At 42.6% G+C, this 144,179-nt stretch overlaps 1 protein-coding gene across 4 annotated transcripts; it reads left to right on the top strand.

Annotated features, from left to right (window-relative positions):
- The first annotated feature begins 59,748 nt into the window (after positions 1–59,748).
- Positions 59,749–137,045, top strand: CEP162 (centrosomal protein 162). Of its 4 annotated transcripts, none has more exons than XM_019496858.2 (28): positions 59,749–59,946; positions 61,203–61,277; positions 62,763–62,871; positions 70,813–70,951; positions 82,201–82,353; positions 86,066–86,252; positions 87,313–87,374; positions 90,680–90,795; positions 92,334–92,361; positions 94,822–94,944; positions 96,717–96,908; positions 98,181–98,262; positions 98,653–98,938; positions 99,421–99,679; positions 103,042–103,187; positions 113,495–113,722; positions 115,253–115,390; positions 119,253–119,365; positions 120,582–120,687; positions 121,359–121,485; positions 122,001–122,164; positions 123,725–123,829; positions 127,048–127,272; positions 128,151–128,809; positions 129,580–129,721; positions 130,401–130,499; positions 132,143–132,277; positions 135,276–137,045. In XM_019496858.2, the coding sequence occupies exons 3-28, from the start codon at positions 62,812–62,814 to the stop codon at positions 135,492–135,494; spliced, it is 4,293 nt and encodes a 1,430-aa protein (XP_019352403.1). In that variant the 5' UTR covers positions 59,749–59,946; positions 61,203–61,277; positions 62,763–62,811; the 3' UTR covers positions 135,495–137,045. The 4 variants fall into 4 exon arrangements, with proteins under 4 accessions (XP_019352403.1, XP_019352401.1, XP_019352402.1 ...); XM_019496856.2 differs by having other exon boundaries at positions 59,750–59,946; positions 98,650–98,938; XM_019496857.2 differs by lacking the exon at positions 59,749–59,946 and adding an exon at positions 60,138–60,248 and having other exon boundaries at positions 98,650–98,938.
- Positions 137,046–144,179: the final 7,134 nt, after the last annotated feature.

Here is a 144,179-nt window from a genome sequence, read left to right as displayed (position 1 = left end):
TGGTCATTGGTGATATCTATGCTAAGCATCACCTGTGGCCCTCTTTTCCTCCTGGCTTACGCAGCGTCTGATTCTGCCCAGGCTTCAGCCCCCGCCCTTGCCGCATCGTTTCCACCCCGGGTCCAGTACCTGTTGTCCACCAACCCCGTCAGAGCACTGTCCCTGTCGCTCCTGCTGACGTCCCAGTTGCTGCTGCCGTCCTCAGTCCACACCGGGTTTGCAAACGATCCCTGGGATGCTTGCTGGCCTGATGTCTCCGCCATGCTCCCCTGCCATGAGAGCCACCACGTTCCAACATTGGGAGCCTCTAAGCGCCCAGGCTCCTCTGAGCTGGCTGAGGACGTTGTTGCTGCAGCTGCAGCTGCGGCTGCTTCCACCTCCATTTCTGCTCCTGCTCCTCCTTTCCCCAGCTTATTTCCTGCTGGGTCTTTTATCCTAGTGCCAGACGCTCAACTAGCCAATTGCCCCTGGCACGCTTTTATAAAGTGTGCCCAGGCAGACACAGAAGCTGGTTCTGGCTCCACCGCGGGTTTTTACTTTGATCTTTACCTGCAGCAGCTCTGGCCACCATGGTTTTCCTCCTGCCATGCTCCACCACCAGTGCAGTGTCCCACAGCCTCGCTGCCGGCCCAGGTAAGTTTTCTCCACACACCCCACCTGTTTAAATTGCCTCAGGGCATCTTGTCATCTGTTCTTTCTTCCTTGACACACCTTGACAGAAAATCAGCAACATTGTTAGTTGTCCCTGGTTGATATCTCATTTTAAACTTAAATGGCTGTAACAACAACACCCACCATATTATTCGGGCGTTGTCATGCTTGAATTTATTTAGCTATTGTAAAGGGGCATGATCGGTGACTAGATCGAACTCCTGTCCCATTAAGTAATACCTAAAATAATTCACTGCCCACTTAATGGCCAGGCACTCCCTTTCAATGGTAGAATACCTGGTTTCTGCATCGTTTAGTTTCAAGCTAATGTAAGCAATCGGGCGTTCTATGCCCTCTTGTTCTTGACAAAGCACAGCACCTACGGCTGTCTCAGAGGCATCCGTCTGCAAGATAAAGGTTTTAAAGAAAACGGGTGTTATGACGACCGCCTTACTACATAAATTTCTCTTGATGTTTTCAAAATCTTTTTTCATCTTGGTCGTCCAACTGATCGGGCCCTGTATCTTCCCTCTTATGGCATTCGTTAATGCTTCGTTTTTTTCCGCAAAACATGGAATAAACTGCCTATAGTAGTTTGCCAAGCCTAAAAAAGCCTGCATCTGTTGTTTTGTTTGTGGGGGAGGATAGTTCTGTATTATGTCTACCTTGCTGGCTAGAGGGCGTGTCTTACCTTGCCCTACTTCAAACCCCAAGTAATTTGTCTCCTGTACCCCTAGGGAGCATTTTTGGGGGGTTGACCATCATGCCTACCCAGCGAATTTCTTGACGTACCACCTCTACATGGCATAAGTGCTGGTCCCATGCCTGCAAATAGATTACTACATCGTCGATATATCTGGCTGTGTACATCATACGTGGAGCTACAATGCAGTCCATCAGCTGTTGAAAGGTTGCTGCGGCTCTGTGGAGGCCAAAAGGCATCCTCATAAACTCAAACAACTCCAAGGGGATTCCAAAAGCCGTTTTCAATTGATCCTTTTCTGCCATGGGGATTTGCCAATATCCTTTGGCCATGTTGATAGTGGAGATGTATTGAGCCCGGCCTATCCGCTCTAGAAACTCTTCCACATGCGGCATGGGGAAGGCATTGAACCGGGCAACTTCATTAACCTTCTGGAAATCAATACATATTCTGAGCATTCCATCGCTCTTTGGCACTATGACCTTTGGGCTCTGCCAGAGACTGGGTAAGGGCACGATGATTCCTTGGGCTAACATCTTTCACAGTTCACCTTGAACCTTCACCTGCCAGTGATGTGGGATGGGTCTCCACCTCTCTCGAATGATGGTTCCCTTCGGTGTATGGATTTCATGCTGTATTCCTTGGGTTCGGCCTTGCTTCTTGTCAAATATCCACAGAATTTTGCCACCAATTTTCTCAACTGGTCACATTGTCAGGCATTGAGCTCTGGACCTTACACTGGTTGGCTGTCTGGTTCCTGCCCTCCCGGCAACTCCCCTACCTCAGGTCCCAGTTCCTCCTGTGGGTCCTCAGGGCTCAATACCCAACCCTCTGGCCCTTGCCATGCCTTCAACAAATTTACATGGTAGATTTGGCACTCTTTTCTATACCCAGGGTGGTGAACTTCGTAGTCCACTGGCCCTGCCTGCCACACAATCTTGAAGGGACCTTGCCACCACATCAACAATTTATCTGTTGTAGTGGGGAGTAATACAAGAACCTTATCTCCAATGTGAAATTCTGTAGTGCGAGCCCCTTTATCGTACTCTCACTGTTGTTTCTGCTGAGCCTCGGCCAAATGCTCCTGAGTGAGCTGTCTAGCTTTCATCAACCACTCTACCATTTCCTGTTGGTAGCGTTGTACCCCAACCTCTGGTCATCCCGCGCTTTCCCATTCCTCTCTTACCCCCTGCAACATCCTTTGTGGCTTATGGCCATACACTAATTCAAATGGGGACAGTCTCATGGATGCCTGCAGAGTGTCTCTCAGCACAAAGAGGAGAGGTATCAGGATCAAATCCCATCTCCTCAGTTTGTCCTGAGCACATCGCCGTAACAACCGTTTAATCGTTCCATTAAGGTGTTCTACCAGTCCGTTACTCTGTGGGTGATGCACAGAGGTATGGATAAACTGTATCCTCAACATTTAACACATGGCCTGGATAACTCCCGACATAAAATTCGTCCCCTGATTGGAAATTATCTCCCTTGGGACTCCCACTCGGGACACTGATTTCAATAATTCTTCTGCAATCCGTGGGGCCGTTGCTGACCTCAGGGGTATTGTGTCCAGATAGCGTGTCGCGTAGTCAATAATGACTAAAATATATTGTTGTCCAGCACTACTCTTTGTTAAGGGCCCCACGACATCTAACACTATCCGATCAAAGGGTACCTCAATAAGTGGCATTGGCTGAAATGGGGCCCATGGGGGTCGTCTCTCCTGGACCCTCTGACACTCTGGACAGGTCTCACAACACCGCGTAATATAATCCCTCATCCCAGGCCAAAAAAACCATTGCCCGATTCTGCTAGTTGTTTTGTCCACCCCAAGGTGGCCACCCATCAGGCTTGTGGGCACTTGCGGGCACTTATGCCACACCTTTTGGCGGAGCCTTCTAGGGACCACTAACTGCTGTGTTCACTCCCCTCGGACTGGACACTTCTTCACTCGATATAACAAATCCCTATGTACCCAGAAATATACATCACTTACATCCGTCCCAGGTCATATGGTCTCCTCTTCCACCCAAGCAACCTCTGTTTCCCGATCCTCTGTAGTTCATCATCCTCCTCTTGAGCCGTTCAAAAGTGTACGCCCTCAGCACCTGTTCCAAGTCTGAGCCACTCTTCCTCGTCAGATGGCGCCGAATGCTCCTCTGCTATCCAACCTTCCCCGCAGGGCCGTCCTCCACGTCTTATCTCCTCCGCATGCACTTTCTCTAATACTTCATAGAGGAGGGGCCAGTCCCTCCCTACGATCATCTGACTATCTAACTGAGGGGCCAACCCAATACGCAATTTGCCCTTGCGACCAGCAATCCTCACATCCACAAAGCCCCTTTCATATTGCTCCATCACACCAGGTATACAATGCAACCTGACTGGGGGGCACCATTCAATAACGCTCTCAGGAATTGCCCATGCCTGTATTAGCATCTGGGAGCAACCGGTATCCAGGGTGGCCTGAAGCGGTCTACCCACTACCCAGGCTGTCACCATGGGCTGGTCTCACCCCTCTCCTTCTTCACTGTGTCCAAAACTGCAGTCCATTTCCTCAATTGGTTCATCGTGTCGTTCCTTAAATCCCGCAGTCTCCCTGGCGGGCCTCCATCTTTCTGTGGCCCCCAGGGTGCACTCTCGGGAGATGTGTCCAGCCTTGCCACACTGATAGCATATGATCCCCCACTTCACCTGGTGCATGGGCCCTTGCCGGGGCTCGTCCTCCTTCTTAGGGGTAATCCCTGCATTCCTATAGTTCTTCTATGAGTGCTTCCCCCTCTGAGGCAGCGAAGGCCTCCGCTTTCCTTAAGGCTTCAGCAGCCATCCGGGGAAGGTGCCAGTGCACCTATAGCTGGGTGTCCTCATCCAAATATCTCATGAACTGTTCAAGCAGGATTTGATCTGTAAGTGTCACTCTCTCAACCTTCCCCAGCGGGACCCATTTATCCAAAAGATCTTTTAACAACTGCATTAGATTTCTAGGCCTGTGGTCTTCCTTGCTCTTTTGGGCATGAAATAACCTATGATAGTGGTCTGGGGTGAGCTCTAACCATTGTAGAATGGCCGCCTTCACCTTTTCATAATCATAGGCTTCCTCCCACAGCAAGGCCCGGAAAGTGGCCTGCACCTTGCCCACTACCAGTGGCCCGAGCTGGCTGGCCCATTGTAGCCTGTCCAGCTCTACCTGACTCGCTGCCCTTTCAAATGACTTGATATAGGGTTCTGCGTCATCCTCCAGTGTCATACGGTGCCTACAGAGGGCCGTCCAATTCTAGCATATCCACTCCTGCTGCTGTAGGGCTTGTTACTGTTGGACCTCCAGCAGCTTAAATACCACGTGCAGCATTTGCACTAGCAACTCAATCTGGGGATTTAGGTTCATTTCCATTGTTGAACTGGCCTCCAGGGTAACCCTTGTGTCACCGTTCCCAGCCAATGCACCAAGTTATAACCTTCCGTGCCTAGTTCCCGAGCACTGCGCGTCTAAGCTCTTCTTGAACTTTGCCGTGGCTTGTTGGGCTGCACAGCCAGGCTATCAGTAGTGACCTTGGGTCAGTTCCCTCAGGGGTTTCGCCTGTCACATCTTTGATGGTAAATACGTTTTGATCGGGAGGATGATGTCTGGTCCCACCTCCCAAGGTACCTCTCCTCGGTCGTCCTCACGATATGTCTTCTCGAGGCTCCGCCTCCCCTACACCCCACCTAACATCAACCATTTTGTTGTTCGTTGGGGTCGATGTACTGACCCTCCCTGGTGCTCGGTCCCTTAGGGGATGCGGTAGTTGGTCACTGGTGGTATCTATGCTGAGCGTCTCCTGAGACCCTCTTTTCCTCCTGGCTTATGCAGCGTCTGATTCTGCCCCCTTGCCTCATCGTTTCCTCCCCGGGTCCGGTACCTGTTGTCCACCGACCCCATCAGAGCACCGTCCTTGTCGCTCCTGCTGACATCCCAGTCACTGCTACCACCCTCCGTCCACACCAGGTCTGCAAATGATCCCTTGGATGCTTGCTGGCCTGATGTCTCCGCCATGCTCCCCTGCCATGAGAGCCACCATGTTCTCACATTGGGAGCCTGTAAGCTCCCAGGCTCCTCTGAGCTGGCCGAGGACATTGTTGCTGCAGCTGCTGCTGCAGCTGTGCCTGTGGCTGTGGCTCCTTCCACTTCCACTTCTGTTTCTGCTCCTGCTCCTCCTTCCCTCGGCTTCTTTCCTGCCTGGTCTTTTGTCCTAGTGCCGGGCGCTCACCTGGCCAATCACCCCTGGCACACTTTTATAAAGTGCTCCCAGGCAGATGCGGGAGCCAATTCCATCTCCTCCCAGCTCCACTTCAGGTTTTTACTTTGATCTTTACCCACGGTGGCTACAGCCACCGTGGTTTTTCTCCCGTCATGCTCCACTGCCAGCGTGCCCGGCCAATCGCCCCTGGCACACTTTTATAAAGTGCTCCCAGGCAGATGCGGGAGCCAATTCCATCTCCTCCCAGCTCCACTTCAGGTTTTTACTTTGATCTTTACCCGCAGTGGCTCGCCACCATGGTTTTTCTCCCGTCGTGCTCCACCGCCAGTGCAACGTCCCACCACCTCTCCGCCAACCCCGGTGAGTTTTCTCCACAATGCCTATATGTCAACATATGACTAATTATAATATCAGACAAGAAGGAATGTGCACCAACAAAACAGATCGAAGCAATGTACACACTATCTTCTGTATTGACATCCTGAGTTCTGCTGAGACTCCACACGGAGTCTCATAGGTTTCAGTGGAACTGTCATGGCACAAGATGATATTCAGAACAAATCAAAATCTGGCCTTTTGTGGGTCAGTCCAAAATTGAATGTTTTCCAAACAACACACACCACCTGTGTAAAAGACAGCTTATTTTTAACGCCATAATAATAGCTAAATTTTATTCCCAATTTCCAAGAATCTTAAAATGAATAGCTATAATTAAGCCACCGAGGTTTAAAAATTTCATTCATTTAAACCAAATCTTTGTTTTAGCATAAAACACAAAGCACCCACAAACTACAGGAAATCACTAGACTAATTCTTCTTGACCTTCCACCTCTCAAACATTGTAACATTCTGCTTTCTTCCTTTTGTCCATCTGCTTTAATCATTAGCAAAATCCTTTTGCAGCAAGTAAAGTCAGCTGTCATCAGAGCATATTTAAACTCTGACCGTTAGTTTCCACTGCATCAGCTGTATGCCCACAGGTCTCATTAAGTGCAGGGAAGGGCAGTAGTGCACTTTCCAAGAAGCTCTAGGGAAAATAATTTTCTCTTCATGAAAGAGTGGTCCAAAAAGTACCTTAACCAGTTTTACTCTTTTTTGGAATTTTCAGATAACTTTGAAATTGAAATGTAATAAATACAAAAAATAGTCACTAAATGAGATAAAGGTAGATCAAAGGCCAGTGGGTTCACATTGTAGGTATTCAAGTGCCAAAATATATTACCACTAGGATTTAAAAAATAAGTACAGTTTTTGACAGTGATCTTTATGAAGTAAATATGGATGAGGACTGCTGCACAAAAGCTGGACAGAAGCTGATTTTACTTGATAAATGAATCTACCGTTCATAACATTCTTGCCTTCCCACAGAGAGATGTCTGAAGGAGAAGCAAGAAAGAAATAACCAGAATAGATGGTTATGTTAGATCAGGTCATTCTCAGTGGTAAAGAGGTTAGGGGAAGATGAAATACCTTACTTGAAAGAAGGAAGTACAGTCTTAATATGGCAAAGGAAGATCCAGTCCTACTTTTTCCAAAGGCTTTGCAGACTTGGTCTACTTCAGCAGGAGAACAGGATATAAAATTTAGACATGAAATTGAAACTACTGAGCTAGGCCAAGAAGCAATTGATAACAGGTAGCCAAAGCTGAAAGGATATCAAGGCACTTGGATATCAAGGATTCCATTGTCTTAGCAGAAAGATCATTTTTTGGTTGAGCTTCTACATGCCTTTCATTCTTATTGCCAGCACTTTACATATACTGTGTGCTAGACTGTTAAATCAATCATAAGGTATGATTGTTCAGAGGTGTAAACCTAGCTCATTGGCAGAATAAACACAAATCAAACACTGCATATTTATTGTAAGTTCGATGGACCAGATTCTCAGCTGGTGTTAATTTGAATACAGCCACCGGTTTAACTGGAGCTTCAGAACTTATACTAGCTGACATCTGGCCATATATTCAGTACAAACACAGAAGTGACCAGGTCATATGCCAAAATATTGTAGAAGTGAATAAGTGAGTAAGCAATGATTACTCATGTTACTGCTGTAGGGTTGCCAAGTTATCACCTGTATCTTGAATAAAATTTTAAATCAGCTGCATATTTTACTTAATGGCTTGTAGAGGTGTAGAAGGGGCACAAATCTACAAAGGCAATTGCTTTGAGTTTCAAAAAAATAAGGTAATTCCCCTTAGGACAGTAAGATGTTAAAGCTACCCTGGCTTTATGCCCTATGTAAGACAGTGAAGTTGGAATGATTTAATATAACTGCATTATATTAATATAAATAACTGAAGTTGTATCAACATTGCAATTCTGAATCAGCATTGTGGTGAGTCTCCGACTTGGTTTTAAAACTGTAGAGGAGGCAGAAATTGGATTTTTAAAATGCTCTCAGCCTGGGATTGCTATAATATGGTGGCTCTTGGAGAATGTCTGTACATGTTTCAAGCATTCAACAGGGGACCTTTTAAAAATTATGTTTGGAAGTTTTGCTGTGACACCAAAATTTCTGGTTTAAGAATGTGAGAGAGAAGAATTTATATGGAAATACCTTTTATTGAACCAACTTCATGATTTGGGATAGACATAGACAAGCTTTTCCATGCAGTGTAGTCTTCACCCCTAGAAATCATTGCCTCTCACATATTTTCTGGATTATCACAGCTACAATATCACTCCAACACTACCAAAACATGGTTTAAGAGTTACAATTTATAGGGCTTTAAAGTGCACAGGTAGAGTAATGTAACTTTACAAGTATTATCAAGGGACCTAGCATTAATTAAAAGAAAATGACAGACTCTAAGGGCTCAGACAGAAGTTACATTTTTCATGTGATCAGCCCCCTGAAAGCACCCTACAGCCATGTCGTAACATGTACATGGCTGAGAGTGCTTTTAAAGTGGCCAATCATGCAAAAAAATTACCCTCCTCAAATGAGGTATCAGATGAAGGCACTCTACTTTAGTTTGCCTTCAGGAACTTGTGTTCCCTAGGGTTAATGTGTCACAAGATTGGGGCTGGGCTGATGCACAGCCCCACCCCTGGGGCTGTCAGCAGGAAGGGATGGGAGAAGGAGGAGCAGGAAGCCAGCAGCAGCAGGCTGCCAGTTGGCGTTTGCCCAGTCTGAGCTGGAGGTGTGGGGAGCAGGTGGATCGGAGCCACCCACCTCCACCTCGCAGCCCTCCCCCTCCCCTCCAACTCAGGCCAGGCAAACCCCAGCCAACACCTTTCTGCTTCTGGCTTCTCCCTTCCCCTTCATTTCCTGCTGACAGCCCCAGAGCTGGGAGTGGGGGGAAGGGCTGGGGAGAGGGGCTGCTCCTTGGATGGCTGCTCACCTGTAGGCAGGCTTGTTCCCTCCCCCAACCCAACAGGTGAATGTCTGTTGGGTCAAGGTTGGGGGGGAGGGCGCTCTAGTGCATGGCACTTTATATAGAGCGCTGTGAGTTAGAACGGGGGCCTGCTCATCTGTCAGTACCTGCAGAGGTAGTTATGGTAATGTAATCACCACTCACGCTTTTCATAATTTTCCTGAATAATGGGACTGGCTATACAAAGGAAGGCCAGTCAATGGATCTATTAGTCAAGAGATTCAGTACAGCCAGATGTCTGTCATGAGCTACTCATAGCACTTGCAGATTTTTATAACTTATGTAGTGTAGATGTATAGAATCTGAGAGATTGGAGGAGTGTTGGATCAGTGTAGGCAGTGATGGGGTTTAGACGGGGCAAGGGGAGGGCTGTGTTATTGTGCCAACCTTGTGTGTTATTGGCACAGCAGTTGAGGGGCCAGTATAACCTTGGATGATGACTCTCATGATTGCAAATGGGTCATTAAAACACTGTTTTTGAAAACCTAGATCAGTGATTACAGTTTTGATGGAGAACTGGATTTCTAACAAAAGCAGTTATTCTATGAAGAAAGACAAAGGGGCCTTTGCTGTCTGGATGCTTAGAAATGCTGAGGAGATGTATAAGGAGAGAAAGTTGGGCAACTTCCCCTCCAGTGACATTATCGGGAGAAGGGGAAATAGCCTTCAATTCCCTGTCCCTCTTCCTTTCTCTCTCACTCCCACACAGAAACTCCTACTCCTCCCTACAATGAGCCCCTCTGCTGTTCCAACATATCTCCGTGGTATGTTCTCATTTACTCAGAATCTCATGAAGGAGAAGGGGCTACTTCATACTTCTCTTAGCCCATAACTAAGTCTAGATATGGAAGAGGGAGTCTGCATCTCTAGCCTCTTCCCCTTTCTACCTTGAGATGACACACACATTCTTCCCATCCCACCCTCTCAGGGTTCCTCCAAGTTTATCAGAATGAGGGTTGAGATGAAATACTTGTGGGACGAGTTTCAGAGTGTCTAAAGGAAGAAAGGCTTGGAACAACAGGAGGTGTTGGGAGGCATTCACAGCAAGGAGCACTGTAGAGGGAATGCTAGAGGAGTTGGAGCAGGGTGTTAGGAAAAAACATGTCAGAACTGTGCAGTGGGAGAGGTTTGGGGCTTCAGCTGTACCCCCCACTCCCTCTACCGATTATCTCCTACATTTTTGTATTTACTTCAAATAATCCCCAACTAGCTACATGCTAGTCTGTGCATTGTTTCTGTTTCTATAACACTGCTCTTCAATGTGTGGGTCCCTGCTGATGCCTGCCTCCCAAAAGGGCAGATGGTGGAGGAATGAGAACCAGAACTACATTGAAGTGGGAGATAAGAAGATGATGTTGAAGCAGTAAAGGAACTAAGATGCAGCTGGTACATTCTGTAGCTAGGGTAATAATTTCCTTGGAGTCAGAGTTAGTGGAGAGGAGAGCTGGGTAGTAGCAAATAGGGGTGCTGAAAAGTTATTTTAAAAAACTATTAGAAATGAATTGCCCCAGGACATTATAAATACAAACTGCCCAGTGATGCCTTTGGCCTTTGCGGAGCCACTTACTTGGTTATGATCAGGGATCCTGGTTTTCTCTGATAAAAAAAATCCCCAATTTTCGGTTTAAAAAAAAACAAACCCAAAATCCACAGTTTTCCATGATTAAAATGACACACCACTATATATCTATCTATATATTAGTGGTGTTTCATTTTAATCATGGAAAAGTGTGGATTTTGGGTTACTTATTTAAGCAAAAAATTGGGGATTTTTTTTTTTAATCAGAGAAAACCAGGATCCCTGGTTACGATTAACCTCTAAATCCGAGAAATGAAGTGTTAGGGTAATGCAAAAACCATAATATTTCAAACACTAGAAAGTACAAAATTAAAGCATATGCCACTCCTATAGTGCAACTTTCACTCTGTGATCTTAAAGTGATGCCCAACACACAAGCAGTACCAGCACTCTGCTCCTTACTGATGCCACAGGCAATATGAGCACTAGAGGACAAACTAGCATCTTCTCTGTGTGACAGAAAATAATTGAATTTAGATCTGGAAAGGGTGACAGGCTTATACCTAACCTATACTCAAACTCTCAACGTGCTCCATACATACTAACCCAGACTTGCTAAATTTTACCAATCCCTGCACTTTGTCCTGAAGACTGCCTTCCCTTGCATTTCATTATGCCTGGGAGAATAATCATGAAGGCCACAAGGCTGCAATCGCCCTGCCAAGATGTCTATGTACCACTAATGGCACCCCCTACAGAACTCAGGATAGCAATGAGTCATATTTGATACTTCAGGATGCAGGTGCATCTCCTCAAAACACCACAACAACTAAATCAACCTGTTCCAACTAAGCTCCTCCCCTGCCCATTCACTACAGCTACAACCAACCCAGTGAAAATGGCTGGACCAGGGGCAGCTAAATACTGGAACTCAAATCTGTAGAACACAGTCCAGCACAAACAGTATGACATTCCCTTAGATTATGTCTATACTGCAGTCATTGTAGCATAGCCATCCCTGAACTGATTTTAGGCTAGTTAGTTCAGGCACTAGTAGCAGCATAGCTGTAACAGTGAGGAAGTCCATGCATATTTACTCAGTGCTCACTAACCACCGGAGTACTTACTAGCTTCTCAGGTGGGTTTTGCAGCATGTGCTGAATTCAATGCTGCTATGACTAGACTCCTACAAACAAGCTAGCTAGTTAAAAACTAGCTCAGGTCTAGACTACACTGCTACACTACACTGCTGCTGAATGCAGCACTCCAAGGATTTTAGGCTACACTTGTTAACCAAATTCTTAGGTATTTAACATATAAATAATTTCAGTCTTCAGGACTGTGGAATCAATACTCTTACCAGGTAATAAGTTATTTTAAAAACAATATATGTAATAATCTATATTGTAGCTCAACGGCTTATTTATATGTTTACTAACTAGAGTGGCTCTAGGTCATGCTTTTGCCTAAAGAAGAAGTGTTCCAAGGAGCAGCAACAGCAGCCGCAGCTGTAAGCAAGCCCTGGGAATTAAAGAGCTGTATCTTATAAAATGTCACAAATTGAGCCAGTAAGTGTGCAATAAGTCAGTTTTGAAATTACTGTCTTATATCAAGTTTCTCCAATAAAAGTCAAAGTTGCACATAGAAATGCCTAAAGCCCATATGTAAGAAAGTTTATAACTCTAAGGGGAGTCATGATGGAACAGCATGTTAGTAAATACATGTGTAAGCAGCAGAGAACAAAGGGAAAAGTAGCAATATGTTAATTTTCTCCCTCCTGTATTTTTTTTGGTTGTCACCGTACATACAACTCTAGTAAAATTATATGCATGCACTTGACAGCTACTCCATGAGGAATTAGATAGGAACACAGGCAATGTGAGTGAGAGAAAACAGAAATGTTTCTTTTATAACAATTCATTATATGTCTTTCCAGGGGTAGGAATGACCTTTTTATGTTCTTGGTGACTGCTTCAGATGCATCATTTTAGGAGAGCAATGGGGCAAGGGAGAGAGCTGTCAGCAACTAAACTGAAGGAGCATTCTGTATTGACAATAATAGGGTTGTTTCCAAAGTTACCAAAAGCCGCTCTACTAATATACAAGGGCAAAGCATGTCTACAGATTGTCCCCAAGTCTCAGTTTGGGTTCTTGTTACTTGCAATCAACATTTTTTAAATACTTTTTGAGGAAGAAAGACATAGAAGAGAGAGTGGTCCTTATTTAAAGAAAATGGCTATGATTTTTTTTCTATAATCCATGATCTACAGTCCAAAGCATAGGTGACTGGTAGGGGGACATGAGATTAGCCGCTGCTGGCTTCTGTGGACAGTCGCCACACCCACCCTCCCCCCCACCTACTTCTGACTCCACCGCCGGCTTCTGCAGGCAGTCACCACCCCCTCATCGCTGCTGCCAGCTTCTGCAGGTGGTCACCGCTCACCACCCCACCGCCGATGCTGCCAATGCTGCCGCCCACAAATTGTGCCCCCCCACCCACACAGTTTTAGGAGGCACCAGTCACCCATGGTCCAGAAAAATGAGTAACAGCATGTGGCAGAAGGCCACCTTTGTTTCTCCCCAAAAACTCCGCTATGTGACAATTTGATTAGGATAGGCCCAGCAGGGGAGACACACCTTTACCCTATCTCTTTAGGTAACCTGAGCTGGATATATTTCTGAGGGAGAGGGGAAACCTGCTCTCTCTGCCTACGTGACTAGTATCACATACCTGGGTGAGGGGCTTCCTCCCTGGTGGGCTAGAGACTGCCAGTCTGCCCAGCAACTAGTGATGTATTTCAAATTGGTTGGCTGACAGCCAACAGGTGCTGACCTTCATTGGACCAGGTAAATGAGGTCACAAGGGCTATATAAGTTAAAGGCTGCCCAGGAGGAGGGGGCAGCAGCCATGAGGGAGACTTGGAGACAGAGAAGAGCTGGACCATCTGAAACTTTGTCTCTCTCTCAAAACTTATGATCAAGGAGGGAATCTCCTGCCTCCAGAGGGAATCTCCAACAGCCTCTGGATGATACTTGTGAGTAAGCTACCTGAGATCGAACTAGATATATAGCTTGCAGTAACTCAGATGCATGAGCACAGGCTACCCAGCCAGGGGAGTTTGCTCTATGGGATTTCTCTGATATTGCTCTACCCTGTACCCTATTCTAACCCTACCCTCTGTAACCAATAAAGTTCTCCTTTGTACCTAGTGTGGGAGACTTATTGGGAGTGGGTCTAGATTATGCCTTGGGGTCCCCCTTGGTTAGGCTGACTAAGGGAGACCGCTACTTGTGCTTCTGACTGAGGGAAGCATCCCAGATTCTTGAAGTGAATCAAGTGCCCTTGAGGGCTACTAGGCCTGTGTTTCCCAGGGTGCACATAGCCAGAATCAGTCCAGAGCCCTGGGTGGTGGCAGTGGAACCCCCAGGCTAGTGGGTGTGCTCCAGGTAGGGGGTCGGCCAGATGTGAGGCGCCCCCAGGGAGGCACTCGGAGCCTGGAAGGTGGTTGGGTACAGTGAGGCGGGTGGCTCAACGCAGGAGCGCCCCCTACTGGTCCGCCACACAGCACACAAGTAAATCTGTGGACTACTTCATGGCTGATATCTGTCACAGAAGAGGAGGTGACCCCTTTCTTTTTTCTCTGAAGTTAATTGCTTGTGTGCTGATTGTCTTTATTGAAGCAGTTTAGGGGTGATTGGGTTTTTTTGTTTATTTTTTGTTTTTCTTTCTGCCTTTACCACTTAGAGGTTTGTTGGAAAGTGCATGCACACAACAGCAGACATTTCAATGTTCATATCTTCCACACTTCTGGATGACTGTCTCAATGGAAGGTAGTGATTTGGAATCAAATTTACTTTCAGCCACAAAAAGTGATGGAGGTTCTCCAAGTCACTCTTACCAGTCATTCTATTTGATAAATTAGTATATGCCTGTTCCTCACTTATAAACCTAAACTCAAATTAACATTGAAATGCTGCTCTGTGCTTCAGTGCCACAGTTATTGAATACATTTGTGGCACTCATGCTCACTCTTCACACCAAATCTCATATGGAACATGATGTGTTATCTTCTCCAGTGAATTCAAATTTCCTCAAGCAAAGGAGGGAATAGAAGCTGCATCTGATAGCCTAGGTTTATGCTTTAACGTCTGAGATACTGGGTTAATGGGGTGGGGGGGCACCATCTCCTTCAGTTATGTTTTATGAGAAAAGCCTGGCATAGGTTCCAGGAAAGGGGGTAGGTTTATGAATAACAGTTGGAAATAGGTGCCTACCTGCAGTCCAGGGTCTGACATCTAACTCTCCAAGATGGATGGGGCCTAAGCCATAGCCCCTTCCACAGCATTACTTACTGGTTAGTTTAGACCAGTGGTTCTCAATTCAGTGCCCTCAGGTGCCATGGCATCCCACGAGGTTTATTCAGGTGACCATGCACATTTTCATGATCAGTAAAAATCATTATTCCAACAAAAAATGCTGTCACTGCCAATTGAACTCAGGCTGTATGCAATGGCCACCAAAATGAAACTGACTGATAGTGATGGAATGGCACTTACTACTCCCTCCCCAAATGAAACTATGCACATGCATATATCCGGGATTCTAAATTCTAAACTTCAATATTCATATTCACACCCACTGCTTTTTCTTTTAAATTTCAATGTGCCCTTGGGCACATAAACATTGAGAATCCCTGCATAGGTTGATGGTTTTTGTAGATCCCATTCTTAGGCATGTTAGTCTCCCCAGGCATTGTGTTGAGACCCCAGATAGCTCTAACTTTGGGCTAGGAATTCTACCAAATGGCACCTAAGAATTAGGTGTTGCAATGTCTGTGTCCTGGTCCCTAATTTGTAGACTACAATATGTCATCTATTTTTTAAATACTTTACAATGTTAAAACCTCAAAAAAATGTTTTGCCAGGGAACATAAGTCTAACTCCATTAACCTTTTCTTATCACATGTATTCCTGAGACCTGGTATCCTTTGGATGACTGAATGCTGCATTGTTGTAACAAGACAATCATATCCTTTTCCTCTGATATAGTGAGCAATGCTGTATAAATAAGTAATTCAGATAGGGATAACTAAATAATAGTGGGCCAGACCATCCCAGTGTACAAATAATAAAAGCCACCCAGGGCTCTAAGTACTGAATGCTTTTTGTGTTGCAGTGTGGGAGAGGGTAAAATGAGACATGAAGGCCCCCAAACATTCAGAACACGGAAGCAGCAGAAGTTCCTCCAAGGACTCAGGGGCCACAAAGCTACTTTACATTCTCTCTTCTGTATAGGCTCTTTAATTGTATTCACCACCATGGGATCTGAACAATGTATTGAGTGACATGATTAACACCTGCTACATGTGCTTTGTTTTCCCATACCTTCCCCAAGAGGGAGAATCATACTGTGATAGCATTTCCCTTTGGTGGGTTTTTGTTTCATATACACATTGTTGTGTGTTTCTATTAGAGGAGACAGGATGAAGAAGTGTGCTTTGCACTTGCAGCATAAAGTTGGTGAGTGAAGCTTTTGGGGCTCTTCATTCCTATGGCAGCTTAGTCTACAGGCTATGATTATCTCCCAAGTATTCTCTATCTCGCAAACAGACAAGTTTTACCTTTTGAGTTGAAGTTCCACTGTGTTAGTTCAAAAGTGTCTACCACAGGCCTTATCCTGAAGTTTTCAGTGATCTTTGATCCTGGCCCCAGGCAATGGTGTTCCTTGAAGAGCCCTTAAACTTGATTCAAAATTCAATATGAAGACAATGCAAGGAGTGGAATACATGTTTAATATGTTCACAGTAGCCCATGTTGTGATGGGAAATGCTACAGTGTTCCATACTAGCTGGCATTTCCTAAGAGTAAATTACTCCATTTCCATGTCACTGTAGTCCAAAAAGGAGAAATGAAGGTTTGAATAACTAAAGCCAGATGACTCCGCAGAAAGATGAGACGGAGCCTCCTAGCCAAGTGAAGCAAGAACAAAACATTACTTGTGTGTATTGTATGTGAGAACTCAGCCTGGGGGGAAAATCCAGAAAGTTTCCTAAACTTCAGAACATATTGGCTATCCAAGGACATGTATCTTCAACCAATGGGGACTGACTGCTTCAGGGTTGCAACATTTCCAAAGTGTTTTTTCTTCTGACCAACATAAATTGTCTTGCACCGGTTCCACTTCAGCCAGCTGTTCTTCATACAGAAGCTGATTGCACACATGCACTATGCTATCTTCATAGTAGGTCTTATGTAGTGATAATATTGGTCCGTGGAATTATATCTTGCAGCTTTCAAGTGTTTGGCATGGGGGTAGATGCAGAGACTAGGGCTGTACGAAATTTTGCCGGGTGTTTCATTTCAATGCTGTTTCGACTCATTTCGAGCTCGAAACTGCAAAATCGAAATGAAATGAAAGGCTTTGAAACAGCCTCAAAATGAAACGAGCACTTGAAACATTTTGAAAATTTTGTAACACTTTGAGTTTCGAAGCTGGACTTGCTTGCAGGGAAACAGAAACTAAGGAGAGGGAGGGGGAAGAAGGGGGAAGGACTGATCTGATATTGACATGCGTAGCTGGCCAGTGACTGTGATCCTTGCCTGAGGTCCCTTCCAATCCCAGTGCTCTGGGGGAGGGACAGAAAAACAGCATAAAAGGCAGCATTGTTTGAACTGAGCTTTCTCTGCGCCTTGGGGTCAGTTACTGAGCTGTGTCTTCCAGGAGCTCAGCAGCATCAGAAAAAGGCTACTACTCCCTACTTGCTAGCCTGTTACTCATGTAACTCGGGCGGTACTCCAAAAGGTACCCCTTCTCCAATTGAAGGGATCAAAGCAGGTACACAAGCGCTGTGGGAGGTGTAGGGACTCTCCTCCCCCTATAGAGCAGAGCCAAAACACCAATGGGGACGTAACCATATACCTTTTAATGAGGGAACAATACTGGGAACATAACAGGCATAATCAGGGGGTAGAGTGGACACCACAATGCCCCAAGGGGGCAGGATTCAACAAAATATAAAACACAAACAGCAGAGCAAACAATACTGGTTGGGGAAATATAAAAAGGCACAAAATACAAAATGTCAAAGGACAAAGAAATATAGGGCCTAGGCACCAGGAGGGGGAGAAAACACAATGGCTCCTTTCTACTGCAAGAGGAACCTGTCCTTGTTAGCTCACTCGCCCCAAGTTACCAAAGCTTGGACTTGAACTCAGAGCTCCCACATGGTAGGCAAGAACACTGCCACACAGTTACCAGTACTGCTCAGGGTCTTGACCTTCCTGGAGCCATGGCCTCAAGTCAAGCTGCCTGATCTCTGATTGGAGGAGCTGGAAGCCAAGCTGGGAACCCCTCAGGTCACTGCTCAGATTCTCCTGATGGCCACAGCCTCTCGTAGGGGATCCTGGAGCTCAGCAGGAAGCCTCTCCTGCTGGCCACACGCCATGCTGCTGAGAGTCCAACTGCTGCCTGCAGGTCCCACTCCTTCAGGCTCTTCTGGGGCAACTGCTTTCGCCCCACTGGCTCAGCTCTTGCCAGCTCATTGAAGCTCCTTCCTCATATTCCCTTGCTGGTCTCTCCCCTGAGTCAGCCATACTGCCCCTTTATCCCCCTCCAGGTGACCCAAGGAGCCAATCAGGGGACATGAGGGATGAATCTCTGGGGCCTGATTGGTGAGGAAAGGGAATCCCAAGTCCTCCAATCATCTTTTGTCCTTTCAAAACCCCTGGGCTAGGTCACTGCCAGCTAGCTCATCACAATAGCAAGTGGAATCCAATACCTTTTGCTTTCCTAATACACTTTTATTATTATATTTATTCATTCCTTTCAATTTATTTCTCCCCCAAAATCCTCTTTTTGTTATTGGTAGTCTATTTTGTTTCTTCCCCATTAAAGAAATCTGTGCTTTCTCTCACAGTGTGCATTCCATTCGCTGTGCAGGGAACGACAGCATATATTGCATATTATAATATAGAATTTATTCAGGAACACATACATACATTTATATATTTTATGTATTACATAAATACATACATCCATTACATAAATACGTACATACAATTATCTACTGTAACCCAGCCGGTACTCCAAAAAGGTACCCCCTCTCCAATTGAAGGGATCAAAGCAGGTGCACAAGCGCTGTGGGAGGTGTAGGGACTCTCCTCCCCCTATAGAGCAGAGCCCGATCACCACTGGGGACTTAACCATATACCTTTTAATGAGGGAACAATACTAGGAACATAACAGGCATAATCAGGGGGTATAGTGGATACTAGAATGCCCCAAGGGGGCAGGATTCAACAAAGGTTAGACACTTACAATCATTGACAAAAGACAGGATTAACAAAATATAAAACACAAACAGCAGAGCAAACAATATGGGTTGGGGAAATATAAAAGGCACAAAATACAAAATGTCAAAGGACAAAGAAATAGAGGGCCAAGGTACCTTCGAAGGGGAGAAAGGGGGAAAACACAATGGCCCCTTTCCCTGCAAGAGGAATATTTCCTTATTAGCTCACTCACCCCAAGTCACCAAAGCTGGGACTTGAACTTAGGCAGAAACACTGCCACACAGCCAGCAGTGCTGGTACTGCTCCAAACTGCTAGGGATCTTGACCTTCCTAAAGCCCCGGCCTCATGTTGAGCTGCCTGGTCTCTGATTGGAGGAGCTAGAAGCTGAGCTGGGAACCCCTCAGGTCACTTCTCAGATCCTTGCTGAAGTGGGAAGCCGCTCCTGCTGGCCACAGCCTCTCGTAGGGGATCCTGGAGCCCAGCAGGAAGTGTCTCCTGCTGGCCACATGCCATGCTGCTGAGGGTCCAACTGCTGCCTGCAGGTCCTGCTCCTTCAGGCTCTTCTAGGGCAACTGCTTCCACCCCGCTGGCTCAGCTCTTGTCAGCTCTTTGAAGTTCCTTCCTCATGGTCCCTCACTTGTCTCTCCCATGAGTCAGCCGTGCTGCCCCTTTTATCCCCCTCCAGGTGACCCAAGGGGCCAATCAGGGGACATGAGGGGTGAGTCTCTGGGTCCTGATTGGTGAGGAAAGGGAATCCCAAGTCCTCCAATTATCTTTTGCCCTTTCAAAACCCCTGGGCTAGGTCACTGCCAGCTAGCCTGTCACACTACATATATGACATAAATACAGATTACATTACAGAAGGACACAGATTTTCCAGCACACCAAACACACTATGAAACACACTATGAAGCATGCTGGAAAGGCAACTGGCAAGCCTTCAGGGAGGGGCAGAAGATGGGGTAGAGGGAGAGCTGTAAGTTTCCCACCCCCACCAACTGAGACACAGCCTCTTTCCTAAAACTAGTAGGCATGAGTTTTATTAGCAGCAAGGAGAGGGGAGCAGTGACACTGCCTGAGTCTGCATCCCCTCCAAGACCACCAGCTACAACCCACCCTCACCACCACCATGACAACAAGCAACACTAGCATGACAGTCTCCTCCATCCCCATTTCACTGGCCATTCTGAGCCTTCCAGTGCCAGAGGGAAAGCTGGAGCTGGATCTGAGTGCCATAGCAAGGGAAATTCTGGGGGAGGAGGAGAAATTATCTGGGTTTGTGCTCCACACCCCTCATTTCCCTAGAGCCAGGTCTCTTTCCCCAGAAGGCACTTTAGAGGAATTTGAGGTAGAGGTTGTGGAGGCAAATGGCTCAGCTGAGTCCGCTCCTCCTGTTGCTGTGCTTCTGCCTGCTGAGGAGGGGGGAAAAGGCAGCATCTGCACATGCGCCCGCACCCCAGAAGCAAAGGGGTAGTGTGGTCAGGGATCATTCTGAGCTGGCAGATGAATCCACATATGCTATGTGCCTGCACTGCCAAGCCAAAACCAGCCAGGGCAAGGGAACAAAACACATGAGCACCACAGGGATGCTGATGCATCTCTGCAGGCACTGCCTCCTTGCCCTTGCTCCTCCTCAGCCTGGCACCAGTGGGAGCATGCCCAAAAGGAAGTCCCCCTCTTGCTCCAAAGCCCCCATCCCCTCAAAGCAGAGTTAGGCCACCCTGGAGCATTGGGGGAAAGGTGGGCAGACAGGGGGCATGTTCCCAGGTGAGCGAGGTCACCTAGAGCATTGGGGAGATGCTTGATGTGGTTGGCCAGCCCTTCTCCTTAGTTGAGCAGGCCAGGGTTCAGGCAGCTCATGGTGCTTATGGCCCCATCATACCAAGTGCCTGCATGCACCACCTTCAGCAAGACAGTGGTGCCCACCCTGTGTGAGGTATGCAGGGAGTACTTGAAGGAGGAGCTATGCAAGGCAGGTCTGTAGGTGGCCTTACATTTCATGCCAGACATCAGGAGCAGGTGGGATGAAGATAATGCATACCTCTCTCTCACAGGGCACTGGTGTGACCAGTCAGGCCATCGGTGGGCTCTCTTTCAAGACAAGGTGATGAATGAGTCCCACAAAACAACTGAGATCATGGGGACCATGGACCACTTGGTGCAGGTGTGGCTCGCTGGGCAGGGCAAGCTCACTCGTGGGTTCATGGTCACCGACAATGGGGCCAATATGGTCTAGGTGGTCTGTGATGCCAACTTTGTTCCAATGCAAGTTCCAATTCATTGTCAGTGATGCCTTGGAAGGGGACAGGGCTGCGGTGATGGCACCAGCACCACCAGCAAGTTCATTTCCAAATGCAGAAAGGTGGCAAGCTACTTCCACTGTCACATCAAGGAGGGCAAAATGCTGCAGGACAAACAGGTACAGCTGAACATCCTACAGCACAAAATCATGCAGGATATGGAGATTCGGTTGAACTCCACATACCTGATGCTCACGAGGGTAGTGGAGCAACAGAAAGCCATCCATGAGATGGCCTTGCTCACGGAGTTTGGGATCAGCGATCCCCTTAACAAAGCTGAGCGGGATACAATCTCCCAGATCTTGGTGGTCCTCAAGCCCTTCCTTGCAGCCACCAAGACCCTCAGCACTGGTGATGCCCTCCTTATACAGATGATCCCTGTAGTGAGGGAACTTCAGAACCAAATGGAGAAGTTCTGGGAGATCAGCTTTCCTGGCTGGGGCAAGCCACAGTCACCAGATGTGCAGGCAGTGGTGAGGCGGCTGAAGAAGGCATCACAAAACGGCTTGATCCCTTGCAGTCCAGTACAGTCCATGTGCTGGATGCCATGTGTGACCTGAGAGTGAAGGGCAGTGTATGTGGCAGCAAAACCCTGGATCAGTGGATGGAGGTGCTGGTGAACAGAGTCAGGGAGGCAGAAGGGCACAGGCAGGTGGACATGGAAGAGGGGGATCCACTGTCCCATGCCAGCATGCCATCCACCAGCCAGTCTCCTCCTCCACCACAGGTGCTACCAATATGGGCCAATGGTATGACTTCCATGGTGGGGTCCAGAGGCACCAGATCCCACCATCAGGCAGGTAGTGCTCAGGCCTTGGTGGCTGCCTATCTTGCCGAGGATGTGGAGCCACTGCTGTTCGACCCCTTGGCCTACTGGGCAAGCCGCAGCCAGATCTGGCCGGATCTGGCCATGGTTGCCCAGGAACACCTGTCCTGTCCACTGACCAGTGTTCCAAGCAAGAGGGCGTTCAGTTTTGCTGGTGAGGTAGTGACACCCCACCGCACCTCCTTGGATCCTGGTCTGGTGGAGCAGCTGGTGTTCCTGAAGATGAACCTCCTGCTCCTGGGGTTCCCTAAGCTCCACATGCAGACAGAGTGAGTGCCGCCCTCCTCACTCTGTCCGCACTTCCTTCTTTTTCTTTACCCTTGGGTTTCACAACCATTTAGTGCCCTGCTCTGAGAGCTGGAGGGGGCACTCACTGAATCACCAGCCAGAAGGGAAAGAACATGTCCCTGCTGAGCTCCTATGCCAGGATGAACTTGGAGGTATGGGCAGGGGCTGTGCGGAAGGAGGAGCCCCCAGGTCCTGAGCATGACCACTAAAACTGCACCCTGCCAGAGTTGGGAGGCCTGGTAGGACTGCCAGTGGTGCAGCAGCCCCAGGAAATGCCAGAACCGAGGATCTCCCTAGTGAAAAGTGCCATAACCTCCAGCCACCACACGCACACACAGTCCCAGCTGGGGAAAGCCTAGACCCATCACATCTTTGACAAGCCTGAGGCTTGCTGGTTGCAGTGGAGTTGTGAGGCTCCAGGTGAGCCCTCAGCCTGATGAAGGGTTTTTCAACCCAAAAGCTGGCATCCCATTCACTTTTGAGTCCAGAAATGCAGCCATGTGCCTGCAGTGGCCCAGGTGAAAAGCCAAGGGGGTGCTAAAGCACACCTCCCTGCTTGGCTGGAGCAGACAGTCTGAGCCAAGGCTAGCTCACCAACCCTGCAAGGGGCAGGGAGGTTGTGGGAGAGGTGCAAAGCATCCTGGGATGCTAGGGGACTGCGAGTTCATTTGAATCTGGAGGGGATCTAAGACAAAAGTGCAGTAAACTGATTTAACTTAAAACAGTGAAGTCTAGTACTACATCCATCCAAGTGTATCTTAAACCAGTTTCAGCCATTTTGAAAGTGGTTTATGTGTGCTGAACTTCTGTTGTGTTACAGATTTGAACTGATTTCCAGTCACTTATACTGGTTTATGTGTAATTTCTGTCCCTAGCCTCTATCATTGGAGGTGTTCAAGAAGTGGTTAGACAAGCATTGCCCAGGGACAACCTAAGAGTAGCTATTGCCTACTTTACTATGGGTATTTCCCATGCTACTGGGCTTTGCTGGTTGCCACATTGGGTCAGGACTCAATTTTTTCTTTTCCTTGCCTGTTGCTGTGTGTGCCAGGAGAATTTTTTTGCCTTCTGCAGAAGTATTGGGTGTTAACTGCAGCCAAAACTGGAAATTTAACTGTAATGTGCCAATGTTCCTGTTGGGACTTGAACCCAAAGGTTTCTGACTAGATGGTCTTGCCCTTCCACTTAGGTTCAGATCTATCATTACATTGGGGTCAGAAAGGAATTTTACCCATGCTCAGACTGATACTGACTGAGTTTTTTGCCTTCTGTAGCAGGGGATGTGGTATTCTTCCTTGGATCTCTTAAGTATATTTTAACAACCCTAACAGCAGCAGGACATTGGCCACCGTTGTCCCCCTGCTTTCCCTGTGGCACATTCAGATGTTATGTATTGTGGTTGTGTATCAGGGTAGACTGTAGTTTTACTAACAGATTAAACAAGGTTTTTGTAGGGATGATCCTGCCTCTTGTGCAGGTGAACTAGATGACCTTTGGAAGCCAGTTTCAGCCCTACTTGTCTATGATTCTATGAAATGACACTGCAAATTTCTAGACCCCTTTTTAATTTTTTAGATACATGCATACAAAATACATTGTAAAACAACAGTTCTACAGCGGGTAATGGAATATGATTTATCATGATAAGCATATGATACAACTTAAACTGTATTTTGTTAAATAAATAATAAATACATGTTATTTTAAAAGAGAAAAGTATTTTTCTCTGAAAAGTCTGGGGCTATCTCTAGTTTTGGGTAATATTTTGCTTCTGAGAAGATGCATCTCAGTAAATATATAATTAAATATTATATCTTTTTTGGCATATAATGTCACAACAGGCTGTACTCCTAAACTGAAAAAATCAACTGTTTCAATATTTCATGATATTCTGGGGAATACAAAATGAACTCTTTTGTGGAGTTGGACAAAGGGACATTGGAACAGCATGTGCAGGAAGTCACAGGGTGACCACTGGGGATACAGAGATGCAGAAACTAATTTTTCCACGTTTGTATTCTAGCCCTATCACAGAAGCAATTTCCCAATAATATGAGAAGATATATGGATATTCTGACCTATTTTTTCATAGAGACTCACTGCAGCTGAATATTTCCTGCACTGACCTGGATCCAATATCATAGAACCTAATAAATCAGTTAATATCTCAGTTAATTCAAATATTAAACTCAATATTAAATCAATTATTAAAAGATGCCTTAAAGATTTAAAATTTTTCTGCACATCATGTTCCTTAACAAAAGGACTATGAAACATTTTAAAAGTCTTCTCCTTTATTAATTTTTCACTCTCTTTTCCCTGAAAAACTATCTAACTTAGAAAAAAGAAGCCAGGACCTTAAAGAGTATTTTTCTCTTGACAAGGCCATTTTGATCTTGTGTGTGGTACTGCAAAGTAATCTATAATCCCTAGTCCTTCTTTTCATCCTCTGAGAAATAGGCTGAATCTCTTGTTGTGGTAAATGTGCTACTCAAAGAATTATCCCTAAAAAAGGCTCAGTCTGTTTAGTGCATCTAATGATGTTTGGTTATTCGGGGTTCTGTTTATTTAAGATTCATCACCAAATATGGTATCTTGTTCTGTGACTTGACAAGAGAATCCAAGTCTTCATTTGTAGCCTTTATACGTTTCATAGCAGACATAACTCAGTTATAATTTTGTATTGAGCCTCTATCAAGCCATCCTTGCAGAAGCTGCATTTGGAATATGCTCAGCAATTCTAATATTACTGGGTTCTATAAAGCTTGATGCTATTGCAGATAGGAAATGCTTTGAGGGCTGCTTTGAAGCAGCTCAACATAGAAGAATTTTCTACCAAAAATATGGGGAAAAAATGAATTTTTTTGAAAAGGGAAGGAGTTCAGATAAGTATAATCAAGAGTGTTTTCACACTTGCTCTGGGGCTGGGGTGGGGCATGTTTTAATTAGATCAGCTCCAAGAGCCGTCTAATTAAAGCACCTGCACTGTCTCATGCATCAGCATCCCTCCGCTTGGAAATGGCAGTGGGGGTGCTTTAACTAAAGCTTGTTGAATGAGCTTTACTTAAAGCACCCCCACCACCATTTAGAAGTGCCAGGGTGCTGGTATATGAGACCAGAGGCTGGCTGGAGTATGCTAATTAGCACACTCCAACAGACTCAATTAATTGAATCTGCTCCAATGTGCTATAATTGCAGCACGTCAGAGTAGCCTCCCAGCATGTCTACAGGCATGCCGAAATTCTAACTGCACGGTTGATTGATCTTTGCTAGCCACAAAAGAATGGGATGTTCCATGGATGGAAACAGGTAATTCACCAGGACTTCAAGGAAACCTTCCTGTGGCAGGAAATGTCCAGCTTGTAGGACCTAGTGATCAGAGGTTTAATTAGTTTTATACACCCCAAAAAATCACTCTATACCTTGCTGCAAAATTGTTCTTTTTCTGAATATTCTGTAAGATGGCTGGCTTCACATGACAAAATAATTTAAAAATCCAACATTTTGAATTTTAAAAGACCAAATACAGTCTTTACCCTAATAAAACTAAATAAAAAATATATATGTTTGGGCATTTGCCCCCATACAGGACTATTTTAAGTGTAATTATTCCATGTTTTCTACACAGTCCTCCTTTCAATCACAACACTAACATGCTACAGTTCATAGATTCATAGATTGTAAGGCCGGAAGGGACCTTGGAACATCATTGGGCCCAATGATGAATCTATGACTCTATGAATCTATGAAAGCCTGAAATGGTCTTCCAGGAGTCTGAGGCCATTACTCCTGGTTTTCCCCAAGGGTGCCCTGCTGAACAGTTGTTCACCGAGCCCTTGATGTATTCCCCTGATATAGCAGTAAGCTGCTACCAAGTCCCCTCTCAGCCTTCTCTTTTTTAGGTTGAAGACACCCAAGTCCCTCAGCCTTTTCCCGTATGGCTTGCCTTGCAAGTCTCTGATCATATGGGGCACATCCACACATGCAAGCACATGCACTTACAGCAGCTCAAATAGAAGTGGTGCAAATTTAAGCCAGGGATTTTTGCCTCAGCGCACGTGCTCGGACATGCATTTTGTTGTGCAGCAAATAATGCCACTAGGGGCAAAAAAATCCTGCCTGGCTCCTCCCGGATCTGCAGCCAAGGGGAGCTAGAGCCCGGGGCCAGCACCTGTGCTGTCCCCAGCAGTATAAAAAGCTGCCCTGTCCTGGCCCCAGCAGTATAAAAAGCCACCCTGACAAGTAGCTCAGGGCTACTAGCTCTCAGGAGCTTCTGAGGCCCAGTCAGTTGGTAGCTGGGGACACTACCCCTTGTGCCAGCTGGACTGCTGAAGCAGCCCTGAGAAATCCCTGCACCCTCTACCCACTGCAGGGGTCTGGCAGCGGGGGCTGCTGCCTGGCTGTGACCTGCTGTGAACCTGCCAGACTCAGATGGGGACTGCACAGCCAGTACAGGCATCTGCCCCTCTGGGCCAGCTGCCAGTGGACTGCAGTTGCAGGGTGGGCCTCTGTGCGGCACTACTGCCATTTGTACCCCCTGCCCAGCCATCTGGGCAGCTATCACCCGGAAGATGTTCAGGGTGTGGTGGCCTGCTTTGAACTGTCAAAGCATGTCCTCCTGGCCCCATTTGGCCAGGTCAGCCACAGCCAAATAGGTCCAAGGTGCCAGCTCTGAGCAGGCAGGGTCCTGCCACTGGCCTCCCTAGCAGGAATTCTGGTGTTCCCTATTTGAAAACTGAAAAATCCCTGATAAAAAAAATCCCAAAATCACTCTCTAAAATACCTCCAAATCCATGTTCCCCCATAAGTAAAACAAAAGACCACTATAAAGAGAGAGAGAGTGAGACAGAGACAGTGATCAGTTGGACAATGTTTTATTGATATATCTACAGTGTTAAAGCAAGTCTCTTATAATAATAAAGTGAACTCTAAAAACAGGTTTCACGAATTCATGAATACATATTTTGCTGCCCTCCCACAGGGCCATGGCCCCCACACATGGGGTTGGTCCCCCACACAAGGGCTTTGACCCCCCAACATGGGGTTCAGCCCCCACACAAGGGGTTCAGCCCCCCAACAGAGGGTTCAGCCCCCCACACAAGGGCTACACCCCCCCCAACAGGGTGTTCATCCCCCCAACAGGGGGTTTGTCCCCCACACAAAGGGTTCAGCCCCCCAAAAGGGGTTCAGACCCCCAAAAGGGGGTTCAGCACTCTCACAAGGGGTACAGCCCCCCAACAGGGGCCAAATAGCCCCCACAGGGGCTACCACCCCCCCTACAAGGCCCACATGACCCACCCCAGCCCCCCAATTGCTGCCCCACCTGGCCCCATCCCCCACCAGCTGCTGCAGCCCCCCAATGGCTTCCCCACCCAGACCCACCCCCAAACTTGCACCCCTAAACCCCCAAGGCTACCCCCACAACCCCAGGCACCATCACTTTAAAAAAAAACCCAGAAAAAAAACAGAAAAAAGTGGGGGAAAAAACCCTCTGCTTACCTTAGAAGCAGGGGGGGGGGGCTCCAAGGCCTCCTGGCAGAGCCCTCTGGGCAGCACAGGACAGCACAGAGGCAGGAGGGCTCAGGCTGGGGCTGCTGGGGCTGTCAGCCTGCCCCGCACTCTGCGGGCGGGGCCCCAGGCAGACACACAGCAGCTTCAACTGCCGATAAGTGCTGGGTTTTGGGGGTTTTTTAAAGTATGGGGTGGGGGTCAGGGATGGGGGGGTTTGGGGAGATGGGGCTGCACAGGGCAGGGGTTGGGGGGCTCAGGGGGAAGGGCCGGCCCCAGCAGGGCTCAAGGGGGTTCGGGGGGGACTGGTGGGGGGGGGTCAGGGGCCTCGGGGGGGCTCAGGGGGGAGGGGCCAGATCTGGCAGAGCTCAGGGGGCTCAGGGGGGCTGGCAGGGGGAGGGGCCATCCCCAGCAGGGCTTGGGGGGCTCGGGGGGCTGGCGGGGGTCAGGGGGGCTGGGGAGTGGGTGGGGCCATCATGGGTCCCCCCCACAGTCCCTTCCCCCTTCCTCCAAGCCCCCCAACCCCTTACTCACCAGCACCGGAGCCCTGGTGCTGAAACACATGGCCTGGCCGGCCCCGCGTTCAGCACCGGGGTGACAGGCAACCATAGAGGCGCTCTGGCAGCCAGAGTGTCTCTATGGAGGACCCAGCCTCCGGTTGCCTCAGGGTATGGTCAGGGACCGTGCCCTGCCCCGCTTTTTTATACTTCACTTTTTTAGACCCTTGGATAAGGGGTTTGAGGCGGGGCAAGAGGCATGGGCACGCTTGTCTGGATGCTGCCATGGGTAGCTCTTCTCTGGACTCTCTCAAGCTTTTCCACATCCTTGTTGAAGTGCAGTGTACAGAACGGGTTGCAGTACTCCAGCTGCAATCTCGCCAATGCTGAGTAAAGCAGAAGAATCACCTCCTTGGTTTTGTTTGAGATGCATAGGTTGATGCATGCCAGAGTATTGTTTGCCCTGCTGGCTACAGCATTACACTGATGGCTTATGTTCATACTATGGTCTATTATTACTCCTAGGTCCTTTTCAGTCATGATGCTAGTCAGTTTGGCACCACCAAGCCGGTAAGTATTTTGGGGATTGTTCATCCCCAGATGGAGCACTTTACACTTCTCAATGTTGAACTTCACCTGGTTCTGATCTGTGCAACTTGGCAGCCTGTCTAGGTCCACCTGTATCTGCAGCCTATTTTCAAGCATGACCATGCTTCCCCAAAACTTGGTGCTGTCCGTGAACTTGGCCAAAGAGATTTTCACCCCCACATCCAAGTCATTGATAAAGATGTGGAAAGCACTGAACCAAGTGCAGACCCCTGAGGGACACAGTGGCAGAATTCCACTTCTGTCTCTCCCCAAAAACTCTGTTATGCGACAATTTGGTTAACATGGTCCCTGCAGAGGGCAGACATCCCATCTCTTTAGGTAACCTTGAGTTGTAACCTAAATTGGATACATTCCTAAGGGAGGGGGAAAACCTGATCCCTCTGCCTACATGACTGGCATCACATATCTGGGTGGAGGGCTTAGGTTCCCTATTGTTCTAAGCAATGCCAGTCTACCCGGCAACCAGCGATGCATTTCAAATTGGTTGGTTGGCAGCCAACAGGCGCTGGCCTCCACTGGACCAGGTAAATGAGGTTATAAGGTCTATATAAGTTAAGGACTGCCCAGGAAGAGGAGCAGTAGCAATGATGAAAACTTAGAGAGAAGCTGGACCATCTGAAACTTGCTGTCTCTCTTGAAACTCATTACCTGCCTGCCTCCAGAGGGAATCTCCACCTGCCTCTGGATAATACTCATAAGCTACCTGAGATCTAACTAGATATATAGCTTGCAGTAATTCAGATGCGTGATCAAAGCCTACCCAGCCATGCCAGTTTGGTCTATGGGATTTCTCTGATATTGCTCTACCCTGTACACTATTCCAAACCTACTCCTTGTAATCAATAAAGTTCTTTGTACCTGGCATGGGAGACTAATTGGGAGTGGGTCTAGATTATGTCTTGGGGTACCCTTGGTTCGGCTGACTAAGGGAGACCACTATTTGTGCTTCAGACTGAGGGAAGTACTTCAAGTTCCTGAAGTAGGTTGAGTACCCTCAAGGGCTAGTAGGCCTGTGTTTCTCAGGGGGCACAGAGCCACGATCAGTCCAGACCCTGGGTGGTGGCAGCATTACCCCTAGGCTAATGGGTGTGCTCCACGAAGGGGATCAGCCAGATGTGAGGCGCCCCCAGTAAGGCACTTGGAGCCTAGAAGGTGGTTGGGTGCAGTGAGGTGGGTGGCTCAGTGCAGAAGTACCCCCTACTGGCCCACCATAGACACCACTGGCCACTTCTCTCCAGGATGACACAGATCCATTCATTAGAACTCTCTGGGCATGTCCAGATGAGTGCACACATGCCTCTTGCAGCATCTCAAACCCCTTTAAAATTAGACCTCTGAGGGGTCAACAAAAAAGTGCTGCAAAACAACAGGGCAAGGCACAGTCCCAAACCATGCCCTGAGGCAACTGGAGGCTCAGGTCCTCAACAGAGATGCATTGGTAGCCAGCCAGAGCATCTCTATGGCTGGCTCTTGCCCTGGTGCTGAAGCACACTGCCTGCCTGTGCAGGGCAAGCAGCAGTGCAGGCTGCAGCGACTGGGACCTGGACTCTGTGCCAGGTAAGTAGGGGATGGAGGGGGATGAAGAAAGGGGAAGGGGACCATGGGGGTCCTCTGCCTGGCCCCAGCCCACGCTTGTTCCCAATATCCACCCGCCACCCAGCCCTATCCCCTGCTCGCTCCCCTGGCCCCCCAGTCACTGCCCCACTTGCTCCCAGCTCCCATGCTGCATGTGGGAGCTCTGCCATGAGTCCCCAGAGGCCTCAATGGCTGCTGCTACAGCTGGTGAGTACAAAGGCAGCGATGGTCAGCAGTGGGGGGAGCTCTGGAGGGAGCTTCTTCCACAATCTGGACACCCTGTGAAGAAGTTTTTCCTAATGTTGAGCCTGAATCGGTCTTCCAGGAATTTGTGGCTACTCCTAGTTTTCCTCTCAGGTGCCCTGGTGAACAGTAGCTCACCGAGCCCTTGATGTATGCCCCTAGTGTAGCAGTAAGGCCTTCTTTTCTTCAGCCTGAAGAGTCCCAGATGGTGGAAAAAAAGCGAACTCCTCTCTGACTGAAGACCAGCAAGCTTCTTACAGTCCATAAGAAATGCTTTTGGTTCAAAGATGATACCTTTTATTAGATCAACTAAGAAATCGTAAAAAAATAATCTTTTTCTGCAAGCTTTCAGGCACATGTCCCCTTCCTCAGGTTCAGGGAAATTTTAAGATGGTAAAAGTCCCCATAGGTAGAAAATAAACTTCATTTTGCACAGAGGATGCTGAAGGTGCACAGACATCCCCTTCAGCATCCTCTGTGTAAAAAGATTTTACCATCGTTAATTTTCCCTGAGCCTAAGAAAGGGCACATGTGCCTGAAAGCTTGCAGACAAAGATCACTTTTTTGTGATTTCTTAGTTGGCCTAATAAAAGGGATAATCTCTGGACCAAGAGCATTTCTTCTCATGGACTGTAAGAAGCTTGCTGGTCTTCAGTCAGAGAAGAGTTTTTGTTTCCAGAAGCAGGATACCTACTTGCTTATGTGTTTAAAGGAGAAGGAAAGGGGAAAGGAAGAAAGAACTAAATGGAATGTAGATATTTTTGTAAATAAAAAAAATTAAAAACATAGTTTGTATTATATGTAAATAGGTACAGAAATGCTGCTTAAAAGTGTGTTTCTGAAGTACCTGTGCTAAAAGTTGCGGCAGTTTTGTAAAAGGTAAAATGCATCAATTCTGGATGAACTAAGTCTACAAATACTATATGCAAATTACTACAAGTATGTTAGGTTCAAGGGCAATGTTTTCACTTCCACATGCTCAGGGGCTAAGTACCAACAGTCGAAAAGGCCGAGGCTGAATTGATTCAGTCTGCAGGTTAATCTAAACTGCATTGATGGAACTGATAAGCAAGACATTCACTTTTGATTCCAAAAATGCAGCCATGTACTTGCAGTAGCCCAGGTCAGAAACCAGGGGGTGCTAGAGCACATCTCCCTGCTTGCCTAGAGCCGACAGCTTGGGCCAAAACTAGCCTGCCTACCCTGCAAGGGGTGGGGAGGTTGTGGGGGAGGTGCAAAGCATCCTGGGATGCTGGGGGACTGTAAGTTAACTTGAATCTGGAGGGGATCTGGGACAGAAGTTCAATAAACTGATTAACCTAAATCAGTTAATACTACATCCATTCAGGTTTATCTTAAAGCAGCCATTGAAAGCAGCCTATGTTCACTGAAATGTTGTTGTGTTACAGATTTTAAACAGTTTCTGATCAGTTATACTGGTTTATGTGTAATTTCTGTCTTTAGCCAGGGAGCACAAGGTCTGACAGGAAGGGGGGGGAAGGGACTTCAGGGAGAAGAAGCTGCGGGGGCCGAGAGCAAGGAGGACACCTGATTTCACCTTCCCTCTCCTCCCCGTTATTTATTTTCCCTGCTGTAACAGTGGGAGGGGAACAAATTCAAGACAAACCCCCAATAATTAAATTTTATACCTGGAAAATTATAACAAATGTATAAATATTCCATATATATAATCTAATTATTGTGGGATCATCTAGTAAATACAGTACTTTCATGAATTAGGGGTTTGTTTTGGTTTCAAGCTGGTGGGACCAATCTTATTGAGGTATATGGGAATTTTGCCATTGAGTTCAACTGGTGAATGATGATGATCAAGATTACAGTAGGCCAGTGTGGAAAAAATATACATTTTAAAGTCCAACTGTGGTTAACCACCATTATTGCCTTTCATGTAAATAATATTTCACATGTAACATCAATAATATTGTCTTTCTCAATAATATATCTTCAGTCATTGTAGATTTCTGTTGCCTTAAACTTATTTAAAACTCATATTACATTTTAAGTACCAAGTGTCCTCAGCTGATACCCACTGTTTTTCCAGTGTTTTTGATAAACCTTCTGTAACAAGATGATCTCTTTGTATTTCAGTCTCAAAAACTTACAAATAGAGCATGCAGATCTATAATACTACTTAGTCACTATTAAATAACATTATCTAAGTAATTATAGTTGTTTTTCAAAAGGTTTATCTGTGGAATGGAAGATTGAAATTATTCATATAAATGTCACATGTATAGAAAGTGTTTAAATGTCTTTTTCTTTTAATTCTACTCAACACACATCCTCTCTGTTAATCCTGTGTTTCCAGGAAACAAAAAGCCACTTCACCTGCTTTGGCTCATTTGGATGAAATAGCCAAAGAAATTAGGCCTAGAGACATCCTCTGATTTGCCATTGTTTGAAGATAAAACCAGTTAATAGTGTCACTGGTGAAGATAATCCAAGAAATTTTAGATGTAAACAGTGGCTGCCATTCCCTGTCTTAATGGACATCTGATGTTACACCTTGTTATTTTTAGTTGTAAAAATTATCTTTACTTTATAAAGGCTTGTTATCAATATGAGCCATCATTAGTGATTTATATGGTAGGCTTGAGTTTCTTCACAGCCACTGGAAACTTCTGATTTTTACCAAAATATTGTATGTTTTGTGTGTTGCAGCTACTTTTTAATAGCTGTTGTTCAGTGTCAATGTTGGCATAAATTGACAAATTAGCCTTAGGCATATGCCTATTACCATTTGCATAATGCTGGTAGCATCCTGGGAGTTTGCCAAACAAAGTTGATAACAAAGTCCAAATCTTGCAAAGGATGATACATCTATTTAATTTTACTCATTGGTCCAGATCCTATCCCACCTTTTAGTCACATAGGATGTGTGTACACGTGACGAAAACTGCTTGTTTTTGTGGTTTAATTGTGTCACACTGCACATGTACAGGGGTTTTTCGTGATTTAAATGAGTTTGTTACATTGCAAACTAGACCACATCCCCATGTAGTTTAGTTTGCAATGTAGCTACTTGTAACATTGCAGCCTTTAATCTGACAGCTTGCCCCCCTCCCGCCCAGCCATGGAAGAGGCAGGCTGAAGGCAGAACACAAGCAGTGAGGGGCCCAATCTTTTTTTTTTTTCTAATCGGAGCCTGTCTGCCTCTCCTGTGGCTGCAGGGTGAGGTGCCAGTGGACTGAGTATCCCCTGAACTGTGGGGGACCCCAGCCTTACCCTCCGAAGCAGCAGTCCCCCCGGGGCTGCCTAGGCAGGCTGCTGGCGAGTGTGTGCTGCCCCAGCTTAGAGGTGCCCAATCCAATGCTTCCCTGAGCCCACCTGAGCTTCCAGCATGCCATGCACCATCCCTGCCACTGTCTCCAGTCACCGGCACACCCAGCCACCCTCCTGCCACCTTCCCACATTGCACCAGGGGTAAACCAGCCCATTCCTGGGCAGTCCCAGGTAGTGGGGAGGCGGCAGGGACAGTGCATAGGATGCCGGTCCTGGGGCAGGCTCAGGGAAGAGTTGGATCTAGCCAGGTGCTTTCCCCGAGGTGGGGCAGCACTCTCCTGCTAGCAGCCCACCTGGGTAGCCCCAGGGAGCACCACTACCATGGAAGGAAGGACCGGGGCCTCCCCACAGCTCAGGGGTTTCTCAGCCCGTTGGCAGCTTGCATGGACAAGCTCCGCTGGAAAAAAAAAAGCAGTGAAGGGCCCAAACCTTTCCCCCCTCCCCCTGAGTCTGCCTGTGCCTGCAGGGCAAAATGCCCTGGGCTGCAATGGGCCCCAGTCCTTCCCTCCAAGGGGGGTGGCACCTTCTGGGGCCGCCCAGGCAGGCTGTTAGTGTGCTGACTAATTAGCTCTGCAATGAAGTCCAGCATCTACACATTTGACCCAACTGGACTGCACAAAACTAATAAACACTGCTGTAGGATAATACTTGTGTTTACAAGTACTGTCCTATGTCAGCAGTATTTACTGCCTGCCACGCATGTGTAGACACTGACGAGGCTGGCTGTGGCATTAGGGTGCTTCAGTGTGAGGGCTGCCTGTCATCTAGCCCCACACTGGAGCACTTTCATGCCCCACGAAGCCCCTCCACAGCATGCTGAGCCAGCTTGAAGCAGCCCCCAGGCTGGCAGGCTGACCCCCAGGCTCCCGGCCAGCTGGAGCAGCTCCAACCCAGCTCAACATGCTGCCATCTCAGGGACATATTCAAATGCAGTGCCTGGGAGCAATAAACTCTGGCATGAACTGTTCCAGAATTTATTCAGGAGAATTAATTGCACATATAGACATGCCCACTGTGATTACTGATTAGTTGGATTGGCTTCATAGTCTCATTGAAATTAAGGGGCTTCTGCATGTGAGTGCAGTTTTGCCACATGGAAGAGAAACATGGTCTAAGTGGACCACAAGGGCTCAGATTAGAAGCAACAGAAAAGAGTCTAATATTCCTTGCTGGCTGCCAAAGTTTTGTTTTGTTATATTTTTTTTCCAAAATATATATTACTCTGACTTGGTAATGTTTCTTTAAGAAATGGATTAGGATATTAAGGCCTTTTAGTAAAAAAGTATTTTAAAGATGGGGCTGAAGAAGATGAATATGGAGGCACAACAAGCTGGTTCCTGCAAGCTGAAGGGATCATATGGAAGTTTTGTTCAAGGTTTACGCAATGGTTGCTCAAAGAGGAGAAAAATATTAATTGGCTATTGTTTATTTCCTCTAGTTGAAGGCAGCAAAGCCATTCATTGACTATACTATTTAACGGCTCCCCCTGGCCCCCCTAAAAATTATATACTTAGCTGTAAATATAATAACCCAAGTTGCATTTTTATGCTTCAGTATCTTGTATCTATCCCCTCTGTGGTCTGGTATAAAACTGTTCTTATTTTCTTTTTTATTTTATATCCTGGTAGAAAAATACATAATAATTGTATCTGATTTTCTTATTATGGGAAATTCTTAGACATGAGAATTCATGGAATGAGGATTTCAAAAACAGAATAACTTTAGAAATAAGAATTTCTATATTCCTTAACTCCCAACGTGTGAAGCTTTTGGATATGAGCAAGTAACCAAATATGAAACCTCATCCAGAAAAATGTATATGAAGTTTATGAGTCAACATGCACACAATCTTGCCCTAACTGAGATTATGGCATATCTATAGTGCAGCTTTCTATAATCAATCTACCTGGTAATCAAAGTATATATACGTCAGCTCTTCAGATCTATTTCACACAGTTTCAATATGACTTCCAATTCGCAAATAAATATGATTTTTTTTTTAGCTTGAAAAATGCTCAGAAAAATAATCACAGACTGAAAGGAAAAATGCAGTGTAACCAAGACGTGTTGTTTTAGGACTCCGAAGTATTTTTGTCATGCGTCCTTCTCCTTTAAGAAACAGACTTACCCGTCCTCATGCTCGTAGTAACTGAATTGTGCTACTGCTCTGCTGCCTTCCTCCCCCTGCCTCCTCTCCATACACACATACTGTACATACCCACACTCCAGGGTGTCTGGCAATGCCAGCAAATAGTGGCTTGACTTGGCCTGCCCACCCAAAAGAAGAAAAGCGATTGAAATATTCCCTATAGGGTTTTCCTTGAGCACTGAGATCAGGAAACTTGCTGGCACCAGGAATCAAACAACAGTCCTAAGAGCAGAGGCTCAACATTGTAGCCCAAACACAACTTATTATAATCCCTTGCTGCCTTCTGTGCTTATATAATACAGGCCTTCTTGAGTTACAAGACACTTTGAAGATCTCACCTTCTCTCATTACTTGTCTTTACATAAAATGTCCACAGATGTGAGTCTGCTAGTGTGTCTGAGAACTGCGGTTAATAATTTATAAACCAATACTTCCTATTGGGTATATTGTTTAAAATACTTGTGTGTGCCAAAGGGAGCTGGCTGCCTTGCTGCAGGAGCACCCCCTGCTGACTCTTCTAAATAGCAACATTAATAACAGCTCTGAAAGGAGATGATGGCTTGAGATCTAGGCCAGAGATAAGGTGTGTCAGGGGATAAACTTCTATAAGGGAACCAAGACGACCGTGAGACAGCTTCCTACAAATGGCAGCAGTTTTCAATGTGTATCTCAGAAAGTAGGATGAACAAATATGGGCACAGATATGGATGGGAAAAAATAACCTCACGAGGAAAAATACAGAACAAAAACTTTTCTTTGGCCTTAGTAACCATTTAAAATATCAGCACTTCCCCAAGCCAATGGTTTTGTGTTATGAAAAACAAATGACTTCTGCCACGCAAAACAGCAAAGTAAACTGCCTAGTGAAGCCGAGATGAAGGGAGTCCAATAGAACTACACAAATACATGATAATTTAAAGCGCTGTATACTAAACCACTGGCAGTCTTGTGAAGACTCTCTGAAAAAGTTATTGCCTTTGTTATGTGTTCCAGCAATTATTCTAAAAAGACCCTTGAGTCACAGCATAAAGGAAATGGTCTAGACAGCTATGCTCTAAAAGCATGTCGTTGCCCTACACTCCTTAACTCACCAAGAAAAATGAGGGTGTCAGTGGGCCACAGATTAAGACGTGGGTGGATATAGTTGTGCTATCAAAGGCAGTACTGTACATATGGGAATGATATTACCAACCAGCTGGCCAGCACTTCAGGAAGCAGGGAGACAATCCCATGTCAGCAAAGATAGGCCCTGGAGAGGTCTTCTCCATCTCTACCTCCATTCCATGATTCCAAATATAATCTTTTGATGCTTGAACTTTTACTAACAATGGTGAGAAATATAGTACTGTAACTTCATATAGGGACATATTGACTGTATCATAAAATCAATGAACATTTAGGCATATATGCAGGGTCACTGAAGAGAAACTCGTTATTATAACCTAGGAACATCTTAGACGAAAAAAATCACATATTTTTCACTCTTGCCTAAGCATCTTCTTCACTTTTGTGTATATTCAAATACACCCATTTAATTTTAAACCTTTTAAAAATAATGCCTGCATATCTGAAGGTTGACAGTTACATATTCAGAAAGCCATGCAATCATTTAAATATAAATGTTGTGATTAATTCAAGAACTTTGCACATGTTAGCCAGGCCCCAAATTCATTAGATGTTAGAAATGCTTCAAGAATGTTTTTGAAGACATTATGCAACATAAGCTACCCACTGAATTTAGCTGATGATTTGCAGATCCTGAACTACACAGTTGAATGACCTAACTGACCAAAACTTTGTAAAAGTTATTTCCTATAGTATTTTTGTTATTAGTGTTAGAAGGGCAAACATTACTATGCAGGGATGTCAACATCATCTAAAAAAGCAGAAGTGAAATTGTGCTGACTAAACCTTCTAATTAGTTATATAAAATCAGTGATATAGAGGAGATAATCATTTATCAATCAAAAATATGGATGACCATTTTGTTGTCTTCATATCTCACATTCTTTATGGATGGATGTAGGCTAACAAAATATTGATATTCTTGTCCCACCTGAAGCTCTGCTTGTCCCCCCACTTTTCCTGTCCAAGCCCGGGTAGAGTGATTGTCAAGGCAGTTATTCTTTCATTTCTTGCTGTCAATTAGGAAAGTGTTGACACTTATGAGAACAAAGCTGGCCTTTCCAGCTGTCTTTATCAATGTAAATGTAGCTGCTGAGTTAATAATACAAGATCTTGCTGTAAAATCTGCACAGTTGATTACACATTGTAAGCTGCTTTGTTTATAGTCATCAATGGAATAGGACGTCTTCACACGCACATCCCAGGTTTTCTTTTCACCCAAGGTATTAAGAGCCTATCTCAACAGCCTGTTGCATTTCCAAGAACTCCTCTGTGGTATTGTTGTTACCACTTCCATAATGTGATATAATTTTTTTAGATGATTATATGCAATAGAAAGTATGTTGCCTACCTGCTGTCAGTAGAGTTGAGACCAGTTCAGTGGTGATATGTTCAGTAGTATGAGACTCCCTTCTGGCCACTGAGCTTCTATTTCAAGCTCCCTTGCAATACTTTTGTTGACTGCAGATCTGATTGGCTCCAAGTATAGTCTAATAAACAGTAAACTGGAGGTTATAACAATACTGAACTTTTTACCATGCACTAGTCTTCTAATCCATTATCTTACTCCAATGCCTGATGTTTCAGAAGAACCTAAAAATTATTCCATCATTTACCTGGTAATTCATGCAACACTCTATTAAAAGAGAGCATTTTCTTCCTAGAGCTGACAGCATATTCTAAACAAGGATACTATTAGGTCAGGAGGTGAAATTCTACCCTCAATGAGATTAATTGGAAATTTGGATTTCACTTCTTTTATCATAGATGGTGCAGTAGTAACTGCATGACCTCCTTTTCTTTCAGAGCGAATTGAAGAAATGTGACATATTTGTCTTCTTGGTGTCATCCTTTTATCTCTTTTCCTTTTCCTATGTCTATTTTTCTCTCCTTTTAAATGTTTGCTCCCTTTGTTCCTAGTGGATTGGTTCAAACTCTGCTCCTCTCCATATTTTGGCAAGGGTGCCAAACTGGTACCAATATCTAGTACAGAGATGGGCAGAATACAGCCGGGGGGGCAGATCTGGCCCACCAGGCCATTCTATCTAGCCTGCAGGGCCCCTAAAAATTTAGAAAATGTAATATTTATTTGCTTCTAGCTGCCTGTCAAAGATGACAGGAGCCAGGGGCAGTTGGACCCAAGGGAAGCCGGCAGCAGGACCCAGCAGCAAGGCCCACCCAGCCCCGCCCCCCCCAACCGGAAGCCCCTGCTTAGCAGAGGCTTCTGGCCTGCAACCATGGGGCTGTTCCTGCTTTCCTGCTCTGGAGAGGGAAATGCGGCTCTTGACAGCTTGCCAAATTTGGTAAGTGGCCCTCTGCCCAAAATAATTGTCCACCCCGATCTAGTATGAAAATAATAAATCTGGCTTTGGGTGAAGGGTTTTTAAAATGTATCTGTCTCCCATTTTCCCCAGTGACTTAGAAAACTCTTGAGAGGGAACTCCTGCAGCAATCTGGGGAATCTGTACTGTTCTCCTAACTGGACACAAGTTCTGCATGCATGCTGACCTTCACTATAATCTTTTATTTGGCTACTTTTTAAAAATCTATAGGCTGATCCTTTGTTAAGTGAAGTCAGTGGGAGTTTTGTCTTTGCCTTCAGTGGAGGCAAGGGCTTCCTTCCAGGGAGGTACAAAGCATGTGTGTTTTAAAGTGTGTTAATTTTGATGTATAGATGTCCTCTGTAGATCAAGCCCTCTGTTTGCATGAATTTGTGGATCAGAAATTAGTTTTTGGATCAGTGGTGGTTTCATTCTGGGGGTATTTTCTTTATAGTCACCCACATTATGAGTAATGGATCATCTATGTACTTTTATTCTATATAGTGACCCTGTAGTGCTTGTTACAATGAAGTGTTTACAATGTTTGAACTTCCTGATTCATACAGTTTGTATCCATGGAGAATAAGGTTTATGCTATGAGATACGGTAACCCCCTTAACTAGTAACAACAGCCAGTAAGGAGATATGCTTTAAAGTTCTTGAGTTTAGGAAGAGGAGTAATATATTGAGAAGTGCCAAGAATTTCCTTTGGTATATAAATCTACACAATTTTTTATTTCTTTGGGATCATGCACCCCTGAGATATGTGGTAAGGAAACTGCATCCTAAACCTGCCTTACATTGAGAAAAAAACCCAAAACAAATCTTCAGTATTTCATAAGTAAAAGGTGCACATCACTTCTCAAGAATAAGCCCTTTGTGTCTCTATTATGTTTATAATGAGTTGTAATGACTGAAAGCATGCGTGTTTTCTTGAATCATCACATGAAACAACTAGATCTTGACTGTGAAATATATTAAGAATCAGATAGAGGAAATTATGCCATGTGTGGTATATTTTATTTTCCTAGGACAATCTCTGTTTTCAAAGCTAGGATGATTTTGGCCATAGCAGAAGGACAAGTTCCAAAAAGGAAAAAAGGGGTAATTTTTTTTAATAGTTCCTAGTCCTAGACATCAGTGTTAGAAAAGTCACCCTTACCAGATGGCTAACATAGACAAGGGAAAATAGCCAATTTGATTTCAAATGTGAGAGTGATTTTTAAAATGAATGATAGAAACTACTTCAGATTCATTATTTTAAGCAGGGGAACTCATGTGTTTAGCTTATGGATCTGGTTTGAATAAAAGTTTGTCTTTCTTGAATACAAATCATATGTGATTCCAGGCAGTGGCCTGGACCATTTGCTAATACTAATTGTTGTTGGTTGAAAGAAGTGGGGTAGAAGATTGTTAAAGTCTTCCCTGGCAGTAACTTGATCTGTGGAAATGTACTTTACAGGAACTATGATGAGGTTTACAGCTGGCAGTAGCTTATGACAGTATGGCCACATGACTTTATATCTCCCCTTTAAGAACTGAATAAAATCTCATATGAAACAATTTTTCTAGTTAAATGATGGCAAGAAATGCATATACTTGTATTTAATTTTTTTCCACATCATTTGACATGAACAAAGCTGAAATGAAGATATGCACATCTATGAACATTTTACATTTTAAAAATATTTGATGATGTGGCTGGTTTGAAATAATATTAGCAAAATATACTTAAATAAGGTTGGCAAGTGAGAAAACCACCAAGTGAGGCCAGATGTTCTGCCAAGGTTCCACTATGAAGTATCAGCACAAATAAAAAAGTGCTGCTTTACTATCAGAATACCCAAAGCACCTCGGTTTACTTCGGTGCTTTTCTACTCATCCACTGAAAATGTGTTTATTGACCAGAAATAAATGCAAGCTTGGCCAAATATAATTAATTTCATTTTACAGTGTAGTATATGTCTGCTAATTCAAACTGGATACTTACCTTCTGCCTGCTTAAATCCCCTATGTATCATGGTATGGTATTCTTTGCTCTTTGTTCTCAGTTTGGTGTTGCTGTTCCATATCAAACACTGGCCATATTTACTTCAGAGTTAGCTGCATTTCAGTGATGCATGTAATAAGCACTGTTTTCAGTATAAACCACTAAGGGATACACCTCTTACGATGCAAGGCTCCAGCTGAGGGTCAGATACCTCCCATGTCTTTTTGTTTGATGATGTTCTTCCACCTTACAAAATATTTCAGAGTTTTAAGGAAAGTTCAAATCCAATGAAAGAGATTCATGCTATTTGGTTGGTGTTAATACATTTAGTATTTGCTAGCTAGCTCTCACCCAATAGGAAGAGTTTTTCAGTGTGGACTTCAACTCAATGTGTCCCACATTTATTTGAATTGCATATCCAATCAGAATTAAAGAGTTTTATATAGATTTGTCATGCATGCTTAGATGGAATTCTTTGGAATATTATTTGTGTTCTTTCACATCTGTTTCTCAATAATGCTCATTCTATTGGCAGTGTAATTGTCCTGCCATTTCCTTATATGATGTGAATGATGCCTGTTTTGGAAAATAGTTTATTTACAGGTTCAGATGCCGAGGGGTACATGCTGCATTTGGGAAACTATGGAAAAGACTTTTGTAGTTACAAATGACTGTATGGCCTAACTCATGTATAACTGTTTACAGAAATGTGCAGCATAAATAACTATTAAACAGCCTTCCACCCATTAAAAACTTATAGAGCCAAACAGATTCTTATGAGACGGAAGAATGGAAAAGAAGAGAGACTATTAAAGCTCTTTTTCTCTCTTACTCTTACACAGTACAGGCTTCAAAGTCCTTTTCTGCAGAATCATTCTTTTGGAGGGAGTAAGAATAGTATTATTTTGCTATTTTATTGAAAATGACCACAACTTGAGAATAGCTGCTTTTTTCCTCTGTGTTCTTATTACTTGGCCCATTGGTAAAACACCCCTAACCCCATGTATTTGAATTACTGTAGAGAGACAAGGCTTATTTTTTTAGGTTTGCTAAAGCCTAAATGGAGGTGCATATAAGACCATTTTGGATCTGGCCCACTGTCTCTTTACTGGCTCCTACCAAGCCTCGTCTGGCCCTTTTAGCAGATGTGTGGATGTCCCCTCTCAATACAGAAAGAGCAACAGCATAGACAGGGGAATTTTAAAATATTAATGCTGTACAGACTTGTCAGGGAGAGTGGCTGGGTCAGAAGGAATGTGTGGGACTAGGGCTGCACAGAAGGGCTCCATCACTGTGGAGCTTCTGTTCAATGTTGTAACTCACACAGTCCCCCTTGACTATGGAACGGCTGATCAAGATCCCAGAAGCTGCCATAGTCTTCCCCTTCCATCTCCTTAGATATGACAAGGAATGAACTGTATCTCTTAGGAGCTGAGCACAGGATCTTACCCATAGGTTCTGTGCTAGCACTGTTCCAACATTGCAAAGAGCTGTTCCAACACTGCAAGTACAAATCAAACACTGATGTTTGCCAAGAGATGTTTTATTTTAAAAATGCTTTTACAGAAAGAGTGAAAAATGAGAATTAATGGAATTCTTCAATCAACTTGTCAGTTATAAACAAAATGTAGTTTAAGTAGGATCAAAATGTAGACAAGAACACTTTTTCAGCTAATTTTCTGTAACAGTAAGTAATAATATTCTGTAATAGCTCTGTAATAATATTAAGAATGATTCAGTGTTGCATTTTCTTCCTATACTATAACTGACATATACAGTTATCAAGCTGGCTTCATCATCAAATTCCAACTGCCTGTTGGAGCTTCAATCACTGACTCTCATAACAACATCAGTAATGAGACCAAGTACCTAAGCTTATCCATTAATGTGTTGGCTCTGAGAGCTTTTTCCAGAATTATGTCAACCCACTACTTACCACTTATCTAAGTACCTTCTGCAAATACCCCTATTCACAACACATTACACCCAGCACTGGACTTACAGAGGGCATCACACTATATATTAAAACTATTCTAATCTTGTGTTTTCACACATTACCATTCAGGCACAGCTCATACTGATTCCAGCCATCAAACTCATAATCTTTGCACGTTAGCAAAAGAAAAAAATCCATTTCCATTCTATCTTATCCACAACATGTGCACATATTACCTCATCCATCTTTGAGCTGGCTCCAGAGATTAACCAAAAAACTGACATGATAAATGTCTAATTTAAAAAATAGTCTATTTCCTTAAAGCTGACGCTATCATCAGTTTTGTTTTAAACTTCAACATAGGGTGTGAATTGCTACCGGATATTCTCATATTTTTTTTTAAATACCATTTCATTTCCAAGGGCTAGAGCCAAATATGATGTCATGTGTTCTAGTAGTTTAGCACTTATCTAAAGTGGGAGACTTTAGGGTTTTTTATGTTTTTATTTGTTACAAGAGAAGCAAGGAGGAAAATATATTTTTGCAGGGAACTGCCATGACACAGAGCTTAACCTTTTGATTATGTGAAGTATTATGCAAGTCTTTTTAATTGAAGAAATGTCACTTTAAGGAGCATGTTCATCATGAACTGGCTCCTGATAGCTGAAGAAGGAAGTCTCCATGAGTCTTGTTGCAGTGCTCTTTGAAGTCAATAGAACAACTTTTACTGAACTCACTGGAGTTACTCCAGATTCATTTAATGTAATTTTGAGCACAGTTTGACCCACAGAATGAAGGATACTGTCTAAATGAAAAACTGCATGCAACCTTTATTTCATGTACTGGGGAAAAACTCTATTGTATGCAATATTAATAAGAAATAAAATTTTCTTTGCAATGAAATAGTTTGTTCCTCCTAATCTAGTATTACTGTTATGCATGTGTTAAATCATAGGATACACATGGTTATGAAACCTGATTTATTAACTAATTAAAAATAAGAGACATCCACCCAAGCACCACCCAGCATCTGCAGAAACTGAAGCCCCTAGAAAAAGTCCTTGATGTTATTATCCCTCAGGGGAGACTCACTAGTATGGGCTTAAAAAACAGTACTGCCAGCTGGTCAAAAGGAGCAAAAGGCAAACAGGTTTTAGTTTATACAATACAGTATTGTGTTTGTTTTCATTAAACACTCTTACTGATTTTAAACATCTGTATTTGTTAACTTGTTTAGCTCTTTCATACGTAAGAGTACAAACAAGGCCATATGTGCTCACTGCTGGCATTTCTTCTCCTCATGCTGACATTTGCCTAACAGGCTAGATTTACATTTGTCAACCCAGTGGATCTGAATTACTATGAAATTTGAAATATTCAAGGCAAGTGTAAGGGACATGGGAATGATTTAAAAAAACCTCTAAGTCTTGTGTAACACTCTATGGCAAGATGCAAAAGTAACACCCATCAACCATGAAACTGAAGCTAATTTTTCACATTTTTACAGAGGGGGCTTCAGGAAAGGCAGACTTACAGTACTTTATCTCTTATAATGGCTACCTATTTTTCTTCTCTAATCTTTTAATTATTATGACTGGAGTTGAAATAAAAGGCTCCACTGCTACCATGGGTGGGCATGGGAGGCTTAATACAGAGCTAAACAGAATGAGATTGAAGGGCCTGTGATTTACCATGGGCACATCTACATGAGACAGTACTGTGCAGTTACGTCTGAAAAAAAACGTGCAGCAACAGTATTGTACAGTAACACCGGTTACTGCGCAATCACTTAGTACTTGCTCATGCAGTAACACTGGTTACTATTTAATCATTTAGTACTTGCCTAAGCAAGTACTAAATGACTGTGCAGTAACCAGCATTTCTGTATGAGTCCCATTGCTGCACCATTGTTTAAGATGCTGCTGTACAGCAACAACGTGCTACTGCACAGTAGCTTGGTGCTACTGCGCAATAGCATCTCGTGTAGACATGCCCACTGTAAATCACAGGCCCTTCAACCTCATTCTGTTTAGCTCTGTATTAAGGCCCAGCACCTCCCCCACACACCCCACCCCCAATACATACACACAAACACAATTTTTTTTGCCTAAAGTAAATAGAACATAAAGCCCTCCAGTTTTGATCTCAAGACTCAACAGATGGAGCGTCAACCACTTCTCTAGGCAGTTTGTTCCAATAATTAATCTTCTTCAATATTAATATTTTATGCTGGAACCAAGGATTTTTGGAGGGTGATATCTTTTTATTGGACTAACTGCATAGTTGAGAGAGAGATTCTACAAACTTTCAGGTGCAAGCTACCTTTCTAATTAAAATAAGTCTGGCTTCAGTTCTTTCTTGTTATATTTTTCTTTGCTAGACTAAAGACCTCTTTGGTAACTCTAAAAAGGCTCTTTTACAATGAAATCAAGCCATCACTCTATATTTTTGATAAGCCAATACCAAAGTAATTTATTTATGAAGTAGTGGTATAACAGGGCAGTCTACCCACTGTGGTAGCTGCCAATGGTGGCAATGCAGCCAGGCTGCTGCTGTAGTGGCTGCCACTTTTGCACCCACCCCATTAGTTTAGTACTTGGATAAGCAAGTACTAAATGACTGTGCAGTAACTGGCGTTATTGTACAGTACCATTACTGCACGTTTTTTATTTCAGATGCTACTGTGCAGTAGCAACAAGCTATTGCGCAGTACCATCTCGTGCAGATGTGTTCCCCCCCACCCATTTTTTTTGCCTAAATTAATAAAATGTATGCAAGTATGTTTATGCAAGTACTAGCTTGCAAGCTTATGCAAGTTCTAAATGACTGTGCAATAACAACTGTGCAGTCTGCCACTCTTGTAGACAAGGCCAGAAGAGACTAGATCAGCGGTTGCCACCAATTTCAAGTCAGCAAATGAAGTCAGGAATGTGCTATCATTACCATTAATGCAGGATATAATTCCCATTGCCTTTCACCTTATACAGTCACTTAGTCCACAGAATAATGAGCATGCAATGTTACCAGATCAGAATGGGCACATTTTATACGCACTTTGCTGTGGTAAAAATGTCTGTTATAAAAGTGCATGGCACTAATTAGTGAATTAGGTCCACAGTTACTCTACTGTAGGAAAAATAGGGGAAGACTGGCTGCTCACGCTCATATGCCGATTCACAGCATGTGTGTGTTGGAGCTGGGAAAGACTCCAGGAAATAAATGTAACCCTGTCTGGATGCTCCCTGCATATACATTGTGTGGAAATGATGGTGAGTAGAGTAGAAACCCCAAAACAAATGAGATAGATTAGAGACCGTGGCATGTTTTTTGCCCAGCTGGCACCAGAGTCTGGAATCTAGTGCTAGGAGTGCACACTATGCCCTTCCAAAGGTATATAACACCTCAAGGTGCTCCTGAAAGCATTTTGCCAGTCTCTGGCTTCTGTCATCAAAGTGTTTCTGCCAAGTGTTGCAGGAACAGAACTGCTTGACCTCTTTGACCTCCTAGCATGTGTGTGGCTTTAAAAGTTAGAGCATCATGGCAATGCTCAATTTGTGCCTTCTGATAAGCTTCAAGACTAACAAACAGAAATGTTTTCTCTTTAACAGAAACTGTTGGCTACAAATGTCCAACTCGGGATCCTTAAAATTCTGGTTTATTAGGCGGATTGAAACACTGTAATGAGTTAAATCATAAACCTTGGGGCTGGTCCTTCCACACACACACACATACACACACACACACACACACACACATGCACACACACAGTAGCAAGCTACAAGAGTCAGGTATACCTATTCCACAGGCGCTGGAGTCTGTTGTTGAAGCTTCTTTCAGCGTGGTGTTATCTTCCAGAAGGGGGTTGCCGGCTGGTCCTTCTGGCTGGACAGGTCAGGTGCTGGTCAAGTTGGAGATCAAGAGGGTGCCACTGAGGGTCACTTTTCACTGCTTTTTATCTGTCCTTAGCAGACTTTGGTGACTCCCCAGTTTTCAGGTTTGCCCAATCCAAGGGTCATTGACCCTCGTGGGACTCCCCCCCCTCGGTGGCTACTGGACGGCATCTGTCAGCCCCAGGGGTCGTCCGCATGTACGTGCAGGTTTGGGAATCTGTTGATTAATTTAGAATAGGGCTCTGGGAGTGGTTGATCTGGAGATATTCAGCCCAAAAGTTGGTCTCTGGCATTGATTAACTCAGGCCAGGGCTTCTAGCCCTTGATCAGTGACTTTCGAGATTTCCCGGTTGTTACATTGTCTTCTATTGAGTTCTTCCATTGGTTGATCTGCAGTTTTCTTAGGTGTTAATTGCTGCCTGCTACCGTGTTACACATTCAATCACTGATTCACTCGCTCTTTTAGGGGCCAACCTGATACAGGGAAGGGCAGTTTGATTCCTGCCCTTGTTAACATTGTTACAATGTATAACTTATTTATGAAACTAAACACATTTAGTTGAAAGTTGAAAGGTGAGGAGTATAAAATATAAGCTATAAATGTAATGCCATGGCACACAAATAGATAAAAATACCAAAATACAAGGGGAGATACAAAATGCACACACACAAATTTCAAAACACAATTCCTTATCTTAAAGTGAAAGAAAGAGGAAGGAAGAAAAGGTAGAAGAGGAAAAACATATCCAAGGAGGGGAGAGCAACTGCAGGCAAGAGGAAAAGGGGCTTTCTGCTACAAAACTAGATTCTAAACCTTAGATAGTGTATAGTTCGATCCCATAGTCCTTAATTCTTTTTCTATATAGGCAAAACTTTGCTAATTAAAACCTGGAGAGGATATTAGGGCTAACACCTGATAATGCAATATCTTTTGTACATAAACACCTATGGTATCTTTAGTTTTGGCCTAGTAAACTTTCCCCTTGGAGGAACCCTGGGGATAAAGCTCATTGCTCTGAATACAAACATCTCCAAAGCCATTGTTTGCACTTCCTTTTATGCCCTTTTTCACATTTGTCTATCTTTAACCTTAGTTTAACTCATACCTTCCACTGGCTTTTACCAAATGAACTTAAACTCTAGTATCATTGGTAAGCGGGTGTTCATTTATCTAATGTACATCTGGTTTTTTCCCCCAAGGTATTTAATAACCTAAAGAGGCAGATTGATGCCTACTGGGTTTTTAAAAAGCACTTAAACAACAAAAGGCAGACAACCTACACCCCCTTAAACAACAAAATACATTTTAAAATTTGGCCTTTCAGCGTGGGGATTTTGTCTTCCATGTGTTAGTATATCATTTGGCATATAAGCATAAGCAGTGGATGAGCGTATAAGGATTTGCAGTGGATGCTACTGCAAAACAGTTGTATATAATGGAGTCTAATTTCATCCACTTTCTTCTACACTGTCTCTGATTTTGGCCCGTTTTTACATTCAGTTAAAATTATATTCTTTACTGTGTGTTCTTTATAGGTTATTATATTTTAAACAGGATCCTGTGATACTGGCAATATGCAGTCAGTCATTGTTTAACTTTCCAGAACAAATATTCTTGTGTGTGGGTACATGTGTGTAATTATATATATTCACCTTGATTTTCATTGGGCGCATCTGCCCATGTGCTTTAATGCACATTAGCCTATTTTAATGTACATTAAAACATTACTAAAAAACATGGGCACTTTTACATGTGCTCTGGGGGTAGGAAGTGGCACTTTAATTAGTGTGGCTCCAACAGCAGTAATTGGATTGGCTCTAATTAAAGCACCACCACATCTCGTGTATAAGTGTCCCTGCACTTAAAAATGGCAGCGAGGGTGCTTGATGAGCTTTAGTTTGATGAGCTTTAGTTCAAGCACCCCACCACCATTTTTAAGTGTGGGGATGCTGATACATGAGATGCCCAAGGCTGCTGGAGTGCAGTAATTGCCACGCTCCAGCAGACTTGATTAATGGAGTCTGATTTGATGCACTAGAATACCAGCACATCAGAGCAGCCTCCATGCTCATGTATAGGTGCTCCATTCTATTTAGTTAATACACTTTAAGACAGGCTTATGTGTATTTTCCTAGTACCACTCAACGCAGGTGTTAAATTTAATTCGCATTAAAGAAAGCATGTTAATGCACGTGTAGACACGCCCATTGTCAATATAATTTATTTTCAGTTTATGGCTCATTTATGCAGCCAAAGGAGTCCAAAGAGACTTTAGTGTAAATGAAAATTCTGGCCCAAAGTGTTTTAAAACCACATCACACATTATGGGCATAAGTAGTAATAGCTTCTCATTGTAAATTGTACCTTGCTATTGAAATTTATCACGATCAATCATTTGTTGGCAGCACTTCCCATAAGATCCGGTTGCAGTGTCTATATCAGCATCAAGTAAAATCAAACATGGCTTGTGAACAGAGGTTTAGTGATAGATAAATCATTTGAAGAGCTCTAGAGAAACAACTCTTCACACACACCAGTGTTATGGTACTTGTCTTTATTGCTCTTCCAGCTTTTTTTTTTTAATTTGATTCACAGTCTTCTGGTGACATGTGTTTTGCCTTATTCAGCCATTTGGAATACAGGTGTATGACTGTGTTTTTGATGGAGTGTTGCTATTCTGGAGTGCTCTGTCCAAAACACAATCCCACACATGTAATCCAAACTGCTGAAGATGAGTCAGACATCTTCTCGTTGCCTTGATAATTGGACATACTTTCATACAAAGTTGCATAGTCTTTTTTATTACTTGCAGACACCATGCTTAAGCAATATTCCTGTACTTTAAAAGGTCACAGTATTGGGTTATTTTATTTATTATTCTTGAGGAAATTGTTCCAAAAATTCAAAGTATTATACAAGCTTGAACTAAATTAAATCAAAGGTTATTAGATGGCAAAGCAATATTGGTACCTAAATAATTTTAGCATGCATTAAAAATGTTGTTGTTTTAGATATATTTCACGGCAGTAGTTAAATAGTCTATTAAGTACATAGAACAGCTAAAGAGTGAGAGTTTATCCTAATTAAAACATTAATGTAGGAGCAGCTTCTAGTCTTACTAATCCACACAGACTACACAGCTAAAATTCTTGTTTCTTTGAAAACGTTTCAGTTTCTTATCACATTAAGAAAATGACCACTTTCTAAAAGCCTGAGGCAACAAAGAGCTCCACTAGGTTTTAAAGCCTTAATCTAGGTATTATTTTAAAGACTCATGCTGGGAAAGGCAGACTTCACAAGTCTTAGAATATGCTGTCTAAACCTCGTCTCTGCTACTGTTTATTTCTTGTACTTTAGGAACTAAGAGGTGATTAGTGGGATAGGGCTGGAAGGAAAGAGAAGACACAGGAGAGCAGGTGTCATAGTCCCTTGAGCCTAGGCTTTATGGCCTTCTTTATTACTTCAACAAGCAGATCTCTTGGTGGCATTTTTGGCACGAGGTGGGTGGCAGCTTGACATCAAATGTTCAGCTGTCAAATCCCTGAGTAATGAAAGGTCATCTCCTTAACTTAAGAGCTAGTTTTAGGAGAAGATTTTTCGACAAACCACATTTGAGAGCCTCAGTCCACCAATGGTTTTCTTTAGCAGTATGTATTTGGTTTGCTTTTGATTCCCATACACAAACAGTACATGTGGACTTCCAGTGTTGATGAACTTTATTCAGTTCAAAGAAAACAACAAGAAAGGGAACATATGTAAGGACCTCATCCTTCGCTCAAATAAGGTTTCTCTACTAGCTGATAAAGAAGACTTGTTGTGGGACATGTGCCTGCATCCCCCTGGCATATGTGGCAGACTGGGAATGTATGTATATGAGTGGTGGGAAAATTGAACATTTGACAACTAAACATGGCTATGATATTCCAGGGGATCAGGAAGCACAGAGGATGAATACACATCCACTACGCAATAGCACAGAGGATGAGCATAGAGGCTGGCTACCTTTGACTCCCCCATCATTCAATGCTATCCCAAGTACAGCGCTACTAGACCTGACAGACTGGGGCCTAGGTCTCAATGAGGAGAGAGTACAGGATATTACTTACAGGGCACGTCTACATGAGACGCTACCTTGCCATAATGATGAGCTACAGCGACATACAGTAACATACTGTTGGCGGGCACAAACTATGATGCTTCTGCTATTGCTCGGTAGCAATGACCCACGCAGCACTTGGACCGTGCAGTACCAGCGGTTAGCACTGTTCCCCAGTAGGCAGGCATTGCATTGCACAGAGAATGGCCCTATAATATCGCCAATGGATTTATGTAACTTTGCATACCACAGGTTTTTTGCTGCTGCACATGAACATCCATGATGGGTAGTTATTGCTGGGAGACAGTTCTTCTGACACTTTGTAAAAGGAGCCTGCACAATGTACCCACCCATCTGGCTTTTTTATTTAGCTAAAAGAAGGTAGTTTGTCTACTTTCTAGCACTACTAGATAAGGAGTCTGCTCACACATATCAGCTGACAGAAACAGGGGCTATATATGAAATTATTTCACATTGATTGTGCACGTATGGATCTATTTTTCATAGACAACCACACACATTTAGTGCTGTGTTACTTGTGTAGGAACACAAGATCAGATCCAACATTTCAGTTTAAGAGAAAAAGTATATGTAGTCAATGAATTTAAGTGTGAAATTAGAAAGAAAAAAAAGTTTGAGTCAAAATAATTGGAATCAGTTTATGTTCAAGTTTTTCTGTCCAAATTTTCACTGATGACATCTTTCATTTTCCTTAAAATAACAGAGGGACCAAAAAACAAGCCATTTGGTTCACAGAGATACCATTTATAACAGACATGAAACCAGGAAAACTGCAGACTGCATTATTGGCCAAACTCTTGGCAAATGAATGAATGTTCATTCCAAAAAATCTTTCTAAAAATTTAGCATAGGATATTATAAAACAAATGATATATTAGCATGGTGATGACCTTTCCATCTTTTTCAACTATTAACATACAATGAAATTTATAACTCACTAGTGTAGTTGCTACAAGCCTTTAACCAGGAATCTGGGATGAAAACTTGGACTGGATTAAATTATGGCAAATCATATCAGCTCTGGACTCTAATGCTCAATTACCTTTCCTTCCACACAGTCTTTAGAGGAACAATCAGTATAAAATGCAATATAGATGTTAGGCACATAGGAACAATTCCTGAAGAGTGCTAAACACCTTCAACACTCACTGTATTCAGTTTCCATCACTAAAAATGTAAGTATTCAAGAAAAAAATGATAAAAAGAATAAAGGCCTAAACCTTCTCTTCTAGACATCATTTATATTAGATGTGAAAGCAGGAAAAAAGCAGAATACATTGCTGCTAGGATGTTGAATCAGACTTCTGGCAAATAAACTAATTTGGCACCTTGTCGCCTTGGACATTTGAGACTCCATCTAGCAGCAAATGGTTGCTGCCTGTGAGTGCATACCTCTTACCCCTCAGGACAACCACAGGCAGGATCAAATCATTGAAACAAAACATATATATAGTACAATGTTAACAGGTGTAAATATGTATTATTTTATAAACATACAGATCTGCCATATGTTCTATAAACATCTGTTCCAAGGAAGATATGCCTGAAATTATAAGAAACAGAGGCAGATCCAGGGTAGGTGCAGTGGTGTGGCTGTACCACCTTTAACAGTGTAGCTCACCTGCCAACAGCTCCAGTTCCCCACAGCTGCAGACTCCATGGCCCCCTACAGAGTCCAAAGCATGGCTGGAGCTCCAGGGTGGCAAGGGATATCCAAAAAGGGAACAAATCAAAAAATAGGTGAGGAAGGGGAATCAGCCTTTTGCTACTGCTTTCCTTGGCTAACTGAGGCAGGGGAAGCCCCAGGTTGCTTGTACCCCATTCCAGGCAGGGGCTGTACAGTAGGAGCTACACAGGATACTGGGATCAGTAGCAATGGCAGTGGTAGCAGCAGTGGGTGGGTCCCTGCTCACTGTCTCCCCTCAGCCCTGGCCTTCAACTCTGGGGAGCAGCTATGTGGGGTGCCAGGGAAGCCATGTTAGTGGGCAGTCCCCCACTTCCAGCATGTTTCCCACTACGGGGATACATCAACGAGGGACCCAGCAGGGAACAGGCACTGGAATGAGGGAACCCACCTGCCACTGTCACTGTCCCCTGCTGAGCCTGGCACCTAGTACAGTCATTCACCACAACCCCTGGCTGCACCACGGCAAGAATGGCTCTGCAGCTTCCCCTGCCCTGGGTCAGCTGGGGAAAGCATCAGCAACAAGCAGCCCCCTCACCCCGCCACACACACACTTTCCTATGCCTAGATACACCCCCTGCTAGAGAGGTGGGAACAGAAGGGAAGGCCAAGTGCTTCTGGGTGCCAGAGGGGAGGGGGTCCTTGGAACAGGGTAGGGGGTGGAGGGGAGGTTTCGGGGATCTCAAAAAATACCCTGGCAGATGCTGCTGCAGTGCAATCTGCGTGTGGGGGTACGTGTGTATACAGCTGGAGCTACCTCTGCAGCAGCAGTCCTATGGCCCGCACCCCACTTTTAGCAATCCTAAATATACCCGTGATGAGAGATGTGCCACACGTAGGTCTAGTAATGATGGGAGTTAATGCTTACAGAACACCATGCTGATTGGGTGTGATCATAAATGGTGCCAGAAATGCTCAGCTACTGCATTTGGTTATAAAATAGTTTAGTCCTCCAATTAAGGGAGGGCCTAACACTATGGGTGAGCTAAATTGGCTTTGAAAATATTTTTATGAATGTTAGCGTAAGAGCGGACAGGTCTGTCATGTCTCTTTGTTTATGGTACTTGTAATCTAAAAGAACTGTTCTAAAGGGAAAGGAAAAGAGATTTTATTGGCCAGGTGGGTGTTCCAGGTTCCTTTACCATTTATAAGTTAAATGCTGAAAACTTGAAGACCTCCCAGCTGTAGTAAATATAACACCTTGTGTGTTATTCACCAACTGGATTGAAAATGTGATACAGTCTCATTATGGGTGATAGTTTGTGGAAGGAACTACTGGGCAATCCTGAAGTAACAAGATTTTAAAATGAAAAAGTTTAGAATTGCAATGCAATGTGGTTGGAATTTAATTTAGATTTTAATTCTGTTCCTGTAATACTGAGTATGCACAGTGATCTGATTAATTTCAAGTAATTAGGTGATGTGAAGTGATGTCCTCCTCAATAAGCTTTTAAAGATAAACACATATTCATGTGCTGTTTATTGTACTTTAAAAATACAAAAAGAGTTGCATAGGGAGAAAATTCTTTAAACTGCATTTGGAGAGTGACCTAAGATGTGGGAAAGTTGTCTATTGCTTATGTTATTTTTTCACCCACTTTTGAGTGCTTTGAGGCTACATTTCCCTTGAGTTATGACAGATATTGCCACCCACCTTAGTTCTTCCTGTCTCTGCCCTAACAAAACCTCTTTGTTGTTTTATCTAATCAGATTCAGAGGCCCTGCTATAGCTGGCTCTTTCAGACTGTTCAAAGCGGTTATATTTCTTATTTCCCAGGCTTCAGAAGAACTAAAAATAACCAAGCAAAAATCTGAAATGCAAAGCTAATATTTCTGCCAGCATTGGAGGAGATGTTGTCAGGATTGACAAAATATTTTGTGGATCTTATTAATTTTTATTTTTAGTCCACATTACTTGTGATCCTTTTGCTAAATCTTTCTTCATTACAAATTAATAAAAATGTTTACCTTCAGGATTTTTTTCTGAATGGCTAGAAGTCAAATACATGACATTCTTCAGAATGTTAATTATATCTTTCTTTGTACAAAGGAGAACATGAAATATTGAGGCTCATGGTTAAAAAAGAAATGTTTAGAAATGTATAACAAGATTTTTCAAGAATTGTCTTGGACAGCAAGACTCTAATCCTCTGGGGTACTGTGATTCCTTCTGCAGGAAGCTTACCATTCCCATTGAGAAGCAAGGAGCTGCAAATAAGCAGGAACTGGTCCTTTGTTTGGATTAAAAGGCTAGACGATGAGCCAAATCTGTGTTTGCCTTTCTTGATTCCTATGGGACTATTCCTGTAAAATAACCAAGAATTTTGCCAAGATTTCCTTCAGGTAAACGCTCTCAACAGAGAGACTGTTCCGCTAGTTGGAGTTACCAAAAGACCAAGCTTTCTAACCATAAGTGCCCCAACCCATGAGACAGCGAGCCAATGGAAGTTTGGAGAACTCTACATCCTGCAGGATTCTCTCTCAAGTATACATCTCAGTCCATTGCATGTTAGCATAAATCAGAATCTGGATCCATGGTTTTTGTTTTTAATTCTCCAGAGCAATTTTAAGGACCAGAAACAATCTAAACATTGACTGGTATAGTGATTGCATAATAGGAATCACATCTCTTGAATGAAATGCTCAGCTAAGGTCAATACAGCTATAACATATTCTACCTCAGACTCTATCCCTGGGTGTTTGAGCAATTTTGGAGACTGTGGTTTATTACTTATAGATCAAAATAAGAACTATAGTGAAACAAAAATGAAAACATTAAAAAAATTATCACAGTATTTCATTTCTAAATTGAAAACATAATTAGAAGAGATACTACATATTTTAAGATACTACAAATTAAATATTGCCATTCAATGACCATAGATTTTCATCTTACAAAAATAAGCTTCCATGTAGCAATTCTGTTTTCTATGCAACTTGTACTTGTATGGAAAATTTTTCTTTTTCTGACATGTATACTATCTCGTATTTTTACTGCATTGTCATGTAAGGAAGTATTATCACAGTGGGCATGAACAGAGAATGCAGTTTAAAGAAAGTTCTTAATTCACCACTGTTTGTTTGCTTTTTATCCAGTATGAAACTGCTAACTGTTAAAAAAACACAACTAAGAATATGGCTAAATATTTATTATCATAATCTCCTATTTCACATATTTGCAAGTTTAGTGCTGAAATACTATCTAATGTGTTGCTTCAGCCAAAGTAGATGTGGCAGACTTTTTGTTTCTTTTTTATTTGAATGTTTTTCCCTATTGACATTTAGGTATGTTATGAATCTAGAAATAAGAAATGCAAAACCAAAAGTATGGACATTTTATACATCTATATTTTCTATTCAGTAGTTTTGAACAATTGCACTAGTGTATGAAGCTTTATACTTCAGCTATCTGGCAAAAAGCTGTGTGCACATACATACAGTTATATAAATCACCAGTAGACTACTTGGGTGAAATCTTGGCTTAGCTGGAATAAGTGAAGAACATGACTTGCGGGGGGGAGGAAAAATTCTATAACTTGAGGCTTAATTCTGCCAGAGTGAATTTAAGGGCTGGTAGAAAGCAAATCTATTTATTAATAGCAAAAATAAGAGAATGGGTTGATCTTTGTGGCAATCCCTGCTTCCTACCTGGTTGGTATTAAATGGAAATGAAAAATATTTTATATAATTACACAGGATACCATTTGCGCACACTGTTTTCCAGGTAGGCCCCTAAGCCACACCGGGGCTATTCTGCACCAGAACCTGTGTCACCACCACTGAGTGCTTATTTCCATGTGGGCAGAGAGGGCTTCCACACTGTTGATCCCAGCACATTTCTGCACTCAGTGTGAAAGCTCTTTGAACAGTTACTGAACAAACAGAGAAGTTAGTCTAATTGCTTCAGCTGGCAAAACTCTTAACGGGTTTCTTGGACTGTGATTTTGTATTCAATTACTAATTAAATAACTCTCACTGTGAATGACTAATGTCACATTCTTCACCGTGTGCTTGCTCTCACTGAAATCCATAGCAAAACTACCATTGACTTAAACCTGTGTAGGCTCAGCTCTTTACTGTCCTCTTTTGATTTCTGTATTTATTATTAGATGTATATCCTGCCCAATCCACAAGGCTCAGAGCAGCTTATGATAAACAGAAAAACAAACTGCACAGGTGCAAGAGCTCTCACTTCATGCTTTCTTGTAAAAGAGTGAGAGCTGGAAGTTGTTATTCCTACCAGCATTATGAAGGGATGGTAGCATGTTTAACAAATTATTCTAGTGTATTAGCTCATGCCCTGTCCCACATTAGCTTGCAGAATTTCCAGACAGCAGTAGCTGTGTATAAAAGTGAAGTGCAATAAACAACCCTCGGTATACAAGTGGAAATCTAACACGTTGTGCAGAGTGCCTGATCCCAAGAGATGCTGTTATGCTTTTGGCCATGTAATAGGTACTTTCCATTCTATTGAATAGTCACTGCAGAGGACCCAATAATCTAGTATTTGTTTGTTTCTTCTAACTACAGTTTACACACACAGAAAATAATCCGGAATATAGGCAAAAAGAGCCCTTTAGAAGCTGAGTCTTTATCCTTCATGCCAAATGTAAGATACAGTGATAAAATCTCATTTGGTTTCCCATTTCTTTGTACAAGCAGTACTGCAAAACTGTGCCTTACAAAATCTTTTGATTCCAAAACCATTCCACAAAGAGGACATGAGTGTGAACAATGTGTATTTGTACCCTCAAGTGAGTCTGTTTCATTTTGCAATTTACTAAATGCTGGTGTAAAATTTCCTAGAGCAACGTGAGTCTCACAACACAACTGACAGCCTTTAGCTGGATAGCACACGCAAGCACAGAGTGCTATTGTTCTAAGGATATTTTAGAGACAGTGGCCAAGGAGACCAGGGGCATTAATTCCTCTGCATATTTTAAACAGTTGCTAAAGTGCTAAAGTTTATTCAAAACAAAATAACCATCATGGAAAGCAGAAAAGGTTTAGGAAGGGACTGTGTATAAAAGCAAAAAGGGGTTACTTATTTCTGTTACTGATGTTCCATGGGGAAATAAATGTGCTGTCTTATCTGTGCTTTTTCTAAGTATGAGCCAACTAATTCCTGACTTGCTGTGTATTTAATAAGCTTAACTAACTCCTCTTTAGTTAAAGACAACTATCATGTCACTTGAACGGAATTAAAGAAAGTCTTGGTAGGAACCCAAAATGGCTAACAATGGAAAAACCATACATTAAATTCTCATTTGGCTGCCCTGTTCCACCCACAGGCTCCCGCACAACTTGTAAAGGAACAAAAAGAACAGTAAACTTTCTGTACTTAGAAGAAATGCCAGCAAAGGAATGAAAAACAAAGCTACGGTCTTGTATCTCTGTCCCTGCTGCTCGGTTCCAGCCTCTGGCCTCATGCAGCCTTGATACAGGTTTGCCAAAGGACCACCAACTCTGTCCATCCCTGCTGCAAGAGGCAGAGATAGATGGAGCAGCTTTCAGAGATGACATCAAAACGCCTGGGCCAGAAAAGTGTTCTATTTACATTCTCCAATGCCATCTCTGACAGTGCTTATTTTTTATTCATTTGCCAGTGGCACTGCAGCAGTCAGCCCTGCCTCGCACCTATGCTTAGCAGCAGGGTGTCTTAGACAGTCCGTCTCGCTAAGCTCAAGCAAATCTTGTGTGACCTCAGGCAGCTGTGCTGGTTCTCAGCCATGTTCTTTGTTGTATCAATACAGGCTCAGCAGCCTTTCCATAGCAAGGCTCCAGAGGCTGCTTTGGCCTGACGGCAGCGAAGGCAAAATGGCCTGTGCGGCCTTCCTCAGACCTCTCTGCAAACACCAAGAGCTGTGCTTTAAAACTGGACGGTCCTGTCTCTGAGGTCAGAGGTCGTGGCCCACAGCACACATGGGAATGAAGCAGCAACACTGCAAAGAACATAAGGAAAACCTCAGCTAAGGTGAGAGATGTCAGCCCCATGTGGGCAGCAAGCCACTTTCACCCTGGTGGCCCAGCGAGCCCCACACGTTGCCACCAGGCCCAGGCGGGCACGAGGGCGGTGGCTGGGAGCCCCAACACAGCTCAGAGGTGGCAGCAGCAGTGGTGGAGAGGCAGATCTGTGCCCAAGGGCACCCGGGTTGCTGCGGGACCCTGCTCGGCACAGAAAGGGATTCAGGTTTTGTGCAAATGGGGCCGAGGGGAAGTCCTGGGGCTGCCTGAGCCAGGCAAAAGCATTGGCTCAGGGACCCACAGGCGCTGGGCAGGGTGTGGTGGCACTTTGCACATGACTCAAGCAGGGAAACTCCTCCGCTATCAAAAATGTAAACACGAGGAGGCGGCTGCAGCACCCTGGACCTGCGGGAGAGCCACACCGCCCCCCACCCCCTCCAGCAGGGGGCGCTGCCGCGGCCACACCGCCCAGCGGCCACGTGACGTGTGAGAGGAGGGGCAGGGGCAGCGCGAGTCGAGCTTTTAGGTCACGTGATGGGGCGTCACCCCTCCACTGGTGTCACGTGAGTAAGCCTGCTCGCTCCCATGCGGACCAGTGCCTAGGGAGGGGCGCGAGGGCGGGCACAGAATCTGTCGCGTCACGTGCCCCGATCCGCCCCTTCCCTCCGCCGACGCCAGCGTGGGCGGGTCTGGCTGGTTCGTGCGTCACGTGACGCGAGGCGCCGACATGGCTCAGACAGCGCACCGGCGGGGCCAAGCCTTGTTTGTCTCCTAGGCAACTGCACGGCGCCTGACTGGAAAAGGCGCGTTTTCTGCTGGCAGAGGCGCCGGAATGGGTGCGTAGGCGGGGCTCAGTCCTGGGGTGTGCGGCGCTGCCCTGGGACTCGGCCTGTGTCGCGCACCCCCCCCCCCCCCCGCTCTCTTTGGGGACCGGTTCCAACCCCGCGAAGCCTCCTCGGGGGACGGGGCGGGGCGGGGCGGGGCGGCACTTGTCGCGATATGACGTGTCGCAAAGTGCCAGTGGTTTACGGCCGCGGCGGGCCGGTCTGGGCTGCAGGTGCGGAGCTCCAGGCCTGGGGATCGGTGCTGGATGGGCAAGTGAGCGGCTGCGGTAGTCACATCTTCAAGAACAGCGAAGGTGTGAAAGCCAGGCCTGGTATTTAATGGCAGGGCTGGACCTGTGAGGAGATGAGGGCAGGCTCAGGTGCTCCCTGCTTAGCCTTCCCACCCTTTCCCGTAGCTGCCTGGCTGTCTGCAAGGAGGAAAGCGCTGTCATACATTTAGGGTGCTTGCAGACCTAAAATAAGAGAACCAAACCAGCGCTTTCAACTCAGCATGTTCTCACACTGAGCCTTGCACATGCCCAAAAGAAGCAGCATGTTACTTCAACTCAGCTCACCTGATGTCTGTAAAGATCAGGCACTTTAGTGGGGCTTTGTTGGCGCTTTTATCTAATAATAGCCAATTGAATCAGCTTTAGCTAAAAGTGCCAAAAAGCCCTGCTGAAGCATGTGATCTTTACAGATGCTGCAGAGCCGGGTTGAAGTAATGCGCTGCTTCTGCCAGTGAAGCACGCTTTGTTTTTTTAATGTCTGCAGGCAAGCAGCCTTATTTTTTTCAGTTAGGAGCCATTCGGCTCACAGCAGTTGTGGAGGGCTGCCTTGAGTCCAAAAAAAAAAAGAGCTACTGATCTGGAGTTTAGTGGTTGGTTTGGTTGGATGTCAGTTAACTTAAGAATTGTTTTTGAAAAGTAGGAAGTCAAGTAAAACTCCTTGGAACGAACCATTAGCAAGGCATGCAAAATGTAGTGTAGAGGAGGATTAGACCTCACTTTTTTTTCCTAATGAGCTTGCAGATAAATTTTACTGAAGTGGAGACATAAGTAGTAAAGTATTACAATGTCAGAACTCCCAGTTTTTCTTGATGTAAAAAAAATATAAAGGATACTTGATGGCACGTGTCAGGCAAAAGGCAAAATGATTATCTGCCTACCATAGTTTCGGAGACATTTTCCAAGTCGTTGCCTAAGGTATCTTATTTAATTCAAAGACTGGGCAGTCTTTGCTGTAATTTTCTTTTTTTGCTTCCAAAGTGTTGGGTGGTCTTCTGGTGATTCAAGAGCAAAAGCAAGAAACATTTGCTACAGCTGTCAAAATCTTTTTGCTAGGTAAGTAAAAGTTCTTTGTTGGAAAGTCATCTGTATTTAAAGAAAAAGCTTATCTGCAAACCATTATTCTCTTGCATTTGTACAGTGCTTCTCATCAGAGTACTTAAAAATTGTTTGGCATGAATGAAAAAACCACATCTAGTTGGCAGGGTGACAGGGTGGAGAATATTTTGATTTAAGGAATTGGCAACATACCCTTCCTTCACCAAAAGTGAAGGCTTTATGAGTCCATAAAGGTCAGGGAGATATCTGAAACATTTTAACACATTAAGTAATTTATTTTGCACCAGCAGTGTACTCAGTGCATGGCAAAATGTAATAAAAACAAAGACAGTAGACATAACACACAAAGAATGGGGCTTAAAATAGATACAAGTAGATCTATCCTGATTTTTGTTGTTAATGAAATATTTTATTCCTGATAATATTGGTGAAAAGGCTACATTTGGAAGGAATTTTGAGGAATGAGAGGATGCTTCTTGGTTATCTTCCCCACAAAGATAAAAGCCTTGATCCACCCTGTTGAGTTTTAAAGATACTTGTTTTATACAGTCTAGGCCAGTGGTGCTCACCCTTTTTCCCCAGCAGGCTGGAAGGGCAGTGTCTGGTCCAACCATCCGGTTGGAGCTTGGCAGCCATGTGCAGGGGACGGGGAGGGTAGCCCAAGCTGAGCTTGGCCCTGTGGTGGGGGGGGCAAGGAAGGAGGCTTCACCTGGACCTGGAAGGATGTAGGGAAAGAGGTGTGACCTGGCCCTACAGGGCAGGGAGTGGAGTGTGCCGTGGCCCTACAGGATGTAAAGGGATGCAGCCTGGCTCCAACTGGGCATGCAGGGCTTGGGGTTTTCAGATTTGGCGGGGGGAGGATGGCCACATTAATGGCTGCTGCTCCCCCGTCGCCAGATTTCCTGATCTGTGGGGAGCCCCTTGGGCCAGATGTGATGGCTCCATGAGCCACATTTAGCCTGCAGGCTGGAGGTTGAGTACCCGTGTTCTAGGGCCAGTGATTCTCATGATGGTTGCCATGGTGCCCTGGGATGTCTTGAGGTTCTTTCAAGGGTGATGCAGAGGGCCATGCAATGTTAGCGCTTTTAGATGTGCAAACATGATTTACAGATAAACCCAGTTTTCAAACAGGAATCCATGGTGTTACAAACATTCTGACCTGTTGTGATCTTTCTGAGTTTTTTGCACCAGAATTGCTCTGTTGTTTTTCATAGTCAAAAAAAAAAAGAGTGAAAATTAAGAGCTGGCATTTTCTGTGGGTGCTCCAAGTCTATTGAGGAGTGCCTTGAGTATAAAGCAGTTGAGAAACTCTAGTCAATTCAGACATGTGCTCGGGCCAATTGTACTTGCAACAAATACGGTATTTGGCACATACATGTCTAGTCTAGTCTTGAAACTGAAAAAAATTATAGATCCTGTATGAAAATCACTAATCTACTTGTAATGTTAATCATGCTTTTAATTCTTTATTTTTCATTGTAGTATTAGCCATTTTTCCCATGGTTCTGGCAGTTAAAGTTGAGTTGTGACAATGGCTCATCGGTTTTCAAAAGAAGAACTAGATGAGCAATTTGAACAGTTTCTGAAAGAGGTATGTTTATGCTTTATCAAAAGATTGTTAACATCTCTTTGGGTTTTTCTTCCCCTTTCTCCATTCAAACACACAGAAACTTCATTGTTGGGTATGGATAGAGTGTGAGGGGGACAAAATGAAACTTTTATGTTGAATAATTTCTCAAATATCTATTATGTTGTGACCTTGCAAAGACTTACATGTCTGCTTAAGTCAAATCACACAAAAGGACCACTGAAATTAATGGAATACTTTTGTGTATAAAGTTAAGTGGATAGTTAAATCTTTTCCAGAATTGGGCATTTTTTTGCTTCTTTTCTACATGACTATATTTCAAACTAATTGTGATCAAGGTATTACATTTAAGATCTGTACTTTGCTGTTATAGAAGAGATTGAAAATTGACCTGCTTGGTTTATAATATATAGGAGGAGATCAAAAGTAACTTTCCTCATATGTATATAACATTGCAAATTACATTTAAAATTGCTTTAACTGTGCTAAATAATACTGTATAGAAATAAGCAATGTGAGCAGGGGATGGCCCTGTCATGGGTAGTATAAAAGGCTAAGTGCTTGGATCTGGCCCACAGTGGTACAGGGGGATTGGCAACATATAGCTCAGACCAGCATATCCCCACCTCTACCCTGTGTTGTGACACTAATTTCGTCTTCCCACCCAACCCTGCTGCAGTGCCCTCTCTGCCAGTCTCCCTCACCTCCTGTGGCACATGCCCCTTGCTGTAACTACCAAAGTTGCCTCTCCCACCACCTTCCACAAGCCACCAATTCCTGTCCCTAAAGGCAGGGAGGAAGTACCAGCAGGCAGCTGGGGTGCTGCAGAGGGGAGTGGCAGGAGCCAAAGGTGGTGGCGCAGTTGGAATCGGCAGCCTGTGGTAATGGCTGGGTTGCTGGAAGCTGCTCTCCGCCCTGAAAAGTTTCTAGTTCCTGTTGTAGAGTTGCAATAGTCTGGTTGCTTCTTCCCAAAGCTTTTTCATTTTTCATAGGCAGGTCTGTCTCTCTTCCTGGAAGGGTGCAGCTAGCTACAGCCATAGGAGAGGTGTACCTTTACTGAGTAGCACTAAATGGAGAGCCTGGGAAACTAACGTGATGTTTTAAGGCACAGCTCCAACTCAGAACTTAAAGCCAAATCTTTTTCTTTTCATGGCATTGGTGAAAATTGACAGTAACTACAGTGAAGATCAGTGAAATTATTGATGTAAGTGAAAAGAGAGTTAGACCTGCATTTCTCTGAGAATTATTTTACTTGTTATTACAAATAAAAGAGGTAATTACTACAGCTCAAAGCAACTAAAGTAGCAGAAGAAGACAGGAGAAAATGACCTGTTCCTTAATTTTATTTTATATGTGCATCTGACAGAATTCTGTGGATGGTCACTTTCACTTTATTACATTTCAGATGAAATGCTCTCAAAATTGAAAACACTTGAATTGGAAAATACTCTTCAAATATTATTCTACTTCAAATGAGTTTCTGAGATAAGTCTGTCACAGGGTACCCAAAATTTTTTTTGAAATACCCTGCTCTGTGGGCAGTCTGCCCAGCTCTTGCTTGCCACACCTTGAAGTTAGTTGATATACAGAATGTGGGAGGCTACGCTGATCTTATTACAGTGACCACCTGGATTGTGGTCTTGGCCTTATGGGCCAGTTGCATGGCTCCATACCTCCCCTACACCATGCCCCACGCCTCACAGATGGTATTTTTACAGATGTTCTACCACTTGCTGATGCATCCCTTGTCTGGGTCTTCCAACCCCTTGGCTTCTCACCCCCACTTTTGGCCTCAGACCTCTCAGTCTCACAGTGCAGCTCCTTCCTGGGTTGCCAAACCCCTCAGTCTCTCTTCCAGCCCCTCTCTGGGTCTTCAGACCTGTCAGTCTCATACTCCCTGGGCTAACAGGTCCCTCAGTGTCTCCTGCCCCTCTGTGGGCTGCCAGCCCCTTTTGGTCCCTCATCCTGGACCAGTATTAGTTTTCTACTTTCCTGGCCACTCTCCAGGCCTTTGGATTTGTCCGGTCCTGTGCTCTATTCCCGGCCCCTTCTAGTCCCACTATACTTGCTGGGCCTCACTGTATGCCTCAAACCCCTTGCCTCAGGACTGATTTCCTACCTGATCTTACTTGTCCCCCTCTCGGCTCTCCTTAGATGTCCTATGCTCCTCCTGCTAACCACTGGGCCCCCTAGCCCTGGCTCCATCTCCCAGCTGAATTCTCCATGTCTGGCCCCCAGCTCACTTTCGGACCCCTTTCCTTGATCCTTCCTCCTCAGATGGCCTAGCACAAGCCATCACCATGCCAGGCTGCATACTCCTTGACTCTTTTCTCTCAGCTGTGGCCACACAAGGACCTTCAGCCTCTCTTAGGCCTTGTCCCTGCCTCAGGCCAGTCAAGAATTCCAGGCTTTCCCAGCTCTGGCAGTCTTTGCCATGGTCTATTTCACTCTTCAGCCCCTCTTGGGCCCTGGCCCCACACAGGCCAGTTGAGATTCCCAGGGTCAGTCCTCCAACTATCAGCTCTCTCCTCTCTGTGGGTCCACCCTCTTGGGCCTCTCCATAGATCACTCCCTCTCTCTGGGCTTGCCCTGAGCCCTCCGTAGGTCTTCCTTAATGCAGCTCCTTCCTTCTCTGAGCTCACCCAGACCCCTCAATAAGCCCCTGTACTCTGCCCCACTCCTTGGGTTCACCCAGATCCCTTCACTAGATCTCCCAAACACTCAGTCCCTCTCTCGGAACTCATCTGGCCCTTGAATAGGCCCGCAGACTCAGCCCCTCTCCCAGGGCTCACGTGGCTTCTCACTAGGCCCCTCTGCACTCAGTCCCTCGCTCTCTGGGCTCATCTGGCCTCTCACTAGGCCCCAGGCACTCAGCTCCCTTCTCAGGGCTCTGGACCCACACACTGGGTCCCCGAGGAACTTCCTCCACCCTCTTAGTTCCTACCCAAAACTGCAGATATTATTCTCCTTGCTGGCATTCAGGAGCAGCAGTCTTCCTGCTGGGTGATGTTCTTTCACCAGCTCCTAAGATGTTACTGCCAGCCCTGCTCTCAGGATCTGGGCTTATATTTTAGCTACACCCAGCCCTCTTCCAATCAGGTGACTCCTTTACTCAGCTCTAGCCTCACCTGCCAGCCCCCTGGGTCAACTGACCCTGCAGTTAGCCCTGACCCCCACCTGCCAGTCACTCAGCAGGCTACCTGATCCTCTTAAAGTAGCAGGCACATCAAGTGCCTTGCCACAAAGTCAACAAGTGGATTTTGCCAAGAAAAAGTATTTTTATGTTGCATTGATGTAATCTATATAAAACAGATTGTGTCAAGATTTAAAAACATTTAGGTTTGCTCAAGTGCATATACCACCAAACCAACCATAAGGGCCTAGTAATTCTTAAGTTTTCAACACACTAAAAACATACAGCTGTGATTTCATCTATTCCGCATGACGTCACCCACTTCCAACATGCTTTATATGCGTGCTGCCTCACTTTATACCTGCAAGAAAATTTGCAGCCTTTTACACTGCCCATGATAGGGCTAGGAAACACATTTTCTACTCGCTTAGAAGGTTGAATGGGTGCTGTTAGATAGCTATTTAGTTGACAGATACATTTGTGTTGGGTGTTGTAATGGAATAGTAGAAATAGTTTTAATATTTGTTAGTAGTTTGAGGAAGCAGTATGATGTAGAATTTTTACTGAGAAGTACGATGGTGAGGTTTTGTTTTTTTCCATAGCTAATGCTTGTGCTTGGGGTTAGAGCTGCTTGTTTTGCTTGGAGTGAAAGACTGTCAAAAAGTCAAATCACAGTTGAAGATTACAAGGCTTAGGGTCTGGCTTTTTATTAGGTTAGTATATGCACTTGACTGATATCACCTAACTTCTAGTGAAGGCTTTGGAAAAATTTCCCAGACTTTTCATCAACAATGGCTTGATATTTAGCTTGATAGCTATCACTGATTTAAGCATGGTGTTCTCCCTATATTCATAATTCCTCTTTATAAGTTGGTTGCTGTATGGTTTCACTTGTTTCTCATGACCAACAGCAAATGCTTGTTGTCATCCCTTTGGCCCCTATGCACAAGTGAACTTGTCTCACACCTCTGCATTCAATCCCTGCTCCATTCCAAGGCCTCACATGGTCTCTTTTTGCATTGTGACACCCACCCACCCACCCACACCCTAAGTTCTTATCAAACCTCCTCATATGTTCTCTGGGTGTTCTTTCAATGATCCTCTGTCACCCAGCATTGATTCCACTGTCACCCTAGTTGCTTTGTTTTAGGTTTCATGAGTACTGCAAGTGGAGCTCTGAAAGCCATGTGTGGTCCTAGAGTCATGTGATAATTGCTGTTTTAGTCACATATGTGGGCATCTGAAAGCAGTTTGTTTCAGAAGGGGAAGCTTATTCACTTAATTGAAAAACCTGCCAAATAATATTGTAAAGATAAACATTAAATATTAAAGGAGTCTTGATTTTTTTTCTAAAGATTGTGCATATAAAATAACGTGTCTCGTATCAGTTCACTTGAAAAAAAATAATGTAAAATTTCCAATAAACACGGCTTTGAAGTATTTTATTTAAATGATTGCAACATTCTTAAACTGAGAACGGTTAACATTTTAAAGCTCCAATCCTGCAATTCCTGGTACATTGCTTAGCTTGAGTAGTCCTATTGACTGTGCATGGTAGCATATTAAGCATGTGTATAAAAAGAAGAATTGTTCTGAATGTAGTTAACGTACAACAAGAAAAAAAATTAATCAGAATCATTACTATTTAGCCAGAGGAAAAATGAGTTTCCACTGTATCATTTCAGTGTTGTGGGGGTGGGGAGTGGGAACTAATACTGAGAATTCAGCTGGGTGGGGAATAGAGGGTTTTTTTTATTATTATTACTATTTTCAGTAAATCTTAGGGATAAGACAACTGACATGGTGGGAAGACATGCTAGACTTTTTTATGTATGTCAATGTTTTCTTTCCCAGCTGTAACTTTACTGTTTGAAGTAGACAAGATGACTGGACATAGAAGGTTTCCAGATCTCAATCACAACAGCTGGGGTTTTTAGTTTCTGTAGTTATGATACTCCAAGGAATATAAGCATTGTCCAAGTCCCGCTTGCTGAGTAGAGGATACAGTTAGTCATAAAAGAAACAGCAAGTGATAACAGAACTTTCATGAAGAACCTGTCAGTAACTCCTGGCTAGAGAGAAGCGCTTCATCCTCGTGGACTCTTCTCTCCATCCTTCTGGGACAGTGATACCATAATACATACTTGTGTAGTGACTAGTACAAGGAAATGATTTGGGTTATTATTTATAGGGAACATAATAAAAATTTAAAGCTGTTTTATTCTGAGCTAGTGAACAACTGCATAAAAAGCTTAAATCATGTGGGGGGTTTTAAAAGCATCACAATTTACAAATGATGTTTCATTAGCTTGCCTAAAATTCATGTTGCAAGGCTGATAGTTATTAGGCTATTTTTCTGAAGCCTAATGAAAATCTGATAGATGGATTTTTATTTTTGTAAAACTCTTTTTTTTTAGTTCTCAAGAACTTGTTAAGACCTAATGATGTGGGCTAGAAGTATTAGCTAGAATACCTGTTGTAGAATATTCTGTTGTCTTCCTGCGCTGTTATTTTTGTTAGCAGTTACTAAATGTTTATTAATTTTAGACGGTTCATATTTGATTTATGGCTGTTCTCAGTAGGACCGTTTACATTTGTTTAGCTCTTAATGTAAAGTATAGGTCAGATTTTATGGTAAGACCATTGCTTGTAATAATACTCATAATGGACCACAGAGGATCTTATTAATGTTAATAACCCTTTGGTTTCATACACATTAAATACACAGACCCTGGTTGATTCCAGTATCAAGATTGCACTCTTAAAATTGTCAAAGGTTTTTGAAATGTAAGAGTTAAACTTTCCACAACTGTATAACCTTGCATGTATACCTTGTGTATACATCCTATAAGTCTTTGATTTCCTGGCTTTTGCTAACTCTTAACAGTAAAGTTTTAACGGATACACGCCTTAAAATTTAATTGCTGCAACTTTTTAAATTAACCTTTCCAAAGTTTGTTTTCTTTTACCTAAATTATTGTGTAGAGGAAAAAGTAGCACATTAAACCCATGCTGCATTGTCTCATTTGATTTTCCGCTTGTCCATAAGTGGAGTGAAACTCAGAACCACTTGAGTGTAATACTGTATTTACTCAAATCCAAGAGGCGGTGTTTTTCCTCAAATAGCATTGTGAGGGGAAGCCTTGTCTTAGTTTAGTACCAGCCCAGGGCTCCACTCCAGCTTCAGACTTGGTCTTGGGACTGAAGCCACAATTGAGCTTCTGCATGTCCTAGGCAGGGGTGGCTCATGGGCAGGGGAGTATGGCGGGGACCACGCAGTAAGGAAGATCTGTGGTGGGTGTGGGAGGAGTGTGGGTAAGGGGAACATGGAAGAAATTCATCGGGGGGGCACACATGGGGAAGACCCTGAAGCCTGGCCTCTCCACCACCCCAATCCTCCCCAGATTACCTTAGGCTCTGGCTCGAGATGAGCACAAGGCTGCTACCACTGTTTTTGAGAGCTGCTCCAAAGGTAACCAGTGGGGTGGGGACGGAGGTGGTAGGAGGCAGGCACTGGGAGGGGGAGACGGGCACTGTGGGGGGGAAAGGGGGAATGCAAATGCCAGCTAGCCCTACACTGGAGCACCCTCATGCCCCAGCCAGCCCCTCTGCAGCACCTTGACCCAAGTCAGAACAGCTCTGTGCTGGTAGGAGTTTATTGCTCCGTGTTAATTGCCTGTGTAGATGTGCCCTCTATGACTAACTAGCAATCATGCGTGGACACCAGGCTGATTGAACTGGGAAGTAGTTGCTCAGGCATATTGCCTTGCAAAATTAATTTTCAAGAACATAGACAGTAGAATTTGCAATTCTGACCCACATCAGGAACCTTGATGCCTGAGTGGTCATCCCAGAGGTAAAAGGCAGGGACTTACCTTTGGGATACTATAGTAGTGGGTCCTGCAGGGACACTCTCAAGCACACTCTGTCAGCTCTTTTTCACTTGTTCCAAATCTGAGAATGTTGTGGTGAAGCCACTTCAGTGCTGTTCTTCTGTTTCCTTTCAAAACCCTGGTCTCCAGCATGCTTTTGAGGGTGGCTGCTGGAGATGGCCCCAGCATATGTGGAGCATGTAAGTGGGAGCTGGTAGGTGGAGTATGCTTAGGAACATCCCTACTAGTACATGCAGGGGTCCAGTGTAGTCATACCCTAACTGTGCTGCTCAGGTGCTAATTAAGGACAGTTGTGCAGTTTCTGCTGTATGCTGTGGCCTGAGAAAATGTGGCTAGGATCTGATCAATTTTTTTATTTTAAAGTAATTGCTGCAAATAAGTCCTTTAACTGTCACAAAGAGTAAAATCCAAAAGGCTGAGCATATTGTTCATTTGTACTTGTCTGCTAATGAGCAGTTAATTTTTACAATTCCTATTAAAGCCAGAATTTTTATAGTATACGGGCCAGGCAAAATGTTTAGGCCATACTCCTTCCTCAGCAAGAACATTTTTGAAAAGCAGCTGGGAAACATCTGTGACACCTTTCCAATAGTAACTGATGAGCCAACCCATAGCACTTAAGAGGCAACCTGTCACCTACTGAATTTATGTCCACAAGCTGTATTTGTAAATTAAGTAAACAGTGGTATAGTTGATCAGCAGATAGGCTGGTCAAAATAAGCTTCTGGACTGGCTATGTAGAAATAGTGTGAATTAACTTTCAGTCCTGTTCAAAACCAAATGGAAATGTTGTCTTATTTTTGTTATAAGGAGCCATGGTCCTTTAAAAATAAATAATTGAAACACAGGAAACCTTGAAGTATAACCAAAACTTATCTGTCTGGAGAGCTCTCTTAATCCTGTGTAATTTTTATTCAGTCTCTTTCAGATGATTCGTTTGGACATTCAAAAGAAAAGTCCAGTGTTCTTGAGACACTGGGGAAACCCAGTAGGAAAGAATCGAAAAAAAAAGATGCTGTGCCATGGTGGATAGCTGAGGATGATTCTGATGATGGTGGTAAATATTGTGTGTGCACATACCTGTATAACTTCTTGGTTTTTTCTGCCACAGGGTGTCAGTAAAGATCTTTCTTTCTTTCTTTTTTACATTCAGAGTAGCATTGATAAAACATGTAGGTCAAAAATACTTGCATTTTTAACATATTAGTGTGCTTGTTTGCTGAAAGGAAAACTAAGCAAATGTATGAAACACTTGCATTTAAATCTTGATCTGAAGGAAGATTCAAGCTGTAAACTAGATCTTCTCTACTGTGTTGTTTCTTTTTTTTGTTGATTTGAATCTGTTAAACCAATGAGATCGATATACCAAATAAGATTCATTTTGTGATGCAAAACATGCTAATTAGAAAATAGGGGTATCAGTTACACTTTCCTAAATGTTAATCTGTTGTTGCATCAATAACGCATACACTTATTCAATATTTGTAGAACTCCCATTTTTTAAAATTGAGAGAGGAAAAAGATACAATTTTAAAAGGGCAAGGTTTCTATTTTTGATAGATATACTTCAGATAAGAGCACAGAGAATTAAATGGGCTGGACATAATTGCGAGAACTGACAAGAGAAGGCATGTGAGGCAGGTTTTGGAACATACTTAATAGATGCCTGGCTGTCTGCCTGTTGAGTTCCACAGGTTAGTCTTCTGTGCTTGGTTTGTCAGATACCCCTGGAATATTATCTTGGATGTTTTCCCAATAGTTTTTCAAAAGCAGCTGCAGAAAATTTCCTTGCTGAAGAGAGAGGATTCTGCATTGGTACTGTTTACAAAAAAGGTTTTGAGCTATTGCTGACTTCAGGAGATTTAAGGGACCTTTCCAGAGGGTTATGAAGGTTTGACATCTTGCAGTTTTCTTTTTGGGATTCTTGAGGCAACACTTTGACACCTCTCTGAAATTATTATTGCTGGGAACACTGGAATATTTGCCAGAATTGTAGAGAACAGCATTTGTGTGGAGTCAGGTTCAAATGCAAAGTTCAGATCAGCAGGATTAGTGTGGACATGTGGAACCATTTTTGCTTAAACCAGTTTGTTACGTTAGTACAACTAGGAACCGTTCAGTTGTGTTGAGTAGACACAAATATAAAGCCTAGAGTGATGTCTCGGAGCTAGCAGTAAAGAAAAGAATATTTATAAGCACAGCAACAGCTTTGCAGTTCACCAGCATAAAACATGGATTCCCATCAAACAGGAAAGTCACATTTTTAAAAGCAGATGGTTACATAAAAGCCTAGCCTAGACGACCTTCTAAATATTTTAGTTCTCCAATACAATATTTTAGCATTCCATATACAGTAGATATGTCTACATGTTCATTAATGTGTATGTCTACATGTTAATTAACGCTCAGTGCCTACTGCACATTTCCTTTTGCAAGTACTAAATTTAATAATAAATGCGCAGCAGGCTGCCATACTGCACGTTAGTGATATCGCACACTTTTTTTGTGACGGTTAACGCGCAGTAGACTAATACTACTGCGTGTTAGCCGAATAGCATAGCTTCTGCCTTGACCAGTGGCGACGCTTGGGGGTGCACCCCCTGAGAGTGGTGGTCTACCCCCTGACAGGCAGCGCTCACCGCTTGGGCAACGGGCAGAGGGAGCAGGTGGGAGCACCGGTGGGCACCCTCCACATGCGCTGGCCTGAGAGTGGGGACTCCAGGCGAAGTACTGCTGTCACTTATGGGAGCACTGCTGATGGTCAGCACAATCAGACATGGGGAACCCCCACCCGTCGGTGACTGGCTGCTAGGGGGGACACGTGCCCCGCCTCCCAACTCAGGTGGCACAAGTCACCTATGGCATTGACACTATAATGCTTGGTCAGTTACTCTACTGCACATTAAGCATCTCGTGTAGATGCACCCAGAGAGATAGATCTTAGCCCGTACCTCAGAATCTTTGTTCTAACCCTGCAATGCAAAGAGGCCATTAATACATTCTAGTTGTATGTTATCTGTGTCAACAGGTAATTCAAGGAGGCATGAAACAGTTGAGCTTTTTTATGCTATTGTCAGAGAGTGGGACCATGTCTGAGCAGGGGTACTGAGACATGGCTAAGGCTAAGACTTAGGCTGCTGAAGAGGCCCTGTTAGCTCTAGCTATCATTTAGTCATGCAAAAGTGACAACATACCCATATTATAGCTACAGCTCATGTTGCCAGTACCTAAAATAGACATCATGGATACTATCAACAATTGAGCTACAGCAACACAGAACTTGGTGCAGTAGAACCCAACTCATTTATATCTAGGTGGCTTCAGCCTACTTAGTTTGCAGTCAGTTGACAAGTATGAGCCACTTGGCTGTTTTCTGTGGATTTTGCTTCAAAGGATGCTGCTTTACCACTTGGGTAAAGCACAGCAACAGTCCCCTGCAGCTGATTTAATTGCAAGGGTGTCACTTCAAAGTTGCAGCAAAAACCTGGTGCATCTCAGTAGTCCTGTGCTGGATATTTTACAAACTCATCTTCACAGGTGGGAGGAGGGTGGGGTTGGAAAACTGTCTCTGTGAAAAACCTGGGTTCTACTCTAGTGACCAGAGAAACCAACCTTTTTGGCAGGTATGCCACAAATTAGTCCTTTACCTTCCCCAAGTCCCACTCTAATCCCCTTACCCTGCCTGATCTGCTCTGCTTTCTGCCTCTTGCCCTCTGTTTCATCTCATACTCTGCTTTCTGCTTTTTTCTTGTGCCCCCTGACTCACCTCCTCTGCTTCTTGCCCTGTCTGCTGCTGTGCTGTCTGTCCCCTCCGTGATCTGCTGCATGCCACACACACAGACGCTGTCTGTGCTATTTGTGGCACTTATGCTGCAGATTGGCCACTCTTGTATAGACAGAGACATCTTTTTATTTCACCTGTTTCTAGGTCCTTTATTAAGTGCAGTTCAGTCATAACAAGGCATATATTTCATACATGTTCTCCATATATAATTTGTTGTTTATGAAACCGAGCAGTGGTTTAGCAGCGCTACAATACTAAAGTCCCATAATGGGTAAGTTGAAAAGTAAGTGATCTGGGATGCAGAGACCTCTCAGGATTACTACAGAGTAGTTATCAACTGACATTTTTCCACCCCTCCCTCTGTGCGCCCCCCCTCCCCCTGTAATAAATGTACTCTCTAATACAAAGTGGAGAAATGATCATATCTCCCAAGCTGGCTGCCCTCCGTAGGAGCTACTTCAGTCCTGGCCACTAGGAGGTGAGGAGCAGGTTTCATTGACCTAATGGATGAAACTGAGGAGGGGAAACGCACATGAATGCTATGCTACGATATGGTCACTTCCAGTTTTTGTTACCATTATCTTTACCTGAGAGTGGAGTGACCTACATCAGTGTAAGGCTGTGTTGTGCATCTTCTCCACTTCTACAGATTTTACTGTGTAGTAAATGTGTCATTTCAACAGATTGGAAGCTAGGAAATTTATAAGTAAACTTACTAATGTGCAGCATAAAGAACATTTTTTTAGCATTGCTGAAAAATAAACTTATTGCAGCAATGGTAATAAATGCAGGAATAAACTATAAATCTAAGTTTTCAAGTCTAAGGGTAATGATCCATGGAATTTTACAAAGCTCTGCATTGACTTTAAACAGGATTCTTATTAAATTATATACAAGCTCTACCTCTGTAATACTGTAGGCCTTAAGCTTTTGGTCCCCTATTAATAGTAGTAATATTTCCAAAAATATTTTGTCAACATGAACCAAACAAACTCATTCTAACTGTATAAGTCTTAGTCTTCCTGGCATCTATTATATAACACAAATCTGTTATTTTATCATCTTTTCCCAATAGGTTGACTTTTAGCATCAAATGATAATCACGTAATAGATTATTAGTTCATGGTAGAAGATACAGTGGGTTTTGCTGATTGCTATTCAGCTGTCTGAAAAAGCAGTGAAATACATTTAATGGAATGGCAATAATATTTGTAATGTCCAGTGTGTTTCTATGTTCAACCTGTATTCCTTTGTCTTTAAACTAGTGTGCACAGAACAGTGATAAGCTCTTGACTCTCATATTTGTTACATTTAAAAAGCTGTCTCAGTTCTAGAGGGCAGTGCTCTAGTTTTTTCTTGGGTGCATTTTGATATGTATTTAATCACAATACCCCTTGTAATTGTTTTTTACCATTTTAGTTATTAAGCAGGGTTCATACAGATTTCTGTCTACTGTTTTCTGCTTGCTGGCTGTTCTTGCTGTCTCTCTTGTTTCTCAAGATTCTCAGACAAGATTTGTCAAAGTGAGAAAAGAGAAGAAAGTAATGGAAAACAATGCTGAAAAAGTTGGAGATAATGAACAGAAGATTCCTCAGTCAGATTTCCAGTCTGGTAGTTGATTAAGTCAAATTTCCAAATATTTAATATCAGCCCAATGCTGCTTGTATGTTTCCAATAGAAGCTCATTTCCTTTGCTGTCCTTTTTGACATCCTTTTTAAAACCAAGCTGCCCTGTATTTCATTTGTCATTACCCAAAGCAACCAGCGGAGCTGTAGACTTTATAATATTAGTTTAGTGTAGGTGGGTAATGATGAATGTGACTCACATTTTCTCATGTGATTACATTAGATTCTTTATCTAGATGTTAAAGAAGGTGTGATGTAGAGATACAAGAATTTGCATGCTGTTCAATGTCTGATAAAAAATGGATTATGATACATTTCCATTAGTTCAGGGATTCTGATCCAACCAGATTCATATTCTGTGTGTTTTCCTATGTCTCCTTAGTCACGATGGGCAGGTCTACATGTCACCATACAGTGACATTGCTACAGTAACCTTTCGTACTGTGCCATTCGCATGGCACACTGTTATATTTTGCCACTACATTACCATATCAGTGTGCTAAAATGGAGGTGTGTGCTGCTGTGGCAACGTAGCTGCTGATTACATGTAGACCCGTGTGATTGCTACGTCGACATAGCATACCATACAGCAATGTGCATGTGCACTTGCTGAGTAGTATTTTACTCTAGGTATAGTGCCATCAGCATATAACTTATGTAGTAGAGGAATGACAAATTAATTTGCATGGGATCTAAATAGTGCCTGTAGGTATAGCCTTGTATCTTTGTTGTGGTTTCCCGTGGAATAATTAAACACTGAGAGTTGTAACTTGTTGATTGTAAACTATTTGTACCATAACATTTTTGTATACATAGAGTCATTAGTCATTACCAAAAGCCATGTGTGTTTTTTTCTTAAGTCATATTCAAGCAGGTTGATATATAATGAGAGATATGATAAGAGAAATATTGGTGCTTGGCCCTCTAAGTGATGTTGGTGATTCCCTAATCCTCTAGGAAACCTCCCTTATGCTAGCTTCCTAGTTGAATATATGTTTCATTTGTTAGATCAGTCTCATACAAATAATGAGTTGAAAAGCATCTTGGTCTGGGGAATGGTAAACTGAAAAAGTTCTCAAGTTGCAAGGGCAAAATGTGGGAAACAGGAGTTATAATTTTTTTTAAGGGAGTTGAAAAAGGGGATAGTGTTTGTGGGTTGCTACAGTTAGATGTTATCAGTGCTGCTGGGAGTCATGACATTTGAACTTAGTTTTCAGCAGAACCATTGTTGTTAGGAATCAATCTACTGAAGTCAATGGACAGGTTCCCATTGACTTCAGTGCTCTTTGCATACATCTGTAGAAGACTTCAGACAAGCTATAGATGTACATCCCTTATTATTAGAGATATTGAATTATCAAGGCTGTTACTACTGTTTTCATCAATGATCTGCTGAGGTCCCTTCCGACTCTGAAAATCTATGAAATCGCATCTTTTTCAGTTTTTTACTTTAGCAGACCCAGATGCTTTCTTTGAAAACTTGTAGTGCAAAGTTCTAAGCTATTAACAGAATAGCTATGTTAATATTTACTTTCCTTATCTTCAAAACGTGTAGTCTAACCTCTATCCATCTTACAATATAACATTACTGTACTAAGTAAAAGCTGAATCCATTACAAAGAGAACATAAGATAATCTACGTTTTAACTGTTCATAGGCATTAGTTACAGCACTTTTATTGTATCTTTGCTTTTGGTTTCAGCTACGAAATTATGAACCATTCAATTTACAAGAATAAGTAGATAGAATTAATTTCCAGTATGGTAACATGAATTCTCACAATCTTTTTCATTTTACTCCCTGTTCCATTTTACCTAAATATTTGTGAATGTTTTGTCTAAACTTAAAGTAGTTCCCCTAAAACCTTTTTCCAGTGCATCTCACAGCAAGGCGTTGTCTAAATACAAAATGCTGGAAAAATTCCACAAGGCCAAGAAAGATGCGTTTTTAAACAAGGAAGATGGCAGCATCAGATCTGACAGTCCAAACAGTTCTGAGGGTAACAAACTTATTTTTTCTATCATGCAGGTAACTTTAAAAAGAACTAAACTCATAATTTGAGTGTGTGTTAAAATTCTCAGCAATTTACATAAAATAGCTGTTTTGGACATTTATCAACTGCCAGAGACGGGTGAGATTTAAAAGCAGTAATTTGGCATGAAAATAGCTTTAGCTGAGGGAGTGTATTTATTTTTTCCTGAAAGATACTGATTTTTATTTGGCCATGTTACAGGTTGGGAACTTTGTATAATCCTTATGTTCTGGTTCATAGCTTTAGCTTATTAAGACTCCCACCCACCATTGAGAACCAAAGAGGTGGATTACTACTGAATCAATAGGAATTGCTTATAAGCGCCAAGATTCTCATGTCTCTCAGTGCAGTATTATCAAAGATGTGGGGCAGAAAATTTTCCAGTGCTTTATTTTTCTGCAGAAAACAATGCAAGGGAAGTACATGCTATTGTGTTGTCTTTACATTTTTACAAGTATTCCAATAACAATAATTTTTTCCACATAAAGCTTTGAATTTGTTTGAATATAATATTTAAGCCACATTAAGTGTGCTGGATTTAATTTTTTTCCTAATCGAATATTTCAATTCAAATATTTGTGGCTATTGGGACATGAAATTAACATGGCGGTACTTTTTTAGTTTTGTTTACTAAATATATGTCAAATAAACATTCTAAATCAGATCACACTCTATTTAGGGCATTGGACAATTTTCCAGAAACCCATATTTCTGAGTATTATTAACATTAAGTATTGGAAAAACCATAAGTCAGAACCTCAAAGTCAAGATATTTAGAGTAAACGTTATGCTTTTTTGTTTTTTATCTTGGTTTTAAGCCTAAAATATTCTGATTCTCTGAGTCTAGTGCTTCTCTGCAGCCATGATGGGCAGATTATTTGGAACCCAAAACAAAAGCTCATGTTCTCACATAATTACCTGACTTCAGGAGCTGGGGGTTTGAGAAATACACTACATAATCTGAACCTGGCAAAAAATTGCAGGAGCAGCAGCACTGGGATCAGGGCTTCACTCTGCAATTCATGCATGTTTAAATGGCTCAGTTCAGCAATACATAACAAACTTCTTAGGTCCACATACAGTAAGCCAATTAAGTCTAGAGGAATTCTCTGGGACTGGTCACATGTTTAAACAAACACCAGCATAAATGTTCAGCTTTCGGGCATTTATAGACGAGTTTTGGGAGGCAGGGAGAGGGCATTTTAATTAGTGCAGCGCTGAGAGCCATGTTAATTAAAAGTGCCTGGAGCGTGACGTGTATCCGCATCCCCGTGCTGAAAAATTGTGACAGTGCTTCCCACCACCATTTTTCAGCATGGGGATGCTGACACATGATGCTGGAGTCTGCTGGAACACAGTAAGTACCATGCTCCAGATGCTTAATAGAGTAATTACCACATTCCAGACTTGATTAATCGAGTCTGCTATGACACGCTGGAATTCCAGCACATCGGAGCAGCCTCCCTGCACATGTATGGGACCCCTTAGTTCACAGGATGAATCCAAACTGGCCAGGATGCATTCTGAACATTATGTGAAACCCAGGTGTTCATAAATGGAGTTATCATTGAAAAACAGCATTAGAAGTAGCTTTAACCTACTTAAAAGCATATGCATCTGAGAATTATAAATTCCTCTGTAAATACAGCTGAAAAACAGGACTTCCAGTTTTCAGGCTATTTCATGTCTTGTGTAATCTTTTAAGAGACCCTGGTTTAATTCTCTTCTCTGCCTGTGAGAATGATTAAAACCCACATTTTCCACTTCCCAGAACAGTGCCTTCAGCAACAGGTTATAAATTATTCTGGATGGGCGCTTCTACCCTTAAAGCTGTGCCATTGTACAGAAAAGAATCCAAGATTCATTGGGCCAGAGATTCATAGATTGTAAGGCCGGAAGGGACCTTGGAAGATCATCGGGTCCAGCCTGCCACACCAACTGGGAAAGATAACTGGGGGTCCGTGACCCCAGCAAGGTGACTGTCAAGCAAGAGTAAGCATGGTTAGTCACCTAAAGGTTAGGGCAGTCTTCTTGGAAGGGAGGAAGATACGGGTTGTGGTACCTGCTCCGAAGACTGTATTTCATTAAACAGTTTGCTTAAACAGTCCTTGGAGTGTAGATTTAAGGAATTAAATTTGGTGCCTCCCTGTGAGATCTTAAAAGAGCCTGTACAAAAATACATGCTTCCAAGCATACAATCACACTAAAATGATAAGAAGGAGGAGGAGACCTCTTTAACAAATTCTTCACCTCCGTTTTCTTGTGCAGGGACTGGGACTCCCCCACCATGTTTCAAGACGGACTCGAGGGGAATGCCTCAAGACCTAAGGTTGAGGAGGACCGGGTTAGAGTGCTTCTGGAGGGGCTGGACATGTTCAAGTCAGCAGGTCCAGAAGCTCTCCACCCCAGGGTGTTGAGGGAGCTAGCAGGGGTTATTGCTGGGCCCTTGGCATGGCTTTATGAGTGCTCGCGGTGCTCAGGCCAGGTGCCAGATGATTGGAAGATAGCCAATGTGGTCCCCATCTTCAAGAAAGGGAGGAGGGAGGACCCGGGTAACTATAGGCCTGTCAGTCTTACCTCAATCCTGGGGTAACTCTTTGAGAAGATCGTCAAGGAGCACATCTGTGATGGGCCGGCATCAGGGATGATGCTCAAGGGCAACCAGCACGGTTTCATTAGGGGCAGGTCATGTCAGACCAACCTGATTGCCTTTTACGATCAGGTCACAAAAGCATTGGATGCAGGTGTCGCCGTGGATGTAGTCTTTCTGGACTTCAGCAAGGCCTTTGACACTGTCTCTCACCCCATCCTCGTTAAAAAACTAGGCGACTGTGGCATCGATGCCTACACGGTCAGATTGATTGCAAATTGGCTGAAGGGTCGTACTCGGAGGGTGGTGGTGGACGGGTCATATTCGACCTGGGGGGAAGTGGGCAGCGGAGTCCCCCAAGGCTCAGTCCTTGGGCCCGCACTGTTCACTTCCTTTATCAGCGATTTGGACGACGGGGTGAAAAGCAACCTGTTCAAATTTGCTGATGATACCAAGATTTGGGGTGAGGTGGGCACGCTAGTAGGGAGGGAAAGACTGCAGCAAGACCTGGATAGGTTGTAGGGGTGGGCTAACAAAAACAGGATGTGTTTCAATACGGACAAGTGCAGGGTGCTGCACTTGGGCAATAGTAACCGGCAGCACGCTTATAAGATGGGAAACTCCCTTCTTGAGAGCATGGAGGCAGAAAGGGATCTTGGAGTCATCATTGACTCCAAGATGAACATGGGCCGACAACGTGAGGTCACGGTCGGCAGGGCTAACCGGACACTATCGTGCATCCACAGGTGTATCTCAAGTAGGGCCAAGGAGGTGATCCTCCCCCTCTATGCGACACTGGTCAGGCCACAGCTGGAGTACTGTGTCCAGTTCTGGGCACCCCACTTCAAGAGGGATGTGGACAACATTGAGAGGGTCAAGAGGAGGGCCCACCCACATGATCCTGGGACAGCAGGGCAGACCCTACAATGAGAGGCTACGGGACCTGAACCTGTTCAGCCTTCACAAGAGAAGGCTGAGGGGGGACCTTTTGACAGTCTATAAACTCACTAGGGGGGACCAGAAGGGTTTGGGGAGACCTTGTTTCCCCTAGCGCCCCCTGGGATAACAAGGAATAACGGCCACAAGTTGTTGGAGAGTAGGTTTAGATTAGACATCCGTAAGAACTACTTCACAGTTAGGGCGGCTAGGATCTGGAACCAACTTCCAAGGGAAATGGTGCTGGCTCCTACCCTGAAGGTCTTTAAGAAGCAGCTTGATGCCTACCTGGCTGGGGTCGTTTGAGCCCAGTTTTCCTCCTGCCCAGGCAGGGGGTTGGACTTGAAGATCTACAAGGTCTCTTCCGACCCTACTTCTATGATTCGATGATAAGACTATGATTTCTTCACATTAACAAAAGCAGAAGATAAAAAATAGAAAGTAGAGGGAATAGATACCCAAGATAAAATACAGTCTCCCTTCCATGCCAGTAGGCTCTTGTGTGATGGGAGTGGTAACTGCAAGGAACAGAAAATGCTTGGTGTCAAGTACTTCTCGCTAGTGGGTGTACTCTGCTGCCAAAGAGCTGCTGAGTTGTGCTTTAACCCAACGCTGTCCAGCTTCTCAGTAGATATACATGTAGTGTGGGCAGGAAACGACCTGGGCACATGATGCGAGGGCCATCCATAGCCCATACCTGCCCAACCTCACAGGCTACTGACATGCTGCACAACTCTGCCTTCCCTCCCCACTCCAGTGTACACACACTGCAGGGCCTCCACCATGCAGGCCCTCTCCCTGCTGCACACTATGAGCCCCCACCCCACTCCACGAGCAGGATATGGTGGATGACTTGTACAGTCTCCTGAGTCCCCTGAGCCCTTCCAGCTGTAAAATAATTTTGGTATTGTAATTAATTTAAAATTTAAGAGCTGTTGCTAATAGTGCCAGTTACAAATATAAATAAAATAAATGCAAACAATTGTTCTTGGCTCTCAACTATTTTTTCTGTGAAGAAATATTAATATCTTATAATTGACTTCTGTGGATTTGAAACGCTTCATGTTGCTGTAAATGCAACATGTAATGCTTTCTCACATAGTCTGATGTAAATTTTCATTATAGCCTTGCAAAGGTAGCAACTAAGGCAGCTACAACCGAATGAGACATACAGGCCTGAGACTCAAAATTTAATAGGGACTGCAGGTAGAGAAATATGGAAAATGTGCAGTTTGGTCATCTACAACTGCACATATTCTGAAAGGTGAATGCAAGAGTACTATGCAGTACAAACTGTTGTAATTAATAATTTCTTTTATATGAAAATGTATTTTTTAGGAATGCTTGGGACAAATGGAAGCTTTCTCAAGTCACAAAAGAGTTCCCAGCCCCTTGCAGAAACAGATGAGGGTGCTCGTGTAGAAATGATGCAGCTTCAAAAAAATGATGGTGTTTCTGTTTCCTTAAGCAGAGATAGCTTGGAAACTAATGGTAAGAAATAATTTGATGAAACTATCAGCTAGTTATTTACAAGCTATTATGAACCCTTACCTTAACGTGTTTGTTCTAAACTACAGTGACCATATTATTTTTAAGGAAACCTGAGACACTGCCCCTTTCTTCCTCCCTAGTCAGTGGTGCTGCTGCAGGCAGAGGCAGGGAGGTGGAGCAGCATTAAGGAAATCCCAGAAGCTGTTTTTCAAGTGAAGGTGGGGGTTACTGTAAAAAACAAACAAACAAAAAAAACCAATGTAACCAATTTCATTTTTTAAATTTGAATTTGAATTGTACCACTGTAAACAATATAATAGTGTTAATATCCACCAAAAATGGAAATTAGAGTTTAACAAGAATTATGATAATATAATTTTTTTACGAAAAAACAAACAAACAGCCGAAGAACACAATCCAGTCCACACTGCTGACTTACCTTTCAGTCACTGTTCTCTTCCATCTTCTGGTCTTCCTTATCTCTGTACCCAAACCACTGGTAGTTCCTGGAGGACTGCATCTTCTTCAAGAGAAAATTAGCGTTTTGCAACTTTTTGTAAAATCCAGGCAGTTCTTGTTGAAATTCATTTTGATACTCAACAAAGCAGCAGTCATAGATACACGGAGATGGCTTTTCTCTGGTGATCACAGTTACTTCATTTGTGAAAACATTCTTTCCACTGGAGCAGATGTCCCTGGTAGACAAAGAATATATTCAGCCAAACACCAAATATTGTCTGTTGGTATGAGAGAACAATTGAAATGATTAAATATCTCAACCCGGCAGTTTTTGTATGGGATATCTTTCTCCCTCCATTCTTTCAGTTTGCCTTCCACATCTTCACAGCGCAAAATTAATCAAAAAGACTATCAGCATTTATCAGTCTATTTAATGATTCAGTGTCAAGTATTTTGCATACAAAATACATCTCAGTGTTATTCCATTCAGGACAGAGGTGAAGGTTAATCCAATTAAATGTGGAAGTAACCAGCAAAAGAATCTTCCCAAAGTGTCAGATCATTCATGGCACAGTCGTAAAGCTGAAGAAAACATCTGAGCAAGTAATCTTTGGTTATTTTTCCTAAATGACTCAATTCTTCTCTTGCATTAATTGGTACATATTTCAGCATTTTTGTTGACAAGTTTTGTCTTCAGTGATTGCAACTCTCTTGATGCTTCAAAAGCTGATATAGATTGTCATTCCATGCATTGGATGGCCTGCTTAAAATTCTCTCACTGACAATGCACAAATAGCAACCAAAATTTCCTGCATTCATTTTGAAAGAAACTAAGAATCAGAGTTGGACATTTAGGAGGATGTATGAGCCTTTAAAAGCATACTTCATCAATTTCAAGAACACACTGTATTACTGGATGTTATGACAGAAAACATGTTATGCTGAAGCAAGATTTTTGTAGTCGACATAGGTTTGGTCACAGAATTCTTGCGGTTTGGTTATATGAACTGTGTAAATTTGAAAATATTTATATTTCTTCACTACAAGCAGTTCTAGTTTTAGTGGAAGAGCGTCACAGCTTGTGTGGACACAATTGTGTTCTATGTAGGCCCCGCTACCAACTCCAAGGAAATCTGTTCCACCTTTCTTTTGATTTTGTAACAATGTTGGTTTTCCTGCAAAGTTCAGTTAGTGTTATCACCACAGAAACCGATGACTTTGTGTGCAGTCCCATGTTTCTGAATGGAACTTTCAGTAACATTTGCAGTGATTTCAGATGTTTCTCCTTTGTTAGAGTGAACATTTAACAACTTTCATGCCATTTAAAGGATTAATAAACTGAATCAATATTGGGATTAGCTTTACTGCCTTCCTGTTTGATGTATCAACTGATACAGTGATAAAATGTGTTCTAGCCAATTCTGTAGACAGTTCATCTTTTGACATTGGGACTAGTACGTTTAATGTAATAGCTTTGCTTTTTGTATGTGCACACACAAATTTTGAATAATATTTTTTTAATCAGTTTTGATGAACAGTCACTAGAACAGAAAGAGAGATCCTGTTGGACATAATGGTGTGCGAATGTACCTTCTGCAGCTGCACAGTTAAGCTCTGTGTCCCAGTACTATTTTGTTTGAAAAACAAAGTAAGCTTTGCACTCATAGATGCTGCCTCAGTTTCAGATTTATGTTTCTTTGTTTGAAGATGGTCTGTGATATTGCTATGACTTCCATGAGCAACAGAAAATGTAGATGAACAATGTACACAAGTAACACACTCTGTCAGCTTATTTTTAGAAAAGAAATTCAAAATTCAGAGCATCACTGAAAGTACATTTATGTTTTCTTACTGAAGTTCCTTCATTCCTGCTAGAAGACATTTTAAAACAACTACACTGTTATAACTCTCTTGGCACTGAGGAAAAAAAATTCATACAATCGTGGAATATGAGGGTTGGGAGGGACCTCATGAAGTTATCTAGTCCAACCCCCTGCTCAAAGTAGGATGAGCCCCAACTGCATCATCCCAGCCAAGGCTTTGTCTACCCAAGACTTAAAAACATCCAAGGATGGTTCTACCACCTCTCTGAGCTTTCAGGAAGCTGGTGGTACGCAGCCCGGAGGGACCATTAAACAATCCAAACAATGTGTCTCAAGCTCTGGGCTCTCACATGGGGCTTTCAGCACCAGGAGCCCCATCTCCGCAAAGCAGGAGCAGCCCTGCACTGCCCTTGCCACTGCTACAACCTCCGCAGCACAGCACCTCTTTCAGCCCTAGGTTAAGCTCAGAAAAGCGACCAAGTTGGGGGTGGGAAGGTGGATATCCTGACAGAGAACAAGAGCAACAGGTCACTTTAGCAGTGTTCCAACTGTGCATTGGTGGGGGAAGTGCAGAGAGAAGGAAAGACCCAGGAAGATTTGGCAGAGCCGTGGGGCTGTGTCCCTCCCCTGCCATGCCCCCCTAGTGCAGTCCTGCTGCCCGAGGGGCCCCAAGTGACAACACCCAGATTCCACACCTATTCCAACCACACAGGTGCAGGACGGGAGATGGGGCACTCAGGCCTAGGTGAAATGGAGCCAGCCAGGGCTGTACTACCAGGGTAGAGTCCAGAGCTGCTTTCCCCCCACCCTCCCAAATGGAGGCAGGGAAGGCCCCCTGTTCCCCTTAGGGCAGGGGTCTAAGCCACCCCCACCGGAAATTCCCCCTTTCCCTGAGCTTCACGCAGCAGCAGTCACTCCCTGGTCTCAACTCTGCTGGGCTACAAGCGATGAACTTGTGCAGCAGTCAAGGCTGGCATTAGGGGTGGGTGAGATGGATGACTATCGTGAGCACATGTGAGCAGCCCACACTTAAAGCAGCTCCCTCCTTCAGCCCCACTTCACCCGGGCCACTCCCTACCCCAAACAGGAGGAATGGTGCCAGCCTGCCTCCAGCTGCTGCTCAGGAGGAGCTCGGCCAGGCATGTGGGGGTGGATGGCACCAATCCAGGATTTATGCTTCAATTTTCACCGACTAGCCAGGACACTGGGACAGCGTACAAAATCCAGAACTGCCCCAGCCAAATCAGGACATATTGTCCACCCTATAGTACACCCTTTTCTCTGTAATAATTGCAAAAGGGTCCAGGTGCTTCCAGTCCTTTATGGGATTCTGGAGGCTATTCATGCTTATTTAACTCATTAAACTAATGGATATTCTGTATATTAAGATTGTAGTGTTAAAATTAGACTGTAATTGTTTTTAAACTTAGATTCAGTTGTGGCCTCTGGGCCTAATCCAAGCATTTTAGGAGTTGGATTGGATACTTTGGAAGAACAAGAAGAAAAAGAGAGGTTCTTTGCCAAACTTGAGAAAGGAGCTTCATCTACCATTGATTATTCAAGATTAAACAAAGAGCTGGATTCTAATGATTCTCTGGTATTAGCACCATTTAGCCGGTATGTGGAAAACACCCTAACAAACTCAATTAAAGTACTTTATCAATAAATTAATGAACATTTATCATAATGATGATGTTCAGAGGCCTAAACTACAATTGGGGCCTCATCTTGCTAGGTGCTGTATTACATGTATGAATGTGTAAAATGATGTGATTCCTAAATCTTAAAATAGGGCACAAGTGAACCTAACAGACAACAGGAGAGAATGAAGGGTGAAGGGATAAAGGTTATAGTGATAAGTGTATGTTTACATAAATCTCAGCACAACTTAATGGTTACCAATTATTTCAAGTGTTTTTGTTTTTTTGCTTTTTTTTTTTACCACCCATGAAATGTAAATAAATACATTTTGCTAGGCATTTCACCTTTTTTATCAGCTGATGGATTCCCTATAGGAGTCATGTTAGAAGGGAGTTTTCAGAGAGGGATTTAAGTAATGCTTTTGTACACAAGAGCATGGAAGGCATTCCATGTGTAACAGGCAACACGTAAGTTCAAAGACGTGGGGGGGTAGTGAACAAATGAGCATTCAAGACTGCCATCATTGAGGGAGCAGAAAGAGTGAGATAAGGTACCTTTAAAGTAGAGCAGACAAGGAAGCAGGGGTAGAGTTCTGAAAAAAATCTTTAAAAGTGAAGATAAAATGTTTTTATTTAGAAGAAGGGGGGCAAAGGGATAGACTCCAAGGCTGTGGTGTGACAGTTAGCAAAGATGATGATATTGTTCCTGTTATGAGGTTGTGATGTGGGTGTGAAGTACGCCAAAGAAGAAATCTTATAAATTCAATAAGATGATAAGGGCCTGGTTGAGAGTTCTGGCTGTGTGGGCAATAACTGTAACATATCTGTTAATTTGCACTGAAATTTATGTGTTTGTATGTATTTTTATAAAAACAGTTTATTGGTAATAAGGTCTGGTATTTAAGTTTTAAAATGTATTGATATTGTTAAAATTACCTGCAAGAAGCAACATGCTTTTTATCATCGTTAGAACAAATCCTAAAAATTTATCTCCCTACCCATATGTCAACAGCAAAGTAACTTTCACGCTTTTGCAGGAATGAACAGGCTGTTGAACAAATGGAAGAGGAAAAGGAATCTAAACACAACGAGAGATCTGGTATTACAATTATTCTTTCACATAGTTCTTTAAGTTGTGGAGTCCCTTGTATCATTATTTTATATTCCTCAGTTTATAAGCTAAGAAAACAAAACCTTAACCAGCTGAATAGCTAATAAAAATGGACTTACTGATGGGGATTCATTGTATAAGGTACCAAAGTTGTCAAAAAAAAAATGCAGACTGTAGAGCAGGATCTACATTGGGTTATACATTAAAGACCTGAAAAGAAAGAAAAAAAAGGGAAAAGTAAAAACTCTTAGTGTTTCTTATCCTCTACTCTGTATTGTTTTATAAAGTGAGCCACAATGTATTTGGGCCCATTTATATGAACTATTTGATTTCCTTCATTAAATTAGTTCTTCAGCTTTGGGAGATTAATTTTTCTTTTCAGTCCATTGTAATTTTGCTGCTCTTTTTACCTCCTTTGTTATGTTTAGTTGTTTATGTCCCCTCAACTTCTGCTTTTCTTCTTACCTCTCTTCCCTACTTCCCTCCTCCTGGTTCACCCTTTTTGTTTCGTTTCATCCCACCTTTCCTCTTCTGTCTCATATTCTGTTCTTATCACTCTATCCTTTTTTGTTTGTTTGTCTTCCCCTTTCACTACTGCTGTGGTATTTCCCTCTGGGTCTCTCTGTTCCCATTTCTCTAGTTCATTATTGTAATCCCATCCCTTTCTTCTATTCTGTGATGAAGAGCAGAGTGCTTTTCTAATGCAAAAAAAATTTTCAATTCAAATTTGTCAAAAGAATATCTAGAGTCCTGATAAGCAGTCATAATAAATGATTATTAAGTGTGTCTTTGTTAACCTTAAATAACTAAATGAAATCTTCCTCATTAAAATTGATGGTATCTGATACTTTCAACATTTTAATAAGGATCTTAGAACAAATGGAATCTTTAAAAAAAAAAATAAAGGGATAAAAGTTGCTTGTTAAATTCTTATATTTTCTTGCGACAAAATCAGAAGGTATAGCTTTCAAGGAATGATGAGCAATCCTGTATGCAACTGTTTTACTATGTACAGGGGACAGAAATGGAAGTGATATTAAATAATGATATATATACTGCACAAATTGCTGTGGTAATTTATGAATATTAATATGCAATAATTGTCTGACCTTTTTGTGTGACCAAGTCAGTGAGAGGATGATAATCAATAGTGCATCATAAGACTTCCGTAAATAAATACATTGATCTAACTTGGGGCTGCGAGAAGAACAGATAGGGAAATAATACAAGGGCGTCTTATACAAGAATATCTAGGGAACAGGCCAAACTTTTAGGTCATCTCTGTTGTATTGTAAACTTTGTTTTGCAATGCTGGAACGTTTTAGGTCAAAGGATTATAATCAGTTAGAGCCCTGTGAAGATAGGGTCATTTGACAAAATCTACCTAGGGAGGCAGACTGACCCAGAGAGAATGGGGTTTGTTACTATATATGCCCATTGAGAGGTGTTACGTTTGTGTTGGAAACGAAGCCTTTCTTCCTGCACAAAAACAGAGCATACCATCATTCAAGGGATTTCTTGCAGAAGATAAATGGCTCTTCCACAAGGAAGTTCTACTTTTTCTGACTAGAAAGATCTCTCTCCCAAGTATCCCACAGTCTTCTACTCTCCTTTCCTCCCTCCAAGGTTGCCCTGAGTCTGCAGGGGGCAGGCTGCCCCCAGGCTCCAGCCCTGGGGGTTTTAGCCCTGGGGGTTGGTTCTCTTTCTCCCTCTCCCCTAAGTCCAGACCAGAAAACCGGTCTGTGCACAGGGAGGGAGAATTTCCTGGAGCTGGATCCATCCTGCTATGGGACAGGTCTAGCTGCACTGCTTCTGCCTCCTGCTCTATATACCACCCCCAGGTGACCTAGAAAGGTGTGCAGAGTGGGGACCGTTTTTCCACAATGGGAACTGCTGCTGGACTGTTCCCACCGTGGGAAAATCCTCACTGGCTGATTGGTGGGATAGGCAGGAAGGAGGGGCATTCTTCTGGGGCAGGAACTCTCCTGGTGCTCTGGGAGGGCTTCAGCCCTGGGCTTATCTGCCTCCCACTCCTTGCACTCCTCCAGGGTGACCCAGAGGGGTGCATGGATCAAGGGACATTCTCCCATGGTAAAACTCAGGGGCTTTGAAGTGGTTCCTGTTGTGGGAAAAGTGTCTCCTCACCTACTCATCCCACCAGTCAGCTGATTTTTTTAATTCTTAGCACTAGAAACATAGGTCAGGTCTTGGAGTATACATGTATTCCAGCTCTGCAACTAAAGAGCTGCACAGGTGAGCTCTCCAGCCAGGGGGCACTAGAGGGCATTGTTTCTGTGAAATCCTTAGTGCTAGAAATGAATGCCTGCCCATGGCTTTTGTCTACTTTAAAGATGTTTATAGTCTGGACAGTAAAGCTCAAGGGTGCCTATACACATTCAGCAAAACTGCTCCAATGTGCTATAATTACAGCCTGTCAGAGCAGACTTGATCAATTGGGCAAGAATTAATTCATTTAGACTCTTGGGGCATTTATACACGATTAATCAAGTCTGCTGGAGTGTGGTGATTACCATGCTCCAGCAGACTCCAGCATCACATGTATCAGCATCCCTACACTGAAAAATGGCGGTAGGGTGCTTTAACGAAAGTTTGTTCAATGAGCTTTAGTTAAAGCGCTCCTGCCACTATTTTTCAGCACGGGGATGCTGATACACATCATGCTCCAAGTGCTTTAATTAGAGCAGCTCTTACAGCCACTCTAATTAAAGCACAGCTTTCCACACTGCTAGAGCACATGTATAAATGCCCCAAGAGTCTAAACGAATTAGTCCTTGCCCACATCCAGGGGACTACAAACATTGTAGAAAACCAAGCATATCATTTAGAAGTTTTGATTGTTTTTAAGGTATAGTTTTGTTTTTTAAGAGAAGCAAGGGGTTTTGACGATTTTCTTTTTTTCCTGGATCGACTGTATAGTTTGGGGGGGAGATTCTTAAGGTATGCTTTTGTTTTAAATAAAAAATAAGAAAGCTGCTAAGTAGCTGATTACTACTGTTGTAGTACAAGACCGCAGGGCCTGAGCCTAACTCAAAATCTGCTGAGGTCATGGTTAATAAATGGGGACTGCAAATCAGTACCTGATCTGTGTGTGAGAATTGCAGGATTTAATCCTGAAAAAGGGAATAATCCTTGTTGCAAAACTCCCTAAAGCCTTCTGTGTCTGTGAAAGGCACAATATTTCTTGGTTGCAAATAGAAGAAAAAACATTTTCCCCCTACTGACCATATCCTCTACAAATATTCATCCTTATTCCATTCTTAATTGTATTTCAGAAGATTATAGTGAAGATTTTGCAGACGAGGAAGATGCTATTACTCCTTCTAAAAGTGAAAATAATCAAGTTAAACAAACGACAAGATCAGATGATGACTTAAGTGTCCAACGACAGGTATGAATTAATATTTAGATTACTGAATTTTGGTGTGTCATATGTTTGCTATGCTTGAGCAATTTATGTTTGCATATGTTTACAGTCCTGGTGGTAAAGCTTAAAATGCTACATTTTATTCCTTCTTAAAAGTCTGTTACTTTACATGAAGTATTTGAGTTTTATAGAGGTGTGCAAGTGTGCACCATTGTATGTGCATGTGGAATTCACAGCGATGTATAAATATTTTCAGTGTACTAGCATCAGATCTGAAAGAATAGAGGTATTTGAGTATGATGTTCCCTAAAAGAAGGTACACTTCCAGAAGTTTGATATTGATGAATAATATCAAATCTTGATTAATCTGCTTGTTTATTTGTATCTTGTGAATTAAGAATCACAGGTTGCAAGTGTAGTACTGGTATGTGCTGCTAGGTACATCAGCCTGTGGATTGAAGGGGCTTCTCTCCTTTGGAGCTACTGAGTTTTAATGGGATGAATTAAACATTGGTGAGCCTCTATTCTTTAAAGCCAGTGAGTGCTACAGAAGAAGGAAAACATGTATTATGGAGAACTGGAAAAAACTAAGGACCCAGTCTCCTTTTATTTTTCTCTTTTCCACTCTGTCTCCCATATTGTAACTGCACTTGGATAGAATAAATCACTTGGCAAGTAAGTTGCCAACATATTTGTAGAAAGCTAATTGGGACTTTTATATATTGTGACCACTTCACAGAAGGGTCATGCACTTGGTGATTCTAGCCACTTGGGATTCTTTCAGTGAAATGGGAATGCCACAGTGGCATGGAGATGGTGCAGCAGCACTGCACTTGTCCTTTTGCATTCTCTGGCATAGAGATTGAGGTCACAGCAGCTCTCTGATCTAGTTATACCTTTAGGGTCTCTGAGTTTGGTCTGAAGCAACTCTGAGGTTGTCCAGTTTTGGCCAGAGACTGCATTCCTGCATGAACTGACTTATTTGTGAGCAGCATCTATTCTTTCAAAACTGAGTTCAATATGTAGGAAATAACTATAATTGGATATGTTGCTGTTTGTGTGTATGTATGTGTGTACAGTTTACTTACATTCTGCTATCCAAAACAGCCCACGTTCATCTGCAGTTAATGCTTCCTACATTTTTGCAGTTTATTGTTGACTGGTTGGAATGGCTGCACCATATAATGTATAACACTGCCAACTGAAATGTGAAACAATGTGTGTATTAAATTGCATTTACTGATTCTCTTATGCTGTACGGTTTTGTTGCAGTGATGTTTCCCAAAATATAAGCCTTAACGTCTAGTTACTGTCTACCTGTGAGAGGGGAGGGAAAAATGAGTGGGGTGAATCTGTGGGTACACAACGATAATTCTTTTAATTAAAAGATTGAATTACATAGAAATTGCCTATTTATACCTAGATCTGTGTGTGGGTGTGCATTGGTGAGTGGGTTGGAGTGTGTACTCACACCTTTTAATCTTAAATATAAATTTATTTAATTTGTTTTTCAAATTCCTAAGGTAACCGTTCTTCATTGTTTCTATTATTCTGTTATTTAGGAAGAAACACCTGGGATGCTGGCTAAAGGTAAAAACTCAAACCTTCAGCAAGGGTTTTTGTTTTTGTTTTTTTTTTTAATATCAAATCTCTTTGGGTTTGGGTTTTTTTTTGTGCTTTTCTTTAACGTCTGAATTTACCATTTAGAGTCTTGTAATGAAGTGGCCAGAAATAAATCTTCCTATCTAAAATTGTCTGCAATTTTGAATTGTTGTGTCAGTATTCATCCTTTTATACCACAGAAGTAGAGTCATATCACTGAATGGCTGGGTTCTTATATACCAGCTGAGCTTGGTACAAGTCTTTTTCTGATCACCATGAGGCTTTACAGCAGTGGCAGCCAGCCTTTTTTGACAAGTGTGCCACAAATTAGCCCCATACCTCTTCAAGTGTCTCTCTGATCCCCTTCCCCTGACCAATCTGCAGGGGAAAGCTCTGCTTTCTGCTCCCAGCCCTGTGCTCCCTGCCTGAGCTGCTGCTTTGTTTTCTTCCTTAGGAAAGAAATGGGTATTACCTTAAAGATTTGTTTGACAGGCTGAGATGGATTTTCAAGTAAGACTTGAAAAAGATAGCTATGCTCTTCTAATTCAGTTGGTACTTGACAGGGCAAGAGTGACTAAGTAGCTTTGACTGTAAAGGAAAGCAAACAAGGAACTGAAGGGAAAGAAGATGTTGGCTTTAACTGCCTTTCACTTTCTAACGGTGACTACTTGATAATTTGAAATAGTATTTTGGCCATCAGGCTGAAAAGCTTGAACACAGTGGTTTTACATTCTCCTTGTGATATAATTATTCTCATCACGTCAAGGACCCTCCCCCACCTTCCGTGTTGGGTTCTTTCCTCCAGGGTTGAGGTATGTCATCATGGCATGTAGGAAACGGGTATTAACTGCAGGTTGCTTTCTCCATTTTCCCCCCTCAACAAAGTGAAGGAGAACAGAATTGGCAGCTTCCTTCTTCTTTGGTGTCACATAAGATTGTGTATTTGACTGGTCAAAAATACTTGGTCAAATGAATAGTAAAATAATAGCCAAATAATGGTCAAATATTTTAATAATTAATTTATTAGTGCAGTGAAGTTAGAGACTTTAATTTTCAGTATATTAGACACTTATGCTAATTACAAAAAAGTTATTTGACTTAATAGGAAAAATTAAATTAAGTTCTAACTTATGATAGTGTCAGAGTGACATAGCTGTGATGGTCCAGGAATTATGTGAAAGGCAAGGATTTCTTACATTGATATAATTTATTGGCCCAACTGCATAGTTGGGATAGACTTAGACAAGCTTTCCTGCATTTAAAGGGGTGTCTAACTGTATCCCAACTATGCAGTTGGTCCAATAAAAATATCACCCAATGAAATCCTTGTCTCTTGCATTAAATTCTAAGAAGGTGTAATGAATGCTTATTATTATCAGTGTTTATTACTATCGGTGTTAGGTAAGTGTTAATATTATTGATATTCTCTGAACAGCTCTTCTTTCCCTTGGCTTTTATCCTGAAGCCCTAGGGTCATCAGGAACAGTTACAAATTAAAAAAATTAAACAGAATTAAGAATACAGTAACTATACAAGACAAAAGTCTCCGGCCATGTGCTTCCTCAGCCCTGTAGGCCAGGTTGTTCTGTCCAGCCCCCAGTTGCAGAGGCAGGCAACAGAAGCTTAAGGAGAGAGGGGGAGTCCAGGGACACGGGCAGTAGAGCCGAGTAGGGAGTGGTGCCTTGGACCAGGAGCCAGGGAGCCACACATTAAGTCCTCGGGGCCACACGCAGCCAGTTGGACAAAACTGACACAATTCGTTAATGTGAGATAAGGCACTCTGTCAACAACTAAAATGTGAATCGTGACAAGTTTTAGCCAACAACAAAATGCATGTATGTGATAAACAAATGGTAAATGCTTAGCCATCTAACTTATGTTCAAGTATGCTAATGATAAATTTGAAGGCAAAAAGGTCTGTTGGTAGTAACCAACTGAGAGTTCCTCTTATTAGGCCTCATTAAAGGGGCTCATTCACAATCTGATTTATGCAGTAAAGTATGAGAGTGTACATCTCTGTTTTAACACTTGCATTACATGTTACAACATGGTGGAAAAGTAGCAGTTGCCAGATCACAACTCCATCTAGGCAGGCAGGAAGGAATGCAATGTGACTTTGCTTCCCCATTTTGCCAGCCAGCCCAATTGAGCTGCTGTAGAGCAGAATCCAAGGTAAGCCACACAAGGAAAATTGCTGGGCAGCTTTCATCACTTTCTGTTCTGTCTCTGCTTCCCTCTTGCAGTGTGACTCAAGCACAGTTCAGTTCTGCTCTGCTGTTGAGGCAAGCACAAGTAGGCATGCTGCCTATTTACTCATGGAAGATTGCTAGGTGCCATCCTGATGAAAGTGCATTCTTAGGCATCTGTTGAGTCGGAATGGGCAAGATATAATATTATATTAGTGACACTGTTCTTAAGGGCTAAAGTTTGTTTCTCTTTTCTTTTCAGTTGTATTGCTTGATTCACAAGACTCTACTATGGAAGTTCAGAAGGTCTCTGAACAACAGGGTGTAGCTGTGACTGAACATCAAACATCTCAAGAAGTTGCTGAGAGTAAAATGAACAGGAGTGGTAAGGCTGCTCTTTTAATTTATCATACATTTCAGGAGGGAATCTAATGGGTCTAGAGGATTGGTAAAGGGAAATTAATTGTTCCTTTTGAAGTGCCTGTGTGAATTAGGTCTTAATAGTAACCAAAATTTTGGACAAAGGAAAGACAAAAAATTTCTTTTTAGGCTTTTTTCATTTGATTCTTTTATTCAGAAAGGCCAGCTTGTTTGACAGCTGGAGTTTAAGTTTTAAACTTATTTCTTTTCTTAATGGCTGCTGACTGCATTTGCCTTCAAATGCTGTCAGACAACTTGTCTGTAGAAGTTACCGGCAGATACAGCAGCTAAAATTTCATAGATTTATAGACATTAGGGCTGGAAGGGACCTCGTAAGATCATCAGGTCCAGCCCCCTGCCCATAGGGCAGGAAGTCTGCTAGGGTCAAAGGATCCCAACACTATAAGCATCCAAATGTTTCTTAAAAGTGTTCAGAGTAGGTGATTGCACCACCTCTGGAGGGAGTCTATTCCAGGCCTTGGGGGCTCGGGCAGTAAAGAAGTTTTTCCTTACATCCAGCCTGAAACAGTCTTGCAGGAGTTTGTGACAGTTGGACCTTGTCATCCCTTGGGGTGCTCTAGTCAACAGGCGTTCCTCCAGATTCTGATGTACACCCATTATGTACTTATAGGCTGCCACCAAGTCACCCCTGAGCCTGCGCTTCTTCAGGCTGACAAGTTCCATGGCTCGCAGCCTCTCTTCATATAAAGCCTGTTTTCTTGTCCTTTGATCATGCGCGTGGCTCTCCTCTTGACTCTTTCAAGCTTCTCCACATCCTTGCTGAATTGTAGAGCCCAGAATTAGATACAGTACTCCAACTGCAGCCTCACCAAGGCCGAGTACAGCTGGCAGATGGCATCCTTGGTCTTGCTTTAGGTGCATTGATGGATGCAAACCAGAGTTTTGTTCACTTTGTCAGCTGTGATATCACATTGGTGGCTCATGTTCATCTTGTGATCAGTCATGACCCCCAAGTCTCTTTTGGTCGTGGTGCTAGTGAGTGTAGCATTGCCGAGCTGATAAGTGTGATGTGGGGTTCCCCCCCCACCCCACCCCCCTCAAAGTAGAGCACTTTGCATTTTTCCATATTGAATGCCATCAGGTTTTCATCCACCCACCTTCCAAGCCTATCGAGTTCGGCCTCGATCACCTGCCTATCCTCAAGTTTGGATGCACTTCCCCCAAAGTTTGGTGTCAACAGTGAACTTAGCCAGTCTGCTTCTGGCTCCAAGTCCAGATTGTTTATAAAGATGTTAAAGAGTACAGGTCCAAGAATGGAGCCTCGGGTGATACCACTGGTTACCGAGTGCCATGTTGAGTCGGTTCCGTTAACTAACACTCTCTGGGTCCGACCTCAGAGCCAGTTCCCCAGCCATCGGACTGTAGTGTAGTTTAATAGTGCTTGGCTGTGTTGTGAGAGGTAAATGACAAAATAGATCAAGAAAATGCTACATTACGAAGACCTAGGTAAAATATATAATGCCTAAATCCACGCTACACATATGTTGATACTGTCTGCTAACAAAGCATTCTTTTAATTTGTACGCCATATTGGGAGATGTAAATTATTACGTTTCCTTGCATTTTCTCATTATTTTGTCACAGTGTTTTGTTACTAGCTGGTAACAGACCAAGCTAAGAACTAAAACATAAGTTTCCAGTCTGCTGAATTTACTAATTGTTTCTCTAATGGATTTCATGTTGGCTACATCTTATGGTAATGTTAATTTCCTGCAGGTGTTTCCTGTGTGCAAACTAACAGTGACATTGAAGCATTACATCAGGCATATTATCATATTGATCAGTCTTTAGGAGACACAGATGAACAAAGAATTCATATCGGTGTAATGGAAAATATAGAATGCTTTGTCCAGGATGGTTCACAAAATAATGAAGCTGGTGCAAAAAATGCTTCAACTACTGAATCAGGTAAATCATAAGGAAGTTGCTTCACATTTTGTTATGAAAATGGTGTATTCAAATTCTGTGGATAAAGCCATTGTAGGCATTTGCCATTCTAAATATAACCTTATTTTATTTTGCACATGAAATCCAAAGATAGAATGAATCTTCAACACGTTAATCTCCACTTGTCCCAGATAGAGGTATTAACCATATTAGTGATATTATAACATGTTTGTTTTTGGATGATTTAGCGATGAACCTCCTCTGAGTAAAGGAGTTAAATTAGGTGTGACCTCTCATGACCCTTTCCATATTGTTCTCTGATGTCTCTACTACAGCTTGGAAGTGTTGTGCGGATTCATGATCTAGAATAGCAAAGAGGGTGAAAACTACATAGATTGAGAGGGTGAAAAGCCAGGGTGCATGTTTGTAGCAAAGATTGCATAGATTTCATAGACATTAGGGCTGGAAGGGACCTTGGAAGATCATCGAGTCCAGCCCCCTGCCCAAGGGGCATAAAATCTGGTGCTTCTGCCTTTTAGGTAACTACCTTTCTGGCACCTAAAGACATCTAGGTTAATGAAAAAATCCTTCCAAAAGTAGTTTTAATGAGGCAGACATTAACAGGCTAAGTTCTGCTTGTAAATGAGTGAATTAAGTTATTCCAGATTTACACCATTATAGCCAAAAGCAGAATTTGACTCAGCATTGCTTTCATTGGCTTTTAAGGGAGTTCAATCTAATGTATTTATTACTCTTTCCTTTTTTTCCCCTCTACAATAATCAGTGTGTTTGCTCAACATTTACTGAAGTAAACTGTTGCTTACAAAAAATTAAGGTTTAACTGTGCCCTGCCTTCTACTTAAAGTAGTTTGTAACATTGACTGTTCAATATTTTATATAGTCATTAATCAAAATGATACCTCTTTGGTTTATTTGGGGCTTACATAGATTATCATTATAACTTCTGAAGGGTTGCGTGTAGTTTTTGGAAAGCACAGTTAAAAAATTACTTGTTCTAATACTTCTAGGTCTGAAGGTTCATTTCTTTTGACAAATGTTTCTTTTTTACCATCACTCAAATAAACACCAGTGGAGATCTTGGAATCTGTCTGTTGCCAGGTTAAATGTTAAAAAATTGCTTAAAAATACTTTTTACAAGTAGATCATGTGAAATTTTTGACATATGCTAATTTAATGCACTTGTTTCAATGTATTGTGTGTTATTTATCTCTCTCAATGAGAACTGAACTTTTAAAAATAATGTCTTTTATCATTTTATATCTTCTTTTTTAGATTTACCTACTATAGAAGAGTTAATGAAACCTATTAAAGCAGATTCATCGTATGCCAGAGGCTTTGACCTGGAGTCTATAAGGTATTTATTTCAGGAAATACATATTTAAATATCTTAATATCTGTGAATTATTTGTGAACACTTCCTTTCAAAACAGCTCAGCTTGTTTTCCAGTCAGGAGTCTAGGTCCTATTGTACTAAATGTCTTGGTTCTGTGCTATTTGTACTGATCTGTACAAATATCTATTTTTAGTTGACCTGACCATTTTTGAAAATGAGATGCATTTGCAGTAGACTTTCTATTAGTTAATATTGTTTTGGTGTCTTGAAAGTGACCTTTGCAGACACAAGCAGTTTTCATCTGGCATCTAAAAAAGCATTGCATTTGTGTTGCTCTTAAAAAAAATATATAGGCAAAGAGCAAAAGTCTTGTTACTTATATACATTTTTGTTTCTTTTCCCGTGTAGCAGAATGAAACCAGCAGACAGCAAAGCAGATGAATGTGTCAGCCATTTGCCATTTAAAGAGAACCAATATGATACAGATGTAGAGAAACAAAGTTTAGATGTTTTGTTTAAAGAACATAATAAAGAAGAGAACAATTTTCTGTGGGCAGCTGTAAATGATGGTAGTGAAAGTAGCAATCAAAAAAGGACTGAGAGAGAAGTCCAGACTGAGAGAGTGCAGCTCAACATACTGAGACAAAAGTTAGCACAAAATTCTATCCTGTTGCGTCAAGATGAAAAAATGAATCAAGTAAGTAATATTTAGTTATCTTTTTTTATTAAAAAAAACTTTTTAAATTCCTATATATGTTGAATGATAGTTTGAAGGTTGCTTTTACAAAAATAATTGCCTAGGAAAGTTTCCCCCCATCCCCAAGTTTAGAGTCTAGCTTTAATTTGACTTCTCCCAAATATCTTTACTACCTACTCACTTGGGATCATGACTTCAAGATTTAATGCCATTTTCCAAGATGAACATAATAGATCTTTTCTAATCTGCATGTGGGGCATCTTCTGCTCGCTATCTTTAAAATAGTAGAATTTTTCTAGAAATACATGTTGTTCATATGGTTTGATTAGGATTATCATTTTCTCCTCATCAGGAGTCTTATTTCTGTTTTTTTTAAAGATGACTTTGGTAACTCATCCAATATCCTGTTAATGTAGTAAAAGTGGCCTGCAGGTTATACTTAAAGATTAATGTGGTTTTTGCAAAAAATTTCTTCTACACAGGCACATCTGTCCAGCTCTTGGAAGCATGATGGATTACAATCAGTGACCAATAAACAAACAGTGTACAAGAACACTAGAAATACTGCTTCTTTACATAAGAGGAAATCTGTATATGGAGCAGTTAGAAGTTCTGGATATGGTAAATCCATTTCACCTTTAAAACAACTTTCCACAACTATTGAAAAGAAAACATCAAAAGATGCTTTCAGAAGGACAAGTTTAAAAGCTAAATCACCTGCAGATAAAGCAAAGCCCAAAGGTAATACATAACAATGTTTTTTATACACAATTCTGTCTTCTTTTAAAATATCAGAGATGTCACTTCTAGAAGCTAGAGAGCTTTGAGGTTTGTGTGTGTTTGCTTTTGTTGTTCATTTGTTTGCATTATATGCAAAATAGAGGCAATCTCTTTTGGAAAGCAAAAGGTATTAGATTGCAATGTCCTGGCATTTGTTGTTTGCCTTCTGTCCTCCAGATGCTATGGATACTATGCTGTTTCAGTTAACATGCCTAAGTGGCAGTTGCTGAGCCATGTAAATTCTTTTTTTTTTTTTTTTTTTGACACATAGACATAGTTTGCAATTCAGCTCTGAGTGCAACAGTGCCTGCATGGGCATTTATATGCCCTGTATAGCTGCATTCTGGCCAGGCAGAATATGGAGTGTTGTACGTTTACTAGATACATTTTAAAGATCAGAGAAGCCCTGAAATTTCAGCCACACAAAACCTCATGACTAGTGGGTGTTAAATGGAAGTGGAGGACATGAGGCTTACCTGTTTTAGCTTGCTAGCTTAATGAATTAGGGCACTCATCCCGGAAGTGAGAGATCCAGATTCTAAGCTCACCTTATCCAGAGGGTTTTGAGTCTGCATCTCCTGCTTCTCTGAACTGTACTCTAATCACCAGGCCACATATTAGGTATTACCCAGACTGCTCTCCAGCCCTCACTTTTGAAGCTGGATCCCTAGACACCCAAAAAAGGGAGATAAATGGGTCTAGATAGAAGAAATCTACATATGAAAGGTACATGATTCAGTGAGCTGGATACTGCTCTGCATTGGAAATGACCCTGAGTATTAGCCTGGGTCCTTGACCCTCATGGGACAGAAATTTTCCTCCATCCATTTTTATCCCTTGAATATTAAAGGTAAGGTACAGTAGCTGACTTTTACAAAGAGGACTGGAGGGCTGAGTTTTCCTCTTCCTACTTCTCCAGTTTGGCACTAAGCAGGTATGCATGTCCAGCAATTCTGTTTTTCCAGAGGGTAAAATCAAATCTAAAGTTGTGCTTAAATGCAAAAAAAAATACTTGTGTGACTGGATAACTGCCAGTTAGCTGTATAAAGTGATATAGGATTCTTCCCTGAAGGCACAAACACCTGCCATCAATTCAGAGATTTTTTTGGCAATCATGTACTGTAATACATCAATAGATACAGCAAGCTCCTGTATTATGAGGTGCAAAATCATAAAGAGCTTAATGCATGTTTCTTGTCACTCAGTGTCAAGTTGTTAGTCATAGAATAGTCAAGTTGTTCATAGAATAGATGCTGTGTATTACTACAGGGTCTATTTCTAGAATTGCTTTAATCCATAGCAAAGCTGTTTTTCTGTTATATCCTCAAACATGGAGTGAATGGCTAGTTTTTTTTTCCAAAAAAAATATAATAATAATGAATTGAATTAAGTGGTTCACTCTTCAAAGGATGTTTCATTATTTTGCTGTCTGGCCTACAGACCTGTCTTGTTATTACTAGATAAAGGATTTGTATGCAAATATACGTTTTTCTGGCTGTGCAGGCTATCAACACTTTAACTGAAATGCTATTCTTATAAAAAAGCTTCAAATATATATGTTTTATAGTGTATGTTGAGGCATATTTGAAGAGTTTGTGCATGATGTTAATGCATAACAGCATGTTTCCATTTTGAAGGAAAAAATACTTTTTTCAAGGGTTTTCAAAAAAAAAAAGCAGCTTTACACTTCATTATGCTAGCCTGTTGTGTACGTTGTCCCCACTGTCTACATAATTTTATATTTCCCCCAATTTTACAACATGGGCATTTTTAGCTGAAAGGCCTCAAAATATTGCACAACATGTAATGCAGATTAAGCCTGTTTTAGTTTTGGTTCGTTCCACTTGGATACTCTTGCTTCCTAGTAGATACTGACAAGAGTCCCTTAAGCCTTCTGGGTTCCATCCCTTTGGAGCTCTCAGGAAGGAGCTGCTGTTCTCCCTTGGGACCTGTTAGACCACTATGCTTATGTGAATGTCCATATTGAGTTTTCAGCTGTCAGTGTGAAAAAAAAAACGTATTCGTCAAGGCACCACTGAGGATGCAGCACTACAAAGAAGTTCTGCCTGATAGGCCCTTGCCACTAGTTCATACTGAACTGTTGGGGATCTTGGCTAAGTGCAGCATTATTTTTTGCTCCACATTTTAAAGCTCTAAAAAATAGTGTAAGCTCCACCAATGACCACTGAAAAACTTGGAAAAAATTCTAGTGGCATTTTGTGAACATAACACATTGTTACCAAAGTGAAAACTTTTAAATATTATGAATTTTTTAATACAGTGAAATTTAAAGTGCATGTTTCGCCATTTTAGGACATAAATGCATGCATATTGTAGGTATCTTTTTTGTATATAAATACAGGTTTCCCTTGCTTTATGTGGTACGTGCAATCCTGGAAAATGGCACAAAACTCAAATTCACATAAAGGAAACCTACTTTACAGTGTATCGAATAGGGGTATGTTCCAAGACCTCAACTGTACTGACCCCCAGACCCATTTCTACCACTTTTACAAGACAATTTTGGTACTCTCCAACAGCAGACAGTACACACAAGCACAGGGCACTATCATAATGGGGATGGCAACTACAGAAGCACGTGTTGCAGACAACGAGCAAGGAGCACAGATTTACACAGAAAACTATGTTTTGGTGCTCGTCACTCCCACAGTGCACCATGCAGGGCAGCTGACTGTGGGTTTCCACCAAGCAGATTGCATAAGAGTGAATTTACCTCTCATATAACAAATTTTTGATCTCAAAAGGGTCATTGCATGAGAGCGACTTCACACATACAGAACCCACATAAAGCAAAGGAAACCTGTACTAGTTCTAGTTATTACTGTTATTTTAGATAGTTCTGTGTGGGTGTTCTCTAAATATAAAGAAGCATTGCATAAAGGGTTCCATTTCATCTCCAGTCATCCCCTCATTTGATACAAAGTTTAAATTAATATATTAAAATGTTAAATAATTATTTTAAATGCTTAAATGTAGAGCATCTAAAGCATTAGCCAAAACTATTGATGGATTACATGAATATAGTTCATAGTGGGGTTAGAGTGGTGGTATACCATCGTAGTCCAGGAAATATACAACAGAGATGAGAATTACAGTTGGTCCAATAAAAGATATCACAAAAAAAAACCCTTGCCACATGAACACACCTTGACTTTTCAAAAGCATGAAAATACCACATTTTACATACAAGTTACAAGTGTATGCTACTATTCGCATTAGTTTTGTAGCCTGAAAGCACACTGTCTTTTTTTTCAATATAACACCGAATGAATTTTGTGTTCTCTTTTCCTTCCAAAATGAAGAAACATTATTTACTACTAGGGTAATATCTGCAGTAAAGGAACCAGCTTCTAAAAAGGGTATTAATGTGGTTACATCTGACCACTCAGCTATAAAAGACCTTGGGCAGCAGATGAAGGATGTGGATTCCTGTGTGCAGTTTCAACGTGTAAGTGCAGCAATTATTTCTTATGATTCTAGCACCTACAAGTAACAATTTATATCACGTTTTGATTTTTTTTAATAAAAGTGTTATACTGAAAATGCACTACCTTCTATGACTATTATTAAAAATAGCACTGCAGTACTAAAGCGGTTTAACTTAGATAACAGTTCTAAAGAAAACTGTATAAATTATCTGTGTAAGTCAGTATCTTTATTCTTTGTATTTAGTACTTGGTTGTTGTGTTTTGAGAGCATGTAACAGTATCTTATGATTTCAAATGAAAAAATGATTTAATTGACAAGACAGTGAAGAGTTTTTTGCTCCTCCCTTCACCTTATTCAGACAGGGAGTAGACAGCCAAGAGTTAACTAATATTAATTCTTTAACTGAATTAAGTGAATTTGTATCCAGCATCGGTGTAGACCTTGTAAAGGAACACACTTTGAGAGGCTGGACACCTTCAAGTCAGCTGGTCCTGACAGATTGCACCCCAGAGCACTTATGGACCTGGCAGGCGTCATAGCCCAGCCACTGGCAAAGATATTCAAAAACTCCTGGCGCTCGGGTGAAGTACCTGAAGATTGGAAGAAGGCCAATGTGGTGCCCATCTTCAAGAAAGAGATGAAAGTAGATCTGGGGAACTACAGGCCAATCAGCTGGACCTCAATCCCTAGAAAGATTCTGGAAAAAAATTATCAAAGAGACCATTCTTGACAAGCTGGCTGATGGCAACATCCTGAGGGACAGCCAGCACGGGTTTGTTGCAGGTAGGTCTTGCCTGACCAATCTCATCTCCTTCTATGACTGGGTGACGTATCACCTGGACAAGGGAGAAGAGATTGACATCATATATCTTGACTTTAAAAAAGCCTTTGATCTGGTGTCCCATGGTCTCCTCATGGAAAAACTGGTCAACTGTGGCCTCAGCTACATCACAGTCCAATGGCTGGGGAATTGGCTCTGAGGCTGGACCCAAAGAGTGGTGGTCAACGGAAGCGAATCATCATGGCACCCCGTGACGAGTGGTGTCCAGCAAGGCTCTGTCCTTGGACCTGTTCTCTTTAATGTCTTTATTAACAATGTGGACACTGGTGTCAGTAGTGGACTCATAGATTCATGGATTCATAGATGTTAGGGCCGGAAGGGATCTCAATAGATCATCGAGTCTGACCCCCTGCATAGGCAGGAAAGAGTGCTGGGTCTAGATGACCCCAGCTAGATGGTTATCTAACCTCCTCTTGAAGACCCCCAGGGTAGGGGAGAGCACCACCTCCCTTGGGAGCCCGTTCCAGACCTTGGCCACTCGAACTGTGAAGAAGTTCTTCCTAAGGTCTGGAACGGGCTCCCAAGGGAGGTGGTGCAAGGTCTGGAACGGGCTCCCAAGGGAGGTGGTGCAAGGTCTGGAACGGGCTCCCAAGGGAGGTGGTGCTCTCCCCTACCCTGGGGGTCTTCAAGAGGAGGTTAGACGAGTATCTAGCCGGGGTCATTTAGACCCAGCACTCTTTCCTGCTTATGCAGGGGGTCGGACTTGATGATCTATTGAGGTCCCTTCCGACCCTAACATCTATGAATCCATGAATGTCCAATCTAAATCTGCTCTCTGCTAGCTTGTGGACATTATTTCTTGTAACCCCCGGGGGCGCCTTGGTGAATAAATACTCACCAATTCCCTTCTGTGCCCCCGTGATGAACTTATAGGCAGCCACAAAGTCGCCTCTCAAACTTCTCTTGTGGAGGCTGAAAAGGTCCAGGTTCTCTAGTCTCTCCTCGTAGGGCTTGGTCTGCAGGCCCTTAACCATACGAGTGGCCCTTCTCTGGACCCTCTCCAGGTTATCTGCATCCCTCTTGAAGTGCGGCACCCAGAATTGCACGCAGTACTCCAACTGCGGTCTGACCAGCGCCCAATAGAGGGGAAGTATCACCTCCTTGGACCTATTCATCATGCATCTGCTGATGCACGATGAAGTGCCATTGGCTTTTCTGATGGCTTCGTCACACTGCCGACTCATGTTCATCTTGGAGTCCACTAGGACTCCAAGATCCCTTTCCACTTCCGTGCCACCCAGCAGGTCATTTCCTAGGCTGCAGGTGTGCTGGACATTTTTCCTCCCTAGGTGCAGCACTTTGCATTTCTCCTTGTTGAACTGCATTCTGTTGTTTTCTGCCCACTTGTCCAACTGTCCAGGTCTGCCTGCAGCTGTTCCCTGCCCTCCGGCGTGTCCACTTCTCCCCATAGCTTTGTGTCATCTGCAAACTTGGACAGAGTACATTTCACTCCCTCGTCCAAGTCGCTGATGAAGACGTTAAAGAGTATCGGTCCAAGGACCGAGCCCTGCGGGACCCCACTACCCACACCCTTCCAGGTTGAAGCCAACCCATCCACCACGACTCTCTGGGTGCGACCGTCCAGCCAATTCGCCACCCACCAGACTGAGTAGTCATCCAAGTCACAGCCTCTTAACTTGTTCACCAGTATGGGGTGGGATACCGTATCGAAGGCCTTCCTGAAGTCTAAGTATACGACATCCACCCCTCCTCCTGTGTCCGGGCATTTCATAACCTGGTCATAAAAAGAGACTAGATTGGTCAGGCACGATCTGCCTGCCACGAACCCGTGCTGGTTTCCCCTCAGCATAATTTGTCCTGCTGGGCTCTCGCGTATGTGAGCCTTGATAATTTTTTCAAAGACTTTGCCAAGGATGGAGGTGAGACTGACTGGCCTATAGTTGCCCGGGTCCTCCTTCCTCCCCTTCTTGAAAATGGGGACCACATTGGCCCTTTTCCAGTCCTCCGGGACTTGGCCTGTGCGCCACAAGCATTCAAATATTCCCGCCAGTGGCTCTGCACTGATGTCGGCCAGTGCCTTCAGCACCCTCGGATGGAGCTCATCCAGGCCTGCCGACTTAAAGGCATCCAGTTCTTCCAAGTGACTCTGTACCATCTCAGGGTCTACGTATGGAAGTCTGGCGCCTTGCTGCTGCCTCTCTACAACCCCAGTGAGAGACTTGTGCCCCTCGCTTAGGAACACTGAGTCAAAGAACTCGTTGAGGAGTTCAGCCTTGTCCCCCCAGTCCATCACCGATTGTTTCTGCCCATTTAGCAGGGGTCCTATTCCACCCTGGGCCTTCCTTTTACTCCCTATAGATCTAAAAAACAATTTCTTGTTGTCCTTTACTTGAGATGCCATCCTCAGCTCAATGGTAGCTTTGGCCCGTCTAACTGCCTCCCTACAAGCGCGAGCAGAGGAGGTACATTCGTCTTTGATGATTTCTCCGTTTCCACTTTTTATGTGCTCCCCTTTTGGCCCTTAGGTTGCCCTGGATTTCTGCAGTCAGCCAGGGAAGCCTCCTGGCCCCTTTCCCTCTTTTACCCCGCGTGGGGATCGTCTTGCTTTGTGCCCGAAGGATCGTTTCCTTAAGGCACAGCCACCCTTCTTGGGCTCTCATCATGTCAAAAGTCCTACTCTGCAGTGCATCCTTGACTAATCGCCTGAGTTCACTTAAATCAGCTTTCCTAAAATCTAGTACTTTCACCCTACTAGTTACCTTACCCACTTGACGTCTTATGGTGAATTCTATTATTAAGTGATCGCTGTCCCCCAGATGGCTTCCGATCTGTAGGTCCCCTACCATGTCATCCCCTGTTGCCAATACCAGATCCAGTATGGCATTCCCCCTAGTGGGACCGTGTACCTCCTGTGTCAGGTGGAGGTCCTGTACACAGGTTAGAAACCTGCGTGAGCGGTGGGACTTTGCCGTCTGTGTCTCCCAGCAGATGTCTGGGTAGTTTAGGTCCCCCATGACTACCGCCTCTTTAGCTTTTATGGTCTCTGAGAGCTGCCTCAGGAGCCCCGAATCTATTTCTTACCCTTGATGTGGGGGTCTGTAGCAGACCCCTACCACCAAATCCCTTTCTCCTTGCCCCCCCATGAAGCCTAACCCACAATCCTTCTACTTCCTCATCCTTGGATTCTGTCTTGATGAGGGTTGACGTATATTGCTCATTGACATAGAGCGCAACCCCTCCCCCTTTTTTCCTCACCCTGTCCTTTCTGTACAATCTATAACCCTCAATATGTACCACTCAGTCGTGGGACGAATCCCACCAGGTTTCCGTTAGCCCTACTAAGTGGTAGGTGTTTTGTGCAAGCAGGAGCGCTAGTTCATCCTGCTTGTTCCCCATGCTCCTAGCATTAGTATATAGGCACTTGAGCCCTGCAACAGGTGCCTTTGCTGCCCCCCCGCTCCGAGTCCCAAGGGGCCCCTTATTTCTTACCTCCTCGTTTCTTACCTGTGCTGTAGTGCTGGCCGTCCCATGTCTTGCAGGTTTCCAGTGTTCTCCTTCAGGCTGGGCTGTCCTTGTGGGTGCCACATGGTTTGGTGGTCCACAGCTTCCCCCGCCCTCATCTTCCCCTCCCCCCAGCGAGCCTAGTTTAAAGCCCGCTGGAGGAGATCCGCCAACCTAGAAGAAAACACACGCTTACCTTTGGGGGACAGGTGAAGCCCATCCCAACTGAGCATGTCCCTCGTCATGATGTGCGGGTCATTGTCCAGGAAGCCGAAGCCTGCCTCAAGACACCACTGCCGAAGCCGCCAGTTGGTCTCTCGGATGCAGTTCTCCTACCATCTTCCACGTCCGTTCACTGGTAGGATGGAAGAGAATACCACCTGTGCACCGAACTCCTTCAGCACGCCGCCCAGAGCACTGTAGTCCGCCATCAGGTGATCGGGGGTTCTCCTGGCTGCATCATTAGTACCCACATGGACTAGGACCTTGGGATAGTAATCGGTGGGCTTGATCCTGGCCTGGATTACCTCCTTCACATCCCGAATCTTTGCTCCGGGCAGGCAGTATACCTCTCGTGTTGAGGGGTCCTGGCGACAGATGGGCCCTTCCGTACCTCTCAGGATGGAGTCGCCTATGACGAGCACTCGTCGCCTCCTCCTCTGGGTCCGCTTGGATCTCTTAACCTGTTTGCAGCGTGAAGAATGTGGTGTTTCTTCCTGCCCAAGGGTTTCCTCCTCCCCTTCCATCTCCTGCAGGGTCGCCAGGGCCTCGTACCTGTTCTCCAGTTGGACTGGAGGAACTGGTACCTGTTCGCTGCGAGCAGCTCCGGTCCTGGATGTGACCGTCTGCCACTCTGCTGTGGAAGGCATTCCCCGGACTGCTTCTTCCTTCGGTGCCTGGTCCTGCAGGGAAAGGAAATAACTGTTAATTTCATCCTCCGCCTCCCTGATATCCCTCAGCCTGCTAACCTCCTCCCAGAGCTCCCTCACCTGCGCCTCCAGATCCCTAAGACGGGCACCTGCCGGACAGGTGTGGGAGCCCCCAATCTCTACCCCCCCCCCCAGCCCTGCTGGGGATCCCCCGCAGGCCAGGAGGTAGGGGGACATCAGCTCCCCCATGGGCTCGGTCTGGGTGGAGGCCTCAGACCAGCCCTGGTTAGCCTTGTCCCCCTGGGCAGAGGCCCTAGCAGCACTCCTCGTCGACACCATTCTAAGCTGCTGTTTGTAGATCTGTGTGGTGTCTACGCGCTACCTGTACAGGAGTCTCTCTCCTGACCCTTCCTGCCCACCCGCCGGCGTGAACGCCTGCGCAAACGACGGCGCGCTCTTACAGAGCGTGCCTGTTTGCGCGCTCTGTTCGCACTGCGCGGTTCGGGAGCGCAGCTCCCTACCGGCTCAGCTATATGGGACCCGGGGGCAGGGCTTCCCCTCCGGATCCGGCTCAGCTGTGCCGGGTCCCTCTGCCCCTTTTACCTTCGGGGGATCAGCTGTTGCTGCCCCCGCTGCTGTTTCCTCTGCTGCTGCTGCTTCCTCCTCCGCCTTGGGTCAGTAAGTTATTTAGTTAAGGGGGTACACATGCGTGTGGGACATATGTGTGCCTGGATCCTCTACTTCCCGCTGCTGGTTCCCGAGTGCTGGGAACTACGTCACCCCATGGCTTTTAAAGCCCGGGGTTTGAATTTCCCGCCCCTGCCCCAACAGCCAATCAGGCGCCCTGGTCTACCCGGAAGTGCCTGCTGGCAGTCCCGCCCCCTACGCTCCCCCGCTGGGGGGATCTGGTGCCGCTGGAGCCTGCTCCCCATGGGTTAGCCCCGGGGGTGCTCCCTGGCCTGGGGGGACAGTCCCCTCCCTAGCCCTCCCTGTTTGCGCACTCTGTTCGCGCTGCGCGGCTCGGGAGCGCGGCTCCCTACCGGCTCAGCTATATGGGACCTGAGGGGCTTCCCCTCCGGATCTGGCTCAGCTGTGCCGGGTCCCTCTGCCCCTCTTACCTTCGGGGGATCAGCTGTTGCTGCCCCCGCTGCTATTTTCTCTGCTGCTGCTGCTGCTTCCTCCTCCGCCTCGGGTCAGTAAGTTAGTTAAGGGGTCACATGTGCGTGCGGGACACACGTGTGCCTGGATCCTCTCCTTCCCGCTGCTGGTTCCCGACTGGCCAAGTTCACCAGTTACACTAAACTTTGGGGTAGAGCATCCACACCTAAGGATAGGCTCGTGATCCAGGCTGACTTGGATAGGCTTAAAAAGTGGGCAGATACAAACCTAATGACATTCAGTACTGACAAATGCAAGGTACTCCACCTTGGGGGGAAAAAACCCGCAGCATACTTATAGGCTAGGCAGTGCTACGCTCACTAGCACCATGGCCAAAAGAGACTTGGGGGTCATGATTGACCACAAGATGAACATGAGCCACCTATGCGATGTTGCAGCTGGTAAAGTAAACCAAACTCTGGCTTGCATCCATAGTTGCTTCTCAGGATGTCATCCTCTTGCTGTACTTGGCCTTGGTGAGGCCTCAGCTGGAGTACTGGGCTCCACAGTTCAAGAAGGATGTTGAGAACCTTGAGAGAGTCCAGAGGAGAGCCACATGCATGATCAGAGTACAAGAGACTAGGCCTTATGAGGAGAGGCTGACATCCATGGGACTCTTCAGCCTGGAGAAGTGCAGGCTCAGGGGTGACCTGATGGCATCCTATAAGTACATCGGGGGTGTGCATCAGGATCTGGGGGAACACCTGTTCACCAGAGCGTCCCAAGGGATAACAAGGTCCAACAGTCACAAACCCTTCCAAGACCGTTTTAGGCTGGACATAAGGAAAAACTTATTTCCTGTCCGAGTCCCAAGGCCTGGAATAGACTCCCTCCAGAGGTGGTGCAGGCACCTACTCATTCAAGAAATGCTTAGATGCTTATCTTGCTGGGATCCTTTGACCCTAGCTGACTTCCTGCCCTTGGGGCAGAGGGTTGGACTCAGTGATCTTCCAAGGTCCCTTCCAGCCCTAATGTCTATGAAATCGATGAAACTATCCCTAATTTTCAGTAACCAATATACTCAGTTAACTGTAGTCGCTAGCATTTTTGTGGGTTTTTTTCCTTGGACTTTTCCAGGATTAAAAGCCCTTTCTAAAGAGGCTAAAAGCCAAGAAAAAAATGTGTAGAAAATTGTAGAAAAATCTGTTAGAGTCTTGTTCTTTTAAAGTGTATGTCACAAATCTATAATATTCTGAAGTTTGTAGAATATCACAAATGCTTTCCTGAAATAGATCAGTAAAGCTAAGATGTTTGATGTCTGTCAACAGCCAAAGAAACTGTGTTTAGATTAGTTATTTGTTTGCATGAATTATGTCACTTAATATGAATGTATTTCTGTACTCTTATATGATAGCCAGTCAAAGAGGGCTAATGAGACTTCAGAAAAGATGCTGGCTCTTTGCATCTAGAGGGATCAAAGGCTAGATGGTTGGAAGAAGTAAACATTGAGAATCTGTGTTTGCACCAAGGCCTGACCCATGCAGGGAAATTATCTTCTGCCTGTTGATTAGAACTGGAAGACTGGACTAGTTATCTTTTAAGGATCTCAGTATACTCTCAGTTATATATAGGTCAGTAAAGATGCCTGTCTGGTCAAGACGGTGTACATGAGAGGAGCAGGAGGTTATATACATAATATCTGTTCGCCAGGAATTTTATAGATTAATGGAATTGGCTAGATAAGGACAAATACTGAAGCCTTGCCATGAGAGTAAGTCTGTCTACAGCAGTGATTCTCAACCAGTTTGCTGTACACCCTGAGGTGCCTTTCAGGGTTGCCATATGGTGCCATACAATGTTAGAACTGTTAGGTGTGTAAATATGATTCACAAAGTAAAAGCAGAGATTGCAAACAGGAATCCATAGTGTTAAAAAAAATATTCTGGCCTGTTGTGGTCTTTCTGGTTCTTTGCAACAGAAGAATGTCTCTGTTATTTTTCTTTAGTCAAAAAGGAAGTGAAATTTGAGAGTTGATATTTTCCGGGGGGTTCCTTGAGTCTAAAATTTCCTGGGCATATCGGCCTCTAGGCCTTCAGTGGGATGAGTGAAATAGGCTGATGGGATGACAGCAGCTGCTTTGCAACCTGTAGAGCTGAGCAGAAGCTGCATTCTTGGAGCTTAGGGCTAAAATGCAGGGATAAGGTAAAATCCTTGTTCTGATATTTTCTTTCATTTGTTTATTCTTATATCTGCATTGAGGTACAGGCAGGTGTTTATTGATTTCTTATGTTTGTTAAGGCTGTGTGAAACAGCATCATTTAATTTTGACTTCTCTTTCGCCATTTCAAAGGGACAGTGTTTTGTTTTGTTTTGTTTTGTTGTTTTGTTTCGTTTCAAAGCACTGTTCCATTTCATAGAAACTGTTTCACTCAAACAGCGTATTTCGGCTCTCCCCTGCCTCCCAGCGCATTTCAACGTTTCACCCATAGGCTATAATGGGAAATCATGAAAATGCCTATAACTTTGTCATGTCATGCCTGATTTGAATTAAAATTGCAAGAATGGTAGCTCCTTCTGAGGGCACAAGGCCTGCCAAATTTCACAGAAATAGGTGTGGGGGTTTCTGTGAAACCGCGCCTCAAACAGTTGAAAGCAAAACTCTTATCGCTTGCTGGCAGCGGAAGCCTGCTGTCATCCCGTGTGCACATCTGGGGGCCCGCACCCCTGGAAGGGCTGTGGGACTGTGCCAGACTCTTCCCAGGAATACAGGCCCCCGGATCTGCACGTGCCTGTGCCCACTGTCAGGAAGCCTGCTGATACCACTGCCCCCAGGCAGCAGCGGCAACCTCTTGTCATCCAGCATGCAGATCTGGGGGCCCACGTTCCCCTGTGAGGCCTACATTAGGTGCCAGTGCTGGGAGGGAAGGTGGGGGGACTACAGTGAATTTTGGGGTGGCAGCAGCCCCGCATCCATTTCTGTGAAATGCCCCATGTGCCAGCCCTGCTGCAGCCCTGGGAGCAGCGGATGCCACCTGCCTGCAGCCACTGGGCTGCGCTGCACCAGGGGTTTCGGGGTATGATGCAGCCCAGTGGCTGCAGGCAGGCAGTGTTCGCCACTTCTAGGGCTGCAGCAGGGGATCCAGCTGGGAACTGGGGGAATGTTCAGGAACCTGAATATTCCCCCAGCTCCCTGATCACTTTCCCCAGCTCTTCCTGGGGGGTGCAGGCCCCCGGATCTGCACACTGGGTTTCAGCAGGCTGCCAAGATGTTTTACTAACAAATTCCAAAGCTGCAGTCTTGCCTGGGTGTTCTGTCAAGCTTTTGACTATTGACTGTTCAATCCCACTTGAAAAATAGGGTGTTTATTATCCTATCCATTGTACATGTTCATCTCCCACTGAAGTTGATAGGAGCTGTCTTTATGTACGTACACTGACGGAGTAATCGCTTGAAAAGCATATTAACAGCTTTTGTTCGCTTTAAGGTATTTATTTTGTCATTGGGACGTTAGACTCATATTCTTTTATGTGAGTCTAATAGAATCCAGGTGACATCTACCTATGTGAGCTCTGCAGTGTGAAAGAGTGTTTCTGTTAACACAGTAAAATTTTAGGATTTTGAGTGTGTACAAAGACAAGTTTTGTGAAGTTGCTATTAGAAAATAACCAGGTTGGTTTGGCTTTTTTAACTGGAACCACACTATAAACATTTAAAAATGCATTGTGTAGCGTGTATTATGTTTAATGTTATTATTTAATGTATTGTTTTAAAATAGCATTTTAACTGGACTTTTAAAAATCATTTTAATGCATTTTGTAGGTTTTTGGGGGTTGCATTTGATCCTTTTCAGCATTTTCTCCTTTAATCTGCCATCTTCTTGAATGAGGCAGACAACCTTGTTAAACAGTATTAATGCTTAATTTTTTGTATCTTCAAATTGCTGAATGAAACAGTTCACAGAAAAGATAATGCAGTTTGGCTAATCTTAATGTCATCTTAAAATGAATGAACAGCGATCTCAATGTACTATTTCCCTAATAATTTTTCTTCAATAGGATTCCTCATTTGTATCTGTCAACAATAATGTGAGAGAGCTTTATTTGTTAAGAAGAGTACAGGCAGCAGAGGAAGAGTTGAATTCAGCACATGATGTAATTCAGCATTTAAAAGATGTGGTCTCTCAGAAAGAGAAGGAAATGGAGAATAAGATGGTGGAAATGAAAATGCAGTCTGATAAAGAGCTTTCCCAGCTGAGTCAAGAAAATTATGAACTTCAGACCAAGGTATAATACATTATCTTCTACTACTGAAGAAAAGGAAAAGATGTTAGTTACTGATAGGTTTAATTGATTAGTTCAGTCAGTTGTGTTCTGAAAAAAAATGTTAAACTGGAGCATATTATATTCATATTTTTATATATATTATATTCCCCCTGACTGCTATCAAACATAAAAAGTACATTCAAATTTTGGTTTTGTCTTTCCCTGGAGGGTAAATTGAATTTGTTGTTCCCAAACCTGCACTTCCCCAGTAACAACAGCACCACTGACTATTCTAGTTAATAATCTTTACACTGTTACTGAAAATAATAGGGATAATGTCAGTTTTACAGATTACTCAGATATAAAGTAGTACTGCATGGTAAAGGAGAAGCAAGAATTTACGATTTTTTTTGTATGTTTTCCATAAAACTACCTTATGCTTTGTCTTTCTGGTAGGCCTGTGCAAAGCAGCAATTATTCGATTTGGCTTTGGATTTGGCTGATTTGGAGGGATGGTTGTTTAATTCAGTGATTTGAATCAGTGTCCCAATTCGATTCAGTTGCTGAATTGGGCCGAATCTCCTCTGAATGAGGAGATAACAAGCAGCAACAGCAGTAGTGTCGGTGGTCGTGGTGAGTGGGGCCATCCCCTGCCCGCTCCCCCAACCCCTCCACCATAGCTGTTCCACCCAGCCCCGGCATCCTGGCACTTCAAAAAAAAAAAAAAAAAAAGCCCTGCACTCACCAGCTGCAGCAGTGGCAATTGGGGCCTTTGGGGGCTTGTGGCAGAGCCTGCCGTGCAGCAGGGGGCAGCAAGGATTGCCCTCTGCCACCTAGCACGTGCGCGGCAGCTTTCGCATTGTTCGGGTGCAGCGTAGCTCAGCAGGGCACCATGCACTGTCCCAGAGCTTCAGTGACTCCAGTAGTCACCCAGAGTGGGGAGGGGACCACCCCATTGTCCCCTCCCCCAGCGCGCCCACCCCCTACTTACCAGCATGGAGCCCAGGTCCAGGTCCCAGCAGCAGTGAGCAGGGACCACCCAGATGGAGGCTTCTAAATCAATTTGGAGACTTCCAATTTGATTCGGACCTTTTAATGGGTTTCCCAGTTCGATTTGGATTCAGAGATTCGGCCCCCGAATCAGGCCGAATCTCCTTCGAATCGAATCAGCTACCAAAGCTTTATACAACCCTATTTTATGGCAACATTTAGCAGAACCATGTTATAATTATATTGTTAAAATTTTACTAATGTCTCTCCATCGACTTGTTTTTATTGTGAATACTATAGCAAGAGAAATCTGTTCCTGAATTTCTCTGTGTAGATGTGCCTATATACTTCACAGGGCCTGTAGTGTATGTTTGCTTCACTTGTTCAGATATTGGTTCAAGGGAGATGCCATTAGTTTTACAGCCTCATACTTCTTTTTTCAGGTGTTGTAATATAAAGGGGACAGTAGATACCATTTCGTTTTAATTGTATTTTTTTTTCTAAGAATTTTGCCCATTTAACAGTTTATTGACATGTTATTTATCTGGTGTAATTGAAAAGTTAAAAAGTGTGGAGGAACTGAACAAAGGAAAGAAATGGTTCCAGCCAGAGATGACAGATCCTATCACTGAAGAAAAGTTAAAAGAAATACAGAAGGAAATTCAAGATCAAGAGACCCTTCTTCAAGGTTATCAACAGGTAGTTTGATTTTTCCCTATGGTGATATATGCTGTAGTTAACTTTAAAAATAGAAATACCGGGTGCTTACTAATAGGCTAATTTTTGTTATTTGTAAGTGTGTGTGTGCACGTGCGCGCGCGCGCACACAAAGGCACATAAGGGAATTAAGTGTCTCTGTACATATCATTGTATCCATAGGTCAGGCTAAGTTCTTTTTGCAGTCTTTCAAACAATTAGGTATGTTTAAATTACATGTTTAGGTGATTTTGTTAACAAATAAAATTCCCTAAAGTCTTGTTACCTTTTTAAAATTTCAAATCTGCCCGAGGCCCTGTCTGACATGGCATGTGGGTCAATAGAGCAGCACAGGGGTCAGATTATGGGGCTCTACAGGCTGGATCTGGCCTGCAGGCTATATATATGACACCCCTGATAAAGTTTCAGTGATCTGTGTCCTACTTGGGATAAGAGAATCCAAACTTGTAGCTGTGCAATTTAGGTTCACTCTTGAGGTCCCTTCCCACCCTAATTTTCTATGATTCCATAATGGAAAATCCTTCAGGAAAATCCTTTCTAACCTTTTGAAAGCTAACACCTCCACCTGCTGGGGGAAAACTAAACTAATTGTGCCCCATCAGCCCTAGGATGTGATGTTAAATGGCCTAACTGCATTCTAGAAATGAAATAAGTAATTTGTATTTTCAAAAGTAATGATATTCAACGCAGTCCTGCATATTAACTGGTTTTGAAACATTATCTTATCTGTTTTTACAAACATATAAAGATTTTGAAACATTATCTTATCTGTTTTTACAAACATATAAAGATTGTGTGGTAAAAACAGCAACCCAACATCCAGCTCTGTCAGTTTCAGAGCATGTGTACAGTTACAATGTTGCCACATCTCTGCAGCTCATAGAACAGGCACAACACAGCCCATGGGCCGGATCTGGCCCACCCATGGCACCCACCAGCTAATTGTACCCCACCCAGCCTTTCCACCCATGAGGGTGGGAGCGAGGTGCCCACGTATACCCACCCCCTGCCTACTGTCGTGGTAAACACACGCAGCAAACTTTAGGTCAGGTCAGCAGAAGCTTGGTTTATTAGAGAATGCATTCTGGGCAGACTCATACACAATTGGAGAATTGTGAAGAGGTCTGACCCCATATAACAGGTGAGGCAAGTTCATATAGAAAATATGACATCATAAGCATAGCTACGACATAACCAATCAGCATTTGCCATGACTTTGTTAGTAAAGTGCATATCTTTTTATTTTATGATTATGTTAGCAAAAGAAAAATTTTTTTTAGGGTCTTTCATCTAACTTGCAACCTTAGGGTTCACTTCCCATTTTGGGCTGACTCAGCAGGCTGGTTTGTAGTTACTTTTGTGCTAAGCTTTTTTTACTAGACTAGGACAGGATGGTCCTAGTCTTGTGTTAGTCTGGCGGTTTTGGGTCATGTCCTTTTGACTTCCCCATAGCCTAAGCTGAATACATGGTTTTTTTTCATCCTTACATATAATGGAGATTCAACTCCATTTTTCCCTTCTTCCACACTACATACCCTACCCTATTCCACCTCACTCGCTCCCTTATGAGTGGAAGAGCCTGGCGAGGCCGGCATACAGCTTCTGGGCAGGGTGGCTGCTGCTGCCACTGCTGCAGCCACCAGGAGACCTGTTCGCCTTCCTTGGCATCTTGCTCGTTCTGGGCAGCAAGTAGGGAAGCAGTGGAGGCAGGAGTGGCGGGGGAGCTGCAGCTGAGTAAGAGCACGGAGTGTGGGGCTGGGGCTGGTAGCAGCATGGAGCCCGCGTCCAGGGGGCTGGTGGCAGTGTGGAGCTCAGGTCGCCAGCCCCTACAGGTGGCGGCGGCAGCAGCAGCAGCAGCAGCAGGCAGGGCCACTCGTGCCTGGCACAGATACCCTATTGCCCCACCCCACCTCACCCCTACCATATACATGCACAGTCCCAGCCACACCCCCGACATGGTATACACAACTAAGACGTGATTTTTGAGTTGTTATAGAATCATTTCTGTATACACTATGCAAACACAAATCATGACAAAAATATTTTTTGTAATAAAATGTGTTCTACTAGATGCTTGATTTTTAGTGTACTGTATGATTTGGTTTTTTTTCTGTTTTTAAGATGGCAAATCCCTGCCCCCCCAAATGAGTATTTCCAGGAGGCAAGGGGAGGGGCTTCTGGAAGATGCATGGGGGGCATGTGCCTCCCAAATCAGTGCACAGGGCAAAGGTGAGCTACAGCTAGAGACTACACCAGGCTCTTCCCAGCAGCTGCACTCGTGCCAGGTGGGGCAGAGTTGCTATAACACATTTTGGGATAGCTCTAGCCGCCCCCCAGCCCCGCACCATGCTGCCCACCCCATACCGCCCAGCCCAAGTGCAGCCGCTGGGAAGAGGTCGGTGCAGCCTCCAGCTCCAGCAGTAGCCTGCCTTTGCCTGTGCAGAGAGGCACCTGGGGGTGTGCGCAGTGGTGGAAGCCATGCCTTCTGCACGAGGTACGGATCTGTCTTGCGCCCCTGCTCCAGACCCACTCCCTCCCTCACCATGGGGGCCTTGATCTGCTCCCCCCACACCCCACATCCCTTCTGTCCCCCACACCCCTTCCTTCCAACAGACTTACCAGCCAGACACTGCTCTCCAAGCTGTCGGGCTTCACTCCTGGCTATAAACATGCTGTGGCTGTACACATGCATACACCATTTATCAGCAACATTGTCAGCCACTTTGCCAAAAAGAGCTGATTGCCGATAACGTCAATTTTGTTTTTATCAGTGTTGATACGATATGGATGGATGTATCAGTGCACCTCTAATATGTATATGATATAGATATAAATTATGCTTTCATGAGCTGGAGCTCACTTCATCAGATGCTTCAATTTAGTCTATAAGGTGCTAATCTACCCTGCCTGCAGATTGTGTAGACACCCCGGAGGTAACTTTCAAATTAGCATGTGAACTGATAGCAATATAGCCATAGCAGCATGAAACTTAGCATGGATTGCAAAGCATATTTGGGAATTTGCTTAAATGCTTAGGTGAGTAACCCACACTGAGTTATGTCACTGTGGTTACCAGTACCCAAGCCCGTTTGTTTTAAGTGAGCTTGGGACTATGTGTAACAAGTTGTAGCCAACTTGTAGTCAACATCAACTGCAGTGAGACATATACTAAGTGACAGCACCATATAGATTATAGTACATCAGGTTTTGAAGATTTTTTTTTCCAAACAACTGCTAAAGATACTTTTTGTGAAATGTTGAGTTTCTGAAGATGATCTTGATGTCCTATACTTCAGAAAATTGATGAATATACATTTTTCTAATATGTACAAAAATTAGATGTTTGAACATAAATGTTCTTTTATAGAAATGTCAGCAATTTCAGTGAGTTGCTGTGGCACATTGTAAAACTACTTGAGCTTGTGATATGTTAACTGAAATTTGAACTTTTGAACTTTAATTCATTTTTATTGGATTTTCTTTTTAATCTTGGACCATTCAGTACTTTCCTATAAGTTGTATACTAATGACATATTGTGTATGACCGTATTTGATATTTATATGTGCCTGAAGGGCAATAAAGATAAATATCAAATGTCATATGACACAAATTTTGGTCTGTAAACTATAGTATCCTGGGATTAAAGTTGTACTATATGGAATTATATATAGTCTGCTTGCATATGTTTATTGTTATTATGGTAATACAGTATTTGCTTTCTAAAATATAGGTATTCAGAAAGTCATAAAAACGGAACACAAATTACAATCATCATAATATTGACTGAAACTATTATCAAGAAATTAATTCAGGTTAATGTTAGAGTTTTGTTTCATGTTTTAGGAAAATGAAAGGTTATACAAGCAAGTGAAAGAGCTACAGCTACAAAACAAGAAAAATGAGGAAAGGATGTTTAAAGAAAATCAATATTTAATGTCTGAATTAGCATCCTTAAGGTAAATTTAAATAAACTTCTGACTTGTATATTTTTAGTTAGTGTTCAAAAACAGCAATAATAAACAGAACTGTCCCAGAATAGATAATCTGAATAGTAGGCATTTTGTACACATGCTGTGGGAGTGGGGGCACTTTAATTGAAGCAGCTCTAAGAGCCGTTCCAGTTAAAATGCCTTCAGTGTCTTGTGTATCAGCACCCCCCATGCTTCAAAATCATTTGAGCTTTAGTTCAAGCACCCCCACTACCATCTTGAAGTGTGGGGATCCTGATACATGAGACACTGGCGCTTTAATTGGAGCAGTTTTCGGAGCTACTCCAATTAAAGTGCCCCCACCCCCACAGCATGTATACAAATGCCAACTAGTCAAATTATTATTTTTTTAGATACGTGACTCCATTGATGCTGATTGGCAGTAACGGGGTCTCTGTATTCGATTCTTTGTCTTTTTTCTTTCTCCTGGCTATTATAGTATTTGACTATTTTACTCATACACACAATAGAATAATAGGGGCAGGGTGTTCATTTGGTAATATAATTTTCTTCACCTGAAAATGTATTGGTTATTATTACGCTTGAGTAGTCTTATAAGATAAAATTCACCCAGCAGTTCAGGCCATAAAAGAGCCCTGTACAGAAAAAGGGAACTGTTAGTTTTATTGTGCTGAAGGAGGAATGGCTAAGGAGTCGCTGTGTAGGGGGAATCCTAAGCCTTGTAAAACTTGACTGTCTCTCAGTAATGCAAGTGTCAGCAGTTATGCACATTCATAATTTACAAACCATTAATGAATAGGGTTCACAGATGAGCTTAGTAGGTAAGAAATGGATTTTTTTGCTGCACATACATAGTTCCACTGACCCAATGCAACTGGCTTGGAGTTTGTGTGGCTTTAGTCAGGAGGGAAATTGATTTTTGCCTTTATTGATTTTGATCATAATGCAACTTCTTTTTCTCTTGTTTTACTAATTTCTCTTCAGTTCACATTTTTGGGTAGGCCTGGATTGATTTCTGGCAACACCGGGGTGATCTAAGCTTTGATTCATGTTTTTTACCTACTTAATGTAATTCTCTTTTTTTATTTAAAAAAAAAAGCCGGTGACATTATTTTTTACTGGAATTTGAAAGAATAAGCATCTTGTATAGAAATTGTTAAGTATGCTCATGAAAGTTGTGTAAAATGTACCAAACTGAATAGCATTCTGTTTTTATTATTAGAGAAAAGATGGATCAAAATAACTTCCAGTCACAGTTAGTGCAGGATTCTGAGCCAGTAAGAAACCAAAGTTTCTCAGAATTGATTTCAGAACTTCGAGCAGCACAGGTAAATAGAAGCATATGGCTTTCAAAATGTTGACCTGTTTTTGCAAAATAGATAGGACTATCATTATTGTGGACTTACTGAGTAACACATACCACATGTTTGATAGTTTTCCTATGTTAAAATGCTATACCATTTTTAATATTTATTATATATTTGTTGTGTTGAAATATTGTAAACAATGTGAATGAATCCTCAAATGAACTCTTACTAGGTCCCAAAGAAAGAAATTGATTGAAAGAAAGTTGTTCTTAGCTAGTGGAGCTCACCTTTTGGCCCCACAGGCCAGATTGTGGCATGGGGCTGAATCGGACCTTACACGCCAAGATCAGGCCGGCCCACCTGGATTGGGCTCTATATGGCCTTTGCTAGCCCCTGTGCTGCCTCTGTCCAGCCCCATACACTGGGACTGGACAGAGGCAGCACAGGGGCTAGCAAAGGATCGGGCCCCCAGGAACCTGCGCTGCCTCCATCTGACCCAGCATGCACTGCCTTGTGCGCCTGATGTAGCACTCAGGGCCACGGTCTGTGGCAGCACTGGGAGCCACTGTTCTTAGCCACTGTCATCACTGCTGATTCTTTGGTTGGTGTCCTAACATGGTCTGTGAAAATAATTGCAAGTCACCAAGGAGATTTACAAAAATTGCTTTCAATGTTTTGTCTAAAAACTTAAGAAAGAAGAAACCAAACTGCTGGAAGAGATAAAACGGCTTAAACAAGACAAACAAGCCCTTGAAGTAGATTTGGGACAAATGAAAAGAGAAAGAGATCTGGCAAGAACACAGTTTTTTTCTGCTTCAGGTAAAGAACTCATTTGTGTAGTTTATAAATCTAATCAACACTTCTGTTTTTCTAAATAAACGTATAAAACATAATGTATATCCCCTTGTTACATGTATTACAGGAGCTCTTAGAAATCCCATATTAGAATAATAGAGATGTAGGACTGAAAGGAATCTGAAGAGATCAACTAGTCAACCCCTCTGCAGGAAGACAGAGTCAACTATAACTAGACTATTATTGATAGATGTTCTGTCTAACTTGTTCCTCAAAAAAAAAATACGCTTCAATTCCAAGACCACCAGTTCAGGCATTTCAGTACCTGAATATTTTTTTTTTTACTAGCCAATATAAATACTTGTTGCAAATTAAAAACTAAAAGATTTGAAGGAATCCATTTAAAGTGTAGTTACATTTTAAAACTAAATGTTGTCACACTTTTAAACTCTGAAGTCAGTGCAAGTGAGGAGGGTAAATCTGATTGTTCTGATCTTAGATCCCTAACAGGAGATTAAATTAATTTTTTTACTTTATAGGCGAGAAGAATTATGAGATAAAGATTATGGAAGAATCATACAAACAAGAAATTAGTAATTTGAAAAAGAGGTTGCAGTGGTATGCAGAAAATCAAGACCTTTTGGATAAAGATGCAGCACGTCTTAAAAATGCAAAAGAAGAAATTGAGAAATTAAAACTACAGGTGATCGCAGTTCTAGATTTATTTTATAAATAAGTTCTTATTTGTAGGTACAAAGAAAATGAGTAAAATGTATCTATTTTTTTCAGTATATGCAATATTTCCAAAATGCGGTATGTTGAAAATGTCATAATCTTCAAACTAAATACAGAGACCCTAATAGCGTGGGCATTCCTTAAATGCACCAGAGTATAACATTTGTTGCATTAGACATTTCAAGTGGCATTTCTAATCGTAATCCTCAGTTGATGGTTCTTTAAGACATGCAAAGCTGTTGAGTAAGGATGCCAGTTACATTGTTACACTAATAGTTTTAAGGTCTATGAACCTATGAAGGTACAAAGCAGTGATTAAAGTAATGTTTCTTTACAGTGGGAGTTACCAAGCTTTTTAATTATTTTCTAGAAACTCTTTGTGACTTTAGGTAAGGTAAGAGAGCAGGCTTCCACTTGTTTATGATTGACATTAAAATCTTCTAAATCAGAATCAAATAAAACCAGTCCAGGGATCCCAAAACATTAGTTTTGAAATGGGAACTGCCCCGTTTATTTCAGTGCGTCTTAATTCATATGCCAGTGATATGTCACTGCTTATGGAAACATTTAGGGGAAAAAAAGAAGGTATGTTGTTAAGAGCCAAAAGTAGGCAAAAGTTTGCAAAGAACCAGTGAATGGAGAGGGCTCAAAGTGACATATTTGAGAAGTGGTTTTTCAACAGCTCATGGTGAAGGCAAAATGTTTAGTTTAGTTTTCCACAAGGGAAATTAAGGTTTCAGATTTTGTAAAGCATTCCATATATTGCTATCTTATTTGGATGGGTTGTCTTATGTATCAAAAAAATAAACTCTACACAATATTACTACCCTCATTTCTAAAATGATGTCTACTAGAGATATTATAGATGGACCCCTTCCATCATTCGTCTAACAAACCAGTTACATTATGTAGGATCCTATTTATTGATACAAGCTTGAGTCTTTTTATATACAGATTTTTATTCTGTCAGAGCCCTGTTTTATGGGGGAAGAAAATGTCGCCAGTTCCTGCTCACATATCTGAAGACCATTCTTGGCCTACATACTATTTAGGACTTCTTTTAGTATTAAAGAGTATAGATTAGGCAGCTTTAAACTGACTCACTAACCTCAAAGGTAAAAGATCACTTCTTCCCTTACCTGACCTTGTGGTAGTGGATGACAGGTATCGCACATCTGTTCCATGCTGTTTTTCCACTCTGTCACATCCCCTTATATACCAGTAGAATGGGAGACAGGCAAAGGGCTAAGATCTAATGCAGATTTGCCAGCAGAGAGTTCATAATCTTTCAGGGGAACTGCCTGATGGACATTTGCAGCTGGAAAACATCTCCCTTTTCCCTGACTTAAACTCTGTTTAAGATTCTGGCCATTAGACTTACAGCTGTCTATGAGCCATGTTAATAACTAGGATTGAAGTGAGTATATTAATACTGTTCAGAATTAGAACACTTCCATTTGACATATTGAGTCTTTTTTTCCACTGAGCTAGTAAAATTAATTTATTTACTTTGCCTTTTGGTGAGTAGGTTGAGAAGCTCACAACAGAAGCTGGGAATCGGTCTGTGCAACAGAAGAAACGTTGGAAGGACAGGGCAGCAGATGCTAAAAGAATTCAAGATCTCGAGCGACAGGTAGATAATATATTATGAGATCTTATTGGAAATATCCCTTGATAAATTAATCATTTTATCTTAGTGCTATAAATACTAGTTAATCTATTAAGAGTGTTTCTGTGTATTTTAACAAGTTTTAATTTTATCTGTGTAATTTTAAATACAAATTCTGTATGTGAATGTTTTCTCTTTCACAAACAAGATATTTTGTTCTGGGATCTGCAGTGAAGTAATAATTTTATTGGGTTACTCATTGGGTTTATGAGAACAATTTGGATATGAAAATATTATGAGATCATGTAGGATCAAGTATAAGTTTTAAAGTCGAACAGGAGATGAAGAAAACAGAGGAAACTAAGAAGCCACAACTATTTTGTATTGTTTCTGGCCCTTTAACATATTTTTATGTAAATAGTATACATTAAAATAAAGCGCTCTCTCTTTCTAGAGTCATAGAAAAGCAAGACTGGAAGGGACATAAGGGATCACCTAGTCACAACCTCCTGCTCTGTTTTGCCAACTAAATCATCCCAAAAAACGTTTTTGTCTAATTTACCCTTTAAGAAACTCTCAGTGATAGAGATGCCACTATCCTTTTAGATAATCTGTTCTAGTGCTTTAGACATGCGAATAATTAAGAATTATTTTCAATGTATTAGAGGTGCACCAATACATTGGTCCGATATCAGATCGGTACTGATATAAAGAAAACTGATTGTATCGGAAATCGGCCTGATGTGGCAGATAATTTGGCCAATAAATGCCTGTGTGTGCGCGCAGTCGCAGCGCAGTGCATAGGCAGGGAGGAGCACAGTGTGACAGCTTGGAGAGCTGCATGCAGCTGTTAAGTCTGATGTGGTGGAAGGGGAGGGGGTGGGAGGAGGGAAGAGGTGTGGGGGAGCAGATCAAGGCCCCTATGGTGAGGGAGAAGTGGGGCTGGGGGCAGAGGCTGCGGCAAGTGCTGCCCGGGTGGGGCAGGCACGGGATGGAGCTGTGGCTTGTCTGGGGGAGGGGCAACTCCTGTCACTGCTCCTCTGGGAGCTGCTGGTGCGGCACTTACCCACTCATCTGGCAGCTTCCACTGCTGCTCATCCGGGAGGACATGGAGGTGGCATGTGCCCCTGGATCTGTGCGGGGCAGGGGGGGGCTGGGGCCAGGGCTGCGCAGGGCTTTTCCTGGTCCACCTTCCCTGTGCATACCCCTTTTCCCCCTCCCTGCTCCCAAGCCACTAATTTCCTTGTAGCAGTGGGAGGGGGATGAATTCAAGACATCACTCCAATCATTAGATTTTACCCCTAGAAATGATAAGAAATTTATAAATGTTCCATATATAGAACCTAGTTATTGGGGGGGGGTCGTCTTGTATCTGAGTAAATACAGTATTTCAGAACATTTCTTCAATTTATCAAAATCATTCTAAATCCTAATCTTGCCCTCTAAACCCCACCCGGCTTAGTGTCATATGCAGATTCCTTCTTCCAAGTCTTTAATGATGATGGTAAATAATATAGGATCCAGGAGAAACTACTAGGGACCCCACTTAATTTCTCCTCCCAATATGACATTGACCTGTTGATGACTGTTCTCTCAATACAATAATCTAAAGTAATTAAAAGTTATGGACCCATATTATAATAGGGTCATATATAATACACTGTCTTAGCTTCCTTATGAAAATGACAGAAGAAAAAACTGGCAAAAGCTTTGCTGAAATCTAGGTATATGACATCCACTTCTCTTCCCCATCAGTAGTCTGGCACTGAAAGAAATCTGGCTGGTTAGCATGGTTTACACTTGACAAATATATGCTGCTTTTTGGTGCTTACAAATTAATTGTATTTCACCAAATATTTTAGACAGGTTGGTCTGTAATTTGCTGGATTCCCTTTTTATTTCTTTCTTTCACTGAGCTATATATTTGCCCATTTCAGCCTTCTAAGGTTTACCTGATCTTCACAAATATCATAACCAATTAACCAGTGACTCTGCAATTACCGCAGCCTTGAATGAACTCAGCTGACCCTTATCAAGTTGCTGATTTGAAAATATATAACTTGTCTTAAGTAATCTCTAACTTATTTTTTCCCTACTGAAGGCTGAGATTCTTCACCTCCACTTTTATCCTTGATGTTAATTCTGCTTGTCATATAACAATTGACCTTTTGGTGTGGATGAAGTATAAAAAGCATTAAACACTTCAGCCCTCTCCATGGTAGCTATTGTTAGTTTCTATTCCACTCTTCGATGTATTTTTTTTTATTATTGAACTAACTTCAGAGTTGAGATTAAATTAGGCAAGAATGAAGAAAAACACTTTGCTTTCATAAGCTTGTCTTTATCCCAGCTATGCAGTGGGTCAAATAAAAGACATCACCCCAAAAAATCCTTGCCCCTGGCATTTAAAATGTAACATCATCATAGTAAAATATGTAGTTTGAGTTTAAAGCATTAGAACGACACCAGTGCTTATTATGGAAGTTAAAATAAGATTCCTAAACAAACAAGCCTTTCTTCCAGGAGGTGTGCATGTAGAGTAAGAGAGTCAGTTATCTGGGAAGTCAGTTAGTGGGAAGGCTGTTTAACAATAAAACTATCAGCCTGTAATTGGATTTTGCTTGTCAGTAAGACAACACAGCATTGTTTGTTTACTAGTGCTTTGAGATTTTAAAACATTATATGATATCATATGTTTATTTCTTCTTGTTTTTAAATGTTTGCTGTACAATATACTATTGAAAGGTACAATCATCTAGAAAAATTAATTATCTGAAATTATGGTGACAATTATTGTGAATAATTGATGTCTTACTGTAAATACATTTTTTTACTTTGAAATATTCTGACCAAAGCCCTTCTGTCCTGCTTTAGAAATATTCTTTAAGCTAAGTGCCATTTTTTAGCTAAGTAAAATTAACGTTAATAAAATAAGAAATGAGATTTAAAAATCAGAATCCAAATTAAAAAAATGTAGCTCTTAATTTGTTTTAGATGCAAATTTATCCTGGAGCCTTTTCCTTCAAGCACAGATTCATAAAAGTTGAAAATTCACTCTTGATGCCTTTACACCAAAAGCTCCCTTTTAATGTTTAGTTCTACCTTTCTAACAGAACTTTAGTGGATTTCACATTAATTCATTTACAGCAAGCCATTAGCCATCTTTAGTACAGTATATTTGTGTTGTAATAAAGGCCTGCTCATTATTTGTGCCTAACTTTAGATAACTTTCTTTTTGACAGATTAAGGAAATGGAAGGGATTCTGAAGAGAAGGCATCCAAATTCATTGCCTGCTTTAATATATGCTGCTGCAGCAGCCTCTGAAGAAGTTGATGTTTCAGCTAAGACCAATACAATTGATTTTCTAGAAAGAAGAATAAAAAAGTTAGAAACAGAGTTAGAGGGGAAAGATGAGGAAGCTAAGAAAAGTCTCCGTGCTATGGAACAACAATTTCAAAAAATAAAGGTAGCTAAGCTAAGAGTCACATGTGGATTCTTTTATTCATGCTGAGGAGTAGCTTATTTTATAAGTAGTGGAGTTAAGTTTTTTTCATGGTGTGTTAGATATTAGATTCTGGTTTTGAGATTACAGTATTGCAGGATGAAGATAAAGATGAGATTTAAAGAAAAACCCTGTAGTTTCAGGACCCAAGTTTTAAGCTTGTTGTGCATTTGAAATGTAAAAACCTCTTAATTTCCAGAGAAGGAATAAATTTGCAGAGGAAATTTCTCAGGACCCATTAAATATCTTTTCATACCTGAAGGGAAAAGATTTGATTCTGCAGATCCTCATTTATCTAGCTATATTCATAAGTTGAAAAACACAGGATAGTAGACTACAAAATCATTTTGTTTTTATGTGTTAAGTTGAAGCCTATATCCCACACCCTACCCTGCATAAGTGTGCTAAGAAAAGCATTTAGTTAAGTGATATTTTGCTAGATATTAAGTCTAGTTATTATGTTAAAAGAATAATTCACAAATATAGAACAACAGTAAACCAAACCAGGATCAGGAAACAGATCTGCATAGAAAATTAAAAACTAAAACCTAGAAACAAGTCAAAGGCAGGAGCAGGAACCAGGACAAGCATAGAAGTTGCTAGAACAAAAGCTACTCAGAAGCTGAAGATTAGAGCAATGATTAAGAAAAGTTTGCTGTTTCAAAGCTATTCCCTTTGTTGTAGGTAGTAATTTTGTTAATCTAATAGTTTATGACCATTTTCTGAAGTGTTGAAAATATCATGTTTTATATATTTATATTTATTTTGATGTGTTAACTTCATCTTAACTTGCACCAAAAAAGGAGTGATAAATCCAGTTCTGTAAATTGCCTTTCTTCTAGCTTCAGTATGAGCAAAGACTTATAGAGCTTGAAAAATTACTTGCTTCGAAGTTGATGAATGAACCCCAGAAATTGCATGACAACAAATGCGGTTTTATAACACTTGAGCAAGAACTTAACAATGAAAGAGAGACCTATCAGATCACTATAAAAAATCTTCAAACAGAAATTGAAAATCTTAAAGATCAAAACTCCCAATTAAAACTGAAAAGTGAAAGAGGTGATAAACATTTAGAGAACCAGGTGGAACAAGCTAGTGCAAAAGCCAGGTTGGTAAAATTAAATCAAGAACTGGTCACCAAAAGTAAAGAAATACAGGACCTTACAAAAACGGTGGAGAAGCTTCAGAGAGAGAGAAGGAGGATGCTGTGTGATCAGAATTCAAATGACAAAGCTGACAACAGTGAAAAGTCCACAGAGATTTTACAGAAGGATACTTCAGCAACAGATAAAAGGAAATCTAGCAACCATGAACCTTTTCCCAACACTCTCGATGAAAAAATATATCAACCACATACCTTTGCTGATCCCCATATTTCAGAAGTTCTGCAAGAAAATGCAAAGTTGAAAGATGAGCTTGAAAGATTGTCTCTAGAAATGAAGCAGGAGCAAGTGAAGTCTCAAGCAGCACTGGCTTATTCCGAAAATAATGTGCGCAGGTAAGTGTTTAACATGTGTTTTTAAGATGCTGTGGCTAACAGGACCTAGGTATTAGTAATAAAACAGTGCCTTCTAACAACTAGTCCACATACATCTATGAATATAGCTCATGTTAGCAGTGAGAAAATTATTTAGCAGTTTTGCTGAACTTGATTGGTGGCTTCTGTCCATCTGTGGACAAGAATACAAGGATTGCTAATGTTGCCTCTTCTTTTGGCATTAACTGGCATTTTTGATCAAAAAATGAAACAATAGGATTGCTGCAGTTGAGTGGACCACAATAATATAAGCTATTTCCTTATATCAAGGCATCAGTGTGCTTCCTTCAGACCGCTTCCTTACTTTGCCTTCACTTAGGAACAAGATTCTAAAAGGACCTCAATATTTTATGGAGCATGCTACCACTTCAGTGCTTTCAGACATACCTACACTAGTTCAATTTGCAATGGTTTTGAGTAAGAATGATGTTTTTAAAATAAATTGTTACACACTTAGATGCCTTTTTGTTGTTTCATCTTACTGCGCATCATTGATATTTCTGACCTAGACCTTCAAAATTGTATGCATGCCATGGGAGTAATGATAATAGCCCGCAAAAATGCAGTTATCAAATTTGTGAGTATATCAAGAGTAATTATGTCACTGCAGTTGTTGTCACTTAACACAAGGTGTGCCTGAGAAATTTGGAAGATACAAAGCCCGTAACTTATTTGATGTTTTAAGTGCGTAAGTATAGAACTGTGCATGCATGTAATATTTCTTTTTCTAGGATAAAAGAAGAGATGGCTGAATACATCACAGCTCTTAAAGCATCCCACCAGAGAGAAGTAGAGAAAATTCTTTGCCAGCATGCAATGGAGCATTCCACTTCTAAACTAGCAAAACTAAATAGCAAAATTTCAACCCAAGAGGTAAAATACAAATATTAAACATATTTGTTTCTAATGCACGTCAGATTTTTTTAATGACTGTTTTAAACTGTTTAGCTTCTAAATGACTATAAATAAAGGCAACCCTCGCCATTTGCGGGGGGATATGTTCTTGTATCCCAGCTGATCTGGCAACAGCGGAAGCGCGACAGTGGCAAGCACAGAACTCTTGAGGAGCTCCTTTAAGTGTATTTAAGAAGTGGGTTTGGCATTCACAAATGCCGAACCCACGAATAGTGAGGGTTTCCTGTATTGACCATTTTCAATTAAAATGGACCGTATTCTTTCAAAAATATCCTTAGCTGATATTTCTGTCAGTAGAGGGAGAGTTATATATTTGTATACTTGTAATTACCTTAGGTTGGATATTGATAACTTTTTTTTCTCAAACTAGATATTGTTTTTAAACTCTGATAATATCATTATATATTTACTTTTCATTATTATTCTATTCAACAGAACTCAAGCAGCTTAAAAGTAGCACTATTTATGTATAAATCAGATACACCTAGAATACTGGTATTACATCACTTGCTTTTTAGTATAAAGTACAATACAGTTCTTACTAAGATTCAAGAAATGTTTCTCTTTCATTTTGAAGGTTTTTAAATAACTGTTCAAAGGGATTATATTAATGACAATCTATATCAATATTCCTTAGATCCTAATAAAACATCTCCAAGAACAAGTTAAAGAGCTACAGAGGGATCAAGAAGCCTTAGTAGTTTCACAGATGCGAGAGGAAATCTTACAGAAGGAGGTAAGAGTATATAAATAGTTTGTGGAGTTTTTTAGCTATCCAAAGATAATGCAAGAAATCAGACCTTTTTTTTAAGGTTCCAACAATATACCATATTTACTTGAAACTAAGACGACCCTGAATGTAAGACAGCCTCTAATAACTAGATTCTATACACGGAAAATGTATACATTTGTTATAAGTTTCCATGTATAGAATCTAATTATTGGGGGTCATCTTTAATTCATCTCCCTCTCCCCGCCCCACTGCTGCAGGGAGGCAAGGCGGTGTGGAGAGGTCAAACAACTTGCCTCCTCCCACTTCTTACTCTGGCCCATGCCTAACCGTGCTCTGCCTCTGGGACTTTTTTCCCTATGTCAAATGGGAGGGGGAAAATCTTATCTTAGAATCAGTAAGTACAGTAAAATGAAAGCTGCCTATAAAAACCCAGTCTAGTTTTAACTCTGCTTCTAACAAAATTAAGTTTTTAAAACCAGAGTAGGTTGTAGTCAAGCATTACATGCTAATACTATCTTTTCCCCTAAACTCTTCTCAATTTAGTCTTTGGAATGAGCTTCACTGAGGCTTTTTATATATTGATATGTAATCGTTATCTGAAAACTGATGTAAAGCCATGTCTTGTACATTATTTTAGTATACAAAAGAAGTAATAAGCTCTTATATTTAAAGCTCTTATAATAAAGCATCTTTATATTTTATAAAGATGCTGTTCCTACTTTCCATTTTTGTTGTTGTTGTCATTGTGGTTTAACTACAGTAACAACATTTCACTGTGGTTTAAAAATACAATAGGAAAATGAAATGTCATTGTCCCAAGATACATTATCTAGTATGTCTCTCTAATCATACCTTGGCTTGGTGAACTGGACTACATCATAGGGCATTTTCATCTCTAATTTCTCTCATTGTTCAATAAGAAGACACCTAAGAGAGCATTGACAAACTTCACTTCTGAAAAATAAGCGTCTAAAACCCTCTAGGTTCTTAAAAATTAGGCCATTTCCATTTACAGCTGTTGAACCTCTGCAGTTTCAACTAGGGTGTTTATGTGAATGGGCTTTTGTGTCTAAATGTAGGCGTGCAAGATTAAAAATCTTTGCACTTTTTAATTTATCTTTCTTTTTGGCTTGTAGTTTGTAGCAGAAGTGGCAGAAAGACAGACCTTATTGTAGTTAGAAGTTCAGAAATCCATGTTTGTGTTTCTAATATGGTCCCACCACTTCACAGTTACTCCTGAGAACTATTTCCATTAACAGACTCATTCACAGAATCCTGTTTTGGAAATAACTGTTTGTTAGGAACAGGTTTTCTGTGGTTCCTGGCCAGCAAGGGCTAGTTGAGCTAAGGAGACAGAAATTGTGTGTACTCATTGATTCTGAAAGAAAGATACTTCCATCCTTCACTAGAGGGAAAGGCTCTCCAGCATGAAGGAAGTTAAGTAATAAGAGGTTCTTCTCACCTTTATACTCTAAGAGCAGGCTTATACCACTCACTTATAGCACTTAAGCATATGAGTAGAGAAAGCAGTCTGATTGCTGGTATAGTGAAACATCCGTTGCTGCTGTGTGTGTGCAGACCCAGAAATACATTGGCTAGCATAGTGAGCGGTACTTCAATGTAAATAATAAATATCTCAATTTTAGATGGCAAAATTACTAAAAGACTTGAGAGAAGCTAAGGAGAGCCAGAGTCCTGAAATGAAACGCTTCTTGTGCCTAGAAAGAAAAATCAAGCATATGGAGACCAGACATGACCAAAGAGAACAAGAACTACAGCAGGTAAAAAATATCAAATATTGTAGCTTGTTATGTAGTTTGACATCATTAATCAAGAATATTTGATACCTACAGTGTAATACGAAATAATCTGGGCAAGTGTAATGAGCTGCTTTTATTCCATTTGGTGCTCACTAGTACAAATAAATCTTACACCCAAAATTAGTAGTAGGGTCAATTACCATTCTTGTACATTTGATTGTAAATGAGATATTTATTGTCACTTGGAACTCTAAATATGTGTCAAATTGCAGTTTATGGACACAGAAAAAGGCTATGAGTATTTTGAAAATCTGAATTAGTATTTTTATGTATAGCTACATTGTAATTACTATCTTTGTCTTAGTTGTATAATCCAATATTTGCTTATATGTAGGTTTGTCTCATGATTGTTTAGCTGGTTGTACCTTATTAACAATTCTGTTTAAAAAATGAAGATAAGCCTCAGTTTTAAAAATAGTGCTAAAACCTTTAATTTGTTGTTGATTCCTATGGCTTGTATATGATGTTTTAGCCTTGTATTCTTAGTACCGCATTTTCGCGCATATATCCCGCAGGGTATATGCGATTTTACAAAAAAAATGGATGGGTGCGAGCTATATGGGGGTGCGGGCCCAGGCAGGCTGGGCTGTGCCGCCGCTGCAGGGGCCAGGCTGCGCCACCGCGGGAGCCAGGCTGCGCCGCCACTGCCGCAGGGGCCAGGCTGCGCCGCCACCGGGGCTGGGGTGGGCTGCGCCACCTCCCTGCTGGGCCCGGGCAGGCCGGGCTGTGCCGCTGCTGCTGCAAGGGCCGGGGCCAGGGCGAGCCGGGCTGCACCACTGTTAGGGGCGGGCCAGACTGTGCCGCTTCCCTGTGTATACGCCGCTGCGGGGAATACATGGGTGTGGTTTATACCTGTGGGGGGGGGGGGGCTATATGCACGAAAATACGGTAATCCTTTTTACTAAGGATTGATATTTTTATATCCAGAGACTAGCTTCTGATTGTTCCCCCCCCCCTGCAATTCTTAAGATTTCTTTTTTATCACACTAATCCCTCTAATGTATGAGCATCTTCCAGTAACACCATGCTACTGAAATGATGTGACTGGCATCTTTCATATGTGGTTTGTTCTTTCTCATCCTGTCCCAGGAAAATAATTCTTTTTTCCAGTAAAATTTTGGGTTGGTTTTTGGGTTGCTAATGAGTACTGTGTTGTTTTTTGAAACAACAGAAGTAAAGTCAAGAAAGTATCTTGGGAGTAGAAACTTTGTGACTGTTCTTAATGATGGTTTTTTATCTGGGAGTTTATTCTACTGGGTAACACCAGCCCCTAAGTAAGTGCTTTGTCCTACACAAAAGAGTGTTACTCATTCCACAAAAGCTCCTTAATGCCATAGAAAATAAAACTTGCCACTTAGATTCTTTTAAAAAAGAAAATTACTATATCCTATCAATCAGATCTGTACTATATCCATGTTTATATCTTCAATGCTGTTGACATGCAGTTTCCACTTTACTGTGCTGTCAATTTTTCAAAATCAAAACCAGTAAATTAACATTTTTGTCTTTCTTTTTATCCCACTCCCTCCCACTGCCGGTGTGAGAATTTTTTTCCTTTTCTTTTAAAGCTCTGAAAAACTTCTTAACTGAGGTGGTTGTGGGTTGATGCTTTGATTCGATTAACATTTAGTATTTTTTGTTATCTAAACTACAGTGTCAGACTCTCTGGTATAACTCCAGTGTTCTGGTCTGTATTATTGTAAGGGATTTTTGTGTCAACACTAATAGCAGTAGCACTAAGTAATTTTCATTTAGATATGTAGTTTTTGTTTTTTGGTGATTTTGCTTTAGGAATTGCAAGAAGTCCCTTTAAGCCTTAGGAAATAAATTAAAAAAAAAAACTAATGACTTTCCTTTACACAATATATTCCTAAATAAAATATTATGCTGTGATATTCAATAATGACAGATTTTTATTTCATGCGACATAAACATGTTTAATTTAGCTCTTTGGCATTTAGAGGGACTAGGATTTGCATCACATGAAAATTCATTCAGATTCATATCTGCAACAGCTGTAGGGTACTGTCAATGTAGTATGCTTACAGAGCAATAGATAGAGATTACATAGTTATTACAAAGCATAGGTCCACCACAGAAACTCTGTGCCATGAAGACAATCCAGATGTGGCTTGTTTTTCTTGTACACTATTGTTAACTCAATAAATCTGTATTTTTAAATGGCAAGTTTTAAAAAAGACTTAGAGATCTGATATAGTTTGAATTATTAGATACTTACCAGGTACATCTAATCTAATGCACAGTAAAGCGTCACCATCTACATGAGTGCAGCAATTACTGTGCAGTATATTAGTCCAATGTGCCATTTTCTGGTGCCTGTATGTGCATGTACTAGAAAAACAATGCATTAACTAATGTGCCGTAACGCACGTGTAGATGCTGACTGGGAACAAATTGCTCCCAGTCAGTCTAGGCAGCAGGGAGCCACAGGGGGCAGGGAGAGCTGTCCTGGCTCTGCGGGTCACTGCTTCCCAGCCACGTGGAGATTGGGACCTGTCTTAATCTCCACAAGAGTGGAAGAGCTGTCCTGGCTGCCAGGCAGCTGCCTCCCAACCATAGGGAGACTGGGACTTGTCCCAATCTCCACTGGGCAGGGAGAGCTGTCCCAGCTGCTGGGCAGCTGCCTCCTATCAGGCTTGATTTGCTCCTGATGGGGGTGCACATGTAGACATGCACCAGAGAGCACTTTAATGAGCCTGAATTTTCAGTGCAGAAAATTCAGGTGCATTAATTGCACATGTAGATGTGCCCTGGTAGAAAAAGTCCCCTCTAGTATTAGACTTTGGAAATCAACATAAAAACCTTTACTAAAGTATATGTATATAGTAAAGAGGGGGTGTGTTTTGGGAAAAGGGCTGTATCGACTAAGGAGGAATGTTCAGTGAATTGATAGCTCTGAATCAATGTGATACTGAACAGGTGTGCTTATAAATTTCAGGTGGTGCAACAGACACAGCATGTTGCTGAAGCACAGCAAATCCAGGAGATTGAGAAATGGAGGAAACTTGCTCAAATAAAGAATCAGGAGCTGGAGAAATTTCGAGTGGAATTAGATTCAATACTGGATGTTCTACGGGAATTACAGAAACAAGGAGTTATTATTCCAGCACCTATTTCCAGTGGGTTAAACATACCAGGAAGTTATTGGAAGTTGTGAATGGGTAATAGTTCATCAGAGAAGCAGAATTTTAATCTAGACAGTTGGGGGTAGGAAAGACTACTGAAAACAACCAGAGGTGCATTATTTGTAACTACAGGTACTTGAGTAACTGGATTTCCCTGGTCTCAAAATGAAGCACTGTTCCCCCGGACCTCACTCCCTAACACGCTCGGCTGAGCATCCAGAACTCCAGGATTAGTGGGGCAGGAGGGATATGTCCAGTGTTAAACACCTGTCCCATTTATCTCATGGGACACGAGCTTCATTGACCAAACTGACAGGACATCTGGGACAGGTGTACAAAATGGGACTGTCTCAGCCAAAACAAGATGTGTAGTCTCCCTATTATTGTCAGCTCATTTTCAACTGTTTGCCTAAAGATGAGTTTTCACTGAACAACAGACCAGTCTTGTATTTTCTTTATCAGTAAGCAGTGAAGTTGTGTGGTGTCAGAAAGAATCGTAAAACATTTAAGTCATTTGAATTAGATAATTTGGGTTTATTCATATGAGGAATTATTGCAAATATTGTGGAACTTGACTGAATATTTTGATGTGTATAATGTAGGTCATGTTGCATAGTTTGCTTTCTAGATTGCTCAGTTGCATTGATTCCCTTGCATCAGATTCCTCTGAGAAATCTACCTAATATGACCTTTGTAAAACAAAATAGCTAAACCCAGCAGTATCAGCTGTATAAATTTTGAAGGGTATAAGATCTGCATTGTATGTTTCTAACATCTCATCTCCCTTTTCATATGGTATTCACCCCTCTCCCTTTTTGGGGCCCTTTTAATTTCTCCAAATGCTTTAAAGAAGGAAAGATCTTCTCTTTACAACAGGAATTACCCCAGAATTGGAAGAGCTTTCTTTCAATTTGGGGGTGTTTCCTACAAATTGAAATGCCTTGTGGTAATCCTATGTTAAAATGTATTTTGTTTACATTTGATTATTGATGATGAACAGAGCAAAGTTAGAATAATTTAATTAGAATAATTTAATTCATACCTCTTCCTCAAAACATACACATCTCAGAATCTTTTTGTAGGGACCAACAGTGAAAACATCTTTTGTTAGATTGTGTGGGCATGTGACAGTATGTTTGTGATTAATATAAGAATAGATTATCTACCAATTTGCATTGTGTAGGTTTAAACTGAAACCAATTTGAATGTCCATAGTTAATGAATAGTATAATATTTGCTCTTTAACATACATGCATGCTATGCAAAGAATGTATCTATAAAAATATACACGTTATGTAAATATTTGCAGTTGTATGTGTAAAGCTGTGATAAGGTTGGGATCAAAACAGTTATCACATTGGATACCTCATGTTCAGATGTTTTTTACTATTTTTAATGTTTAATTTTTCTAAAAAAAAAGTGTTGTTTTTCCAGGAACAACCTAAAAGTTTTAATATGTGCTTGTGTAAATAAGGCTATGAAAATTTGTATGTAAAATATTAACAGAGTAAATGTATTTTTTTAATCTGCAAGTTGTCATCATTATGTTTGCAAATGAAATACTAAAAAGCAGATAATTTCAATCTACCCTTGTTTTCTTTATAGACATTTGCCATAAAAGCAATGTATTATTTTGCAATGATGATAATACAACCATTTTACAGTGTGGATAAATGTTTCAGTTACACTATGAGTTTGCTCTTTTTGCTAAGTTGCAATATAAAGGCATATTTATATCCTTAGAAGGATAATCTTATATACATATTACAACTATATACAATGTTTTTCAAATACATAAAAGAAATGAAGCGTTTTGAGTTTTTTTAATATAATTGGACTATGCTATCAGAAGCCCTTGTATAATTATACTGAAGTGCTGCAGAATTGGTTTGACCTGTGGAAGTTCAGTGCGCTTAGTGTTTAGAAAGCAGGTTTGCTGGGAAGAGGTGACCAGGAGCAGGACAGTTTAGGATTTTGCCTGAAGTATATTCCTTCTCATCCTGCAGCTGGAAGCCCTTGTTTCTTCAAGACTAGCAGTTTACTCCCCTACTTCCTTATTCATCAAGAGATGTATTTTAATGTTACTTTTAACCAGGCCCTTAACACAAATGAGAGTTCTCAGACATTTGAATTCATCTTGCGTAGTTCTAGACAAAGGCTTTTCTCTTGTTGGCAGGAATCAAATTTTATAATTAATATTTTTTGAGAATATTCCCCTGTATATGTTGTTTACCTTACACTATAAAAACACATGTCTAATTTTTGCATGTATTTATCTGAATACACATTCACTGAAAGAACCACGTATTTGGATATGGAAAAGGGAAAGAACTTGACACCTGATAAAGTAGGGTACAACAATGTCACATACAGCAGTTGAAGTTACATCCAGAGCACTTACCAGTGATATCATAACTTTCAAATAACTAGGAACAGCTAGGGTGACAGAATGAAGTTATTGTTTTATAGAATACCACATATTTAAGAGTTTAGCTTCAACAGCTAAGTTAAAATGTGGACTTTATGCAAGGGAGGGGAAATCAGTCATAGTTATTTGTTATAATTTTCTGGGGAATCAGCAGGGGGAAAGGCAGATTTAAAAACACACACACACAGCTTTTTGGCTTTTACTGTAAAATCTTTTGAAAGTGGCCTTAGTGTGGTCTGTCAAATAAGTAATTCAGTATCTTCATTGTTGAGCTTTTCTTCCACCTATCTATCTTCTTACATAAGCAAAAAAGATTTTCATCCATTACAAACTTGTTCACAAGGATGGTATTTTCTGTAGAATTCTTTTCTTCTTTCAGTACCATTAGAAACCCACACCGAAATACTTCTACAGGAAATACAATAAAGCTGTACTAATGATGTAGAAGTATATTCTCCACTGTTTATTATTGTAAATGGATGCACAGATTCTTAAAAATGCTCCCTGTTTTCCAGACTTTACATGCGTTTAATAAGCATTCTTATATTGTCAGCCATTCCCCAAGCTCTAGAGAATTTTCCATGTTATACATTACGTTAAAATATTACTGACCAAGTTACTCATATATATTTGGAACCTTTAGAAAAGACAGAAAACAGCTTTCCTGGTGATGACTCACTGACCTAGATCAGAATTTCATGAATGCTCATGAAGTGTTTCAAGAGATAGAAGCTGTAGCACAGAAGAATAGAGTAGGCAGCAAAACAGAAAAAAAAAACAAAACAGTAGACAGTCTTGTTATGGAAGCTGTGCCTAAATACAGTATGTCAAAGAAAACAAAAGCACAAACAGCTGTGGGGTTTTCAGATTGCCTTCCCTACTCATATGCTTAAGACTAGAAGGATTGTTCATTTCATTGCATAGAGCTGTGTTTTACTGAGCGTGGATAAGTTTTCCAGTAGTGTGTGTTGCAGTTACAAGCTCAGAAATGTTAGCTCAAACATGCCACTTTCTGCCTGGTGGAAATAGGCAGCCCTGCGGTCTGAGACAGCCTCCACACTGCAGGGAGCAAGGGAGAGCATTACAGCCTGGGGCAGCAGGAGCAGGGGAAGAGAGGATGCAGCTCATGACACCCCACCATCACCTGATCACATTGGTGCAAGGCAACTGACATCAAGACAAGCACAGAAATACACCAGATTTCTTTTCAGGGTTTTGTTGGTTTGTCTTTAATAAAAAAAAAAAATCAATTTTATGTACAAACAATGGAGAAATAAGGCTCGCTCTCAATTTAGTTAACATCAATTCAGATGGGGCAGAGAAGGAAAGGAATAAGGGAAAGGGCATGATAGTACTTGGAGAAGTGTTCTGGTTTTGCCCCTCATTGTTTTTCAAAGACAAAGGAAGGTTGGCCATTATAGAAATTATAAATTACTACCGAGTTGCCTGTCAAGAATGATGGGGAGAGGGGGGTAGGGACAGAGCACCACCACCCACCACCCCACAACACTGCCACCTCCCCAGAGTGGAGGAGGTAGGGGGGAAGCTTGCACGCGGCAGCCCGCACTGCCCCATGCTGTGGCCACTCCCCACCTGGCCGTGCGCTACCCCCCCGGGAAAATGGAGCACTGCCATAACAGCAGGGACAGTATCCCCACTGTTCTCTCCCTTCTCCTCCACCAGCACTCCGCCTCCAAGGCTGGGGGAAACAGCGGGGACGGGAGTGGAACAGCAGAGCACTGCCATGATGGCAGGGACAGAGCGGGGTGGGGGGCAGCAAGGCCAGCCCTCTCACTCCAATCTCCACTATCATGGCAGCACTCTATCCCCACCATCCCCCTCCACCAGCACCTCATGCCGCTGCTGCCTCCAAGGAGCAGGGCTGGGGGGCAGTGATGCAGGCCTCACCCTCTTCCCCCTCCATCTTCTCTGTCCCTGCTGTCACGGTTGTTTCAGTAAGCATTATGATTGTTTCAGCAGCCGATCAGAGTGTTGCAAAAGCATTACAGATAGATGGATTAAGCCCTCCATACATATTATTCCCACATAATTGTATATGTATAAGTCCTTGTTCAGTAAATCATTCCCCTAAAGTTAGAGTGCCTTGTTTTAAACCTTCCTCTGAGGAAAAACGTATCCAAAAAGTAGATTGTGGTAGGTCATATTCTTCAGTGCTGCTAGGTCTGATACTGCTCAATGATTCTGTGGATGGTGGTTAAAATGCAACAATGACTGCTCTGGGAGAAGAATAACCCTGGAACAACTGGGGTTAAATTGCTCCCTGGAGACTGAACATCTGTATTTTGCCCTGGGTTTAATGCTTCCTGTAGACCAGAAGTGAAGCTGGTGTGACCCTGATCTAGAGAAGGTGCAGGGGGAGGTCCCATCCCCATGCTCCCAGTTCCCTGTGAACTGGGCAATAAGGGGAGCAGCAACCACCACTCCCTGCCAAGCAGTCCCTGCTTTTGACACGCAGGGGGCAAGGTAGGCTGGTGCACAATGCTCCTGTAGCCTTGTCACAGTGACTGAATGCTTTCTCCTCTCAATGCATGCCTCTGGGTCACCCCAAAGGAGTGCAAGAGGGAGGGGCAGGGAGCTGTTCTCCATGGGACAATGCCCCACTTCCTGCCAGTCAGCTGATTGGCAGGATGGCAGGCATTCTCCGGGGGGGGGGGGGGGGGGGGCGGCACACAGTGGCAGCCCTGCCAGCTTTCTGTGGCCGTTGCTGCTTTTCAAGTGCCAACCGTCACCTGACAGCCTGCCCCTCGCTAGGCTGTTAAGGAATGGACTCCCCCAAGGGCAGGGTTGACTTGCGGGGAAGCCCTTTACTGCTCCCTGGCTAGACAGCTTGCCTGTCAAGTTCTCCAGCCAAGGGGCCAGAGGAACATTTGTACGATTTGGCTCCCAGGCTATTTTTCTACTGGAAGACATTTCTTGCAGTAGAAATGAATGTCTGTATGCAGCCATTAACTTCTCAGGGTCCCTTTACGCTTTTAAATATTTACCATTGAGCAGAAATGCAAGATGTAATTAGTCTTCCCTTTGCTAAGAACTGAGGGATACTTTTACTTGTTCTTAGCTTAATGATTGTACTGATTGATCATCTTTCTAATTGTACCTGGTGTTGTAGCCATTTGTTGAGATAGCCAGCATACCCTCTTCTACCATAAATCACGGAAGTAGGGCTGGAAGGGACCTCCAGAAGTCATCTAGTCCAACTCACTGCCTGAGACAGGATCATCCCTATCCAAACCACCCCATATGAACCATAATCTAAACTCTACATAAGACTGCCATCAACCCTGACACAACATAGACCTAACACCCTAACCTGCCACTGGTAAAGCAGGGGAACCACAGCAGCCAGTGTCCTGCTTCTATAAAAATGTTGTCAATACACACCTAAGACATCGCAGGTAGAGAACAATTTCTATAAAAGATCTAAAAAATCCCATAATTATTTTGCTGTATCATGTACTGAGAAGATATTTTTCAAAGTTCCCTATTCATGATCTGTTGTGTTTGTTTAATCAAAATTTGAGACAGACAACATAAGCTCCTCCTACCTAATAATTGCTAATACAATCAATACATGGTGAATGGAGGCACTGGAGGATGAAAGTAGAAATGTTGATGTTTCAAAGCAAAAGTGACCAGCAGGAATAAAACTATAAAGTAGAGAGGAGTAGAGGTGGACAGCTGCCAGATACCCAATAGAAATTATCTAGATAAGGAAGGGGGCAGGCTGAGGGAGGGTCAGCTGTCTTTTGTTGGGTCTGAATGAATTCAAAATCAGCAGGGCCAGATGAGCTTCATCTTAGGGCTCTGAAGGAACTGGCAGAAGAGAGCCCAGAGTCCTCAGCAGTGATCGTCATGAAGTCATGGGAGATCGGCCAGATACCAAATGACTGGAAGAGGGCCAATGTAGCACACCTCTTTAAGAGACAAGAACCTGGAGAATTACAGACTTGTTAGCCTCACCTCAATAACTGGGAAGTTACTGGAGCATATCCTAAGGAAGGCCATTTACAAGCAGCCAGAGGAGGAAGGGCTGATTGCAAGCAGCCAGCATAGATTTATGAAAAAATAGGTTGTGTCAAACAAACCTGATCTCCCTCTTTGACAAAGTAACTACTTAGGTGCATAAAAGGAATGCTGTGGATACAGTGCAGCTGGACTTCAGCAAGGCTTTTGACAAGGTCCCATACAACCTTCTCATGAACAAATTAGAGAAATGTAGGCTGGATAAACCTATTACAAGGCAGATGGATAACTGAATAGCCACAAGCAAAGGGTAATTATTAACAGGTCTGTCAGAATGGCAGGAGTCCCACAGGGGACTGTTCTCGGCCTGGTGCCATTCAACATGTTTATTAACAATTTGGATGCTGACATAGGCACATGAGGAGATGGTGAAGGAGCTAAGCATGTTCAGCTTGCAGAAAAATTGCTTAAGAGACTGATAGTCTTCTAATACTTGAAGGGATGCCATAAAGAAGAGGGAAATTGCCTTTTCTCTCTTGCTGCAGAAGATGCATGGACCAATGGCTTGAAGCTGCAGCAAAGTAAGTTTAGATTGGATATCTGGAAAAAGTTCTTTGCTGTTAAACTAGCGAGGCAATGGAATAGACTGCCTAGGGAAGTTATGGACTCCCCATCACTAGAGATGTTCAAGAGGAGGTTGGACAGCCGCTGTATGTAGCTATCTGTGCCTTCTACCATGAGTATTTTCTATGCTTCTGGGTTTCACAAGTTGCTCCTGCTCTCCCCCCCTGTGCTCCTTTTTTTCTCCTATACATGTCAGGGTGTTTTTAAGCCTCCCCAGAAGCATTGGGTGCCAGCTACAGATAAGGCTGGGGTTTTAAACTGGGGTGTGCCAATTCTCAAGCTAGGAGCAAAGCTGGAGGCTCCTGGCTAGAGGATCTTGACCCTCTGCTCAGTCAGACTGATCACTATATTTAGAGTCAGGAAGGAATCTTACCCTATGGTCAGACTGGTACAGACTGTGGGGGGGGTTGCCTCCCTCTGTAGCAGGGGTGTAGCTCTCAAGCCAGAACCTCTTGAGCATATATTGACATCACCTTACAGAAGCAGGACATTGGCTGTTGTGGTTCCCTTGCTTTACCTGTCACAGGTTAGCATGTTAGGTCAGTGTATCAGGGTTAACAATAGTCTTATGTAGATTATGGTTGTTGGGCTATGGCTTAGATAGGGATGATCCTGCCTCAGCCAAAAGGTTGGACTAGTTTACCTCTGGAAGTCCCTTCCAGTCCTACTTCTCTATGACTGACAGAGCTGTGTTGAGGTCAAAACGTTTGAATGTAATGCTAAGGCACATGCTGCCCATCTGCTCAACATTTAGCGCATGATTCCATTTTTATTCACATCACCATACGTCAAGTGCTTACACCCCACCCATCATGGATATATTTGAATGTCTGCCAACCATCCATTTAGTAATGAGATGAACATTTTATGACAGCTTGGTGTTTGCTTCTATTCTCTTCCGCTATAAAGTTACTTTACCCATATTTTTCCCACCAAATACAGGAACAAAAGTATTGTGCTTCTGTTTCCAAAGGCAATGTGAAAGGCAGCAGGCAGATTCTACAAGAGTTGAGGGGGATAGAGGTGCATGTATGTTCTCTATAATGGTATCAAAATGGAAACAAGATTCTCTCTATAGTGGTGTCTTGTAGTGTCACATGCAACATGTATCCAGCTACAGGTAGCATTATATCTGGTCTCTTATTTCCCCAGCACAGAAATCAAACCGTGGAAAATGAGGGCTGGAAAGAACCTCAGGAGGTCATCTAGTCCAGTGATTCTCAACCTTTTTTGCATCAGAACCTATTTGTACATAGTGATGGCAAGTCCCACAGTGCCCTTCACTCCCAACCCACTTCCCCCTAGCTCCAGCCCCCCAATGTATGGAGAAGGGGGTGGGTGTGTGGTGAGCAGGGGAGGGAGGCAAGCACCCCTTGAGGCTATAACTCAGCCAGCCTGCAAGGGAAGAGCCATAGTTTTCCATGTTCTTCCCCTATAAAGGAGAATCCATTTTTTAAAGTTTGTCAACCCATCTTTAAAAGTTTACCAATGACCCTTTAATATATTTTTTCAACCTGTTTCGGGTTGTGACCCACGGGTTGAGAAACACTGATCTAGTCCAACCCCCTACTCAAAAACAGGACCATCCAGCTATATGATCCCAGCTAAGACTTCATCTAATCAGGTCTTAAAACCCTCCAAGGATGGAGATTGCATAATCTCTGGGTAACCTGTTCCAGTT

Source organism: Alligator mississippiensis, chromosome 1 (genome assembly GCF_030867095.1).
Source record: "Alligator mississippiensis isolate rAllMis1 chromosome 1, rAllMis1, whole genome shotgun sequence".
In the NCBI taxonomy this organism is placed as follows: domain Eukaryota; kingdom Metazoa; phylum Chordata; order Crocodylia; family Alligatoridae; genus Alligator; species Alligator mississippiensis.
Note: the sequence above shows the minus strand (reverse complement) of the source record. Positions and strands in the feature narration are given on the sequence as shown.

Coding starts and splice junctions, on each gene's coding strand:
- CEP162 (XM_019496856.2), top strand. CDS start 62,812: ATGGCTCATCGGTTTTCAAAAGAAGAACTAGATGAGCAATTTGAACAG. Junction 120,688..121,358: donor CAGAACTTCGAGCAGCACAG/GTAAATAGAAGC, acceptor TAAAAACTTAAG/AAAGAAGAAACCAAACTGCT. Junction 122,165..123,724: donor TTGAGAAATTAAAACTACAG/GTGATCGCAGTT, acceptor TTTGGTGAGTAG/GTTGAGAAGCTCACAACAGA.